The sequence below is a fragment of the Gopherus flavomarginatus genome, chromosome 20 (genome assembly GCF_025201925.1).
Source record: "Gopherus flavomarginatus isolate rGopFla2 chromosome 20, rGopFla2.mat.asm, whole genome shotgun sequence".
In the NCBI taxonomy this organism is placed as follows: domain Eukaryota; kingdom Metazoa; phylum Chordata; order Testudines; family Testudinidae; genus Gopherus; species Gopherus flavomarginatus.
In genome coordinates, this window is record NC_066636.1 from 6342759 (window position 1) to 6480905 (window position 138147).

A 138147-nucleotide genomic window follows, 5' to 3' on the forward strand; every position below is an offset into this window, starting at 1 on the left:
ACCTGGGGGTCACAGCATCATGGGGTGTTCAAAGAACTTGGCTGAGAAGTAGGAGGCTGTAGCTATCACCCATAACTGGCAGCCACCTCTGTTAGAGGTGCCTCACCCTGCTTGACCCCCCTTCCCTGCAGCTAGAGGAAACCCTAGGCCCCTGCACTTCCTTTTAGCTAAATTGCCCTGACATCTTCTAGTCCAATGGCAGCCAAACCCCATGGGGCCGGGGGGTCACTATAGGCAGGGGAACAGTTCAGACGCTGCCTACTGGGCCCTGGCAGAGGGTCTCAGCTGCTCCCATCCCACCTTCCCAAGAGGGGTCAAGGCCCTCCTGGCTCACACCCAGCAGCACAGGGGGCAAATAGGCAGCAGCAGCGGGGCAGAAAAGGGAGCCAAGCTTCCAGGCCAGCCTTCTCCTGCAAAGGGACACACCTGGCCAAGACAGGCAGGGGGCAGCAGCCCTGACATCTTGCTGCCCACAACACTGCCCAGCCTGCCACTGGGTGTGTGTGCGCGTGCACAAATACCCTAGCCTTAAGGGTGGGGGGCAGGCACAGGGGATGAGGCCTCCTTTGCTGCTGGGGTAGCCTGCAGGTATTGCTGAAAAATTCACAGCCCAGCTGAGGGCAGCTAAGTAGGAAGGGGGTGTAAAGCACCCCCCGGCCCACAGAGCAAGCAGCTGTTCCCATCCAAAGGGGCAGGGGCCCTGTGCTGCTGGTGGAGACTTCCCCTCCCCATTAACCAAACACCAGCACCCAGCTATTGGAGGCCAGGGGACATTTACAACCCTACCCCCCATCACACAGACCAAGAGGGGTTTTTCAGGGTGTTTAATAGAGGTTTTAAAAGGTCAAAGGGGGTGTTTCACAGTGATCAGCCCCCCCAGGTGCTGTCCCCCCACAGCCAACACACTGGTGGCAGGAGCAGAGCTGAGGCAGTTGCTGGTGGTCACCATGCTGGTCTGCCCAGCTCTGAGACATAGGCTGGGGGTGGGACTGGCTGGCTTCCTCCCCTCACTGATGCTGCAGGTGGGTCAAAGGAGCCCTGCCCCACAGCAGTGCAGGGTGTGTGGAGCAGGGGGTGTCACAGTGTGGTGTAGTGGTACATGGCTAAGAGCATCACTGGGCACTGCAGGGAAAAAGAAAGAAAGACCCTGAGATCATACCCATCGGCACACCTAGCCCAGTGGCCCAGCTGCCCTTGCCCCTGTGCCCATTTGGCCTGGTGTCCTGCCTGCTGAAGAGGATTTAGAACTACACCCCCACACCCACCCCCTCAGGGAAGGATCCCTCAGTCCCACTTCCCACCCACCCAGCCCAAGTTGGAGCCCAGACCCACCGTGAACATGAGGATGGCGAATCCAAACCAGGAGATGCCCCAGGTGTAGCTGTTGACGGCATTCTCAATGTGCTCAAAGCAGCCCTAGGGAGACAGATGCTGTGACCCCTGCACAGACAGGGGTCAGGGGAGGGGCTGGGAGCCAGGACTAAGGCAGAGCTAAGTAATTGGGCGCCAAGGAACAGGAGGGGCTTCGGGTCAAGAGTGAGGGGCACTGGCAGAGCTGGGGGAGCCCAGGGCTGGGCTAGCAGGGCACTGTGGGTCAGGGCTGAGGAGCACTGGCAGAGCTGGGGGGGTGGGGGTGGAGCCCAGGGCTGTGGGTCAGGGCTGAGGAGCACTGGCAGAGCTGGAGGGGTGGCGGTGGAGCCCAGGGCTGTGGGTCAGGGCTGAGGAGCACTCCTTACCTTGGTGTTGATATAATCCACGTGCCCCACACGGCAGCCCTCTGGGCTGAGGATAACAAAGTTGGCGTCGCGTTTGCAGCAGAGGAAGGGCCATGGCGCCAGCCCCTCAGGGTAGAAGGAGCGGAAGGTGGACGTATTGTTCACCCAGTCCAGGGGGCCCGTCGCGCCGCAGCACTGTTGCTGGGGGTGGGTAGGGAGAAGAGACGACATGGCTGTTAGCGCTGCCCCCTTCCCACGGCCCCCTCCTGCCCAGTGTGCCTGGTCCCCTCCCAGACCCTTTTCTGGGAGGCTCCCATCCACCCCACCAGACAGCCCTGACCCTGAGAGCTCACCATGAATACAGGGGGGCAAAGCTGAGTACAGCCCCCCCCCCAGCCCAGGATCAGGCCCCCTCCCCCATCTGCTGCAAAGGGACAAGAAAGGGTTAATCTAGCCCTCCTAGCCAAGGTTTACATCCCTAGGGTGGGCAACACACACCCCCACCCATCCCACTGGGTTGCCAACTTTCTCCTCCCACAAAACCGAACATCCCAACCCACTCTTCTCCCCACCCTCACCTCACTTTCACTGGGCTGGCTCAGGGATGAAGGGTTTGGGGTGCAGCCAACAGGTCTGGAGTATGGGAGGGAGCTCTAGGCTAAGGCAGGGGTGCAGGAGGGGGTGAGGGCTCTTGGCTGGGGGTGCAGGTTCTGGGGTGGGGCAGGGGCACAGGAAGGCATCAGGGGTGCAGGCTCCAGGCAATGCTTACGTCAGGCAGCTCCTGGAAGCAGCAGCACATCCCCTCCCCGGCTCCCACGTGGAGGCATGGCCAAGTGGTGCTATGCTCTTCCCCATCCACAGGCACTGCCCCCGCAGCTCCCATTGGCCGTGGTTCCTGGCCAATGGGAGTTGCAGAGCCAGGGCAGTGTGCAGAGCCCCAGGCTGCCCCTGTGCGTAGGAGCTGGATGGGGACATGCCACTGCTTTGGGAGCCATGCAGAGCCAGGGAGCCTGCTTAGCCCTGCTGCACCACCAACTAGACTTTTAATGGCTCAGTCAGCGGTGCCGACCGGAGCCACCAGGACCCCTTTTCAGCTGGGCCTTCCGATGGTTTCAACTGGATGCCTGGCAATCTGTAGCATCCCCTGGCTGGACCATGCCTGCTCCCCTGATGGCGGGGGGGGGGGGGGAAGAAGAGGGGACCCAGAGCAAATGAGCCCAGCCAGGCAGCAGCCCTGGGCATCCAGCAAGGGGTCAAGTCCTTTCAGTAGGTGCCCACTGCAGGGGAGAGGTCACCACGGAAATGGGCTCGCAGCAGCCAAAGGGAGGCTGCAGGCAGAGCCGGCTTTAGGCCGATTCAGCTGATTCCCCGGAACTTGGCCCCGTGCCTAAGAGGGCCCTGTGCCTTAAGCTCCTTTTACATTTTGTTCTCTTTTTTTATTAAAAAACTTACCCCAGCTGTGGTCTGCTCCAGGGTCTTCCATGGCCAAGCCCTACCACGCAGCCCCGGCCGGGAGCACTGCAAGCCCTACCCTGCGGCCCTGCTCTCCTGGCTGGAGCTCTGGGCTCTTTAAATAGCCCCCAACGCCCTGGGATAGCAGGGGGCTTTGGGGGCTATTTAAAGGGCCAGGGCTCCAGCTGCCTCTGCCACCTCGTCCTTTAAATAGCCACCGGAGCCCCGCCCTCCCCCAAGTATTCTCCAGGGCTCCCGCGGCTATTTAAAATGTCCGTGGGGTAGAAGCAGGGGAACCCCAGGCCCTTTAAATAACCCCCAGAGCCCTGGAATAGCAGGAGCCTTGGGGGCTATTTAAAGGGCAGGGGCTCCAGCTGCCTCTGCTGCACCCCCTGCCCTCACCAGCAGCCAGCTGTGCACCTCCTGCCCACAGCCAGCCCCTGCCAAAACCCCTGCCCTGTCTCCAGCCAACCCCTGCCACACACCTCTGTGGCCCTGCTCAAAGCCAGCCAGCCCCACACACAGCCCTGCCTGCACCAGCCCTGCAACCCCTGTCCTGTCTTCAGCCAATCCTTGCTGCACCCCCTTGCCTGAAGCCAGCCAGTTCTGCACTCCTGTCTCCAGCCCTGCCAACCCCTGCTGCATTCCCCTGCGGCCCTGACTGAAGCCAGCCCACCCCACACCCGCCTGTCTCCAGCCACCCCTGCACCCATTGCCCTGCCTGTAGCCAGGCCCTACCTCCAGTCAGCCCCTGCCCTGCCTCCAACCAGCCTCATGTCCACTGCTGCCCTGCAGTTCCCAGGTCAATAACCCTGCACCTGCTTCAATGAGGGGGGCAGGGAGCAGCTGGGACCCACACATGTGCACATCCACAGGGAGTGGCAGGGACCCACACATGTGCAATGGGGGTCATTAACAAGCAATCAACAGCATATATGATGCAGTGTACATAATATATAATTGTATTATTTATATAGTTATGGAAATTAAATAATACATGGAAGAAATAAAAGGTTTTTTTTTTAGTCATCCCTGCCAGGGCCCCACCAAAAACGTTCGAATTGGGCCCCCGCACTTCCTAAAGCCAGCCCTGGCTGCAGGGGGCTGGCTGCCTGCCAGGGGTGGGGTCCCAAGGCGGGGAAGACTCACCTCCATCATGATCCGGTCCCACATGCGGGTCAGCTCCCGGCCTTGGGCTGTGGGGGCCGCATAGAATGTCAGCATCTGCTTGGTGACCATCCTGTGATTGGAGACCACCTGGTGGGGCAAGAGGGACCCATGGGGGCAGGGCCAGGCTGAAACCCTCATGGGCCCATCCCCCAGCCTGTCCCCTACCCCAGCCTAAGCATCCTGACTTCCACCCATGCCCCTCCACCCCCAGCACCTCTACCCTCCCAGAGCCAGGATAGAAGTCAAAGACATCCTGATCCCCAGTCCCCCCAGCTCTACCCACTAGCCCCCCTGCTCCCCCTCCAGGAGGGAACCCCGGCATCCAGATGCCACACTCACAAAGTCACGGTGGGTGTAGGAGGTGATGCAGGAGGCACATTCGAAGATGTAGATGATCAGCATCAATACCAGGTACTTGGTGTGGAGGGGAGAAGAGATCTTGTGAGACCCTGCTGTGGGGGCCCACATGGGGTATGAACCCCTGAGCTGCCCCCCACCCATAGGGCAAGGCGCCTCATTGATTTCCCCCACCCCGTCCCCAGGACCCTCCTCTCCCCAACACCCCCAGTCAGGGATACCATGAGGCTGCCCCCACCACACACAGCACCCCAGGCACAGGGGGCAGTCTCAATTTTGGGTCTCTCCCTTGTATAGGCTCCTATTACACCCCCAACCTCCATCCCGATTTTTCACATTTGCTGTCCAGTCACCCTAGCCCCACAGCACCCTTCTGTACAGCAAGCCCCCCACCACACACACACACACACACACAACCCCAGGCACCAGCATGAGCTGCAGGCGGCTGCCCCGGGCCAGGGCCATGATGCCGAAGATGCCGAGGCAGAAGAAAGCGAAGCCGCAGAAGATGGCGATCCAGGCACCCGCGTAGACATCATCCTTGCCTGACACTCCCAGGATGGGGTAAACCTTGTACTGGTCAGCCGTGACCCAAACCGTCTCCGCGTAGAGCGCGATACCACACATCTGGGGGTAGGGTTCAGGTTGAGCCCTGGGACCCCAAGCCCCATCCCTATGCTACACATCTGAGGTGTGCAGGGGGGGTGAGCCCCAGAACCCTAAACCCCAGCCCCCCACCACTGCATCCATATGCTGCACATCTAGGGGGCTGGGTTTGGGGGTGAGCCCTGGGACACTGAACCTCATCCCTACACTGCAGATCCGGGAGCACGGTGGAGGGTGAGCCCAGGACCCCAAACCCCACCCCCATGCAGCCACCTCCCAGCACTCAAACCACATAACTATGGGGCAGGGGTTCATGGGAGGGGTGTGAGCTCCCTGGGACCCCAAGTCTGGCCCAGCCCTAGCCCCCTGAATCCCCCATGGCATACAGCACCAGCTAAGCCAGCTGTGTGGGGGGTCTCCTAGAAATTCAAGTCCCCAGGTCCCCCCAAATAGCCTTGCCCTCTTCCCACAGCAGCCAACACCCCAACCTCCAGATCCCCCCAGACATACCCACTCCCCTCAGCCTAGCAGCCCCCCAAACCTCCTCACCAGGATGATGATGTTCCCCAGAATCAGCACTCCCACAATGAAGGGGTTTCCTTTTTCCACCATGTTCTGCCTTTGGGGGGACTCTCCCAGCTCAGACCCTGCAACAGACAAGGGGGTTTAAAGACCAGAGGCTCCCCTGCAGGACTGGGGGGGGCACTTGGATTGGTATGCTAATATATGCTGATAATTTATGCAAATACAAGGCCCCCACCTCAAAGTGAGCCTGGAGTTCTGTTCCCTCTCAGCCCCCAACAGGCCCAGAAGCCCCACCCCAGAACCAAGGCTGTCCTGCATAGAGTCCAGCACCAGCCACACCAAGCATGGCCAGATGCGGTGGGATGGGAGGGTCAGAGGCATCAAGGCCTGTCTGGGACAGTACCCCCCACCCCAGCACTGGCCTGGGAGTCATAGCCCCTTAAGTAGCCAGAGAGATCTGGATCCTCCCCCAGCCTCACTGTCCTGGGCTTACAGCCCCACCCCAGGGACTCACCCAGCCAGATTCCTCTGGCCCCAGGGGAGCCCAGCAGGTTTTTCCAGCTACCCTACATTTCTTCCCCCCCACCCCCCAGCATTTTACAGATTCCCTTCCCAGGCACACCCAGCCCCCCAAAGCCAGAGCCACTCCCCTCTCAGAGCCAAGGAGGGAACCCAGGAGTCCTGGCTCACAGCTGACGGCTTCCAGAGCTTAGAAGTGAGAGGTCTGCACCCTCCCAGCCCCACATGCCTGTTAACACCTGTTACATGCCCCACTATCACCCACACCCAGTACATCCCCCTGCTATCAACTCATCAGCACCACCTGTTCCCCACACACCTGTCAGGCCCAGCCTCCCACCTCACCCATTACCCAAGCTCATCCCCCCACTCAGCCCCACCCCAGCCCCCCACATTACTCTGCTTCCAGCCCTGCTCATCCCCCACCTACATTTTCCCCCATCACCCAGCCCCCCACCTCACTCATTGCTCTGCCCCCAGCAGCCAAGCCAATCCACACCACAGCTCTAACCCCACTCACTGGCTCCTCACTCCTCCTGCAATAAGAGGCCCTAGCCCCAGCCGCCCCTTTATACCCACCTAGCTGGGTGGAGCCAGCACGGGAAGCCCCACGCTGGGCTGAGCAGCAGCCAGGGGGCAGTGGTCCAGAGTCCCGCCCACTCCAGCCAGGCTCCGCCCCCAGCCCTGCAGCCCCTAAAGGGTCCCTTCTGCAGTGGGTGGGCTGGAGAGGGAGCCAGGCTGGTGGGGTGGCACCCTGCACACCACAATGGTTCTCATGCCTCAGTCTATTGTTAGCATCTCCAGTAGCACTGGGAACACCCCATTGCCCTTCCCCAACCCCTCTGAGCCAGCCATTGCCCCGCTGTGGGGCCAGATCAGAGCTAGCTGCCCCTAGAGGGGAAGGGCCCTGGCACAGAACATGCCACTGCTCAGGTACAGGCCTGTTTGCAGCAAGCTGAGGAGGGGAGGTCTTGGATCCCCACCCCAAAACCCAGGGTGCTGTGTGAATGGGGATGTGTTGAGGTCTTGTAAACCCATCACACATCAGAGTAGAGGGTGGTGACCATGGGAGGCTAGTGGCAGGATAAGTATCAAGATTCAGGACTGCTGAATTCAGGATTCTTGGGTTATATCCCATGCTTTGGGTCGGGAGTGGGGTCTAGTGCAGGGGTCGGCAAGCTATGGCCTGGGGGCTGCATCCAGCCCTCCAGATGTTTTAATTTGGCCCTGGAGCTTCCGCCAGGGAGCAGGGTCAGGGGCTTGCCCTGCTCCACGGGTCTCACAGAAGCAGCAGGATGTCCCCCCCACCGGCTCCTATGTATAGGGGCAGCCACAGGGCTCCACATGCTACCCCCACTCCAAGTGCTGCCCCCACAGCTCCCACTGGCTGGGAACCATGGCCAATGGGAGCTGCAGGGGTGGCACCTGCAGACAGGACAGCGCACAGAGCCACCTGGCTGCACCTCCGCGTAGGAGCCGGAGGGACATGCTGCTGCTTCTGGGAGCTGCTTGAGGTAAGCACCCCCCCCCGAGCCTGCACCCTTGTCCCCCTTCTGTGCCCCAATCCCCTGCCCCACCCTGATTGTCCTCCTGCGCTCCAAACACCTGTCCCAGCCGAGAGCACCCTCCTGCACCCCCGATCCCTTATCCTCATCCCCACCCCAGAGCCCTCACCCCCTCCTGCACCCCAATCCCCAATTTCATGAGCATTCATGGCCTGCTGTACAGTTTCCATTCCCAGATGTGGCCCTTGGCCAAAAAGTTTGCCCACCCCTGGTCTAGTGGGTTGGAGCTGGGAGCCAAGACTCCTCGGTTCTATCCTGGCTCTGGCAGGGGAGTGGGATCTAGTGGGTTAGAGCATGGCAGCCTGGGAGTTGGGATTTAGGAATCACATGTTTTGTCCCCGCTCCCTGAGAGCACTGCATTGTAACCATTTGCGGAAGGGGCCCAAAGCTCCTATCAGAGCACATCCCATTGGAAAGGTGGCGTGTTGGGGTGGCGCCGAGTCCGTCCTGGGCAGCAGCCTCTGCGAGGACAGCAGTAGGCCATGGCTGCCCTAACCAGCAGGGACAGGGCCTTGTCAGTGACTGGGGCTGTGGTGCTCCTGGACAGAAGACCTGCTGGCCTTAGGCTGAGCCCAGGACTCCAGGCTCCCAGCTGAAAGTGGCTTCCCCTAGGCTCCAACACAACCTAATGGCTTGAGCAGCACAGCGCCCCCTAGTGCTGTACTGGGCCAGCAAGAGGTGAGCGAGCCAACTGAGCCCCCCGGTGCACCCTGCCGAGCTAGGCACCCTGCAGCACGGCGCCCCTTGCTGAGCCCTGCCCCCCTCTTGCAGCATGGCGCCCCCTGCTGAGCCCCCGCCCCTGCCTGCACCACAGCGCCTCCTGCTGAGACCCCGGCCTCACTCCCTGCAGCACGGCGCCCCCTGCTGACCCCCGCCCCTCCCTGCACCACAGCGCCTCCTGCTGAGACCCCGGCCTCACTCCCTGCAGCACGGCGCCCCCTGCTGACCCCCGCCCCTCCCTGCACCACAGCGCCTCCTGCTGAGCCCCCGCCCCTCCCTGCACCACAGCGCCTCCTGCTGAGACCCCGGCCTCACTCCCTGCAGCACGGCGCCCCTTGCTGAGCCCTGCCCCCCTCTTGCAGCATGGCGCCCCCTGCTGAGCCCCCGCCCCTGCCTGCACCACAGCGCCTCCTGCTGAGACCCCGGCCTCACTCCCTGCAGCACGGCGCCCCCTGCTGACCCCCGCCCCTCCCTGCACCACAGCGCCTCCTGCTGAGACCCCGGCCTCACTCCCTGCAGCACGGCGCCCCCTGCTGACCCCCGCCCCTCCCTGCACCACAGCGCCTCCTGCTGAGCCCCCGCCCCTCCCTGCACCACAGCGCCTCCTGCTGAGACCCCGGCCTCACTCCCTGCAGCACGGCGCCCCTTGCTGAGCCCTGCCCCCCCCTTGCAGCATGGCACCCCCTGCTGAGCCCCCGCCCCTCCCTGCACCACAGCGCCTCCTGCTGAGACCCCGGCCTCACTCCCTGCAGCACGGCGCCCCCTGCTGACCCCCGCCCCTCCCTGCACCACAGCGCCTCCTGCTGAGACCCTGGCCTCACTCCCTGCAGCACGGCGCCCCTTGCTGAGCCCCCGCCCCTCCCTGCACCACAGCGCCTCCTGCTGAGCCCACGCCCCTCCCTGCACCACAGCGCCTCCTGCTGAGACCCCGGCCTCACTCCCTGCAGCACGGCGCCCCTTGCTGAGCCCCCGCCCCTCCCTGCACCACAGCGCCTCCTGCTGAGCCCCCGCCCCTCCCTGCACCACAGCGCCTCCTGCTGAGACCCTGGGCTCACTCCCTGCAGCACGGCGCCCCTTGCTGAGCCCTGCCCCCCCCTTGCAGCATGGCACCCCCTGCTGAGCCCCCGCCCCTGCCTGCACCACAGCGCCTCCTGCTGAGCCCTGCCCCCCCCTTGCAGCATGGCACCCCCTGCTGAGCCCCCGCCCCTCCCTGCACCACAGCGCCCCCTGCTGAGACCCCGGCCTCACTCCCTGCAGCACGGCGCCCCTTGCTGAGCCCCCGCCCCTCCCTGCACCACAGCGCCCCCTGCTGAGCCCCCGCCCCTCCCTGCACCACAGCGCCTCCTGCTGTGACCCCGGGCTCACTCCCTGTAGCACGGCGCCCCCTGCTGAGCCCCCGCCCCTCCCTGCACCACAGCGCCTCCTGCTGAGCCCCCGCCCCTCCCTGCACCACAGCGCCCCCTGCTGAGCCCCCGCCCCTCCCTGCACCACAGCGCCTCCTGCTGTGACCCCGGCCTCACTCCCTGCAGCACAGCGCCTCCTGCTGTGACCCCGGGCTCACTCCCTGTAGCACGGCGCCCCCTGCTGAGCCCCCGCCCCTCCCTGCACCACAGCGCCCCCTGCTGAGCCCCCGCCCCTCCCTGCACCACAGCGCCTCCTGTCGAGACCCCGGCCTCACTCCCTGCTGCACGGCACCCCCTGCTGAGCCCCCGCCCCTCCCTGCACCACAGCGCCCCCTGCTGAGCCCCCGCCCCTCCCTGCACCGCAGCGCCTCCTGCTGAGACCCTGGGCTCACTCCCTGCAGCACGATGCTCCCTAGTGAGCCCCACCCTGCCCTACAACACAGCGGCCCCTAGTTTTAACGCCCCACGTGGCAGCATCTCTCCTTGCCCAGCCTCCTCCTGCTTCAAGCAGCACAGAAAGTCCAGGCACATGGGGGGTTTCAGGAAGTCACAATATTTTATTAGTAGGGGTGGTGGCCGGGGGGGACAACACCCCCCCACCCCCTGCTAGCAGCGGGCGACGTTCTCCATCTTGCCGTTCCCAACTGTGTGAGCCCCGAAGAGTGTGTGAAGCCGAGCGAGCAGCCTGGGAAATAGAAAACACCTGGTGCTCTGCAGTCAGGGCACAGAAGCACAGGGGGGTGGAGGACAAAGACCTGGGGGGTAGGTGTGTTTAGGGGGCAATCAACCCCCCCCCCCCCGTCCTGTCATCCCTCCCTTCTCTAAACACAGACATGCAAAATAAGGGCACGTCAACAACTGGGGGGGCCTGTATAGGGAGGTGGCATTACCAAGGGGATCCCTTCTTCTGGGGGGTCACTGGTGGTTAGAGGGCTAAGTCCCCAAAGTTCTTGATTTGGCCCCCCCACCTAAGGCGTGCAGGTGGGAGGTGCGAGCATCACTGCAGTTCCCCCCTCCCAACGATGAAGATGGTAAATACCCACGGCAACCCCCCGCTCCAAGGGGTAAGATGGTATATCCCAAAGGCACCCTTCTGGGTGGGGAAAAAACATTGCTCCTGCAGATGTAAAATGGTAGCTCCCGACTGTACCAATCTGTGCCCCTGTACCGGTGGCACTATGGTATATCCCGAATACCCCAAATACGGCAGGTGGTACATCCTGTCAGACTCCTCCCAGCTGAACCTCTCGCCCCGCCTCCCGGCAATAAAACCCCGCCCCACAGCGAAGAATTCCCCGATTGCAGGACCAACGCTAAACAGAGAGAACAAAGGCGAAACCCAGCCTGCACGATACTTTACAGAGGAAATAAATTACCCTCATTTTTTATTGTTAACCCCCTCCCCATCTTCCCCCCCACAGGGAGTAAGGTGGTATGTCCCAAATACACCCCCCCCAACAGCCAGAGACAAGATGGTGTACCCCCTCCCACTGCAGCAGGCATGATATATCCCAACTCTGCCCCCCTTCATTTCAGGGGGGGGCAGATAGTATAGCCCTAATGCTCCCCTAGAGTTAAGATGGTATATCCCATTTCAGTCATTCTACTGGGGTGGGGAGTTTGTGGAGTCCTCTGTGTGTGGCATTAAATTGGACACCCATTTTAATACAGACTGGCAGGGCAGGGGGCAAGTGTAGGCTCTGGAGAGACCCAGGGTGATTCTAAGTCCTCCCTGCTCCAGCCACCGAGCCCTCCAGTCATAGGAAGTGGATTTACCCTCTCCCATCCCCCAGTGTGACCCCATCCCACTACTCCCCCCCCCAACGCCCCTCCCTAAATTGAGTTTTGAAATAAATTAAATACAGCTAAAACAACAAGGAGTCGGGGGGCACGTTAAAGACTAACGGATTTAGTGGGTCATAGGCTTTCATGGGTAAAAAAGCCACTTCTTCAGATGCGTGGAGTGAGAGTTACAGATACAGGCATTTCACTCCATACCTCTGAAGAAACAGTTTTTTACTCAGGAAAGCTTATGCCCAAATAAATCTGTTAGTCTTTAAGGTGCCACTGAACTGCTCATTGTTTTTGTTGATACAGACTAACATGGCTACGTCCCTGACACTAAGTACAGCTAGCAAGGGGCATGTGCAAGTGTGCACCTAACAACACGTGGATTTGGACACAAGTGTTGCTGGGTGTAGGTTATGGTGCCATGTCTGCGTTGTGTGGACGTAGGTCACAGCGTTGCACGTACAAGAGGGTGCACATTGGTGGGTTGCTGGGTGTAGTTACAGTGTTGTGTGCATGTGCACACATTCAAAACACCTCCCAGAATCCTCCACATCCCAGCTGATGGGATTGACCCCCCTACCCCACCCCTACGACAGCACATCCAAAACCCCCCTCATTGTAGGGACATGATTCCATAGGGGCAGTGTGGGCTGTTTAGAAACCAGGGTGGGAAAGGGGCTGGGGGAGCACTAGGGGGAGGGTTGTGGGGGCTGGGGAACATTGGAGAGGGACACATTGGGGGGGCTGGGTAGCATTGTGAGGGGACAGTGGGTGAAAGGGAGATGGGAGAGGAAGTGGGTTTAATCCTCTCCCAGTGTTGGGGGAGGGGTAGCAGTTTGTGAATGCTTCACTCTGTGTCCCCCCACTGCCCCTCCGACCCATGGTGCAGTTGGCCTCTCAGTGCATCTCCTCAAAGAATTTGTAGGTGGGGTTCTCGTAGCCGTGGTTCTGCATCTTGCTGAGCTGTCGCTCCTCAGGGCTCACCATGGGGTCCACCTGCCCCAAGGACGGACAGACAGACACAGGGGTTAGGGGCATAGGCACCAACTTTCTCCAGCGCCAGTGGGGGCTCGTGCCCTGCCCCGGCACTGGCCCCGCCCCAACTCTACCCTTTCCCTGCCCCTGGCCCTGGCCCTGCCCCTTCCCTAAAGTCCCCATCCCAGCTCCACCCCCTCACTGCCCTACTGGATCCCTTCCCCAAATCCCCACCCCGCCCCAACCTCATTCCCCCTCCTCCCCCATCCCTCCCTAAAACAGCGCAAGCGCTGGGAGGGAGTGAGAAGCAGGATGCAGCACTGCGCTCACAGAGGAGGTGGAGGTGAGCTGGAGCGGGGCCAGTGAGCTGTCAGGGGTGCTCACCAGCCTCGGAGCACCCATGGAGTCGCCACCTATGGTTAGGGGTGCTGGGGCTGGAGGCTCCACCCCCTTTTCCCAAACCCCATCGCTAGGAGGCTGTACGGGGGGGCTGGGAGCCAGGACCCCTAGGTCCATCCTGAACTCTGGGAGGAAACGGGGGTCCAGTGGGTTAGAGCAAGGCAAGGGGCTGGAAGCCAGGACCCCGGGTCTGTCCCAAGCTCTGGGAGGAAAGTGGGGTCCAGTGGGTCAGAGCAAGGCAGGGGGCTGGGAGCCAGGTGTCAGGACACCTGGGCTCTATCTCTGGCTCTGCCTGGCTGTGCCACCCCACCCAGTGTCCCATGAAGCCAGCAGTCCCTGTGAGGGTTGAAGGGGTTGTCACCTCAACAATGCCATGGCTGATGGTCCCGTAGGGCTTCCGGCGAACCATCAGGAGACTGATGATGATCACCATAGCAACCGCCACTGCTACCACCAGCAGGCCAATCAGGGCACCCCTGTTAATGGTTACCAGGGTGTCTGGCTCCTGTGGGGGACAGAGAGTGTCATGTGTTCCTTCCCCCTTCTTGGTAGACTCACTGGGGGAGGCTGGGTGGCTTAGCAAGGAGGGGGCAGGTCCTACAGCCCTAGAGGGAAGAGCCCCAGTTTAGGGTTCAGGTTACTTTTACCCCCCATCCCCCAGGGGTAGGGTGCAGGTTGTCAGGGACTTTCTAGGGCTCACAATGGGGCAAAGGCGAGGTTGCAGCATCTGGGGGTGCACAGCAGAAGGACTGGGACTGCAGATGGGGGATGCACTCAGCACTGCGTATGGGAGGAGGTGCTACTGAACAGAGATTGTGTCCAGTAGTGGTGGAGGGGGCAAGTGAGCAGGAGGCACCATCACGGTGGTGGGGAGGGGGCAAGCTGAAAGGTGCACGCAGCTGTGGGGGCACCAATGCAAAGGGGAACATGGTGGTAGAGTGCCCTTGCTGTGTGCACACGCAGGAGTGGAGGGGCTTAAGGGAAAACCACAGGGGAACTGCGATGCGGAGCGCACATGGCAGGGCCATAAGAAGGCAGAACTACAGGGAGATACAGTTTCAAAATGCACATGGTGGAGCAGGGCTGGAGGGCGGAAGCACTGCAGGGGGACACAGTTGCAGGGCACACAGCAGAGGGGAGGCAGCACTGCAGGACGACAGTTTCAAGGCGCATGCAGCAGAGTTGGGTTGGGGGAAGCAGCACTGCAGTGGGACACAGATGCGGGGTGCACACGGCAGGGGGAGGCAGCGCCGCAGGGGGACAGATTCAGGGCGCACACGGAGGGGGGAGGCAGCGCTGCAGAGGGACAGATGTAACATGTGGCAGAGCAGGGTGGGGGAAGGTAGCGCTGCAGGGGGACATGGATGCAGGGTGTACATGGCGGGGTGGGGGAGGCAGCACTGCAGGGGGACACAGATACGGGGTGTACATGGTGGGGTGGGGGAAGGCAGCGCTGCCGTTGTGGATGTTGCAATTGCTTACCAGCTCGTCGCGCTGAATCTCCGGGGACTTGTACACCACTTCTTTGATGTCCCCCATGGAGATGTTTACCTGGGGGGTGGGGTGAGGGAGACACATTAGAGCTGAGAGGGGGCACCTATCCCTCCATGGCAACAGGTGCAAAATATTGTGGATAAATGATGCTTAGCCGCATTCCCCTTACACACTGTCATCATACAGGTCTGTTGCAACTTACGCGCATTTAACATGCGCGATTTCAGCTTTACGCTGAAAGGCGGGAGTCCTGAGGGGGTGTGGCCTCAAGCAGAAGAGGCGTGCCTCAAGATTTAAAGGTCCTAGGGCACCAGCTGTGGCTGGGATTCCCAGGGCCTTTAAATCACCCTGGGTGCTCCTAGCTGCAGAGGTGGCTGGTAGCCCCTGGGGCAAATTTAAGGGTCTGAGGCTCCAGACACCGTGGAGCTTCGGGTCCTTTAAATGCCGGCCCCAGCCCGGCTGCCAAAGCTGCGGGCTGGGGTTTAAAGGGCTCCTCCTGGCTTCCCACTGCGGCGGGATGCCCGGTGGAGCCCTTTAAATGCTGCCCCACCCCAGCCACGGGAGCTGCGGGCAGGATTTAAAGGGCTCCTCCGGGCTCCCGGTGGAGCCCTTTAAATCCTGCCCGCAGTTCTGGTGGCCGGGCCAGGGCTGGCATTTAAAGGGCTCCCCGGTGGGGAGCCCGGAGCAGCCCTTTAAATGCTGGCCCTGGCCCGGGTGCTGGAGCTGCGGGCTGAGATTTAAAGAGCTTGGAGATGTAATTTTGGGTATATGCGGTTTTCGCTTTACGCGCTAACCTCGGAATGGAACCCCCACGTAACATAAGACTTGCCTGTACAGTCTTGGAGGAGACTGTGTTTTCCATAATGCACTGTGCCCTCATTCCATTCATGGGAAGTCACATCAAGCTGCTCTCCCATCATGCATTGCACCCACATCCCCAGCTGAGGGGGGGTCATGTCAAGCTGTGCCCTCATTCCATCCAGGGGAAGGGCTTGTGCACCCCAGAGCAGCTGTTCCCCTCCCACCCCTACTCACTAATGTGGGCTGGCCTCCAAGTCCCCAGATCTGCTCACCCTCTGCTCATCCTCGCCCAATGGGATCTTCTCGCTGGTGAGGTAGTCATACTCCGCCGCCATCCCCGAGGCTGTGGGGAAGAAGAGAGTCACGTAGGCAGTGAGGAAAGTAGTCCTGGTGAGTAAAAGTCAAGCAGGCTGATTGCTGCAAGGGGACGGGGTGTAGTTGGCCACCCCCAGCACTCACCTTTCTTCACGGCTGGCTGGGAGTCTGACGAGGAGGGGTCCCCGCAGGAGTGGCGGAAGATGACAGCCCGTGGGGTGGGGGAGCAACAGGAAGAGACACAGAGCAGAGACAACAGACATGTTGAGGTAGGGCTAGGGGGCCCATGCTGACTCCTCCCATGGAAAACAAATTGCCCTGTCCCCCTACACACAGCCTAGCACAGAAACATGGGGGTATCCCCTTCATATCCCTCTCCCTGCCCCATAGCACTTCTCCCACCAGTTTTAGCCCCTTCCCTGCCCTTGGCCTGATGCTTTGGGTTCTGGCCTCACCCTTCACCCTCAAAGCTTCTAGCCCTGTCCCTTTCACCTTCTCTACAGCCCCAGCCCTGTAGGTTCTAGTCCAGTCCCAGCAGGTTGTGGATTCCTCATCAGTTCCTGCCCCACAGGCTCTGGCTCTGCCCTTGCAGGTTCTGGCCCTGCCCCCATCCCCATAGGATCCATACCCCCAGGTTCTGGCCCCACCCCCTCACCTTCCCCCTGGAAGAAGTTCCCAGCCCCCAGGTGGTCAGGATGGTCCTCGGGGCTTAGGTCCTCACTGCTGTCCAACGGCAGGAACTCCTCGGTGGTGCGTGTCTCGGAGATGGACGTGGTGAGCAGGCTGCTGGTCCCTGCCCGCTCTACCTGCAGCAGCTCCTCTAAAGAGACCAGGGGATACGGGGTCACAGCACGGAGAGACCTTCCCCAGCAAGAAGCATCCCTACCACCTCTTGGGAACCTGGCCTCCTGCTCTAACCACTAGACCCCACTCCACTCCGAGAGCTGGGAATAATACCCAGGAATCCTGGCTCCCAGCCTCCCCCCACCCCTCTAACCACTAAATCCTATGGGACATTTCATAAAACATATGGAGTGCAAATATGTTGAGTGAGAATATAATGTACTGGAATATGCTTCATATAAAAGGTCTCTTGTAAGATATCATTACAAAGCTAATAATCTACTGAGTGTGTTCATCCTATTTGTATGTATGCATCATTTTTGTATCTAAAGCTAGAAATATGAAGTATTACTCTGAAGTCCTATTGTAACTATGCAAAGTGTGGGCCATTAATGGTGGCTTGGAATCTTGATGGCTCCCATTAACTAGGATAATTGGTTGTAAATAGCTCTGTTTACTTGTAAGCCTTCCTGGGTGCCAGCCAGTGATTAATGAAGTCTCACAGGACATGTGAACATGTCAAATGATACTGGAATCCATCTTAAACCTGGTGCTTTTCCATTTAGAAGGAAGGGTGGGAACCCAGAAAGAGACAAAGGATTCCCGCCTTGTGCCAAAGCTATAAAAGGGAGTGGAACAGAACAAAGGGAGCTGCCAGTCATGAGAAATCCCCTAGTTACCACCTGAGCTGTGACTAACAAGAACTGTACTAGGGGAAAGGATTGGCCCAGACTAGAAAGGAGTCTAGTCTGTGAGAAAAGCTTATTGGAACATCTCTGAGGGAGAGATTTACCTGTATTCAGTTTCTTAAATGTATTAGGCTTAGACTTGAGTGTTTTGTTTGGTAACTTACTTTGTTCCATCTGTTATTACTTGAAACCACTTAAATCCTACTCTATATACTTAATAAAATCACTTTTGTTTATTAATTAACCCAGAGTAAGCGATTAATACCTGGGGGAGCAAACAGCTGTGCATCTCTATCAGTATTATAGAGGGCAGACAATTAATGAGTTTACCCTGTATAAGCTTTGTACAGAGTAAAACGGATTTATTTGAAGTTTGGATCCCATTGGGAACTAGGTGTCTGCATGCTGGAGATAGGTGACTTGAGCAGTTTTTGGTTAAAGTCTGCAGCTTTAGGGGCATGGACCAGACCTGCGTCTGTGTAGCAGCAGACTAGCATGTCTGGCTCAACATGGCAGGGTTCTGGAGTCCCAAACTGGCAGGAAAAAGAGGCTCAGAAGTAGTTTAAGTACATCAGGTAACAGTCCTGAGGGGGTCTCTGTGACTGAAGCCGTCTCACCCCACTCCCCTCCCAGAGTCAGGGATAGAACCAAGGAGTCTTGGCTCCCAGCTTCCCTGCTCTAACCCAATAGACCCCACTCCCCTCCCAGAGCTGAGCATGAGGGTGTCAGGGCAGGGGGAGGGGTAGAAGGCATCCCAGATGGATGTGGGCAGGGGTGATAGGTTTATATAATTTTTGGTGGTGCCCAGAACGGGTCCAAGTCCCCCCTCCACACACAAACGCACCCCTGCTTAAAGCTCTAGGAGGAGTCTTGGGTGTAAGAGTGGTCAGGCTCTGGGAGGAAGTTTGGGTGGTGCGGGCTCTGGGCTGGGGTGCAGGAGTGGGTGTGGGCTCTGGGAGGGAGTTTGGATGCAGGCTTTGGGCTGGGGCAGGCAGTTGGAGTGCTGGAGGGGGTGCAGGCTCTGGGAGAGAGTTTGGGAGCGGAGTCTGGGCTGGGGCAGGGGGTTGGGGTGCATGAGAGGATGCAGAGGGCAGGCTCTGGGAGAGAGTTCAGGTGCAGGGTCTGGGCTGGGACAGGGGGTTGGCGTGTGGGAGAGGATGAGGGTGCAGCGCTTACCTCAGGTGGCTCCCAAAAGTGACCTGCACCTCCCTCTGGCAGCAGCTCCTAGGTGGGGGGCCAGAGAGGTCTCCACGTGCCGCTGCCTGCAAGCACCACCCCCCGCAGCTCCCATTGGCCACTGTTGTCAGAGTTGGCGCTCGGGGTCGGGGCAGCACGCAGAGCCCCCGCCCCCCCATCCCCCTGGGGCTACAGGGACATGCCAGCCGCTTCTGGAAGTGGAGTGGCCTTAGCCCCATTGCACTGCTAGTGGTGGCGGCGGGGACCCCAAGCCCTTTTAAATTGCCCAGATATGGCAGGTGGGGCGGGGAAAGAGACTCGGCCCCAAACTTTGGTGGAGCTGGGCCCCTGTGCTCTCGTATTGGTAAAACAAGGGCACCACAGGCCCATACAATTCGCTGCCCCTGGGTGTGGGGTACATATAGGCCAGCTCCTACAGCCCCTCTGAGAGCCTGGCAAGGGCAGCACACACATCTAGTTGGTGGGGTGGGTGTCATGGGGGAGGGAGCATTGGGGGCGGAGTTGGCAGGAGGTACACACAGGTCCCACCACCCAGGGGTGGGTGATGGGGATGTTGAGGGGGGGTCACTGGGGGAAGGCAATGTAAGAGGAAGGGGGCATCGGTGGGGTCGGGCCATCGGGGACACTGGCCATCAGGGGCTGGGACACTGGGGGGCGGGGTGTCAGGTGGCCATCAGGGGCAAAGACCTTTGGGAAGCTGGGTACATTGGGGAAGGGGGGGCATCGGGAGAAGAGATGTTGGGGGGCCAGGCTACCAGGGTTTGTACGTATCTTGTCCCTCAGCCCCACGGAGAGCCGGGGGACTGTCAGGGGGGAGGATGTCAGGACCCTGGGCCATCAGGGGGCCGTTGGGGTGGGTATGTATGTATGTATGTATGTATCTGGTCCTGCAGCCCTTATGGCTGTTGGAGGAAGGGCCATTGGGGGGCTATATGGTCCAACAGAGAGCCAGGCGAGGGGGCTGTTAGGTGAGAGCCTGTCAGGGGAGGGGCTGCTGGGGTACATATCTATCTGGTCCTGCAGTCCTGTGGAGAGCCGGGGGGATGGGGGGGGAGGCTGCCGGGGTACATACATATCTGGTCCTGCAGCCCAGCGAAGAGCCAGGGGGTGCCATCAGGGTGCATGTATATCTGGTCCCACAGCCCCGCAGAGATCCGGGGGAGGGGCCGTTGGGGTATGAATGTATTGGTCCCGCAGCCCTGTGGAGAGCTGGGGGAGGGGCCGCAGAATACATATGTATCTGGTCCCGCAGCGAGCCGGGGGAGGGGCCATTGGGGTACGTACGTATCTGGTCCCGCAGCCCCACAGAGAGCTGGGGGAGGCCACTGGGGGAGGGGCCATTGGGGTACGTATGTAGCTGGTCCCACAGCCCCATGGAGAGCTGGGGGGGGAGGAGGCTGTTGGGGGAGAGGGCCATCGTGGTACATACATATCTGGTCCCACAGCCCCGTGGACAGCCAGGGGAGGAGGCCGTCAGGGGAGGGGCCATTGGGGTACATACATACCAGGTCCTGCAGCCCCATGGAGAGCCAGGGCAGGGGGCCATCAGGGTATCTGGTCCCACAGCCCCACGGAGAGCCGGGGGGGAGGCCATCCAGGGAGAGGCCATCGGGGTACATATGTATCTGGTCCCACAGCCCCGCGGAGAGCTGGGGGAGGAGGCCGTTGGGGGAGGGAACATTGGGGTACGTACATATCAGGTCCTGCAGCCCCATGGAGAGCCGGGGAGGGGGCCACGGGGGTATATACAAATCTGGTCCCACTGCCCCGTGGAGAGCCAGGCGAAGGCCTGTCAGGGGAGGGGCCATTGGGATACGTACGTATCTGGTTCCGCAACCCCCCAGAGAGCTGAGGGTTCTTGTACAGCAGGGCCAGGCTCTGGTTCACGCGCTCCTCAATGACATGCAGGTGGGTGTACACCTGGGGACACATGGAGGAGGAGACAGACAGACGGGGGGCTGTTAGGACAGGCGCTCCTCTCCCCTGACCACCAGGGGTGGGGACGGTTGAGGGCGGTCCCCACCTGGAACTTCATCTGCTCAGCCTTCTCGGGGTCGACGGCACGAACATGCTGGTAGTGCCGCAGCGTGTGCCGCTGGTCCTTCTGCTCCGCCCGAATGTACCACCTCAGCGCCGGCAGCACCCGCTCTGGCTGGGCAGCCAATCGCAGGGGAGAAGTGGAGTCAGAGCTGGTCAATCAGCACCCCTACTCTACACTACATTCTAGACTGGCCCACTCCTGCCAATACATTCAGCACTTGCTCTGGCTGGGCAGAGAGGCAGAGTCAATAGAAATCTCAACTTCAGAACCTGTTCTAGACTGACCCACTCCCACTAATCCACACGGCACTTGCTCCAGCTGGGGCAGCCGATCCAGGGCAAAAATAGCATCTGAGCCAACCAATTGGCACCCCGTTCTAGAACCCATTCTAGGCTGACCTGCCCCCTTCCCCGCCAGGATCCAGTGCCCTCGGATCAAGGCTGCCTCACCCACCTGCAGGCTGTCGCTCTGCACGGCGCTCAGGTAACTCTCCAGTGCCACGCGCCGATTGTCATTGAGCAGGGCCACCACCCGGGCCAGGTGCGTCTCCACCAGCTGCTGCCGCTCGCCCGCCACCTGTTCCTCCAGTGTCTGCAGGATTGACTGGAAATGCTGTGTGGGGAGGGGCTGGGGGTCAGCAGGGGCCAAGCCAGGAGCCCTCAAGGGGGTGGAGCTGAGAATCCAGGGGGGAAGGTTATTGGAGGTGGGGCGGGAACCCTCGGGGGGGTGGGGGGAAGAGGCAGTGGGACCATGGTCAAGAACTCAAATGGGTGAGGCCAGGGAGGTCACGGAAGGTGGGGCTAGTCAGCAGGGGCGGGGCCAGGAACCCACAAGGGAGAAGTGAGAGGCGCCAGTGGGACAGGGGCAAGTGAGTGGTGTCCCCCAACCCCTCAGGCAGACTTGGTGCCACCGAAGGGTGGCTGTGGGACAGCCCTGGGTGTCAGGAGGGAGGGGGCGGGGAGGGGGCAGGGTCATGAACCTGTGGGGGCAGCCCCACCGTGCCCTCCCAGCAGACATGGGACTCACCTCATTCAGTGCCTGCCGGTCAGCCTTAGGTAGCTCCTTGGCCTGGTTGTCCGCCTCGGCCCACTCCTTCATCACCTGGTGGGGGGGACTGGGGATGAATGGGGGGCCTGGCCCTACATTCAGCACCCTGCCTGTCATCAGCCTGCATCCCCCAGGCTTGCAAGCTCCACAGTCCCACTCCATGCTTGCCGGTGCACAGGCCACCAACACGGGCCATGTCTGTATGTGGTCCGTGTTGGTGGCCTGCTCCCATAGCAGCAAGGGGGGTCAGAACCTGACAGGACCTCCTGACAGGTGAGTCGGGGGCAGCCCTGGCCATGTGGAACTTGCCACGGAGAGACCCCTGCAGACATGGAGGCGGAGCCCACGCGTGGGCTACCGTGCCGGGGATAACCAAGGGGGGGCCAGAGTGTGGGGGGGGAATCCCTCCCCCCAAGCACCTTGTTAATCTGTTTCATCCTGCGCTCCTCCAGGTCCATCTTGGCTCGCAGGAAGTTGGCGTGTTCACTCCCGTCACCTGGCATCTCGAAGTAAATGTCCACGCCATCTGTGGGGTGCGGGGTAGGGCTGGCTGTGGGGGAGAGGGGCTGTCAGCTTGGTACCCCCTGATGAGTCCTCATCGGGCCATGCCCCAAAGCTCAGTGGCCCTCGTCGAGCCCTGCTGCCCCCGCAGCACAGTGTCCCCCCTCACTCCCCACAGCACGGCGCACCCCCCCAAACCCCCGCCCCACTCCCCGCAGCACAGCGCACCCGAGCCCTGCCCCGCTCCCCGCAGCAGGGCGCACCCCACCGAGCCCCACCCTGCTCCCCGCAGCACAGCATCCTCCACTGAGCCCCACCCTGCAGCACAGCACCCCCTGCTGAGCCCCTGCCCCACTCCCCACAGCACGGCGCCCCCTGCTGAGCCCCCACCCCTGCAGCTGAGCGCCCCCTAGCACTGCACTGGGGTATTGGGCTGCAGTTTCTCCTGAACCCAGGCAGGGTGGAGGGTCTCCGGCGGCTGCCTCTGAGCCTGGCACAGCTGGGCACAGTGCCACGCAGAACAGGAGCCACATTGTGATGTAGGGAGGAGATGAAAACAGCCTAGGCAGCTGAGCATCCCATCTCCCACCCCCAATCCGCAGGTGCATCAGCTCCGTGCCAGGCTGTGCCATCCCCCTTTGCCTGGGAACTCCCACCCCGTCTGAAAGAGTCAGCACAGCAGAAATTGCCAGCTCCGCCCCCCAGCAGCACCCTGCCCCAGGAGATTCTGGGAAACTGACAGCTCTCTGTGCCCTCCCCCCACCGCAGCAATGCCCTGCTCCTGGGAATTGTGGGAAACTTCCAGCTCTGTCCCTGCGGTCATCTGCCCTGGAGGATTGTGGACGGCCACCCCTCCGCTCCACACAGCTGCCCCCTGCCCAGGGACTGGGTCTCACCTTTGCCCTCCTCCTCGGTGGTCCGCGTGGTGGTGGTGATGGTGGTCTGGGTGACGCTGTCGTCGTAGTAACCGGGCTCCACAAAATAGTCATCCCAGGTGGCGGGGAAGGGGTCAGTGTCGTCTGCACTGTCCCTGGGGCCTTCGTTCTCCTCCTCCTCCTCAACATCCTCCTCCCCATCCCCATCCGCCTCCAGTGTCTCCTCTTCCATGGGGGCCCAGCCTGTTGGGAGCCTCTCACTACAGCAGGGTTGAAGGGCAAGAATCAGGGATGGGCTGTGAGCTTCCCTCACAGCAGTGCCCTGAGCTGCATGGAGTGGGGGTGCTGTGAGCTTCCCTTGCAGCAGTGCCCTGAGCTGCATGGAGTGGGGGTGCTGTGAGCTTCCCTTGCAGCAGTGCCCTGAGCTGCATGGAGTGGGGGTGCTGTGAGCTTCCCTTGCAGCAGTGCCCCGAGCAAAGGAGACAGGGTGCAAGCTCCCCCACAACAGTGCCCTGTATGTCCCCTCACCTGCTCTTGGGCTCTTCCTTCAGTGGGGCCATGTTGCGGGGGACCGGGGTGGGTTCCTCCAGCCGGACAGGGAGGGGGAGTGAGGGGCAGCACACGTACTCCACACCCCGGAAGCGGTCAGCCCCACAGGGCAGCAGCATCCCATAGCTGTGCAGCTCCAGCCCCTCACTGCTGCAGGCCTGGGGGAGCAGCATCAGACACCCTTACACAATCCAGCATTGGTATATCAACAAGCACCCCTCCTACCTACCTCCAAGCCACTGGTATCTCCCAATAACGCCTCCTCAATAGCAATGGTATCTCCTGAGAGCTCCCCGCCAATGGCAGTGGTATCTCCTAACACCCCCTAATAGCAACAATATTTTCCAAAAAATTCCCCCCAACAATGGTATGTCCTGAAAACTGCCTACTCCCCTGTGGCAATGGTACGTCCTCAGACTTACCCTCCCCCACCAATCCTCCCCTATGGCCATGGTATCCCACTAGACCAGTGGTTCTCAAACCTTGGTACTGGTGACTCCTTCCACATAGCAAGCAACCCACCTTATAAATATATAAAAAGGTGTTTTTAATGTAATACCATTATAAATGCTGGATGCAAAGCAGGATTTGGGGTGGAGGCTGACAGCTCACGACCCCCCATGTAATAATCCTGTGACCCCCTGAGGGGTCCCGACCCCCAGTTTAAGAACCCCTGCACTAGACCTTTCCCAGATGGCAATGAAATCCCTCTTAATCGCAGTGGTATCTTCCACAAACTGCCCCCCCCTGCATATCTCCCCACAACTCCCTGCTCCCAAATGGCAATGGTGTCTCCCAAGAATTCCCTCCCCAGATGGCAGTGGTATCTCTCAAGCCCCCCTCCCCTCAATTGTCTGTCCTGAAGCCTCGCCCACCCCACATGAGAGTGGTATCTGCCGAGAAGCCCCACCCCAACTCTCCCAGAAGGTAGTGGTACACGCTGGTGCCTGTAAGGGGCAGTCTCCCCAGGGGGTGCACTGGCAGCCCAGGGATGACATTGGGGTCCTCCGGCACCCCTGCCCACGCTCACCTCCTTGGCCACGCCATGCCAGTAGACGTAGCTCTCACATGAATCCATCTTCTCCTGATGCAGGAACTTGCAGGTGTCAGGCACAAGAAGAGCTTCACTGACAAACTCACCCACTGGTGGGGGTGGGGGGTGAGAGGGGATGACACACACACAGGGTCAGCATGGCCCCTACACACCCCCAGACCCTCCTCCCCTCCCAGAGCTGGGAAGAGAACCCAGCATTCCTGGCTCTCAACCCCCCAACTCTACCTACTAGACGTCAGTCCCCTCCCAGAATCAGGGATGGAATCCAGGCGTCCTGCCCCCAACCCCACTCACCCAGGCACCTGTAGGGCACCACGATGTGCCGATGCCCCTTGCATTGGGGACGTCCTTTCTTGCACCAGTTATCAATGGTGACTGGCTGGGTGCCTTCCACTGCATTGGTGATCTGCAGCTCGGGGTACACCTGTGGGGCAGGCAGTTATCACCGAAAGGTCAATAGGGGCATAAGATCCTGCCCCTCCCCCCCAAAGATGGAGGCAGACAGCAGGGGCCATGGGGAAGAACCATGGGGCAGCAGGAATTCAATAGGGGTCTCTGCCCCTTTTTCCTCATCCCTGGGTCTCCCCTGGGAACGGATCAGCCCCTCACCTCCAAATATCTTTCAGTCCTTTGCACTGTTGTGTGAAGAGCGCAGCACGGGGAGACCCCATCACTGGCGGGGAACAGACCATGGAAATGGAGCTATTGGGAGGGGGCCAGTGCGAGGCTGCACGGGGGAAGGAGGCGTGTGTGGGAGAGAGGGGGTCGGTACGTTCTGGCAGTAGGCGAGGATCTCCTGGCAGGGTGCAAGTGCGGAGGGTATGGGGGAGACCATGGGTTGTGGGGGAGCCATGGGGCAGGGGGAGCTGTGGAGCAGGTACCTCCTGGCAGTAGGTGAGGATCTCCTGGCGGTTGCGGAAGCAGCTGTGGGCGCCAGCAGCATCAGGGTCCCAACCACCTGTCTGCAGGTTTCGATGCATGGTCAGCTTCCCACAGAACACGGCCACCTGGGGCTCGGACACAGGTGCCCCTGCCACACCCAGCACCTGCCACAGGGCAAGGGGTTAGTGCCCATCCAGCCTCACCTCTGCCATGCCCAGCCCCTGCCATGGGGGGAGGGGTCAGCACCTGGCCAGCCCCACCACCTGCCATGGGGGAAGGAGGGGTTAGCACCTGACCCGCCCACTCCTGCCATGCCCAGTGCCAGCAACAGGGGGAGGGGTTAGTGCCTGGACTGCTCCACCCTCACCACACCCAGCGCCTGCCATGGGGGGAGAGATAAGTGCCCAGCCTGCCCTGCCCCTGCCGCACTCAACCCCACTGCACCCGCCAGACATGCATCCCTGCCCGTCTTGCTGGCATCAGAGCAGGAGGTGCCAGCACCCTGTGACCAGGTGGGGGAGCCCGATCCTGGAGCCAGATTGGGCTCCCAGCTGATCCCGCCCCACCTCCCCTTCAGTGTGCACAGGGCCTTTCCCCTCGAGGGGGCACCAGCTGCGATCTGTACAGGGCAGGGACTGGCTGGCTCAAGGGGGCAGGGAATGGGACACGGAGGCTTCTCCCTCTAGGTCAGCAGGTGGAGGGCGATGGGTCAGGTTTGGGGGCTCTGTCAGAGCTGGAGGACCCCTAGGGGTGGCTCAGTGACCGGTTCATGCCCCCCCCATCCATCTCTCTCTCTCTCTCCCAAGCAACCACAGGGATGTTGTTGCTGCGGTAATTGCTCCCCATGGAGTTGCCCGATCTTCCTGGTCGCCATGGAGACCGTCTCCCAGAAGGACTTTTAAATAACCCTCCCCCTATCATCCGCTCCATCCCCCACACATAACCACCCTCCCCCATCCCAGCCCCCCTCCACTCACACTTCCTTCCCCCCCATCCCAGCCCCTCTCCCCACCTCCCATCCCCCAGGATCACCCTCCCCGATCCCAGCCCTCCCTCCACTTACCCTCCCTTCCCCCCATCCCAGCCCCTCCCCCTCTCATTCCCCCATACCCCACCATTACCTCTCATCACTGCTGAGGAAATGGGATCTCTGCCCCTCATTTGCCCCGACCCCCCCATCTTTCCCAGGGAGGACGGTTCCTAGCAGGGCATGAGGGTCATCCCCCCTCCCCCACCGAGCCCTGGGACCGAGGAACCAGGTGCCATCCCTGCCCCCGCCCGGCCCAGTGCCAGCCTTGGCCCTTTAACAAACCGCCTTTCAAAGCCTCACCCGGCCCAACCAAAACAACAACAAAGGGCTCATTCTCGACCCTGCCAGGGTAGCCACGGGGCTGTGGGTCGGGAGGGCGCGTCACTGGCAGAGCAGTGGGGGGCAGGGCTGGGCTAGCAGGGGCTGCGGGTCGGGATTCTCTGCCCTGTTTCGTGGCACTGGGTCATAATCCCAGGGGCCTCACCCTTGCCCTGAGCTCAGACACCCCAGTGAAGGTCAGAGACCCCAGGATTTTGGGGGGCCTCCACAGATCCCCCCATGTGTCAGGAGGGCTCTTCCTTTCTCAGCCTCCACTCGGGTACCCACTTGGGGGAGTATCAGGGGAGTATCAGGGGAGGGGTGCAGAGTGTTTCCTTGCTCCTCCCCAGAAGGGTGACCCTCATCTCTCTGTGTGGTGCATGGGGAGCCCTTAGATGGGTGAGGGAAATGGGGGGCAGGGAGATGTGCCTCTGTGGAGGAGGGGAACTGGCTGGGCAGGGGTCTGTGTCAATGCACTGAGGGAAGAGCACTGAGGTGGGGGGCGTGTGGCTGTGTCCTGGGGAGGGGCTCTGGCTTGGCAGGACATGGGGGCAGGGGCTGTGTCTGTGTCGGGGAGGAGCACTGAGGAGGGGGAGGTAGGGAGCTGCGGAGGGGCAGTAGCGGGGCAGGAACCACGGAGGGTCAGGGGCTGCGTCTCTATGAGGGAGGGGCATTGGGTGGGCGGGGGGCTGTCTCTCTGCCATGGGAGGGGTAGGGTTGGCGGGGGATGCCAGAGGGGGCTGGCCCCGGTTCAGCCCAGATTATCCCAGCTCTCCCTGGCTAAGCTGCTCACTCCCGGCTTTTCAGCAGCTGCCACGATTTAGCCTAGGCTGACTTCAGCCTCCCCCCAGCCCAGCATCTTGGGGAGGGTGAGAAGGGGGTTAGATGCTGCACGGGGCAGCTAATGGGATGGCAGCTAATGCGGCAGAAGGGGGACCAGTTGGGGAGGGGGACAACAGAAGGAATGGAGGCTGCCAAGGTGAAAATTACAAGCTGTGCCCCCTACTCATTCCCTTCCCCCCCATCCACCCTTCCCCCTACTTTCTGTCCCTCCCTCCCGCACCCATCCCTGCTCCTTGTCTCCCCTTCCAGCCCATGAATTATCCATGCTACATCCATCAGTAAATTAAGGCACCAGATGGCAAGCGGGGGGTGGGGGGGGGTTGGTAACTGGCAACAACATAGGACCAAGGGCAGATGAAGGGATCTCCCCAGATTCATGGGGGGAGCAAAGGTAGCCATGGGAGGAGCAGCATCCCCCCCTACAGAAGAACCCCCTCCCCACACACATCATCTAAAATAAAGATTATGGCACTCTACCCCACTCCCCTACCAGAGTTGGGATAGAACCTCAGAGTCCTGTCCTGGAGCCCTCCTGCTCCAACCCCTAGACCCCACTCCTCTCCTAGAGCCAGGAAAAGAACCCAGGAGTCCTGGCTCCCCACCCAGCCCTCCTACTTCTATCCAGTTTGGCTTTCTGGTATCAAGGGGCCCACAGCCAAGAGTCAGGACTCCTAGGTTCGATTCCAGCTCTGTGAGGGGAGGGGGGTCTAGGGGTTGGTGGGGGGGCTGGGCACCAGAACCGACCCGTCCAAAGACCAGGCCTCAACCATCAACCCAAGAGCAGTAGGGCACTGAACATGGTGGCGGGGGATGGGGGGTTAAAGCTCGCAGAGACAGGGCACAGCAAGGCAGAGGGACCTTGCACCAGCTGGGGGTTTCCTATCCTTCCCCTCCTGCAGCACTGATGGGGCATTGCCCCCATCCCCGATCTGTCCCTTGGCGCTGCCTTGCGTGATGGGACATATGGAGGAGGGAAATCTAGGTTCTCAGGCCCCAACTGCTCCCATTGCCCCCCTTCCGCCCAGCTTGACCTAGAGCAGCTGGCATGGGATAGAGCTGGGTGTCCAGGATGATGGAGGGGGAGGTTCCCCCCACAGCTCCATAGCCCAGCAGGCACGAGGCCCACTTACCATAGGCAACAGAACAAGCATGGCCATTGTGGCACTGCCCCATGTGCCACGCCAGCCAGTGGCACCAGGGGCATGAATGCTAACCAGGCCTGCTTGGGGTCAGCCAGGGGCATTGCCAGAAACTGGGGGCTGCTGGGGGGAGCTCAGCATTAGCTGATGTCCAGGGGAGCTCCCATATGCAGGGCTGGAACCCCACAGGCCAGAGGAGGGGCCCACAGCTCAGTGGTGACCATGCCATCCAAGGAAGTAGGCTCCCTTACCCCAAACACCAGGCTGCCCCATTGGCATGGGGCACAGTGACCCTCCCCAGGAAACTCTCATGGGGGGTGAGAGGGCAGCTCCAGGCCAGGCCCATCCTAATCTGTGGGGCTGCCAGACCCGACCACAGGGTCCCAGAATGGAGCCATGGGGAATGCCTGGGGAAAGGGGGCACTGCAGGGATACCCCCACATGAGACCTGGGGTCCAGGGCATCGCCCACCACTGCTGCTACCCGTTACCACATAGCATGGGGCATTAGGGCCCCTGAGAGTAGGGGCCAGGACTCCTGTGTTCTCTCCTGGCTCTGGAAGCAGAGCAGGATCTGGTGGGTTAGTGCAGGGGGTGGTGGGAGGCAGGACTCCTGGGTTCTCTCCTGGTTCAGGGAAGGGACTGGGGTCTGTTAGGTTAGAGCAGGGGGCTGGGCGCCAGGACTCTTGGGTTCTATCTCTTGCTTATGGGGTGACCTTGGTAAGTCCCTCTGTGCTTCACTTCCCCCACCCCCAAAGAGTCACATCTGGAGAGCTCTCGCTAAACCCCCCCCCCAACTACACACGGGGCGGAGGGGGGCTTAGCCTACGTCGTGGCCTGCCCTAGGTGAGGGAACAGGGAAGTGGGGTGATTTACACCCCTCTTTACCTCCCCCCGCCTCCAGGCCCCCCACGGCTACCCAGGAAAAACGCCCCCTCCAACAAACCCTCCACAGGGCGCTGCCTGTGCGCCCCTCACCGCCCCCAATCAGGCATGCCCCAGCCCCATACACCCGCCCTGCCCCCTGGAGCCTCCTCACCTGGCTGGTGGCTCCAGCGCTCAGCACCAGCTGGATCCAGGCTGCCCAGAGCCCCGCGGGCAGAGCCATGGCCGCGGCTCCCGGCGGGCTCCGAGCCGAACCTGAGCTCCCCGCACTGGATGCCCCCGGGCTCGCCCCAAGCTCGCCGTCCCGGGCTGGGCTCTGCAGGGCTCGGCGCTCTCCCCGAGCTCGCTGCGGCTCCCTTCCGGCTGGGCTGTGACAGGAGGAGCCTGGGCCGCCAGCTGCAGCCCCGGCAGGCCCCGCCTCCAGCCTGGACACCCGGCCCCCCCGCCCTAGCCAGGGAGCTGGGACAGACCCCCCCCCCGGACAGCCAGGGAGCAGGGCCGCCCCCCCCCGGCAGACCCACAGCCAGGGAGCAGGGCCGCCCCCCCCCCCGGCAGACCCACAGCCAGGGAGCAGGGCCGCCCCCCCCCCCCGGCAGACCCACAGCCAGGGAGCAGGGCCGCCCCCCCCCGGCAGACCCACAGCCAGGGAGCAGGGACAGACCCCCCCCCCCGGACAGCCAGGGAGCAGGGCCGCCCCCCCCGGCAGACCCACAGCCAGGGAGCAGGGCCGCCCCCCCCCGGCAGACCCACAGCCAGGGAGCAGGGACAGACCCCCCCCACACCGACAGACCCACAGCCAGGGAGCAGGGACGCCCCCCCCGCCAGACCCACAGCCAGGGAGCAGAGCTGCCCCCCCCCACCAGACCCACAGCCAGGGAGCAGGGCCGCCCCCCCCCCCACCGACAGATCCACAGCCAGGGAGCAGGGACAGACCCCCCCACACCGACAGACCCACAGCCAGGGAGCAGGGCCGCCCCCCCCCCCCCGCCAGACCCACAGCCAGGGAGCAGGGCCGCCCCCCCCGCCAGACCCACAGCCAGGGAGCAGGGCCGCCCCCCCGCCAGACCCACAGTCAGGGAGCAGGGACAGACCCCCCCACCCCGACAGACCCACAGCCAGGGAGCAGGGACAGACCCTCCCCTGCAGACCCACAGCCAGGGAGCAGGGACAGACCCCCCCACACCGACAGACCCACAGCCCGGGAGCAGGGACAGACACCCCCCCGGCAGACCCACAGCCAGGGAGCAGGGACAGACTCCCCCACCCCCGGCAGACCCACAGCCAGGGAGCAGGGCCGCCCCCCACCCCCGGCAGACCCACAGCCAGGGAGCAGGGCCGCCCCCCCCCCCGCCAGACCTACAGCCAGGGAGCAGAGCTGCCCCCCTGCCAGACCCACAGCCAGGGAGCAGGGAGAGACACCCCCCACCCCGACAGACCCACAGCCAGGGAGCAGGGACAGACACCCCCCACCCTGACAGACCCACAGCCAGGGAGCAGAGCTGCCCCCCCGCCAGACCCACAGCCAGGGAGCAGGGACAGACCCCACCCCTGCCAGACCCACAGCCAGGGAGCAGGGAGAGACACCACACCCCCACCGCCACCAGACCCACAGCCAGGGAGCAGGGAGAGAGCCCCCACCTCCAACAACCAGGGAGCAGGGCTGCCCCCCCTCTGCCAGACTCACAGCCAGGGAGCAGGGACACACCCCCCCCCCCCCAGATCCACAGCCAGGGAGCAGGGAGAGACACTCCCCCCCACCAGACCCATAGCCAGGGAGCAGGGAGAGACCCCCCACCCCCAACAACCAGGGAGCAGGGCTGCCCCCCCTCCGCCAGATTCACAGCCAGGGAGCAGGGACAGACACCCCGCCCTTCCAGACCCACAGCCAGGGAGCAGGGAAAGACACCCCCCTACACACCAGACCCACAGCCAGGGAGCAGGGCAGACAGAGGGGATAAGCCCCACTCCTGGGGATGTGGCAGCCCAGGGCCGGAGGGACAGGCCCATGCTGGTGCAGGATAGAAGACACCTGCCCTCTTCTCCCCTCCCCAGGGTGGTGCAGCCCAACCCCCCTCCCCCAGGCCAGGGACACAGGGACCAAGCCAGACCTGGTCCGGAAAGATGGGGCGGGGGAGACCGTGCAGCCCCGAGGGAGGGAGGGACACCCAGATGGGGACAGGCCCCCCCCCCAAGCAAGGGAGTCTGGACACAGGCCCCAGATACTGCAATGTGGGGCCTGCACAGAGCAGCCCACACACCCTGTAGCGCATACAGGTCAATGTGGCTCTGCGCTTTTCCCAGGACACTGAGCAAGGCCTGGCAGATGATTGGCACCATTGCCTTATAGTCTCTAACCCAGCAGACCTGAGTCCCACCCCACCCCACTACACCACCACTTCCCTCCCAGAGCCAGGGACAGAAGCCAGGATTCCCACTGTAACCCACCAGACTCCCCTCCCATCCCAGAGCTGGAGATAGACTCCAGGTGTCCTGACTCCAAGTCCCAGCAGAGGGGCACCGCCTAACAAGGCAACCTGGCCCTACCCCACCAACCCATTAGAAGCCAGTATTCCTCACATGGGGGTTTGAGCTCCTGCCAGAACCCAGCCTGGAAGCCAATGGACCAGTAGCCCTGGTCTGAGACAAAAGCCACCAGGGCTACATTCCCAGAGAGGATGATGGCCAGGAGGCTGGGGGCTGGCTGCTGCCCATGGTGCCCGGGGAAACAGGGGGGCTTAGATCAGCTACTGAGCAACACGCTGTGGGGACGGCTCACCTGGTGCTGGGGAGGGGTGGCCGGTTATACAGGGATCCCTTGCCTGGTGCTGAGATGCAGCCACCTCTGGGGCGGTGCAGATGGGTCAGAGCTGTGGAAGTTCGGGACAGGAAGCGAAGGAGACTCGAAGGGCAATTTTAGGGAGAAAGCAGGACACCTGAGTTCACACCAGGGCACTTGGGGAGAAAGTCTTGTAATTCCAGGCATCCAGAGTTTGCTTTTATAGCTTATTAAAACACACACACACACCCAGAGGCCCTAACGAGCTCTCCCAAGGTGCCCCTCACTGAGCTCTCCCGCGGTGCCTCCCCCACATCTCAGCAATATCCTCTGAGCCTCCCCTGCCCTCTCACTGGACAAGGGAGTGCCAGAGGCTGGGGCTCAGGGCATCATACACCCCCACAAATGCAGCCCCACAGTCCTGGGTGGAGAATGTGGCCTGGGGCCACCCACAGGTGGTGGAGGCAGTGCAAGGAGGGATGGGGGAATGGAGCCACCTGGCACAGAGATGCAGTCATTTCGGGGGTGGAGCAGCTGGGAACTAGTCACACATAACACCACATGGGGATGGCTGGCCTATCTTTTGGGGGGGGGGTTGCCCCAATCAGAAGCAGAAGGAGCCATTGGGGGGGTCACTGCACAGCTGTATCTAAGGGGCTTCCTTCTGCCTGGCGTCCTGCAGTTTCAGACCCCCCTCAGAGGTCTCTGCCCCTACTGTTCAGCCCCGTGGAAGGGTCCTCAGGACACTGGGGTAGAATTACATCCAAGTCCCTGCGTTTCGGGAGCACCCAGGTTTCACAGTGCAGGGGTCAGCAGCTGAGGAGAGGAAAGGGGGCAAGTCCAGCTGGTGGAACCCCCAATCCCTGATGAATCCTCCCCCCATGCACAGGCTGGGAAAATCAGATCCCCAGCCCCAAAGAGCCCCCCATCCCAGAGAGGCCCCCCACCTCACAATCTCAGCACCCCGCCTTTCTCAGTGCCCCTCCCGTGCAGTCTAGGCACCCCTCTCCCCTCCCCCATGTCCCTCCTTTTTGGGACCCTCAACACTGTGCTCCCCTCCACCAAACCCCTTCCTGGTGCAGTGATTAACCCCCCACAGCACCCCCATGCCCTAGCTCCAGCTGGCAGAATCTGGGCAATTCCTCCCCCCATGCCAGTCCACCCCCCCAACCTGGGCATCTCACCCACCAGAGAGCTGGACACCTGCAATGAATGTGCTGGGTCTGCAGCAGGCTGGCATGGTCCTGAGCAACGTCCGGCAGGGCCCCCGTGGGTGGGGGCAGGAGGTTGGCAGCAGAGATGGGTCTATGAATCCCTGAAGTGGCCCACTTGGGGACAGGGTCCACTTCCTGTCCTAAATGTGTGGGAGGCTGTTCCCCAGCTGCCCCACTCCAGAAGTGTCTGCATCCCAGCTCCAGGTGAGCCATTGTTATCCTTATAAGAAGCACATGGGATCTTTTGCAAGGGAAAAGGCAATACGCCCCGTTTATTGAAGATACAACAATCAGCATAGGCATTCAATCATGTGTGCGCGCGCGCCTACACACACACACACACACACACACACACACACACTGTCCTGCCAGCTGATGTTATAGTTACCAGTCCAGAGTCCGGATCAACCTAGTGGCCAGCTAGGCTGGATCACGGGTAGGGAGGAGCCAGGTTCTGTTGGTCGCGACACGATGCTCCAGGGAACTCTTGGCAGGAGGGATCCAAAGTTTCATGGCGAGGCCCCTGGTTATACCGTGGTTCTCCTTCACTGGGACCAATGAGTTTTGCACCATCATGCTGTAATCAACTGTTGTTTGATGAGAGCTTGTTTTCTTAAATTGTCCTTCTCATCCTTTATCTTGTTCTTTCATCAAGTCTCTCAGGGAGTTACCCCAGGCTGGTTATGATCACAGTTATCTTGTCCCCTTTGACAGGTGCCTGTCTCATCTCTAAAGTCGTAAATCTGCCCTCTTCTGACATTTCAACAGGGCATGTTGCTATCTTCTGGCGCCCTTGTGTCAGTTCTCGATTCGGCGATGGCCTTCACACGTATCTTCTAACACACACATTCCTCATTCGCACACAAACCAGAACTGATCTACACAGAACATTTGAACAGGAACATCAAATTGCAATGCAAAAGAAAAACAGCCATGGCATTCTTGTACTTATTTTAAAATGCTAAACCTACAACAAAGTGGTGACCCTAAAAGGTCTGTTACTGCCTTGAAATCAGCTCAGACTCAGATTCTGGCTGATGCATCTCTACCAGTGGCCCATTAGACCGTTCCTTTCTGCTGTTCAAAAAGGGTGGCTAGCAGGGTACGGTTAAATCATATGCCAACACATTTCATACATGCTACATTGTTATTCTTTATCCTTCATTCTAAATTCTACAAAATACAAACATAAAATCCTCCTACTACACCATCCTTGTGACGTGTTGTGTGGTGCTGAGAGTGTGGTAGGGAGTTGGTGTTGTCAGGACTCCTGGGTTCTCTCTGTGGAGCTGGGAGGGGAGTGGGGTCTAGTGGTTAGAGCACAGGGGCTGGGAGCAAGGACTCCTGGGTTCTAGTCCTGGCCCTGGGAGGGTAGTGTGGTTGAGCACTTGTGGGTACTATTCAGCTCTAGAAGGAACAGAAGCCAGGAGTCCTGCTCTCCCCCCACTTTTAAGCCTTCTCTCTTGCCCTGCCCCCAGCTTTCTGTTGTTCAGACCCCACAGGCCTACATCAACATCTTAACACCCTTGTCTTGGCTCCACAGGCCCAGTGCGGGACATCCACGGGCCAGCCCCCCTTAGGGTTTCGCACTGTTACCAGGGGAAGCCACTCAGCTTCTCCACCCCCGGGACCAAACCTTGACCCCTCCAGCCCTCTGCTCCCCGCTGTTCACCTGTGGGACCCTGAGGGAGATGTGTACCTCCAGAGGGGGCCTTGCCCCTCCAGCATCTGCCGGGGCTCCCAGCCGGTGAGGGAAGGGCAGGCGGGTTTTTTAGGTGGCCGGACCCAGCATGGCCAGCCCTTGGGCAACCCAGAGAGCAGGAAGCTGCATCCGTCGGGTTCCCAACTCTCAGGATTTCGTCAACACTCTTCTGACAGTTTTTGTTTTCCTTAAAGCCCCAGCAACAGGAGTCCCAGGGCTCTGGGATGGTTCAGGCTTGCCAAGAACAAGGGAGTTTCTAGTCTTCCCCACAGCACCTCAGACAGCACGTGGCCAATACACAGCTTGTATCTCTACAGACCAGTGAGTCTGGAACATGTGGGGCTGGACACTGCAGCCTGGAGAGCCCATGAGTGATGCATGTGAAACAACTCCTAACGGAGGATGCAGCTCTGGATGGTCCCAGGGGGTCTGATCCAGGAGGCAAAAAGGAGGGGGATAATGGGCTGGCTGGGTTGGCTCCAGGGGGCAGGGAGGGGGCGGGACCATGGGTCCCAGGTGTCACGGACTCACAGGTCATGCCCATTCCTGGCCCCGTACGGTCCCTGTGGGAAACCCCCTTCAACGTGAAAGCCCTTCTCAAGGATCCACTTTTGGGGGTTAAGCCCCTACGCCTCCAGGAACCACACCTCTCTGCGCTTTAGCATGCCTCTGGACCACCAGAGCCTCCACTTCCAGAGGGAATAATGCCCCCCTGTTCTCTAGGCCAGAACGACTCTCAGCCAGCGTAAAACAGGAGGGTTTATTGAGCGTCTGAACACAGCACCGGAAACTCTCAGGGCCTCAGGCCTGGCCTCCCTCAGCACAGAACATCTAAATCTCTCCTGCATCCAGGTGGGCTCTGCCTGCTCCCTCTCTCCAGCCCAGAGACCCCGCTTTTTCCAGCTGGGCATCCAATATCCCCTCCCGCAACAGCTCCTCGCCTGTCATTTGTCTTTTGTCCCAGGTAAACAGGTTGTTGGGGCCCTCTCTCTTCAGTCCTTTGTTCCCTTCTGGCTGAAACTAGTTGCTCAGGTCACTGGGGTCCTCTATCCTCAATCCACTGTCCTCCCACTTGCTAGAACCAGCTGACTGCCAAGCTAGGGTGGGCCTCTTAGTCACCAGGTCACCGGTTGTTAGGGTTCCCCATCTCCAGGCCACTGTCTGGGGGGTCCCAGCTGCTGAGCGAGGTCACCCCTGGTCCTCTGCAACAACAAACTCTCTCCCACCACATTGTTAAACATGTATAACAAAGGGAAACGGGTAGAGACTGAAGTCAATGAATGGCTACACAGGTGGTGTCGGACAGAAGGCTTTGGATTCTTTGACCATGAGATGGTGTTCCAAGAAGAGGGAGGGCTAGGCAGAGATGGGCTTCACTCAACGCAGAAAGGGAAGAGCATCTTCACAAGCAGGCTGGCTAACATAGTGAGGAGGGCTTTAAACTAGGTTCACCGGAGGAAGGACACCAAAGCCCTGAGGTAAGTGGGGAAGTGGGATACCGGGAGAATGTATGAGCAGGAGAGCACAAGAGGGGAGGACTCCTGCCTCATACTGAGAAAGTGGGACAATCAGCGTGTTACCTTAAGTGCCTATACACAAATGCAAGAAAGCTGGGAAACAAGCAGGGAGACCTGGAAGTCCTAGCACAGTCAAGGAATTATGATATGATTGGAATAACAGAGACTTGGTGGGATAACTCACATGGCTGGAGTACTGTCATGGATGGATATAAATTGTTCAGAAAGGACAGGCAGGGCAGAAAAGGTGGGGGAGTTGCCTTGTATGTAAGGGAGCAGTATGACTGCTCAGAGCTCCGGTTTGAAACTGCAGAAAAACCTGAGAGTCTTAGAATTAAGTTTAGAAGTGGGAGCAACAAGGGTGATGTCTTAGTGGGAGTCTGCTATAGACCACCAGACCAGGGGGATGAGGTGGACCAGGCTTTCTTCCGGGAACTAACAGAAGTTACTAGATCACAGGCCCTGGTTCTCATGGGAGACTTCAATCACCCTGACATCTGCTGGGAGAGCAATGCAGCGGTGCACAGACAATCCAGGACATTTTTTGAAAGTGTAGGGGACAATTTCCTGGTGCAAGTGCTGGAGGAACCAACTAGGGGCAGAGCTCTTCTTGACCTGCTGCTCACAAACTGGGAAGAATTAATAGGAGAACCTGGGAGGCAGTGACCATGAGATGGTGGAGTTCAGGATCCTGACACAAGGAAGAAAGGAGAGCAGCAAAATACAGACCCTGGACTTCAGAAAAGCAGACTTTGACTCCCTTAGGGAACTGATGGACAGGATCCCCTGGGAGAATAACATGAGGGGAAAAGGAGCCCAGGAGAGCTGGCTGTATTTTAAAGAATCCTTATTGAGGTTGGAGGAACAAACCATCCTGATGTGTAGAAAGAATAGTAAATATGGCAGGCGACCAGCTTGGCTTAACAGTGAAATCCTTGCTGATCTTAAACAAAAAAAAAACTTACAAGAAGTGGAAGCTTGGACAAACGACCAGGGAGGAGTATAAAAATATTGCTCAGGCTGCAGGAGTGAAATCAGGAAGGCCAAATCACAGTTGAAGTTGCAGTTAGCAAGTAATGTTAAGAGTAACAAGAAGGGTTTCTTCAGATATAGTAGCAACAAGAAGAAGGCCGGGGAAAGTGTGGGCCCCTTACTGAATGAGGGAGGCAACCTAGTGACAGAGGATGTGGAAAAAGCTAATGTACTCAATGCTTTTTTTGCCTCTGTCTTCACAAACAAGGTCAGCTCCCAGACTGCTGCACTGGGCAGCACAGCATGGGGAGGAGGTGACCAGCCCGCTGTGGAGAAAGAAGTGGTTTGGGACTATTTAGAAAAGCTGGACGAGCACAAGTTCATGGGGCCGGATGTGCTGCATCCGAGGGTGCTAAAGGAGCTGGCGGATGTGATTGCAGAATCATTGGCCATTATCTTTGAAAACTCATGGGGATCGGGGAAGGTCCTGGATGACTGGGAAAAGGCGAATGTAGAGCCCATCTTTAAAAAAGGGAAGAAGGAGGATCTGGGGAACTACAGGCCAGTCAGCCTCACCTCAGTCCCTGGAAAAATCATGGAGCAGGTCCTCAAGGAATCAATTCTGAAGCACTTAGAGGAGAGGAAAGTGATCAGGAACAGTCAGCATGGATTCACCAAGGGCAAGTCATGCCTGACTACCCTAATTGCCTTCTGTGAGGAGATAACTGGGTCTGTGGATGAGGGGAAAGCAGTGGATGTGTTATTCCTTGACTTTAGCAAAGCTTTTGATAGAGTATCCCACAGAATTCTTGCCAGCAAGTTAAAGAAGTATGGGCTGGATGAATAGACTATAAGGTGGGTAGAAAGCTGTCTAGATCATCCGGCTAAACGGGTAGTGATCAATGGTTCCATGTCTAATTTGCAGCCAGTATCAAGCAGAGTGCCCCAAGAGTCGGTCCTGGGGCCGGTTTTGTTCAATATCTTCATTAATGATCTGGAGGATGGCGTGGGCTGCACCCTCAGCAAGTTTGCAGATGACACTAAACTGGGAGGAGTGGTAGATACGCTGGAGGGTAGGGTTAGGATACAGAGGGACCTAGACAAATTGAAGGATTGGGCCAAAAGAAACCTGATGAGGTTCAACAAGGACAGATGCAGAGTCCTGCACTTAGGATGGAAGAATCCCATGCACTGTTACAGACTAGGGACTGAGTGGCTAGGCAGCAGTTCTGCAGAAAAGGACCTAGGAGTTACAGTGGATGAGAAGCTGGATATGAATCAGCAGGGTGCCCTTGTTGCCAAGAAGGCTAACAGCATTTTAGGCTGTATAAGTAGGGGCATTGCCAGCAGATCAAGGGATGTGATCATTCCCCTCTATTCGACATTGATGAGGCCTCATCTGGAGCACTGTGTCCAGTTTTGGGCCCCACACTACAAGAAGGACGTGGAAAAATTGGAAAGAGTCCAGAGGAGGGCAACAAAAATGATTAGGGGGCTGGAGCACATGACTTATGAGGAGAGGCTGAGGGAACTGGGATTGTTTAGTCTGCAGAAGAGAAGAATGAGGGGGGATTTGATAGCTGCTTTCAACTACCTGAAAGGGGGTTCCAAAGAGGATGCATCTAGACTGTTTTCAGTGGTGACAGATGACAGAACAAGGAGTAACGGTCTCAAGTTGCAGTGAGGGAGGCTTAGGATATTATGAAAAACTTTTTCCCTAGGAGGGTGGTGAAGCACTGGAATGGGTTCCCTAGGGAGGTGATGGAATCTCCTTCCTTAGAGGTTTTTCAGGTCAGGCTTGACAAAGCCCTGGCTGGGACGATTTAGTTGGGGATTGGTCCTGCTTTGAGCAGGGGGTTGGACTAGATACCTCCTGAGGTCCTTCCAACCCTGATATTCTATGATTCTATGATTCCTTTGTTTCAAACACAAGCTGCCCAGCACAGCGCTCTCCATAGGCATGTCCCTGCCTGCCTTGCTGAGTCACAAGGTATATCTGCCTTCTCTCAATGGGTCAGCTGTATACAGGGCCGGCGCTACCATTTAGGCAGCCTAGGCAATTGCCTAGGACGCCAGAATAATTGGTGGGAGGCATTTTGCTGGAGGGGGCGGCAGGCAGCTCCGGTGAAGCTGCCGCAGTGGTGCCTGCGGAGGGTCCGGTGCTCCGTGGCTCCGGTGCAGCTGCCGCAGTCATGCCTGAGGACAGTCGGCTCCTCGCGGGGCTCCGGTGGACCGCCCGCAGGTACCACTGTGGCAGCTCCCCCGGAGCCGCGGAGCACTAGATCCTTCACAGGCACCACTGCAGCAGCCCCACCGGAGCCGCGGGACCAGCGCGCGGGGCAGCGAAATTGCTGTATGCCTAGGGCGCTCAAACCCCTAGTACCGGTCCTGGCTGTATAGCTGATGGTCCTTAATGGGCCATCAAGCAGGCTAGGCAATGCTGATGCCAAACTGTCTGGGGTGTTACCCAGAAGCAGAGCACAAGTTTGAAATAAAGACGTACATACATATGTACAACCATAATACAAAGGCGATACAAACATATAAACAATATTATAATATCTGGTAAATTATAACATTTTTGCAGGTTTTTACATGGCATATCTGGCTGATTATTTTGTGGACGTTACCCCAGGAGCTAACATTTGAAACAGGTATAGAGCCAATACTTATAACTTTAAATACAAAAATGATCTATGCATACAGATAGCATAATCATACCCAGCAAATCATAACCTTTTCATAGACACCTCACTTGACCTCCTTCAAACAAGATTTGGTGCAATTATAGAACGTTAGTTGAAACAATGATCTATACAGTTATAGATCATGTGAATAACATCACACACTCGCCTCCCCCGGACCCAACCCATCCAACCTGATACCTGCCCCCCAGAGCTGACCCATCCAGCCTGGAACCTGCCCCCTTTCTGCCCCCTAGATCAGACCCATCTAGCCTGGTAACACCTGCCCCCTGAGCTGACCCATCTAGGTCAGTACCTGCCCCCCTCACTGCCCCCTAGAGGAGACTCATCCAGCTGGTACCAGCCCCTCCCTGCCCCCCCGAGCCAACCCATCCATCCCAGTACCCACCCCCTCCCTGCCCACCATATCTGGCCCATACAACCAATAACCTGGCCCCTTCCCACCCCCTGGACCCAATCCATCCAGCCTGGTACCCCTCACTACACACCAGAGCCAAACGATCCAACCCAGTACCTGCCCCTTCCCTGCCCTCCAGAGCTGACCAATCCAGCCTGGTACCCACCCACTCTGGGCCCCCTAAAGCTGACCCATCCAGCCTGATACCTGCAGCCTCCCTGCGCCCCAGAGCCAATCCATCCAGCCCACTACACGCTCCTCCCCACCCCAAGGACCAAACCCATCTAGCTTGGTACCCGCCAGTCCCTGCCCCCCCACCAGAGCTGACCCATCCAGCTTGGAACCAACCAACTTCCTGCCCCCTGGAGCTAATCCATCCAGCCCAGTACCGTTCCCCCAGAGCCAACACATCTAGCATGGAACCCGCCCTCTCCCTGCCACCTACTCACCCCACCCAACTCCCAGAGCTGACCTATCCAGGCCAGTACCCACCCCCTGCCTGCCCCCCAGAGCCGACCCATCCAGCCCTGACACCTGCTTCCTCCCTGCCTTCCGGTAGCCAATCCATCCAGCCTAGTACCTGCCCCCTCCCTGCCCCCCAGAGGCAACCAATCCAGCACGGCACTGTCACTGTCCTTCCCCCCAGATCCAACCAAGTAAGCCCAGTAACTGCCCCCTCCCTACCCCCCATGGCTGATCCCTGCAGACTGGTACCTGCCCCGTCCCTGCCCCCTAGAGACGACGAGCCCTGTACCTGTCCTCTCTCTGCACCCTGGAGCGGACCCATACAGTCCAGTACCCGCCCCCTCCCCATTCCTCAGAGCCAACACATCTAGCATGGAACCTGCCCCCTCCTCGGTCCCTGGACAGGACCCAGCCCATCCAGCCTGGTACTCACACCCTCCCTGTCCCCCCAGAGTCAACCAATTTAGTCCAATACCCGCCCCCTCCCTGTTCCCCACGTCTGACCCATAAAGCCTAGTACCCGCACCCTCCCCGCCCCTCAGATCCAACACATCTGGCATGGAACCCGCCCCCCTCCTGGCCCCTGGACCCAGCCCATCTAGCCTCGTACCTGCCCCATCCCTGCCCCCAGGAACTGACCCATCCAGCCTGGTACCCGCCCCTCTCAGTTCCTCCAGAGCCGACCCATCCAGCCCACTACCTGCACCCTCCCTGTCCCTCGGATAGCACCCATCCGTCCCAGTACCCCCCACTCCCTTCCCTCCCAGATTTGACCAATTGAGTCCAATACCTGCCCCCTCCCTGTACCCCCTGACCCATCCACCCAGTACCCGCCCCCTCCCTACAACCCAGAACTGACCCATCCAGCTTGGAACCTGCACACCACCCCCCTGGAGCTGACCCATCCAGCCTGATACACGCCCCCTCCCTGCCCCCCAGAGCTGACCCAGCCAGGCCAGTACCCGCACCCTCCCTGCCCCCTGGGAGTCGACCCATCCAACCCGATACCCACTGTCATAGAGGTTACACAGGCTCAGTGCTCTGGAATCGCTCTGAATCAAACCCAGGCAGGACCCTCTTTAGTGCGACTCCCTTCAGGGCACACACTGCTAGGGGAAGGCTCTTTGGCTTCGACACCTCCTGGGACCGACCTCGGAGCAGTCAGCACCCCGTTCTCACATGAGCTCCTGAAGGGCCCTGTTCCCCAAAGTCGCAGCCAGCAGTGACTCTCAGCCAGCGTTGCAAAACAGAAGGCTTATTAGTCGACCGGAGCACAGCGTAGAACAGATTTTGTTCGCGGTACTGCGCTGGATGTGTCCGGACCTGGGGGCAGTGAGGGTGTGGGTACCGGGCTCTGGGGGAGCTGAGGTAGCAGGTTCCATGCTAGGTGTGTTGGCTCTGAGGGGCAGGGACAGCTCTGGAGGGATCAGCACTGGGGGGCTAGGGAGGGGGCAGTTACCAGGCTTGCTGGGTCGGATCTAGGGGGCAGGGACAGTGCCAGTGCTGTGCTGGATTGGTCGCCTCTGGGGTGCAGGGATGGGGGTGGGTACCGGGCTGGATGGATTGGCCCCCGGGGTCAGGGAGGAGGTGGGTGCTGGGGCTGAATGGGTCAGATCCAGGGGGCAGGGAGTGGGTGTGTATCAGGGTGGAGCAGTCAGCTCTGGGGGGCAGGCATGGGGTGGGTACTGGCCTGGATGGGTCAGCTCTGGGGAGTTGGGTGGGGTGAGTACCAGGATGGATGGGTCAGGTCCAGGAGGTGGGGAGAGGGTGGGTTTCACTCTAGATGTGTCGGATCTGGGGGTGGGAAGTGGGTTGGTTCCAAGCTGGATGGGTCAGCACGGGGGCCGGGGGGGGGGCAGGGACTGGCGGGTACCAAGCTGGATGGGTTTGGTCCTGGGGGTGGGGAGTAAGCATGTAGTGGGCTGGATGGATTGGGTCCGGGGCACAGAATGGGCAAATTCTGGGCTTTGGGGGGCCTGGAGTGGGAGGGTTCTGGGCTGGATAGGTCAGATCTGGGGGGCAGGGAAGGGGCAGGTATCAGGCTGGATGGGTCGGGTCCAGGGGGCGGGAAGGGGGCAGGTTAATGGTTGTATGGGCCAGATCTGGTGGGCAGGGAGGGGGTGGGTACTGGGCTGGATGGATCGGATCTGGGGGGTAGGGAGGGGCTGGTACTGGCTTGTTGGGTCTCCTCTGGAGGGCAAGGAAGGGGTGGGTACCGGCCAAAATGGGTCTCCTCTGGGAGCATATGTTACCAGGCTGGATGGGTCATGTCCAAAGGGTGGGAAGGGGGCAGGTACTGCCCTGGATAGGTCGGATCTGGGGGTAGCTGTGAGGGGCGGGTACCAACCTGGCTGGGTTGGCTCTGGGGGCAGGTGTTACCAGGCTGGAAGGGTCAGGTCCAGAGGGTGGGAAGGGGGCAGGTACCGCACTGGATAGGTCGGATCTGGGGGCAGCTGTGAGGGGCGGGTACCAACCTGGCTGGGTTGGCTCTGGGGGCAGGTGTTACCAGGCTGGATGGGTCAGGTCAAGGGGGTGGGTTCTGGGCTGGATGGGTTGGATCCGGGGGGTGGGGGACGGGGGTGATGTTATACACATAAAGTCAAGGAATAACAGATCCATTGCTTTCCCCTCATCCACGGACCCAGTTATCTCCTCATAGAAGGCAATTAGGTTAGTCAGGCATGACGTGCCCTTGGTGAATCCATGCTGACTGTTCCTGATCACTTTCCTCTCCTCTAAGTGCTTCAGAATTGATTCCTTGAGGACCTGCTCCATGATATTTCCAGGGACTGAAGTGAAGCTGACTGGCCTGTAGTTCCCTGGATCCTTCTTCCCTTTTTTAAAGATGGGCTCTACATTAGCCTTCTTCCAGTCATCCAAGACCTCCCCCGATCCCCATGAGTTTTCAAAGATAATGGCCAATGGTTCTGCAGTCACATCCGCCAATTCCTTTAGCACCCTCGGATGCAGCACATCCGGCCCCATGGACTTGGGCTCATCCAGATTTTCTAAATAGTCCTGAACCACTTCTTTCTGCACAGAGGGCTGGTCACCTCCTCCCCATGCCGTGCTGCCCAGTGCAGCAGTCTGGGAGCTGACCTTGTTTGTGAAGACAGAGGCAAAAAAAGCATTGAGTACATTAGCTTTTTCCACATCCTCTGTCACTAGGTTGCCTCCCTCATTCAGGAAGTGGCCCACACTTTCCCCGGCCTTCTTCTTGTTGCTACCATACCTGAAGAAACCCTTTTTGTTACTCTTAACATCTCTTGCTAACTGCAACTCCAAGTGTGATTTGGCCTTCCTGATTTCACTCCTGCAGCCTGAGCAATATTTTTATACTCCTCCCTGGTCGTTTGTCCAAGCTTCCACTTCTTGTAAGTTTCTTTTTTGCTTTTAGGATCAGCGAGGATTTCACTGTTCAGCCAAGCTGAACAGGAAGCACAGGTCGCATGGCAAGAGACTATAAAAGGCAACTGCATCCCATTCATTTTGTCTTCAATCCTGCTTCTTACCTCTGGAGCAACTTTGCTACAAACTGAAGCTCGGAACAAAGGACTGAATGACCCATCCAAGCTGTGGCTGTACTCCAGAGACTTGACTTAAGCCAGCAGTTTATTCCATCACTGCTACAAGTCTGAACCAAGAACTTTGCCATTACTCTATGTAACTGATTCCATTTAACCCATTTTAACTCTCATGTATATTTCTTTCTTTTTATGAATAAACCTTTAGATTTTAGATTCTAAAGGATTGGCAACAGCGTGATTTGTGGGTAAGATCTGACTGGTATATTGACCTGGGTCTGGGCCTTGGTCCTTTGAGATGGGGAGAACCTCTTTTCTTTTACTGGGGTGTTGGTTTTCATAACCATTCATTCTCATAATGAGTGGCGCTGGTGGTGATAGTGGGAAAGTGGAGTGGCTGAGGGAATTGCTTGTGTGACTTCTGGTTAGCCAGTGGGGCAAAACCGGAATCCTCTCTGTGTGGCTGGTTTGCTGTGCCTTAGTGGTAAAGGAAATCCAGCCCTGCTCTAAGCAATTTGTCCTGAATTGATACTCTCAGTTGTGTCCCGCCAAAGGCCGCTTTGTAACAAGGTGGTACCAGGCTAGATGGCTCAGCTCTGGGGGGGACAGGGAGGAGGCGGGTACCAGGTTGGATGGGTCAGCTCAGGGGGCAGGGAGCTGGTGAGTACTGGACTGGTTTTGTCAGGTCTGGGTGCAGGGAGGGTGTGGTACTGGGCTGGATGGGTCGGCTCCTGGGGAGGGGGGTGTGTTACTAGGCTGGAAGGTTGGCTCCGGGGGTGGGACAAGTGTTACCAGGCTGGATGGGTTGGGTTTAGGGGCTGGTAAGGGGGTAGGATACTGGGCTGGATGGGTCAGCTCTTGGGGGTGACTGTTACCAGGCTCAATGGATCTGGTCCAGGAGGTGGGAAGGGGGTGGCTACCATGCTGGATGAATAGGGCCTGGTAGGGCTGGTACTAGGCTAGATGGGTCAGGTCTAGGGGGCACAAAGGGGGCAGGCTCTGGGCTGGATGGGTCAGCTGTGGGGGGTGGGGAGGGGGCGGATTCTGGACTAGATGGATCCGTTCCAGGGCGAGGCGGGGATGGGTTCCCAGCTGGATGCATTGTCTCTCGGGGGCACGTATGAAGCTGGATGGGTTGGGTCCAGGGAGTGGAGAGGGGGCAGGTATTGGGCTGTATGGGTCAGCTCTGTGGGGATGGGAGGGGGCGGGTACTGGGGTGGATGGGTTGGATCCGGGGGTGGGTGTTACCAGGCTTGATGAGTCGGGTCCAGGGGGTGGGAAAGGGGCAGGTATGGTGCTGGAGGGTCAGGGCTGGGCGGGGCTGGTACCAGCCTGGATGGATCAGGACTAGGAGGTGTGAAGGGGGTGAGTTCTAGGCTGGATTGGTCAGCTGTGGGGGGCAAGGAGTGGGTCAGGCAAGCTCCAGGGGTCAGGGAGGGAGCAAGTTCTGGACTGTATGGGTTGGCTCTGGGGGGGACAGGGAGGAGGGCGGGTACCAGGCTGGATGGGTTGGCTCTGGGGGGACAGGGAGGAGGGTGGGTACCAGGCTGGATGGGTTGGCTCCGGGGGGGACAGGGAGGAGGGTGGGTACCAGGCTGGATGGGTTGGCTCTGGGGGGACAGGGAGGAGGGTGGGTAACAGGCTGGATGGGTTGGCTCTGGGGGGGACAGGGAGGAGGGCGGGTACCAGGCTGGATGGGTTGGCTCCGGGGGGACAGGGAGGAGGGCGGGTACCAGGCTGGATGGGTTGGCTCTGGGGGGACAGGGAGGAGGGCGGGTACCAGGCTGGATGGGTTGGCTCTGGGGGGACAGGGAGGAGGGCGGGTACCAGGCTGGATGGGTTGGCTCTGGGAGGACAGGGAGGAGGGCGGGTACCAGGCTGGATGGGTTGGCTCTGGGGGGACAGGGAGGAGGGCGGGTACCAGGCTGGATGGGTTGGCTCTGGGGGGGACAGGGAGGAGGGCGGGTACCAGGCTGGATGGGTTGGCTCTGGGAGGACAGGGAGGAGGGTGGGTACCAGGCTGGATGGGTTGGCTCCGAGGGGACAGGGAGGAGGGTGGGTACCAGGTTGGATGGGTTGGCTCTGGGAGGACAGGGAGGAGGGCGGGTACCAGGCTGGATGGGTTGGCTCTGGGGGGGACAGGGAGGAGGGTGGGTACCAGGCTGGATGGGTTGGCTCCGGGGGGGACAGGGAGGAGGGCGGGTACCAGGCTGGATGGGTTGGCTCCGGGGGGGACAGGGAGGAGGGTGGGTACCAGGCTGGATGGGTTGGCTCCGGGGGGGACAGGGAGGAGGGCGGGTACCAGGCTGGATGGGTTGGCTCCGGGGGGGACAGGGAGGAGGGCGGGTACCAGGCTGGATGGGTTGGCTCTGGGGGGGACAGGGAGGAGGGCGGGTACCAGGCTGGATGGGTTGGCTCTGGGGGGACAGGGAGGAGGGTGGGTACCAGGCTGGATGGGTTGGCTCTGGGGGGACAGGGAGGAGGGCGGGTACCAGGCTGGATGGGTTGGCTCCGGGGGGACAGGGAGAAGGGCGGGTACCAGGCTGGATGGGTTGGCTCCGGGGAGACAGGGAGGAGGGCGGGTACCAGGCTGGATGGGTTGGCTCTGGGGGGGACAGGGAGGAGGGCGGGTACCAGGCTGGATGGGTTGGCTCCGGGGGGGACAGGGAGGAGGGCGGGTACCAGGCTGGATGGGTTGGCTCGGGGGGGACAGGGAGGAGGGCGGGTACCAGGCTGGATGGGTTGGCTCCGGGGGGGACAGGGAGGAGGGCGGGTACCAGGCTGGATGGGTTGGCTCTGGGGGGACAGGGAGGAGGGCGGGTACCAGGCTGGACGGGTTGGCTCTGGGGGGACAGGGAGGAGGGCGGGTACCAGGCTGGATGGGTTGGCTCTGGGGGGACAGGGAGAAGGGCGGGTACCAGGCTGGATGGGTTGGCTCCGGGGGGGACAGGGAGGAGGGCGGGTACCAGGCTGGATGGGTTGGCTCTGGGGGGACAGGGAGGAGGGCGGGTACCAGGCTGGATGGGTTGGCTCTGGGGAGACAGGGAGGAGGGCGGGTACCAGGCTGGATGGGTTGGCTCTGGGGAGACAGGGAGGAGGGTGGGTACCAGGCTGGATGGGTTGGCTCCGGGGGGGACAGGGAGGAGGGCGGGTACCAGGCTGGATGGGTTGGCTCTGGGGGGACAGGGAGGAGGGCGGGTACCAGGCTGGATGGGTTGGCTCTGGGAGGACAGGGAGGAGGGCGGGTACCAGGCTGGATGGGTTGGCTCCGGGGGGGACAGGGAGGAGGGCGGGTACCAGGCTGGATGGGTTGGCTCTGGGGGGGACAGGGAGGAGGGCGGGTACCAGGCTGGATGGGTTGGCTCTGGGGGGGACAGGGATAAGGGCGGGTACCAGGCTGGATGGGTTGGCTCCGGGGGGGACAGGGAGGAGGGCGGGTACCAGGCTGGATGGGTTGGCTCCGGGGGGGGACAGGGAGGAGGGTGGGTACCAGGCTGGATGGGTTGGCTCTGGGGGGGACAGGGAGGAGGGCGGGTACCAGGCTGGATGGGTTGGCTCTGGGGGGGACAGGGATAAGGGCGGGTACCAGGCTGGATGGGTTGGCTCCGGGGGGGACAGGGAGGAGGGCGGGTACCAGGCTGGATGGGTCGGCTTCAGGGGGCAAGGAAGGGGTGGGTACAGCGCTGGATGGGTTGACTCCAGGGGGCAGGGAGGGAGTGGGTACAGGGCTGGATGGGTTGACTCCAGGGGGCAGGGAGGGAGGGGGTACAGGGCTGGATGGGTTGGATCTGGGGGCCGTGAAGTGGGCAGGTACCAGGCTGGATGGATCAGCTCTCGGGGGGTGGAAGGGGCCGGGTTCTGTGCTGGATCAGTCGGCTACAGGGAGTGCGGAGGGGGCTGGTGCCAGGCTGGATGGGTCGGCCTCAGGGGGCCAGGAGGAGCCGGGTACTAGGCAGGATGGGTGGTTCTGGGGCATAGGGAGGGGGCAGTTACTGGACTGGATTGGTCAGATCTGGGGGGGTAGGGAGGGCGCAGACACCAGGCTGGACAGCTCAGATCTGAGGGGGTGGGTACAAGGCTGGATGGTTTGGGTTCGGTGGGCAGGGAGGGGGCAGGTACCATGCTGTACGGGTCACCTCTGGGGGGGTAGGGAGGGGGCAGGTACTGGGTTGGATGGGTCAGCTCCGGGGGGCAGGAACAGGGTGGGTATTTGTCTGGATGAGTCAGCTCTGGGGGGCAGGGAGTGACAGGTACCAGGCTGAATGGGGCAGAGAGGGGAGCAGGCACTGGGCTGGATGGGTTGGCTCCAGGGGGCAGGGACGGGCAGAGTCCAGGTTGGATGGGTCAGGTCCAGGGGATGGTTTCTGGGCTGGATATGTTGGCTCCTGGGGGCAGGTACCAGGCTAGATGGGTTGGGTCTGGGGATCTGGTGGTACTAGACTGGATGGGTCAGCTTGGGGGGCAGGGAGGTGGCAGGTACTGGGGTGGATGTGTTGGCTCAAGGGGCAGAGAGGGGGCAGGTATCGGGTTAGTTGGGTCGGCTATGTGGGGCAGGGAGGAGATGCGTACAGGGCTGAATGTGTCAGCTCTGGCGGGGGGCAGGGAGGGGGCAGGGAGGGGTGGGTTGCAGGCTGGATGGGGTGGCTCCAGGGGGCAAGTGGTACCAAAATGGATGGGTTGGCTCTAGGGGGCAGGGAGGGGGCGGGTACCAGAGTGGATGGGTTGGATCTGGAGGGCAGGGAGCGGGTGGGTACCAGGCTGGATGGGTTGGATTCGGGGGGCAGAGAGGGGGTGGGTACCAGGCTGGATGGGTTGGATTCGGGGGGCAGGGAGGGGGCAGATACTGGGCTGGATGGGTTGGATTCAGGGGGCAGGGAGGGGGTGGGTACCAGGCTGGATGGGTTGGATTCGGGGGGCAGGGAGGGGGCGGGTACTGGGCTGGATGGGTCGGATTCGGGGAGCAGGGAGGGGGCGGGTACTGGGCTGGATGGGTCGGATTCGGGGGGCAGGAGGGGGCAGGTGTCGCTCGGATCCAGGGGGCGGACCCAGGCAGTCTTTGCCAGGCTCCGCCCCATCAGGCTGGTTCCCCAATAAAAGTCTCAATGACTCTTTCCATGTGTTTTATTAAATATAAATTATTTAAGTCTGCGCCATTGACAGGTGTGTGAGGGGGTTCACCCTGAGAACTCCCCTCCCCTCTGTGGGGGAACCCAGTGCCTGGGGATGGCCGGGAACCGGTGGGTTTTTAATGGTAGGAAAGACCCAGCCCCCAGTTGAATGGATTTGGCCCAGCCGGTTACTGCCAGAGGCTGTGGCCAGGGCCTGGCTACAACATCAACATCTTGCCCCCATGGTCTTGCAGTGGGGAATTAGAGCTGGTGCCCCTTGGAGGGGAGAAGTCCTGTGCCCTACTCCCTCCTTGCCCAAGCTAACCAGGCCGCTGCCCTGGGGCATGCCTGAGGTTGCACGCTCTGAGAGGAGGAAACTGCCCTTAGCATCCCAATGGGCTGTTAGCTTCGAGCCCCATGGATCTGTGGGACCCCTACCAGTCCCACCCCAGCAGGGGGTGGGGGTGGGGCAGAGGGCAGCAGACCCAGCCCCCCCCATTGGTGGTGTGTGGGAGGGTGCTGCCATTGGGGGGATTCACGCATACGTCCACTGCCCCCCATGAGCCCCATGGTCAGGCTGCACAGGAAAGTTGAGAGCTGCCATTTTTACTGGGCCTGCAACGCCAGCAGGCGGGCCCTAGCATCAGCTGCCATCTTGGTCCTGCGGTCGTCCTCCTGCGTCCAGGCCTGGCTGATCCAGTGCCAGCGGCAGTGGGGGAAGCCACTCGGAAATCCAACATCCACTCGCTCCTCCCTCCATTCGTCTCTGCAGGAAGCTGATTGGGCTGTTGGCCATTTTGAGCCCCTCTTGGTGGCCATTTTTTACCCCACCTTGGCAGCCCTGGGATAAGCCAACCGGCCGATTTCAGGAAGTGAATGGGACCATCAGCCATTCTGAACCCACCTCAACGTCCCAGGGCTAAGCCGGACTTCTTCCCCAGCCAATTGTACTCATCACCAGGCTCAACCGTCAGCCATCTTGAACCCAACTCAACGGCCATTTTGAACCCATTTTTGATGGCCATTAGTGTATCTAACCTTGTGACTTCTTCCCTGTCCAGTGCAAATCCATCCCCAGGTCCAACGGAGGAAGTCAACAGGGCCGTTTTGAACCCCCTTTGTCAGCCATTTTGAACACATCCCTTGATTCCTAATCCCAGCCAACAGCCACTCATCCCCACCTCTAGGAGGAAAAAGTCAACCGGGGAGACAGCCATTCTGAACACCTTCCCCCAGCCGATGGCCACTCATCTCCACCTCCAGCAGCACAAGTCAGCTAGCCTGTCGGCCACTTTGAGACAGTTGGCTAAGCCGAACCTACACCAACCCCCTCCCACAACAGGGACGACCCTGGGTGTCTGTCCCCCAATGGCTTGATGTGTGTTGGGGAGGAAGAGTCACACATGTGTCTGCATGCGCTGCTGGGCGGGCCGCCCGTAGTCTGACTGCCGTGAGAGGGAGGTGTAGGAGTAGCGGGAGCCACCCGACACCTTGCTGGCCTGGTCCGAGTGTTCGTAGCTGTTCTCTGCCTTCTCATAGGCGCTGGGCTTGACGTAGCTGGTGAAGGCCCGGGTGTAGGGGGCCGTGAGGTAGCCCCCCCCGTACACCGCATCCTGTGGGTAGTGGGGCTCGTAGGCTGTGCGGGAGCTGGGTGCCCCCAGCGTATAGCGGTGGCTGTAGGGCTGCCCTGAGGGAGGGAACATGGCAGCATGGGACCCAGCACAGAGGGGGCGCGGGGCCGGGGCATACTCTGAGAAACTGCCAGACAGGTGGGGCTCCTCGTGAGCACGGACCTTGTAGTAACCGTTGGTGGGGTCCTGGGGAGGGGTAGAAGAGAGACATCAATGAGACAGATGGGGGAGGGGAGATTGGGGACTGCCCCTCAGAGTGGGGGGAACTGCCCCAAGTGCGACTGACACAGCAATGCTGCCTGAGTCTGCAGAGAGCCTGTGCCCCTTGCTATTGGGAAGAGAGAGATGCTGTTTGCATCCCAATGAGGTGTGAATTCCCAGCCCCTGTAGCGTGGGGGGACCCCCAGCCCCACTCCAGCAGGGCACTCTATGTGGGGCAGGACGGGGCCAAGGGAAGTGCAGGGGGGCCACTGTGCCTTTAAGAGAGGGGGAGGAGACACCCTGGCATTGCCTCTTGGGGGAAATGGGGTGGGGCCTGGGTCAGGGGCAGGGCTTCCCACCTTAATATCCCGGCTGCCCTCTTCCTCCTCCAGGATCTCGCTGTGCTCCGTGTGCGATGTGGCTGGGGACTCACTGCTCGTGGTCTGGGGGTGGGGAGAGAAAGGGGAGGGGCTGAGTCTCGAGGTGGGGGGGTCTGGCTCTGTCATCCACTGCCTGCAGCCAGATCCCGGGGCTTCCACACCCGCCCCCCCCATGAAGCTACTGAACCTGCATGCATAGGCCAGCGCGGCATTGCGGGGCGCCAGGCCGTGGGGAGCAGGGGGAGGGGATCAGTAGGGGGCGCTGTGCTGTAGGAGGTTTGTCAGGGGGCCGTGCCATGGGGCAGAAGCACAGTAGCGGGTGCAGGGCTGTGGGACAGTTGGGCTCGGTAGCGGGCACAGGGGTGAGGGGGCTCAGTAGGGGGCGCTGTGATATGGAGACCAGGGGGCTCAGTAGGGGGCACAGCGCCGTGGAGACCGTGGGGCTCAGTAGGGGGCACAGAGCCGTGGGGACCGGGGGGCTCAGTGGGGGGCACAGCGCCGTGGGGACCAGTAGGAGGCACCATGCTGCGGTGGCTCAGTAGGGGCCGCAGCGCCGCGGGACTGTGGGGCTCAGTAGGGGGCACCATGCTGTGGGGCTCCGTAGGGGGCACAGCGCCGTGGGGACCGGGGGTCTCAGTAGGGGGCCCCCACCGTGGGGCTCAGTAGGAGGCACCATGCTGTTGGGCTCAGTAGGGGGCACCATGCTGCGGTGGCTCAGTAGGGGCCGCAGCGCCGTGGAGACTGGGGGGCTCAGTAGGGGCCCCAGCGCTGCGGGACTGTGGGGCTCAGTAGGGGGCACCATGCTGCGGTGGCTCAGTAGGGGCCCCAGCGCCATGGGGAGCGGGGGGCTCAGTAGGGGGCACCATGCTGTGGGGCTCAGTAGGGGTCGCAGCGCCGCGGGAGTGTGGGGCACAGTAGGGGGCACAGCGCCATGGGGAGCGGGGGGCTCAGTAGGGGGCACCATGCTGCGGTGGCTCAGTAGGGGCCCCAGCGCCGTGGGGACCGGGGGGCTCAATAGGGGGCACCATGCTGCGGTGGCTCAGTAGGGGTCGCAGCGCCGCGGGAGTGTGGGGCACAGTAGGGGGCACAGCGCCCTGGGGAGCAGGGGGCTCAGTAGGGGGCACCATGCTGCGGTGGCTCAGTAAGGGCCGCAGCGCCGTGGAGACTGGGGGGCTCAGTAGGGGCCCCAGCGCTGCGGGACTGTGGGGCTCAGTAGGGGGCACCATGCTGCGGTGGCTCAGTAGGGGCCCCAGCGCCATGGGGAGCGGGGGGCTCAGTAGGGGGCACCATGCTGTGGGGCTCAGTAGGGGTCGCAGCGCCGCGGGAGTGTGGGGCACAGTAGGGGGCACAGCGCCATGGGGAGCGGGGGGCTCAGTAGGGGGCACCATGCTGCGGTGGCTCAGTAGGGGCCCCAGCGCCGTGGGGACCGGGGGGCTCAATAGGGGGCACCATGCTGCGGTGGCTCAGTAGGGGCCGCAGCGCCGCGGGAGTGTGGGGCACAGTAGGGGGCACAGCGCCATGGGGAGCGGGGGGCTCAGTAGGGGGCACCATGCTGCGGTGGCTCAGTAGGGGCCCCAGCGCCATGGGGACCGGGGGGCTTAGTAGGGGGCACCATGCTGCGGTGGCTCAGTAGGGGCCGCAGCGCCGCGGGAGTGTGGGGCACAGTAGGGGGCACAGCGCCATGGGGACTGGGGGGCTCAGTAGGGGGCACCATGCTGCGGTGGCTCAGTAGGGGTCGCAGCGCCGCGGGAGTGTGGGGCACAGTAGGGGGCACAGCGCCATGGGGAGCGGGGGGCTCAGTAGGGGGCACCATGCTGTGGGGCTCAGTACAGGACACCAGGTCGTGCTCACCATGGGCTCCTTGACATCTTCCTCTGTATCGCTGGGCCGGCTGGGGCTGCTGTCGCTTGCGCTGATCTGCACCAGGACCTCCGTCTTGGAGAGCGTGCTGCCTTGTTTGGCTGCTGGACACAGACAGACACAGGGGCGTGAACCTCCCCTGGGTCCCCAGCTTCTCTATGGGCCCCACCCACCGCTGGTTCGGGGGGGGGGGAATCTGTGCACCCCATTGGTGTGGTTCCCCAGCCCACCTCTGGGGGGGGACAGCCAGGTAACAGCTGTACATAACACTGCACAGGGATGACTTCCCTGGTGCTAAGATGCAGCCACCTCTGCATGGGAGCAGCTCGCCTAGCACTGAGATGAAGCAACTGCCACTGGAAGTGGAGGAGTCACTCCATCGGTGTGCAGCAGTAGAGAGCTGTTATCCTGCACCCGCCATTGGAGGGGCTGCCCACCTATGCGAGGGTATGTTTGTGTGACCTTTACATGGGACACATGTTTCATGCCTGTACAGACATGTTCTCGGGAGCATCAAGCCTATCCATGGCACCACGAGACTTCTAACACCAACCCGCGTGGGTTTCTGTACCGAAACTGGCATGTCCATGTGTGTCCTCATGTGTCCCTATGCATAGAAGCGTGGGTCTGTGTGGTACCATGTCGGGGCATGTGTGGATCCACGTATTAGCCCAAGCACATTAACACATGTTAGAAGTGTGTCTGCATGTGAAGGGGGAAAAGCCCATCTCAGCCTTCGAAAAAGGCTTTTTAATTTAACAAAAGTTCCAGCAGCTCCCTGCCCTTCCCCCAGCCCCAGGTCACTGCACTCTGCCTCTGCCTCCTCCCCTGAACGCTCCCCCAGGTTCTCCTCCCTCTCCCCGGTTTCCTGGGACTCAGCTGTTCGTGTGGGAAGCCTGGAGGTTTGAGAAGGAAGCAGTGGCTTCCCGCATGTGAGCTGGGGCAGGGGGCGCGAGGAGGGCTCCAGGCGCCATACGGCTCTGGTCTGGCCCCCAACCCCGACCCCAACCCTGTCCCCAGGCAGCACGGCTCCAGCCCGGCCGTGGCCAAGCGGCTCCGGTCCCAACCCCAACCCTGGCTGAGCAGCCCCAGCCTGGCCCCCACCTCCAGGCAGCGTGGTAAGGGAGCAGGGAGGGGGTGTTGGATAGAGGGCAGGGGAGTTGAGGGGGTGGATTAGTGTCGGGGCGGTTAGAGGGCAGGGAACAGGGGGATTGAATGGGGGCAAGCGTCCGGGGTGGCAGTCAGGAAGGAGCAGGGGTTGGATGGGGCGGTGGGGGGCAGTCAGGGGCAGGGGTTCCAGGGGCAGCCAGGACAGAGAGAAGGGGTGGTTGGATGGGGTAGGTTGTCCCGGGGGGCCATCAGGAATGAGAGGAGGGGTTGGATGGGGCGGCAGGGGGCAGTCAGGGGACAGGGAAGGGGGGTGGATGGGGCAGGGGTCCTGGGAGGGGGGCTGTCAAGGAACGTGGGAAGTTGGATGGGACAGGAGTTCCGGGGAGGTGGGGGGGCATGACCCCCTTGTGGGGTGAGGAGGAGGGAACCGGTTGTTAACATTTTGTCAGCTCATCACTGACTCACGTCTGTAAGTGGGGAGGGGCAGAGCTAGCCAGTGACCTCACCTTTCCCGTGGCACCAGCGCAGGCAGCAGACAGACACGCCAATAACCAAGACCAGCAGCATGGTGACGGCAGCCGCGGCCGAGGCCCCGATTATCATGATGGGGAGGACCTCTGTGGGGGAAAGAGCAGATGAGAGTGGGTCCCTGCTGCTAAAGCACACAGACAGCTTGCCCAGTGCTGAGATGCAGCCACTCTGGGGAGTGGGGACAGCAGGAGAAAAGTCGCACATAACATCTCACAGGGATGGCTCACCCAGCACTGAAATGCAGCCACCTCTGGGGTGGGCCAGCTGGGGAACACGGTTCATCTGGTGACAGCCACCTCAGGAGTGGGCCATCTGGGTAAATTGTAGCTGGTTTGGTGTGGGAGGGTGGGGCAATTGGGTCAGGGGTTGGAACCCATGGGACCCATCCTGTCAGCATGAGGCTAAGTGGTGCCAGTCTGTGCAGCTCTTCCAGGGTTGCGTGTGGGTGGGGCCAGTTGGGCTGTGGGGATGGCTAGTGTGGATGTGGGCAGGGCTATGGGCTAGGGGCAGGACTTACCCTGCCGGCGCAGTGTGACGGATGCTGAGCGGGCCCCGAAACGGTTCCAGGCCGTGCAGTTGTAGGGCTGGGCGAAGTCCTCCAGGTGCGTGGGCTGGATGAGCAGGGCCGAGAGCACCCCCCGCTCCGTCAGCGCCGTGTCCACTGTGAAGCGCTGCTCTGAGCCGCTGTCCAGCACCCGCTCGCCCCAAGCCCACACCTACCGCGAGAGCGAGGCACAGGCCCTGTCAGCGGGAGGGCAGGCTGGGGGTGGGCAGGGGACAGCAGCACTCAGGATGCGGTGGGGGGCATGGTGGGGAGTTCAGGGGGTCAGTCAGGGGCCAGCCCTCACGATATAGTAGGGGCAGGTGGGAGGGCAGGGGGGCATCTGAACTCACAGTGTGTTCAGGACAGGCTGGGGAGCTGGGGGTGAGTTGCGGGGCAAGCAGAGGGCAGTACTCACAATGTGGTCAGGGCAGGTTGTGCGGCTGGGGTATCAGTGGGGGCAGCACTCATGATGTGGTAGGGGCAGGTTCTGGGGCTGGGGAATCGGTGGGGGCAGGGGGCAGCACTCACGATGTGGTCGAGGCAGGTTTTGGGCCTGGGGTATCGGTGGGGGCAGCACTCACGATGTGGTCAGGGCAGGTTGTGGGGCTGGGGTATCAGTGAGGGCAGCACTTACGATGTGGTCAGGGCAGGTTGTGGGGCTGGAGTATCAGTGGGGGCAGCACTCACGATGTGGTCGTGGCAGGTTGTGAGGCTGGGGCATCGGTGGAGGCAGCACTCACGATGTGGTCATGGCAGGTTGTGGGGCTGAGGTATCGGTGGGGTCAGGGGGCAGAACTCACGATGTGGTCGGGGCAGGTTGTGGGGCTGGGGTATCAGTGGAGGCAGGGGGCAGCACTCACGATGTGGTCGGGGCAGGTTGTGGGGCTGGGGTATCGGTGGGGGCAGGGGGCAGCACTCACGATGTGGTCGGGGCAGGTTGTGGGGCTGGGGTATCAGTGGAGGCAGGGGGCAGCACTCACGATGTGGTCAGGGCAGGTTGTGGGGCTGGGGTATCAGTGAGGACAGCACTTACGATGTGGTCAGGGCAGGTTGTGGGGCTGGAGTATCAGTGGGGGCAGCACTCACGATGTGGTCGTGGCAGGTTGTGAGGCTGGGGCATCGGTGGAGGCAGCACTCACGATGTGGTCATGGCAGGTTGTGGGGCTGGGGTATCGGTGGGGGCAGCATTCACGATGTGGTCAGGGTAGGTTGTGGGGCTGGGGCATCAGTTGGGGGCAGCACTCACGATGTGGTTGGGGCAGGTTGTGGGGCTGAGGTATCGGTGGGGGCAGGGGGCAGCACTCACGATGTGGTCGGGGCAGGTTGTGAGGCTGGGGTATCGGTGGGGGCAGCACTCACGATGTGGTTGGGGCAGGTTGTGGGGCTGGGGTATCGGTGGGGGCAGCACTCACGATGTGGTTGGGGCAGGCTGTGGGGCTGGGGTATCAGTGGGGGCAGGGGGCAGCACTCACGATGTGGTCGGGGCAGGTTATGGGGCTGAGGTATCGGTGGGGGCAGGGAGCAGCACTCACGATGTGGTCGGGGCAGGTTGTGAGGCTGAGGTATCAGTGGGGGCAGGGGCAGCACTCACGATGTGGTCGGGGCAGGTTGTGGGGCTGAGGTATCGGTGGCGGCAGGGGGCAGCACTCACGATGTGGTCGGGGCAGGTTGTGAGGCTGAGGTATCGGTGCGGGCAGGGGCAGCACTCACGATGTGGTCGGGGCAGGTTGTGAGGCTGGGGTATCGGTGGGGGCAGCGATCACGATGTGGTCGGGGCAGGTTGTGGGGCTGCTTATTGATGGGGGCAGGGGGCAGCACTCACGATGTGGTCGGGGCAGGTTGTGGGGCTGAGGTATCGGTGGGGGCAGGGGGCAGCACTCACGATGTGGTCGGGACAGGTTGTGGGGCTGGGGTATCAGTGGGGGCAGCACTCATGATGTGGTCGTGGCAGGTTGTGGGGCTGAGGTATCAGTGGGGGCAGCACTCACGATGTGGTCGTGGCAGGTTGTGGGGCTGAGGTATCAGTGGGGGCAGCACTCACGATGTGGTCGTGGCAGGTTGTGGGGCTGAGGTATCGGTGCGGGCAGGGGCAGCACTCACGATGTGGTCGGGGCAGGTTGTGGGGCTGGGGTATCGGTGGGGGCAGGGGGCAGCACTCACGATGTGGTCGGGGCAGGTTGTGGGGCTGCGGTATCGGTGGGGGCAGGGGGCAGCACTCACGATGTGGTCGGGGCAGGCTGTGGGGCTGAGGTATCGGTGGGGGCAGGGGGCAGCACTCACGATGTGGTCGTGGCAGGTTGTGGGGCTGAGGTATCGGTGGGGGCAGCATTCACGATGTGGTCCGGGCAGGTTGTGGGGCTGAGGTATCGGTGGGGGCAGGGGGCAGCACTCACGATGTGGTCGGGGCAGGTTGTGAGGCTGGGGTATCGGTGGGGGCAGCACTCACGATGTGGTTGGGACAGGTTGTGGGGCTGAGGTATCGGTGGGGGCAGCACTCACGATGTGGTCGTGGCAGGTTGTGGGGCTGAGATATCAGTGGGGGCAGGGGGCAGCACTCACGATGTGGTCGGGGCAGGTTGTGAGGCTGGGGTATCGGTGGGGGCAGCACTCACGATGTGGTCGGGGCAGGTTGTGGGGCTGGGGTATCAGTGGGGGCAGGGGGCAGCACTCACGATGTGGTCGGGGCAAGTTGTGGGGCTGAGGTATCGGTGGGGGCAGGGGGCAGCACTCACGATGTGGTCGTGGCAGGTTGTGGGGCTGAGGTATCAGTGGGGGCAGGGGGCAGCACTCACGATGTGGTCGGGGCAAGTTGTGGGGCTGGGGTATCGGTGGCGGCAGCACTCACGATGTGGTCGGGGCAGGTTGTGAGGCTGGGGTATCGGTGGGGGCAGGGGGCAGCACTCACGATGTGGTCGTGGCAGGTTGTGGGGCTGGGGTATCGGTGGGAGCAGTGGGTAGCACTCACGATGTGGTCGTGGCAGGTTGTGGGGCTGAGGTATCAGTGGGGGCAGCACTCACGATGTGGTCGGGGCAGGTTGTGGAGCTGAGGTATCGGTGGGGGCAGGGGGCACCACTCACGATGTGGTCGGGGCAGGTTGTGGGGCTGGGGTATCAGTGGGGGCAGCATTCACGATGTGGTCGTGGCAGGTTGTGGGGCTGAGGTATCGGTGGGGGCAGAGGGCAGCACTCATGATGTGGTCGGGGCAGGTTGTGGGGCTGAGGTATCGCTGGGGGCAGGGGGCAGCACTCACGATGTGGTCGGGACAGGTTGAGGGGCTGGGGTATCAGTGGGGGCAGGAGGCAGCACTCACGATGTGGTCGGGGCAGGTTGTGGGGCTGGGGTATCAGTGGGGGCAGGAGGCAGCACTCACGTTGTGGTCGGGGCAGGTCGTGGGGCTGAGGTATCGGTGGGGGCAGCACTCACAATGTGGTCGGGACAGGTTGTGGGGCTGGGGTATCACTGGGGGCAGGGGGCAGCACTCACGATGTGGTCGGGGCAGGTTGTGGGGCTGGGGTATCGGTGGGGGCAGCACTCACGAAGTGGTCGGGGCAGGTTGTGGGGCTCAGGTATCGGTGGGGGCAGGGGGCAGCACTCACGATGTGGTCGGGGCAGGTTGTGGGGCTGGGGTATCGGTGGGGGCAGGGGGCAGCACTCACGATGTGGTCGGGGCAGGTTGTGGGGCTGGGGTATCGGTGGGGGCAGCACTCACGATGTGGTCGGGGCAGGTTGTGGGGCTGGGGTATCGGTGGGGGCAGGGGGCAGCACTCACGATGTGGTCGGGGCAGGTTGTGGGGCTGAGGTATCGGTGGGGGCAGGGGGCAGCACTCACGATTTGGTCGGGGCAGGTCGTGGGGCTGAGGTATCGGTGGGGGCAGCATTCATGATGTGGTCGGGACAGGTTGTGGGGCTGAGGTATCGGTGGGGGCAGGGGGCAGCACTCACGATGTGGTCGGGGCAGGTTGTGGGGCTGAGGTATAGGTGGGGGCAGGGGGCAGCATTCACGATGTGATCGGGGCAGGTTGTGGGGCTGGGGTATCGGTGGGGGCAGGGGGAAGCACTCACGATGTGGTCGGGGCAGGTTGTGGAGCTGAGGTATCGGTGGGGGCAGGGGGCAGCACTCACGATGTGGTCGGGGCAGGTTGTGGGGCTGAGGTATCGGTGGGGGCAGAGGGCAGCACTCACGATGTGGTCGGGGCAGGTTGTGGGGCTGGGGTATCAGTGGGGGCAGGGGGCAGCACTCACGATGTGGTCGGGGCAGGTTGTGGGGCTGAGGTATCAGTGGGGGCAGGGGGCAGCACTCACGATGTGGTCGGGGCAAGTTGTGGGGCTGAGGTATCGGTGGGGGCAGGGGGCAGCACTCACGATGTGGTCGGGACAGGTTGTGGGGCTGAGGTATCGGTGGGGGCAGGGGGCAGCACTCACGATGTGGTCGGGGCAGGCTGTGGGGCTGGGGTATCAGTGGGGGCAGGGGGCAGCACTCACGTTGTGGTCGGGGCAGGTCGTGGGGCTGAGGTATCGGTGGGGGCAGCACTCACGATGTGGTTGGGGCAGGCTGTGGGGCTGAGGTATCGGTTGGGGCAGGGGGCAGCACTCACGATGTGGTCGGGGCAGGTTGTGGGGCTGAGGTATCGGTGGGGGCAGGGGGCAGCACTCACGATGTGGTCGGGGCAGGTTGTGGGGCTCGGGTATCGGTGGGGGCAGGGGGCAGCACTCACGATGTGGTCGGGGCAGGCTGTGGGGCTGAGGTATCGGTGGGGGCAGGGGGCAGCACTCACGATGTGGTCGGGGCAGGTTGTGGGGCTGGGGTATCGGTGGGGGCAGCACTCACGATGTGGTCGGGGCAGGTTGTGGGGCTGGGGTATCGGTGGGGGCAGGGGGCAGCACTCACGATGTGGTTGGGACAGGTTGTGGGGCTGGGGTATCGGTGGGGGCAGCACTCACGATGTGGTCGGGGCAGGTTGTGGGGCTGGGGTATCGGTGGGGGCAGGGGGCAGCACTCACGATGTGGTTGGGACAGGTTGTGGGGCTGGGGTATCGGTGGGGGCAGCACTCACGATGTGGTTGGGGCAGGTTGTGGGGCTGGGGTATCAGTGGGGGCAGGGGGCAGCACTCACGATGTGGTCGGGGCAGGTTGTGGGGCTGAGGTATCGGTGGGGGCAGAGGGCAGCACTCACGATGTGGTCGGGGCAGGTTGTGGGGCTGAGGTATCGGTGGGGGCAGGGGGCAGCACTCACGATGTGGTCGGGGCAAGTTGTGGGGCTGAGGTATCGGTGGGGGCAGGGGGCAGCACTCACGATGTGGTCGGGGCAAGTTGTGGGGCTGAGGTATCGGTGGGGGCAGGGGGCAGCACTCACGATGTGGTCGGGGCAAGTTGTGGGGCTGAGGTATCGGTGGGGACAGGGGGCAGCACTCACGATGTGGTCAGGACAGGTTGTGGGGCTGAGGTATCGGTGGGGGCAGGAGGCAGCACTCACGATGTGGTCGGGGCAGGTTGTGGGGCTGGGGTATCAGTGGGGGCAGGGGGCAGCACTCACGATGTGGTCGGGGCAGGTTGTGGGGCTGGGGTATCAGTGGGGGCAGGGGGCAGCACTCACGATGTGGTTGGGGCAGGCTGTGGGGCTGAGGTATCGGTGGGGGCAGGGGGCCGCACTCACGATGTGGTCGGGGCAGGTTGTGGGGCTGGGTTATCAGTGGGGGCAGGGGGCAGCACTCACGATGTGTTTGGGGCAGGCTGTGGGGCTGAGGTATCGGTTGGGGCAGGGGGCAGTACTCACGATGTGGTCGGGACAGGTTGTGGGGCTGGGGTATCAGTGGGGGCAGGGGGCAGCACTCACGATGTGGTCGGGGCAGGTTGTGGGGCTGAGGTATCGGTGGGGGCAGGGGGCAGCACTCACGATGTGGTCGGGGCAGGTTGTGGGGCTGAGGTATCGGTGGGGGCAGGGGGCAGCACTCACGATGTGGTCGGGGCAGGTTGTGGGGCTGGGGTATCGGTGGGGGCAGGGGGCAGCACTCAGTGCCGTGGGGGGCAGGTTGGTGGGCTGGGGGGCTCAGAGGACAGCACTCACAATATGGTCAGGGCAGGTTGTGGGGCTGGGGTATCGGTGGGGGCAGGGGGCAGCACTCTCGATGTGGTCAGGGCAGGCTGTGGGGCTGAGGTATTGGTGGGGGCAGGGGGCAGCACTCAGTGCCGTGGGGGGCAGGTTGGTGGGCTGGAGGGCTCAGAGGACAGCACTCACAATGCGGTCAGGGCAGGTTGTGGGGCTGGGGTATCGGTGGGGGCAGCACTCACGATGTGGTCGGGGCAGGCTGTGGGGCTGAGGTATCAGTGGGGGCAGGGGCAGCACTCACGATGTGGTCGGGGCAGGTTGTGGGGCTGAGGTATCGGTGGGGGCAGGGGGCAGCACTCACGATGTGGTCGGGGCAGGTTGTGGGGCTGGGTTATCAGTGGGGGCAGGGGGCAGCACTCACGATGTGGTCGGGGCAGGCTGTGGGGCTGAGGTATCGGTGGGGGCAGGGGGCAGCACTCACGATGTGGTCGGGGCAGGCTGTGGGGCTGAGGTATCGGTGGGGGCAGCACTCACGATGTGGTCGGGGCAGGCTGTGGGGCTCAGGTATCGGTTGGGGCAGGGGGCAGCACTCACGATGTGGTCATGGCAGGTCGTGGGGCTGAGGTATCGGTGGGGGCAGCACTCACGATGTGGTCGGGACAGGTTGTGGGGCTGGGGTATCGGTGGGGGCAGGGGGCAGCACTCACGATGTGGTCATGGCAGGTCGTGGGGCTGAGGTATCGGTGGGGGCAGCACTCACGATGTGGTCGGGACAGGTTGTGGGGCTGGGGTATCGGTGGGGGCAGGGGGCAGCACTCACGATGTGGTCGGTGCCGGTTGTGGGGCTGAGGTATCGGTGGGGGCAGGAGGCAGCACTCACGATGTGGTCGGGGCAGGTTGTGGGGCTGAGGTATCGGTGGGGGCAGGGGGCAGCACTCACGATGTGGTCGGGGCAGGTTGTGGGGCTGAGGTATCGGTGGGGGCAGGGGGCAGCACTCACGATGTGGTCGGGGCAGGCTGTGGGGCTGAGGTATCGGTGGGGGCAGGGGGCAGCACTCACGATGTGGTCGGGGCAGGTTGTGGGGCTGAGGTATCGGTGGGGGCAGGGGGCAGCACTCACGATGTGGTCGGGGCAGGTTGTGGGGCTGGGGTATCGGTGGGGGCAGGGGGCAGCACTCAGTGCCGTGGGGGGCAGGTTGGTGGGCTGGGGGGCTCAGAGGACAGCACTCACAATACGGTCAGGGCAGGTTGTGGGGCTGGGGTATCAGTGGGGGCAGCACTCACGATGTGGTCGGGGCAGGTTGTGGGGCTGAGGTATCGGTGGGGGCAGGGGGCAGCACTCAGTGCCGTGGGGGTCAGGTTGGTGGGCTGGAGGGCTCAGAGGACAGCACTCACAATGCGGTCAGGGCAGGTTGTGGGGCTGGGGGGCTCAGAGGACAGCACTCACGATGTGGTCGGGGCAGGTTGTGGGGCTGGGTTATCAGTGGGGGCAGGGGGCAGCACTCACGATGTGGTCGGGGCAGGCTGTGGGGCTGAGGTATTGGTGGGGGCAGCACTCACGATGTGGTTGGGGCAGGCTGTGGGGCTGAGGTATCGGTTGGGGCAGGGGGCAGTACTCACGATGTGGTCGGGACAGGTTGTGGGGCTGGGGTATCAGTGGGGGCAGGGGGCAGCACTCACGATGTGGTTGGGGCAGGCTGTGGGGCTGAGGTATCGGTGGGGGCAGGTGGCAGCACTCACGATGTGGTCGGGGCAGGTTGTGGGGCTGGGGTATCGGTGGGGGCAGGGGGCAGCACTCACGATGTGGTCGGGGCAGGCTGTGGGGCTGAGGTATCGGTGGGGGCAGGGGGCAGCACTCACGATGTGGTCGTGGCAGGCTGTGGGGCTGAGGTATCAGTGGGGGCAGGGGGCAGCACTCACGATGTGGTCGGGGCAGGTTGTGGGGCTGGGGTATCAGTGGGGGCAGCACTCACGATGTGGTCGTGGCAGGCTGTGGGGCTGAGGTATCAGTGGGGGCAGGGGGCAGCACTCACGATGTGGTCGGGGCAGGTTGTGGGGCTGGGGTATCAGTGGGGGCAGGGGGCAGCACTCACGATGTGGTCGGGGCAGGTTGTGGGGCTGAGGTATCGTTGGGGGCAGGGGGCAGCACTCACGATGTGGTCGGGGCAGGTTGTGGGGCTGGGGTATCGGTGGGGGCAGGGGGCAGCACTCAGTGCCGTGGGGGGCAGGTTGGTGGGCTGGGGGGCTCAGAGGACAGCACTCACAATGCGGTCAGGGCAGGTTGTGGGGCTGGGGGGCTCAGAGGACAGCACTCACAATGCGGTCAGGGCAGGTTGTGGGGCTGGGGGGCTCAGAGGACAGCACTCACGATGTGGTCGGGGCAGGTTGTGGGGCTGAGGTATCGGTGGGGGCAGGGGGCAGCACTCAGTGCCGTGGGGGGCAGGTTGTGGGGCTGGGGTATCAGTGGGGGCAGAACTCACAATGCGGTCAGGAGGGGGTGTGCTCCGCACTAGACACTCCAGCCGTGCCTTGTCCCCCAGCACCGTCTGCTGGCTGGACTCAGCGCTGATGATAGGGGGCCCTGCAATGGGGGAAGGCAGAATTTAGGGGGGCGGCACCTCCTCATACCTCTCCCCCAGCACAGACACCCCCGTCCTCGGACGCCTTCAGGCCGGTGCAAGAATGTTTTGTGAGCGAGGCGAAACTTCCACCTTGCGCCCTCCCCCGTCCCCGAGCCCCCACCCTGAGGCGCCCCCTCCACAGCAGCACCCCTCCTCTGCCCTGAGGTGCCCCCCCCGGCAGCTCCCCATTCTCCGCCCTGAGGCACCCCCCCGCACCAGCTCACCCCTGCTCGCCTCCTATCCAATGAGCATATGTGTCACAAGCCTGGGCGGCGGGAGAAGCGAAGCAGCCACGGCGTGCTTGGGGAGGAGACGGGGCAGGGGTGAGCTGGGGCAGGGGTTCCCCTGCATGCCCCCCGCCCCTACTTGCTGCAGGCGGCCCTCCCCACGCTCCCCTGCCCCAGCTCTCTCTGCCTAAATGGCGGCGGCGACTGAGGCAGCTGAAGATCTGGCCGCCGCGGTCACTGCCGAAGAAAATGGTGCCCCCCAAATCCTAGCACCAGTCCCCTAAATCGTTGCACCGGCCCTGGATGCCTTCCCCACACCCTATAGGAAGCAACCCCCATGGGGCTGGGCCACCTGAGACTCCACCCATGGAAGCCCCACCCCCAGGCAATGCCCAGCCCCCATGAAATGCCCCACCCCTGCCCTCACCATTGACCGCCAGCGTCACCTCCTTGTCAGCCACACCGATGCGTGGCACGATGGCCTTGCACACGTAGGTGCCAGCATCCTCCTGCGTCACGGTCTTTAGGTGCAGGGTGTTGCCATTACTCAGCACCTGCAGCCACATGGCAGGGGTTAGAGTGGGAGGCCAGGACGCCTGGGTTCCAGCCCAAGCTGTGGGAGGGGATTGGGGTCTAGTGGTTAGAGCAGTGGGGCTGGGAGCCAGGAGTCCTGGGTTCAATCCCTGTCCCTGGAAGGGAAGTGGGGTCTAGTGGTTAGAGCAGTGGGGCTAGAAGCCAGGACTCCTGGGTTCAATCCCTGGCTGTGGGAGAGGAGTGGGGTCTAGTGGTTAGAGCAGTGGGGCTGAGAGCCAGGACTCCTAGGTTCAGTCCCTGGCTCTGGGAGGTGAGTGGGGTCTAGCAGTTGGAGATGGGAGCCAGGACTGCAACGGGCAGGTCACTCACCACGCCGGATCCCTTCTTGGTCCAGGCCAGGGTGAGGGGCGGGTTCCCAGCCCAAGCGCAGGTGAAAGAGGCATCGGCCCCGACATCCACGGTGAGGGGCTTGGGCTGGGAGACCAGGCGGGGCCCGACTGCAGGGGGAGGATCCAGTCAGTACAGGGGTGGGGCTTGTGGTGGGGGGGCAGGGTCATCCTCTCAACACTGCCAGACCCCCCCCATAGTTCCCTGCCAATACTGTACCCCTCCCCCATGCATGCCCACCTTTAATTGTCCTCCCCTGCTCAGTGCCCAGCCCCTGCAGCAACCACAGCCTGGCTCCCTAACTGTGCCCATCCCTCACCCTCCCAGCCCACTCCTCTTCCCCACTGCCAGCACCCATCCCCTGCAAACCCCCCACAGCGCCCACCCCCACTCACAGTGCTCATCCCTCACCCCTCCCAGCGCCCACCCCCACTCACAGTGCACATCCACCAGGGTGCTGACATTGGTGCTGCCCACGACGTTGGCCACCTCGCAGGACACAGGCTGGGTGAAGAAGGAGTGATCCACCCTGGCCTCGTAGCTGTCCCCATTGGCCTCAGCGATGACCACGCCGCCCTTCGCCCACCTGCCCCACAGCCGGCGAGGGGGCGGAGAAGAGACGCACAATTAGGGGGAGCCTCTGCGGCAGCAGCTGGGGACAGTACCGCCTGTTCCCACCAGGGGGCGTGGATTCTCCTCTGCACCCGGCAGGTAAGGCAGCAAGAGCCGGTGAGGGGGGGCCTGCACGTCCCCACTGCAGCCACCAGAGGGCAATGCATCCCCCCCCCCCCCCCGGCTGGGCCCGCGGGGTCTCTCAGGGCACCCGGACGCCGGGGTCCACCAGCGGCTCTTACCGGTAGCCGGTCACCTCGGGGTTGGCAGTGGCGGTGCAGAGGAAGCTGACCTTTCCGCCCTCTGCGACGGTCTGTGGCTGGACAGAGAGGATCACGGTGGGGGGGTCTGGAGGGGGGAAGGGGAAGACAGTCAGAGACATGCGACCAGCTCTGGGGTGGGGCTCACCTGCCCCTCGCTAAGCCCCCTGCCCCTCACAACACAGTGCACCCCACCAGGTGCACCCCCACCCACTGCAGCACAGCGGCACCGAGTCCTCTCCCTGCCCCTCACAGCACAGTGCCCCCCTGCAGCACAGTGCCCCCCACCTGACCCTCCCCGATCCCCACAGCACGTTGAGCCCCCACAACATGGTGCGCCTGCCAGCTCCCATCCCCCCACAGCATGGCACCCCATGCCAAGACCCAGCCCTGCCCCCCCACAGCGCAGCACCTGCACCCCCAGGTCAGGACTCACACAGCACGTCAAGGGTGATGGAGGTCTGCCTGCCAGCAGGTGCAGCCGGGTTGGTGACGCGGCAGGTGTAGGCGCTGCCCATGTCCTGGGTGCTGGGCGTGACGAGCAGGGTGCTGATAGCCGTCGCCCGCTTCCCATCCTCCATCAGGGCCTGGGGAGCAGGAGCAGAGGTCAGGCCTCAGCCTGAGGCCCATTAGGCCCATCCCCCAAGGGGTCCCAGGGGCTGGGAGGGAGAATCTCCCACCCCCGCACTGTGCCATTCTTTCATGCCATATCCCAGCTCCCCTTTAATACCCTATCCCCCCCGCTCCTTTAATAGCCTGAGTCCCACCACACACTTGGGCTGCCCCTTTAATTCCCAACACCCCCCACACTTCAGGCTGCCCGTTAATAACCTGCCCCTGTGCCTCCCCTTTAATGCCCTAGCCTGCACCCTGGTGTCTCACCTTGGCATAGAGGGCAGAGTCTTGCAGCTGCCCATTGCGGTACCAGCTGATCTCAGGGGCAGGCTTGGCACCAGACACCTGGCAAGTCAGGTTGTAGGGCACGCTGGCCTGGACCCGGACGATGGGGCCATTCTGGATCACGGGGTCATTGGGCGGTACTGGGGGGGCAGATGGGAGACAGGGGATCAGTGATGGGGTGGGAGTCCCCAGAGCGGTGCCCCAGCTGTGGGGAGAGGGGGCTCCAGTGCTGTGAGCTTCCCCAGGGTGGTTCCCCAGTTGTGGGGGAGGGGACACTCACAGAGCACCGTGAGCTGGGCACGCTGGGAGCGCAGCGCCGCCTGCGTAGCCTGGCACTCGTACACGGCGTCGTCACCAAGCTCAGCAGACTCAATCCTCAGGTTGTGCTGCCCAGCCGCCGGATCCCCGACAATGGAGTACCGGGACCAGCCTGCGGGAGAGAGGGACAGACTGCCGGGACTGGCACAGCACCCCCCAGGGACCCCCATCTCCCCCCACTGCAGCATAGAGCCCCCAGGGATCCCCAGTCCCACTCACAATACAGCACCCCGCAGGGACACAGGGTACCCGCCCTGCAGCACAGCACCTCCCCAGGAACCTCTGGTCCCCCCTCACAGCACAGCTCCCCAGGGACCCCCAGTCCTCCCCCCACAGCATGGCACTCTATGGAGTCTCCTGGTCCCTCCCCCCCACTGAACAGTGCCCCTTGGGGACCCTCAGTCTGCTCCCCTGCAGCACAGTGTCCTCTGGGGATCCCAGTCTGCTCCCCGGCAGCACAGTGGCAGTGGGGTCCGCTGATCCCTCCCTCCCTGCAGCACAGCGCCCCGTCCAGGAACCCCCAGTACCCCTCGCAGCACAGCGCCCCCTGCTGACCCCCCCCTGCAGCCGCATACATACCAGGCAAGTCTCGCTCTCCGCCCAGTGCCAGGCCATCCTTGGTCCACTGCACCATGCCCTGGTAGCCCACAACCACGCAGGCCAGCGTCACCGACTGCCCTGCCACGATCACCTGGTCCATGGGCTGCTGAAAGAAATATGCCCCCCAGCCTGGCGGGTGGGGGCAGGGGGAGGTGTTAACCAGACAGGGGTCCAGGGATTATGGGAGGGGGGATTGGGAGCCAGGACTCCTGGGTTCAATCTCATCTTGGGGAGGGGAGTTCATGAGGGAAGGCTCCCAACAGGCGCACAAGGTGGGGGGAGATTGGATGGGGAAAGGGAGCAGCATGGGGAGCACAGGCCAGTGGGGATGGGGGATCCCAGCAGCAGGGGAGGGGGGTGTGGGGAGCATAGGCCAGTCGGGATGGGGGATCCCAGCAGCAGGGGAGGGGTGTGTGGGGAGCATAGGCCAGTCGGGATGGGGGATCCCAGCAGCAGGGGAGGGGGGTGTGGGGAGCCCAGGCCAGTGGGGATGAGGGATCCAGGCAGCAGGGGAAGGGGGCATGGGGAGCACTGGAGGGAGAGATGGGGAATCTTGGCAGCAAGGGAAAGGTTGGTGTGGGGAGTGCAGGCTGGGGGGATGGGGGATCCAGGCAGCAGGGAAGGGGTGTGAGAGGAGGACAGGATGGGAGGGATGGGGAATATAGGCAGCGGGGAAGGGGTGTGAGAGGAGGACAGGATGGGGGGGATGGGGAATCTAGGCAGCGGGGAAGGGGTGTGAGAGGAGGACAGGATGGGGGGGATGAGGGATCCAGGCAGCAGGGGAAAGGGGCATGGCGAGCACTGGAGGGAGAGATGGGGAATCTTGGCAGCAAGGGAGGGGTTAGTGTGAGGAGTGCAGGCTGGGGGGATGGGGGATCCAGGCAGCAGGGAAGGGGTGTGAGAGGAGGACAGGATGGGGGGGATGGGGAATCTAGGCAGCGGGGAAGGGGGCATAGGGAGCACAGGATGGAGGTGGGGGGGGATGGGGGATCCTGGTAGCAGGGGATAGGGCCACCCAGAGGATTCAGGGGGCCTGGGGTCTTCGGTGGCGGGGGGGCCCCCACTTCGGCAGTAATTTGGCGGTGGGGGGTCCTTCCGCTCTGGGACCCGCCGCCAAAGTGTCCTGAAAACCCGTGGCGGGGCCCCCCCGCCGCCGAATTACCACCGAAGATCCGGCACTTCGGTGGCGGGTCCTGCTTCGGCGGTAATTTGGTGGCGGGGGGTCCTTCTACCCTGGAGCGGAAGGATCCCCCGCCGCCGAAGACCCGGAGCGGAAGAAGCTCCGTGGGCCCAGCGCAAGAGAGTTTTCCAGGGCCCCCGGAGCAAGTGAAGGACCCCGCTCCAGGGGCCCCAAAAAACTCTTGTGGGTGCCCCTGTGGGGCCCAGGGCAAATTGCCCCACTTGCCCCCCCCTCTGGGCAGCCCTGGCAGGGGAGAGGGGGTCATGGGGAGCATGGGATGGGGGATCCAAGCAGCAGGGGAGGGGTGAGCCGGGATGAGGCCCCCAGTAAATCCATTTGATATTGCAAGTGAATGAGGGCCTGGCACAGCTGGAGGGGCCTTTCCGTGGGTCCTGAAAGGGGTGAGGCAGGGTTGGGGCAGGGAGGCGGAAGGGGCAGGAAGAGAGGGGTGCATGGAAGGGCAGCTGCTGTAGTTGCCAGCGGGGCAGAGAATGGAGCCTGGGACCTTTCCCCTCTAGGGGGCGCAGCTGTGATCTGGACCTAAGATGGTGCCCTGGCTTGCAGGGGTGGGTCTGGTCCACCTGCACTGCCGCCCCCCCCGCCCCCCCCCGAGGAGTCCATAGGGGAGAGAGCGGGTTATGGGGTCTCTGCCAACCTCCCCACTCTGGGAACCTTAAGTAGGGTTGTAAGGGCATTGTGGTGCCAGTCCCCACAGAGCTGGCCCAGCCTTTCTGTGGGGCTGGCAGGCTGGCTGGAGGGGACATAGGTGCCAGGGCCCAAATGATGCTAGGGCTGGGGAACAGGAGTCAGAGACCCCCGCAATGTACTCAGGGCTATTTGCCCCGCAAAAGGTGGGGGCAGATTGGATGGCAAAGGGCCTCCCTCCTCTGCCCCCCCCAGCTCCACCCCCCACAGACACACCCTCCCCCAGGGTCCCCCCAGCCCTTCCCTGGGGACTCTGTCCCCTAGCCTAACCCCACCGATACCCACTCGCCCAACAGCCCCCAACTGTCCACCCCATCCCACTATAGATACCAGGGCCGTCCTTAGGATTTATGGGGCCCTAGGCAGCATTATTTAACTGGTGCCCCATGCCTGACTTGGGGCACAGCCACCACCCCCGCCTGCAGACCCTCCAGAAGAACCACCCCCCATTGCTGACACACACTGAGCTTCCTACATAGCAGACGCTGCGGCAGCCCAGGCTCACAGCCCCGGGGGAAGGGACAAGGTAGCAAAGCAGAGTCTCAGTTCCCCGCCCTGTACCCTCTCCCTCGGGAAGGAGACTGCAGCGCATGCTGGGTGCGTGGGAACCGACCTGCCCTGCCCTGCTGTCCCAGTGGTGCCCCAAATTCTCGGATACCCTGTGCAGCCGTGAATGCCTAAGGACAGCCCTGATAGATACACCCTCCCCCCACCTAATTCTGTCCCCCAATTGCCCTGCAGACTCTCCTCACTACCCCATTCCCCCTAGGCCATGCCCGAGACACCCCTACCCCCACCAGCCTTCTATGCCCCAGCCCCAGCACCCCTGGGGCAGGAACTGCTCCATTTCTGCGGGGAAGGAGCCCAGAGGCTGAAGGGTGAAAGTTCCTTTCTGCGCTCGGCTCTGATCTCCTGGCTAAACCCTTCTTAATTCCAATCCAATAACACCGCCCTTTGTCCCGATTGTTTCCAAGTTTACCCAATAAACCAGGATCTGAATAAGGGGATAATCCTCTGAGGAGGGTCAGGAGGGGCTGGGGCGGAGCGAGACAGAAGAAAACAGAGGGAGAGGCACATATGCCAGGCTTTGTGCAGCACAGGGGATCCAGGAGTCCCAGCTCTAACCCATTACACCCCACTGCCTGGATCAGAAACCACAGACTATCAGGGTTGGAAGGGACCTCAGGAGGTATCTAGTCCAACCCCCTGCTCAAAGCAAGACCCATCCCCAGACAGATTTTTGCCCCAGAACCCTAAATGGCCCCCTCAAGGATTGAGCTCACAACTTTGCGTTTAGCTGGTCAGTGCTCAAACCACTGAGCTATCCCTCTCCCCATCTTGACTGCCAGCTCTCCAGAGCAAGGGATAGACCCCAAGAGTCCTGGCTCCCAGCTCCCCTGCTCTAACTCACTAGACCCCACTCCCTCCCAGAGCTGGGGATAGAACCCAGGCGTCCAGGCATGCAGCGGGTTTCCAGGGGCAGGCAGGGAAGAGCGATGGGTGGGAAGCAGGTCATAACTGCCTGCAGAATTGGGAAGGAGGAGGATGTCCTGGTTAATTTCCAGCCCCCCTTGTTAATTTCACCCCTTGACTGGTTTTGGCTTCACTGATACTGAATCCTCCCCACCCCCCCACGTGCACACACACACACGCTAATTAGATTTTGGCTCTGAAATTACAGGAAAGTTAATGGGATTTCTGTGGGGTGGGGAGATGCATGAGGGATCCCCCCTCCCATGCACAGTGTCAGGTGATGGACACCAGCCGCGGAGCAGGGACAGATGGGCACTAAATTCTCACCCACTTGCAATGCCCAGCGGGTGGGGGGCTGGGCTGGGTGCGTGCTGGTCATCAGAGGAGGGCAGAGGAGGCTATGTACGCACACAGACAGATGTGACACACACACGGAGATGCACAGACACCGCTGTGACAGACACACACACAGCTCTGATACCCATACACACACTGCTCACTGATACACACACACGGAGATGCACAGACACAGCTGTGACAGACACACACACAGCTCTGATACCCATACACACACTGCTCACTGATACACACACAGCTTTGGCTTGATACACGAACACACCTCTCTCCTCTGTAGCCAGTGACACTGACTGACCCGCTCCACATCACACGCTGACTGAGACACACGGTGACATTGCCAGATTTACACATACACAAGGGATCACACACATCCTGACCCAGATTCCACGCCTCCTGACACCCCCGCACACCCAAACAGGCTCACCCCCCTCCCCCCACATGGACACAATCATGCACAGACTCACACTGGCGCTGGGGCATAGGGTCTCACACACAGACACACACAGTCCAGGGATGACCTGGACTCACCCCCAGGCTCCCTGAGAACATTCGCACCCCATGACGCAGACTTGCAGCAACAGCTGCAGTGCACCGGGCTGATGCTCACATCCTGGCACACCTGCTCACCAGTGCTCAGCTCACTGGGCTGGACCCATGCCCCCACTCCTGGCCTGGGGGAGAAGATACATGGCACCCTGGGGAAGACCCCTGTTACAGCACCCCACTGTTCTCCCAGAGCTGGGAGAGAACCCAGGAGTCCTTGCTCCCAGCCCCCCCGCTCTAATCACCAGACTCCACTCTCTGCCAGAGGCAGGGATAGAACCCAGGACTCCTCACTAGAACCCACTCTTGGCCCACAGCTGGAAATAAGGGGAATGATTCCCAGTGGTTAGAGCGAGAGGGGGCTGGGAGTCAGGACACCTGGGTTCTATCTTGGCTTGGGGATGGGAGCATGTCTAGTGGTTAGAGCTGGGGAGAGAGGGAGGACTGGGAGTCAGGATGCCTGGGTTCTCTTGTCATCCCTCCTTCCCCACTTGTCAGTTCTCCCACCCCCTGCACTCAGAGATACTCAGCTGCATTTCCATGCTCAACTGCAAATCCCCTTGGAAGCTGCACAGAGGCCTCAGATTCCTGCCTCCTAACAGGCGTGAAATCTGGCCCCATTGTGCGCCTGGCTCTGGGGAGGGGGCACTGGAAGCCGCGCAGTTCCAACAAATAGCTTTGTGCAGAAAGTGGGGCCCTGCTGATCCCAGCCTGGCTAGGCCCCCAGTAACTCCCTCTGCACAGAATGGGGGACAGAATGGGGGAAAGGGCCAGCAGAAAGCGCTGAGTCTCCGAGGATGGAAATAGCCAGAGGCAGGGTGGGTTAGCGGTTAGAGCATGGGACAGCGCGTCAGGAAACACAGACTCCACTGTGTGAACTCTGGGGCGGGGTGGGGCTGGGAGCCAGGACTCCTGGGTTCTCTCCCTGACTCTGCCCCTATACTGCTGCCCAGGTGATCTTGGACAAGTCCTGTTGCTGCTCCGTGCCTCAGTTTCCCCCATCTACATAAAGGGGATAATGAGAGTGACTGGCAGAGGGGGCAGCCTTAGGAAGCTGTCCCATTCCCCACCCGCCTGAGCCACTCAGTGCCCCGTTAGCCTTGGGGCCAGTATCTTGTCTCTCATGGGGCAGGGAGGGGTGGATGAGGCATGTGAGTGCAGTGGAGGGCCAGGCAGACAGAGGCCAGGCCATGGGGGGCTGTGGGGTTAATGCAGGACGCACACAAAGCCGGTGTTGTGCTGGGAGTGGCAGTGGGAGGGTGTGGGGCGGGGAGGAACATGGGGGGCCCCACCCTGGGGCAGACAGCTTGTGAGAGCGGGAGCTGCCAGGACCCACAATGGATGCCTTTGTGCTGGGGCTCATTCAGCGTCCATCCCCCCTCCTCCATCCAGCCACTCCCATGCCTGCTGCCTTGGCAGCCCAGAGCAGGGCTGGCCACTCCCCCCGCCCCCCCAGCCTGGTCCTCCTGCCCCACAGCCTGCAACCCCTCTCCACTGGCCTGCCCCCCCACCCCACAGCCTGCACCCGCCATGGCCTGCATCCCCCACCTCCACCAGCCTGGCCCCCTCACCTCCACCAGCCTGGCATCTCCACCAGCCTTTCCCCCCACAGCTTGTGACACCCCCCACCCAGCACTTCTCCACCTATGCTGGCCTGGCCCCCCTGCCTTCACTGGCCTGGCCCCCCCATGGCCTGCACCTCCCTCATGTCCTCCAGCCTGACCCCCACAGCCTCCTAGCCTGAACCCCCCACATCTCTGCCAACCTAGCCCCCACTGCCCAGAACACAGCCCAGCATTGCCCCCACAGCCCACTGGATAAAGGGGGGGGCAGCAGGAGAGAGGGAGAAAGTGGGGGGTGCAGAGGGCAGAATATGGGGATAGATAAATGGATGGGTGTCCATGTGTATGCAGATGGATGGATGGCACCTTCTCTCCCCTCCTCCCCACTGCCCCTCCCCCCTTTCACTACAGGGAGGGGGGAGTCTTGCAGCTGCACAGGGCCACCCCACTGGCATGAGAAACCCCCCTCATGCCCAGCCAGGCGCCCCATGGCAGGGGTTGTGGGGCACATGCCCGGCAATGAGCACAACACCCCCTGGCAGGTTTGCCAGTACCACCGGGCACCAGCTCGGCCCCCAGAAATTAGGTCACTTCCAAACAGCCAACAGATGTTAATTTTATGTGTGTGTCTGCAAAGCCGGCCCCTCCCCCATGCCCAGAGGAAAGGCAACCCCCTACTGGAGCCAGGGATTAGAACCCAGGAGTCCTGGCTTCCAACCACCTCACTTCCCTTCCTCCCCTCCCCGAGCTGGGGACTAGACCCAGGAGCCCTGCCTCCCAGCCCCCACCTCCCAGATCTGGGGAGAGAACCCAGGAGCCCTGCCTCCCAGCCCCCGCCCCCCAGATCTGGGGAGAGAACCCAGGAGCCCTGCCTCCCAGCCCACCCCTGCCCCCCAGATCTGGGGAGAGAACCCAGGAGCCCTGCCTCCCAGCCCACCGCCACCCCCCAGACCTGGGGAGAGAACCCAGGAGCCCTGCCTCCCAGCCCACCCCTGCCCCCCAGATCTGGGGAGAGAACCCAGGAGCCCTGTCTCCCAGCCCACCCCCGCCCCCCAGATCTGGGGAGAGAACCCAGGAGCCCTGCCTCCCAGCCCACCCCCACCCCCTAGACCTGGGGAGAGAACCCAGGAGCCCTGCTTCCCAGCCCCCCCCGCCCCCCCCAGATCTGGGGAGAGAACCCAGGAGCCCTGCCTCTCACTCCCCTCCCTCCCTGAGCTGGGGAGAGAACCCAGGAGCCCTGCCTCCCAGCCCCGCCACCCCCCCAGATCTGGGGAGAGAACCCAGGAGCCCTGCCTCCCAGCCCCGCCACCCCCCCAGATCTGGGGAGAGAACCCAGGAGCCCTGCCTCCCAGACCCCCCCGAGATCTGGGGAGAGAACCCAGGAGCCCTGCCTCCCAGCCCCGCCACCCCCCCAGATCTGGGGAGAGAACCCAGGAGCCCTGCCTCCCGCCCCACTGCTGCAACCTACTAAACCCGACATCTCTCCCAGAGCAGGGGATGGAACCCAGGCGTCCTGACCCTTACAGAAAGTATCACCAGAGTGTAGGTCAGTTACTGAGCTTGCATGGCCAGACCATCAGGGCCCCTGGGTTTGACATCCTGAGCAGCAGGGAAGGGAGAAGGGGCAGGTACCAGGGTCCGTGGGGCTGTTCTGGGGTAAGGGGAGATATGGGGCTGGATGGGCCCATGGAGAGCTGCTACAGAACAGTTACAGTCCCCTCTCCTGACCCATCCCCCCAACCCATCCCCAGCAGCCCTGGGAATGCCCCCACAAGTACCTGGGCCCCCATCCCTCCCCTGTCAGACTCTGATCTTCCTATCCCCATACCCCCCCCCCCCCCGATTTCCCACACAAGGCCCTGGGCCCCATCCCTCCCCTGTCAGATCCCGATGACCCCCCCAGCCCCATAACCCCCCCAATTTCCCTCATAAGCCCCTGGGCTCCCATCCCTCCCCTGTCAGACCCCAAATCCACTCCCCAAGTCCCCATCCAGCCCCCTGCCAGCTCTTCTGAGCCAACTGAATGCAAAACAATGCCCCAGAGCAAAGACACCCCCTGCTCCATCCAGCCCCCCTCCCCCTGACACTCTGCCCCAAACCAGTCAGGATTCATTAGTGTTTCTGTAAAGGGAATTCATAGCTGGGGGGCCCAGCAGGCCAACCAGGCGTGTAAGTGTGAGCTGGGCTAGGCTTCCCTGACACCCCCAGAACCTGCCCCCCCAACACACACACATACCCTGGGGGCGTCTGGCACCCAGCCGTGCCTGGGCACCTCCGCACCTGCCCCAGGGCAGGTCTGCTCCTTTCCCTGTCAGCGCAGGAGGAGAGGATCTGACAGACACACTGGGAAAGGGTAAGGGGCGGGGGGAAATGGAGCTGAGATTTTGCTCTCCCCCATCCCCCTCTGTATCCCTGCCAGAGCTTAGGATCCGATAGCCCACCATGCTCTTGGCCTCCAGAAGGGGAAATTGAGGCAGATTTAGCAATGGAACCCAGGAGTCCTGGCTCCCAGCCCTTCCCCTCCACCCACTGGCCCCCACTCCCTGCCCAGAGCTGGGACAGAACCCAGCAACCACCTCCTTGGGAAGTCTGTAGGGAATGATCCCGGAAATAGCCGACTCGCAGGACTCATTTGGTTCTTTCCCCGGAGTGCCCCATGGGGTGCAGGAGAGGCTGGGGGACAGCTCCCCACTGCCTGCTACCCTTCTCCCCCCATGGGGCCATATCACAGCACCCCACTATGGGCACTCATTGGGGCCCCTTCCCAGTAAGATCCTGAAGGAGCGAGACAGGCACTGGGGAGCAGGATAATTATCCCCCCCTGGGCTTACTGCATTTACTCCCCCAAAAAAAACACACAGACATTTCCCCCCCTCCAAACCACACAGCTTGGCACCATCATCCTGAATGGCAAAGGCCAGAGGAGCTCACTCAAGGTCAGGATGCCAATAGCAGAGCTGGGGAGAGAACCCAGGAGTCCTGGCTCCTAGACCCCGCTCCCCTCCCAGAGCCAAGGAGAGAACCCAGGAGTCCTGGCTCCCAGCCCACCACTCTAGCCAGTGGTGTCTGTGCAGAGTCCTGGGAAGGAAGGCTAAGAAGACCCCTCCCAAACCAGCCATTGCTCAGCCCACTTTGGGGATAGTGGAGGATATGGCATGGGGGGACCAACTGATCCCCACCCCACAAGCCCAGGTCCCATCCCCCCAGCTCCTACCTATGTGGGCGAGGCAGCTCAGGGCCAGGATGCAGGGGAGCAGGGCTGACATCTCCGTGCTGGGTTGGGAAGCTCTTGAGGGATCCAGCTCCCGTTCCGGTCTGCTGCTGGCACGGGGATGGGGATCGGTAAATCCACACTGCAGCTCTGCTCTGGATTCCTCTACACCCACCGGGGGAGAGTGGTGGTCAGGACTCCTGGCTTCTATCCCAACTCAGGGAAGGAAGAGGAGGGAAGTCTAGTGGTTAGTGTGTGGGGGCTGGGAGCCAGGACTCCTGGGTTCTATCCCGAGCTCTGGGAGGGGATGGGGGTCTAGTGGTTGGGGGACCTGGAAGGCAGGACTCCTGGGTTCTATCCCAAGCTCTGGGAGGGGATGAGGGTCTAGTAGTTGGGGGAGCTGGGAGCCAGGACTGCTGGGTTCTATCCCGAGCTCTGGGAGAGAACAGGGGACTGGGAGCTGGGAGCCAGGACTCCTGGGTTCTCTCTCGATCCCGAGAATACGCTCTGCACAACCACGCTGATGATGCTCTGGAGTCCTTCAGCTCTGGGGATAGCGACTCATTGAGGCCAGCAGCCGGCAGGCCCCGCCCAGGGTGTGCACTGATTGGTGGAGAGGGTGCTCTCATTAATAAAAAAGATCACACACACAGAGCCTGGGTCATCTGCTGCTGAGTGGGGGGAGGGGGAGACCCTCAGCCCAAACAGAGGGTTCCCCCCAGTGGCATGAGAAGGGCATTAGGGGATATGGGATGTTGGGAGGGGGTGTATTTAGGTGTGTTACACAACACAGTGCACACATGCATGAATCAAGCCAGCTCACAAAAGGGGAAAGTGGGCACACAACACATCCACAACCCCAGGAGGGGTGTGACCCGGTGTGTGTGCAGTGAGGGTTGTTTTTGTGCAGTGGTGTTGCTGTGCATAGCAGGATGTGTGTGTGTCTGTATGTGGGTTGCAGATGCAGTACGTGTGCACGTTCTGGGTGTCATTTCTGTGTTGCAGTTGGTGTGTGCGCTGCTTTTGTGTGCAGTGTTGGGTGCTGTGTGAGCACAACCGGAGCTGGTTGCTCTCCTTGCCACCCCCCGGCCCCCCAGCAGGGAGGCCTAAGAATAGGAACTGGGAATCCCAGGGGGCAGCCACTGCACAACAACCTGACGCAACTCCCGGCTTCCTGCCAGCTCCTCACCAGGCACAGCCTTTTGCCCCCTCAGCTTGGCTAGATCCTCAGCCCCCAGCCCCCAAATTCCTGGCCCAAACAGCTCCATCTTCCCCAGCCCCCAGCCTGGCCTGCTCCCCTTCCTTGGTCCCACCCTCTTTCTCTGGTTGCCCCTGTTCTTTCTTAGCCTTTCCCCGCTGCCTACCCTCCTGCTCCCTCTCCCTGCCTGGGCACGTAGCACCAGCTGACAGAGTGCATCCCGGGCCTATGACCCTGCCCCCTGAGGAGTCTTGCACTCACATGAGTGGAAATGCTATGGGGCTGGGAATGCCACCCCTCCCCCCATCTGTTCCAAATGATCTCTTGGGAGTTTGTGCCACATGGGAAATGGGGGAACCTGAGACCTCATGGAGGCATCCTACGTCCCAGCCCCCTGCCTCTAAGCACTAGACTCCAGAACTCCTGACTGCCCCCTCTCACTTTAATCACTAGTCCCCACCCCCTTCCCAGGGCCAGGGATAGGACCCAGGAGTCCTGGCTCCCAACTCTAATCACTAAATCTCACTCCCCTCCCAGAGCTAGGAAACAAACCCACTAGCCCCTACTCCCCTCCCAGAGCTGGAGATAGAACCCAGGAGCAGGGCCGCCTGGGGGGGGCAAGTGGGGCAATTTGTGCCCCAGGCCCTGGGCCCCTCAGGGGACCTCACGAGAGTTTTTCAGGGCCCCTGAAGTGGGGTCCTTCACTCCGGGTCTTCAGTGGCAATTCGGCAGCGGGGGTCCTTCTAGGACCCACCACTGAAGTGCCCCGAAGACCCACAGTGGGGGGTCCTTCCACCCCAGGACCTGCCGCCGAAGTGCCAGATCTTCAACAACAATTCGGTGGCAGGGGTCCTCCACCGCCGAAGACTCTAGGCCCTCTGAATCCTCTGGGCGGCTCTGCCCAGTATTCTGGATCCCAGCCCCCCAGCTCTCTGTGCTAGGCCATGCTGCGGGCACATGCCTGCCCTCCCAGTCCCCGGGTAATGAGGGTGAATGGGAAGCAGATTGTGCTGGGGTGGGTGTGGAGGGGGGAGATGTAAGGGGATTTCTCCTGGTTTGTGTTTTCTTTGCTAGACAGATTTCATCCCCCACCTCTGTTTCGGTGTGTTTGTGCAGTGCATATAGTTGTGTGTGTACCTGCGTGTTCATTTGTGTTTCAGCATGTTTGTGCAGCTCTGCATGTACCATGCCCTAGCATGTGAGTTGGTGTTGCTGTATTTCTGGGGTCAGTGAGCAGGACTGTGTCTGGCTCTGGGTGTGTCCAGAGGACTGTCGCAGAGCGCTGTGAGTGGGGGTGTAGCTTGGAGACACCCAGCGAGCCGCCGTTGGAATCTGTCCCTAGAGGATTTGGAAAGAATATTCTGAAGATTTGGGGATTAAACAGAAAAAAAATTGGCATCTGTATGGAGTGGGGGCGGGGAAATCACTGGGACTGGGGGCAGGGCCCAGCCGCACAAGAGCTCTGGGAGGCAGGACTCCAATATACAATTCCCACGTCCTTGATTCTAACCACTGCACCCCACTTCCCTCCCCGAGTTAGGGAGAGAACCCAGGCATCCCAGCTCCCAGCTCTCCCTCCCCCCACTCCCCGAGCTGGGGATGGAGCCCAGGAGTCCTGATGGCACAAACTCTTCCTAAGAGACTATCATGGGTCCCAATCCTTTGCCGGTGTCATTGGTTCACAGTACGGGGGCGGGGGTGGGCACTGCTCCCCCAACACCTGCCCCTCACCTCCCCAGCATCTGAATGGTGAGCGGCCCATCAATTGGTGTGGGCGTCAGGAAAAGCTGTCGGGCTTCCCAGGCTCAGCAGGGCCCGTCACCCGGGTAACGGGGCCTTGTGGGAACAGGGCCTGCTGCGACCCTATTGAGGGCGGGCGATGGAGGAGGGGGACAAAGTCCCTAAGGGAGGAGTGTGAAAAGGCCAAGGGACCCCCCCCCCAAGTCCCAGCAACATGTGGCTGCACTCCCACTCAGTTCCACGTCCCCCAGCTGCCCGGCAATCCCGCCAATCCCCAGCCCCTGCCCAGAGTGGGGGGCTGGGAGCCAGGACTCCTGGGTTCTCTCCCTAGCTCTGGGAGAGGAGTGGAGTCTGGCGGGTTAGAGCAGAGGGCTGGGAGCCAGGACTCCTGGGCTCTGGGAGAGGAGGGTGGGTTAGAGCAGGGGGGCTGGGAGCCAGGACTCCTGGGCTCTGGGAGACGAGGGTGGGTTAGAGCAGAGGGCTGGGAGCCAGGACTCCTGGGCTCTGAGGGTGGGTTAGAGCAGGGGGCTGGGAGCCAGGACTCCTGGGTTCTCTCCCTGGCTCTGGGAGGGGAGGGTGGGTTAGAGCAGGGGGCTGGGAGCCAGGACTCCTGGGTTCTCTCCCTGGCTCTGGGAGGGGAGGGTGGGTTAGAGCAGGGGTCTGGGAGCCAGGACTCCTAGGTTCTCTCCCTAGCTCTGGGAGAGGAGTGGGGTCTGGTGGGTTAGAGCAGGGGGGCTGGGAGCCAGGACTCCTGGGTTCTCTCCCTGGCTCTGGGAGGGGAGGGTAGGTTAGAGCAGGGGGCTGGGAGCCAGGACTCCTGGGCTCTGGGAGGGGAGGGTGGGTTAGAGCAGGGGTCTGGGAGCCAGGACTCCTGGGCTCTGGGAGGGGAGGGTGGGTTAGAGCAGGGGGGCTGGGAGCCAGGACTCCTGGGCTCTGGGAGGGGAGGGTGGGTTAGAGCAGGGGTCTGGGAGCCAGGACTCCTAGGTTTTCTCCCTAGCTCTGGGAGAGGAGTGGGGTCTGGTGGGTTAGAGCAGGGGGGCTGGGAGCCAGGACTCCTGGGTTCTCTTCCTGGCTCTGGGAGGGGAGGGTGGGTTAGAGCAGGGGGCTGGGAGCCAGGACTCCTAGGTTTTCTCCCTAGCTCTGGGAGAGGAGTGGGGTCTGGTGGGTTAGAGCAGGGGGGCTGGGAGCCAGGACTCCTGGGTTCTCTCCCTGGCTCTGGGAGGGGAGGGTGGGTTAGAGCAGGGGGCTGGGAGCCAGGACTCCTAGGTTTTCTCCCTAGCTCTGGGAGAGGAGTGGGGTCTGGTGGGTTAGAGCAGGGGGGCTGGGAGCCAGGACTCCTGGGTTCTATCTATGCCTTGATGTGTTTTGATTCTTAGGCAATGGTTCTTCCCAGCACTTGGGAGGGTTCCTGTTTGTTGTGGGGCCCTGTAATGGGTCAGTGAGTTCTCACACCTCAGTTTGATTCATGACAAGGGCCCAGCTGGTACTAAACTGGGCCCCTCAGCAGGAAGGTAAGGGCTGAATGGACTAAGGAGAGAAAGCTCCTTCCCCACCCCAGAAGGTTTCCCTCGCCTTTGACCCTCAGTTGCCCAGAACCAGGGCCACCCAGAGGATTCAGGGGGCCTGGGATTTTCGGTGGCAGGGGGTCCTCTGCCGCCGAATCGCCATCGAAGACCCAGCACTTCGGTGGTGGGTCGCGGGGCGGAAGGACTCCCTGCCGCGGGTCTTCGGGGCACTTAGGCGGAGGGTCCCGGAGCGGAAGGAGCCCCCTGCCGCCAAATTGCTGCCGAAGACCCAGAGTGGAAGAAGCTCCAGGGGCTGGGGCCCCACGAGAGTTTTCCGGGGCCCCTGGAGCAAGTGAAGGACCTCACCTCCGAAAAAGTCTCATGAGGGGCCTGGGGCAAATTGCCCCACTTACCCCCCTCCGGGCGACCCTGCCCAGCACTGAGATGCCACCACCTCTGGAGCGGGACAGCTGGAGGACAACTGCACAGCTGGGGCAGGGAGTGAAGAAGAATCCCGTACCCGAACACAACCCCAGTGCATACGTGTGGTGGGGGGCATCAGCCTGCAGATGTGGCCTGGAGATTGGAGTTAACAGGCCACAGCATCATGTCTCTCGGGAGCTTTTTTCCAAGCACGTGCCCGGGGGGACTGTGGGCTGAGATCATGGAAGAAAGCGGGGCAGAGCGCGGAGGGTAATTACCTCCGGCGGGAGGCTGGCTTCGTGCCAATCATGGAGCCAAGGCTGTGGCCCAGGCACCAGCTCCAGGGGGAGCGCAACCTGTGGAAAATAAACAGCGCCTGGTGATGGGGCTAATTAAAGCACCTTCTGTGAGCCGCCTGGGGACAGCGTGCCTGGCTGTGGGTCGGATGGGAGACCCTCGGGGCGGTGATGGGGGGGTTTAGTGGATGGAGTGCAGGGAACAAGGGGAGCATCCGTATGCAGTGGGGGATGGGGGACTGGTGTCACAGCTTGTGGTTGATAGGAGATTGATCCCTAGCTGGAACCTTGACCCAGAGTGCACCCCGGTATACGCTGCCTCCCACTGCCCCACTATATATCCTTCTTCCCTCCTCTACCCTCCACTCTGCCCCCTATAGACAGCCACATTATATCCCCACTGTCCCCCAATATACACAGCCTCATTATATCCCCAATGTACCCTCCCCCACTGTGCCCTGCCCCCACTGCACCCCAATATACAGAACCTTATTATATCCCCCATGTACCCTGCCCCTCAATGTACACAGCCCCATTATATCTCCATATACCCTGCCCCAAATGTACTCCAATATAAACAGCCTCATTATATCCCCCATGTACCCTGCCCCCAGTGGCCCCCAATATACACAGCCCCATTATATCCCCCATGTACCCTGCCCCCACTGTCCCCAATACACACAGCCCAATTATATCTCCATATACCTTGCTCCAAGTGTACCACAATTCAATATACACAGCCCCATTATTCATAGACTCTAGGACTGGAAGGGACCTCGAGAGGTCATCGAGTCCAGTCCCCTGCCCTCATGGCAGGACCAAATACTGTCTAGACCATCCCTGATAGACATTTATCTAACCTACTCTTAAATATCTCCAGAGATGGAGATTCCACGACCTCCCTAGGCAATTTATTCCAGTGTTTAACCACCCTGACAGTTAGAAACTTTTTCCTAATGTCCAACCTAAACCTCCCTTGCTGCAGTTTAAGCCCATTGCTTCTTGTTCTATCCTTAGAGGCTTCCTCCCACTTCCTTATGACACCCTTTTATATCCCCTATTTACCCTGCTCCCACTGCCCCCCAATACACAGAGCCGCATATATCTCCATATAACCTGCTCCCACTGTGCTCCCCCCTTGCACCTCCAAGACTCCCTGCTCCCCCAGACTCACTGGGTACCCTGCCCCCATCTCCTCCCCCCCCACTTCGGCCTGCCCTGCCTGTGGCGCCCTGTTGCCATTCAGGGGCTGACAGGCGGTGATGGACGGTGTGGCGGCCATCTGCTCCCCTTGTGGGGATGGGCTGGTAGTCGTCTGCCCTCGCCAAGGGCCGTGGAGGCCTCCAGATGGGGCTAGGCCTCCGCGGCCATCATGGACCTTGTGTCCACAACGGGCACTGAGCCTGCCCTGACTGTGGGGAGTCCTACCCTTTGCCCCCCAGCAGGGCAACATGGATGCTGATGTGATCGCCACAGCCTCCTTCAACTCACAGGGGAACCTTAGGATCAGAGAACAGTTCCCAGGAGTCCTGGCTGTCAGCCCCCCCTTACTCTAACCACCAGACCCCACGCCCCTCCCAAAACCAAGGCAGAACTCAGGACTCCTGGCTCCCAGCCCCTCATGCTCTAACCACTAGACCCCATTCCCCTCCCACAGCCGGGGGTGGGGGGCGGGGGCAGAACCCAGGGGTCCAGGCTCCGAGCTCCCATAGGCAGAGTGATGAGGGGTATATCCTGGGTGTTGGGGGGAGGAGGCCAGGGTGCTGGGCTTTGCAATAGGCTTCCCCTCCATTCTCCATGCCAGGCCCTGTCCTCTAACCCCCTATTCCTCCTCCAGGAGCTACCTCACAAGCTGCCCATTTCAGTTACAGGCCAATGTACTTGCCACAGACAGTGGGCCGAGTGGGTTATAGCGGAGGGGGGCTGGGAATCAGGACTCCTGAGTTCTATCCCCAGCTCTGGGAGGGGAGTGGAGTCTAGTGATTAGAGCAGAGGAGCTGGGAGCCAGGACTCCTGGGGTCTGTTCTCAGCTGTAACCTTGTAGAACCCACTGCCTAAAGCTGTGCCTCAGTTTCCCCATCTGTGAATTTGACACAGTTGCCCAGAGCAGGATGGGGAATTTCAGCCTTGGGCAGAGGCTGGATAGCAGCTGTGAGCAGGACACTCAGCTCCCTCTGCCATTAGCAAGCACCTCTCCTGTTGGAGGGGGGAGGGGGAAGAGGGCAGGCTGAGTCTAGCCCCAAACCCTAGGCCCTTAGGCTGGGCTGCTGGGACTTTAACTTCTCAGGAGCACTTTGCAGGGCTCCAGAGCCCCCAGGGCGGCCCCTGCCCACCTGGATATCTGCATCTGGGAGGGGCACGGGGGAACTCCCCCTCACCCAACTAGCTAGCTATCATCGCCAGGCACGTCTATCTATCTCCAGACACCCTCTCTAGTTAGCTAGCTAGCTATCCAGGCAGTTGGTTTACTATATAACCAAGTGCCAGCCCCTCCTCCCCCTTTTGTCCCTGTGAGGCAAGGCGGGCGGGGGGCCCGCTCTCACCATGACGACCTCTGCCCCCCTCCGCGGGGTCGGGGACTCCTATTGTACTGCCACGTCGTGCTTCATTAAATCTTGATCTGAGTTCATTAAAAGTGTGGTTTAGACATTCCTTCATAGTCTATTAATCCTGGCCCCCAGCCCCCACCCCCTCCCCCTCCACTCCCAGCCGCGGCACCATTATCCCCTGCAGGGGTCACAAAAGTACCATCTGTTTCTGCTGCGTTCATTCCCTGCTGACATGTTGGCAGCGTGGGAGGGAGCTGATGGAGGGCTGCGTAGCTGGGCCTGCTCGCCTTCCTCTGGGCATTGCCCTGTGGCCTCCTTCCCTCGCTGGGGTGAAGAGCCTGGGGACTGGCAAGCTATGGACCTAGCTAACCCCAGACACCCCCTTGGCTCTGTCTGTCTATCCCCAGACACCCCATCTATCTATCTATCTATCTATCTATGCCCTGTCTATTTGGGGTGCAGGCCAGTTGGTCTCCATGGCCCATTCTAACAGGCTGCTTCTCTATAGAACATGGCACCTGGTTAAAGGACGTGGCAAAATGTAGTTCACCCCAAATCTTCATAGATGATGGAGACAGGAATGGCTTTCACTCCTCTTCCTGCCCTGGGCCGGAGAAAATAGAAGAAAGGGTCTGTGTCCCATTCTCCATCCCCTGAGCCAGCCAGCGCCGCCACCCCGGGGCTGGATGACAACCATTGTCTCCTGGAGGAGAAAGGCCCCATCTCCCATTCCCCACCCACCTTGATGGGTAGGTCTTACAGTTGCGTGGTGCTGTGTGTGGTGGGGGACACAGAGACAGGCTCACCCCACGGGGGACCCCTTCATTCCCAGCACCAGAATCATTGTCTATGCTCAGTTCTCTGGGAAGTATTTAATTTGGATTTTCGGGAAGCTCTCTAGTCCCTTCAAATGGATGAAAGATGGAGGCCAATACCCCAGCCAAGGTCATGGTTGCCCACCAGAGCAGGCCTAGAGCAGTGCTGGGGGGACGAAACTCAGTGTTGGTTTCACCAAACCAGCAGGCCTCATTTCGGCGACAGGACCAGGGTTGTTACAGGACAGAGTGTGGGGGGTGTGTGAAGAGGGGCAAGATGGGGTGGCAGGACCCCATTTTCCTCATGGGGGGAATCTTTCAAAATTTTGGGATGGTCTGAAATTTGTTTGGATTTCACCGACCACCCAGAGATCCCAGCATGGGAGTCTAGAGGTGGATGGCGGATCCCTTATGGCCCCTGCCCCATAACACCCCTCACCCTGGCATCTGGGCACATGTCCAATTTTATGCTCGCTGTCCAAGTGGCTGGTGTGTTTGGGGTGGCGGGAGGGGCAGGTGGCCCCTTGCTAATCCTGTAATCTCGTTAAGAAAAGATGATTAATTGCCAACAATCCTTACAATTAATTAGAAAAGGGGACAGAGAGAGGAGAGGCTAGTGAGGGAAGAGGTCACCAGACTGGCATTGTTTGTGTGGGGTGGGGGCAGATATTCGGAGGGACAGTGATGAGAGGTGGCATCAGCTGGAAACAAGGCGGGAGGGGGCAAGGGGGACGATCGTGCCCGTTGATCCGTATTTCCTAGCTGTGGATTTTCGCACAGTTGGTCGGTTTAAAGCACACGGCCTTAAACCCCTCGTTCTGCTGGCGGATTAAGCCCTCAGCCCGTTTGTACAGGGCATATGTTGTGCCATTATGTTCACTCACACACACACACACAAACACACACACACACAAACACACACACACACACCCCACCTGTTGGCATTTTGCTGCCACCTGATGGCCAAGCGGTGCAATGCTGGGTGACTCCCACCCGCTGGGCCTGTCTCACAGCAAATTCTTTACAGGATTAAATAATTAATGGCTGGAGGGAGGCTGTGGTGAGGGGCTGTGAAAGCTGGGCATCCCCCAGAGGTCCAGGCAGACGAATTCTTCACCCCTTCGGAACACCCTGGGAAAATGCCGGGTAGGCAAGGAAATGAATTTCCTGCCCACAGCCCCAGTAACTCCAGAGCTCTGTGGAAAACAAGGAGAATCTCTGTGATGTGAAGCCAAAGCATCTGGCATGGCACTGGGCATGCAACCGGGCCAGTCACAAGAATCCTCCCTCCGAACAGCTCCCAGAGAGGGAAAAGTTTAAGGGCTCTGCGATGTGCAGGCCAGGAAAGACGGGGATAGCAGAGCCTTGGTCCTGGCCTTCCATCACAGGCCTTGCAGAGAGCAAGGTGGCCTGCATTGTCCTCCACGTGCTCTGCTGTCATATGATTGGTTCTGAGCCAATCACATGCTTCAGGGTGGCAGGGGAGCACCTGTAGCGGTCAGGAAGAGTTCCCCCCGCTTCCCCCCACAATGCACAACTGGCCAGATGGCTTCTGTTTTTTTCTTTCCCTGCCTTCCTCTGCAGCATCAGGGATCAGCCACAGCTGGGGACAGGACACTGGGCAGGGTTATCCCCTACTAGGGAGCTCTTTCTGGCGGCCTGGCTGGTGGGTCTTACACATGTGCTCAGGGCAGGCTGACCGTCAGAGTCGGAGTGGGACAGGGCCAGCAGTGGTCAGTAGGGGGGACACCCAGAGACTGGAGCCATCCATGGCATGGCGATGCTATGGACATCGACGGCTGTAATGCCAGACTGAGTGCCAGGATCCCATTGCCTGGGGAATGGGCCCTGCTGTGTGTGTGTGGGGGGTGATGGGGGCGGGGACAGGCAGTGCTGGGAGATGTCCCAGCTGGTGCCAGCTGGCAGAAGGGATGGGGGGAGGGCAGGAAGCATCACCCAGAGCTGGAATCTCATCCCTTCTCCTCACTATTCAGGCAGCTGGGAGGCAAAAGTACTCAAAACAAAATACAAAACTACTCAAGAAACTACTCAAGATTGTTAAGTCCCAGGCAGACTGCAAAGAGCTACAAAAGGATCTCACAAAACTGGGTGACTGGGCAACAGAATGGCAGATGAAATTTATTGTTGATAAATGCAAAGTAATGCACATTGGAAAACATAATCCTAACTATACATATGATGGGGTCTAAATTAGCTGTTACCACTCAAGAGAGATCTTGGAGTCATTGTGGATAGTTCTCTGAAATCATCCGCTCAATGTGCAGCAACAGTCAAAAAAGTGAACAGAATGTTGGGAATCATCAAGAAAGGGATAGATAATAAGACAGAAAATATCATACTGCCTCTATATAAATCCATGGTACGCCCACAGCTTGAATACTGCGTGCAGATGTGGTTGTCCCATCTCAAAAAAGATAGATTGGAACTGGAAAAGGTTCAGAAAAGGGCAACAAAAATGATGAGGGGTATGGAACAGCTTCCATATGAGAAGAGATTAATAAGACTGGGACTTTTCAGCTTGGAAAAGAGATGACTAAGAGGGGATATGATAGAGGTCTATAAAATCATAGGTGGTGTGGAGACAGTAAATAAAGAAGTGTTGTTTACTCCTTCTCATAATACAAGAATAAAGGGCCATCAAATGAAATTAATAGGCAGCAGGTTTAAAACAAACACAAGAAAGTATTTTTTCACTCAATACACTGTCAACCTGTGGAACTCCTTGCCAGAGGGTGTTGTGAAGGCCAGTACTATAACAGGGTTCAAAAGGGAGCTAGACAGATTCATGAAAGATAGGTCCAGCAATGGCTTTTAGCCAGAATGGAAGGAATGGTGTCCCTAGCCTCTGTTTGCCAGAAGCTGGGATTGGGTGACAGGGCCTGGATCATTCCCTCTGGGGCACCTGCCATTGGCCACTGTCAGAAAGCAGGATACTGGGCTTGATGGACCTTCGGTCTGACCCAGTCTGGCCGTTCTTATGTTCTTGGCACACACCGGCTGGCGTAGCTCCACGGGGATTCTCCTGCCCAGACCTGGGGACACTGTGTGGACCTGGCTACTGGGTGAGTGGTGGGATATGGAGTGGGACAGGCCCATAGGTCTGATGGTGGGGGGGACCAGAAGGGAAGGGCCAATGGGTCTGATGGGGGAGGATAGGAGGCGGGATGGGCCCATGGGTCTAATCGGGGTGGGTGGTGGGGAGGATATGGGGCAGGATGTGACCATGGATCTGATCCAGGGTGGGAAGGTTACAGAGTGGGATGAGCCCATAGGTCTGAATGAGGGCAGGGGATATGGGGCAGGATGGACCCATAGGTCTGATCAGAGAGGAGATACATGGCAGGATGGGCCTATTGGTCTGATGGGAGAGGAGGATAGGGGCTGTAGGGGCCCTGGGTCTGATTGGAGTGGGAGGGAGAACACGGGGTGGGATGGGCCCATAGGACTGGTCAGGGGTGGGGTAGGGAAGCAGGTTACATGGCAGGGCATTGGGGCACCTCAGTCCCTCCTGTTCTCTGCCTTGGCACTCAGCAGCTGAGTCTACTGAGGCCCGAAATGTTCCAATCTAAAGTTACGGGGTTCATTATCCAGGGTTCTGTGATGGCCCCTGGCCTGGGCTCTCCTAGTGCGCTGATTGGGCATTGAACTTCATGACACTGTGAATGGTGGATACTCGGGGGGCAGCGAGGCACGGAGGGCAGGAGATGCAGAAGGGAAGGCAACTGCACATACAGCCACCAAGCCCTGGCTTTCTGTCCTGAGCCCCAAGTCCCAGAACCACTCTCCCCCGCAGCCCCCAGAGCCTGCAGCTCTTGTCTATGTCAGGGCCGGCAGTGAACAGTAGGGGGGACACCCAGGGCTTGGACGCCAACGGCTGCAACGCCAGACTGGACGCCAGGATCCCATCACCTGGGGAACATGCCCTGCTCTCTCTCTCTCTCTCTCTCTCTCTCTCTGTATGCAGGTGGGTGGGTGCGTATGCCCCTGCTGGATGGAACTAGCCCTGCTCTGTGTATCATACCCCTTGTACTGCTCCTGGCTGCAGGGGATTCTCCTGCAGCTGATCCCTGAGTGGTGGGGTGGGTGGAGGCAAGTGCTGAGCTTTTGCCTGAGGAGCTCTGAGCCCAACCAGCCCCTCGCTTGCCTCTGCCTCATCCTGTAATTAACTGTGCCGCCCCCAGGGACTCCAACCGCATCCCTGGGCCAGGTTCACAGGCCAGGGGAGGCAGCCCTGGGAGATGTCCCAGCTGGTGCCATCTGGCGGGAGGAATAGGGGGAGGGCAGGGGGCGTCACCCAGGACTGGAATCTCATCCCTTCCCCTCACTCTGCAGGCAGCCAGAGGCTGGGCACACACGGGCTGGCGTAGTCCCACGGGGATTCTCTTGCCCATAGCTGGGGACACTGTGTGGACCTGGGCACCAGGTGAGTGGGGGGATATGGGGCCCATAGATCTGATGTGGGGATGGTGATATGGGATGGGAAGGGCCCATGGGTCTGATGTGCGGGATACGGGGCTGGATGGGCCCATGGGTCTGATCATATGTTTGTGTGCAGGATACGGGGTCGGACAGGCAGGGCCGGCGCTACCATTTAGGCAGCCTAGGCAATCGCCTAGGGTGCCAGAATAATTGGTGGGTGTCATTTTGCCGGAGGGGGCGGCAGGCAGCTCCGGTGGAGCTGCCGCAGTGGTGCCTGCGGAGGGTCCGCTGGTCCGCGGCTCCGGTGGAGCCGCCACAGTCGTGCCTGCGAACGGTCGGCTCCTCGCGCGGCTCTGGTGGACCTCCCGCAGGCACCACTATGGCAGCTCCACCGGAGCCGTGGAGCACCGGACCTTCCGCAGGCACCACTGCAGCAGCTCCACTGGAGCCGCGGGACCAGCCCGTGGGGCGCGGAAATTGCCGGCCGCCTAGGGCGCTCAAACCCCTAGCGCCAGTCCTGGGGACAGGCCCATGGGTCTGTTCGGGGGAGGGGGTGCGGGATAAGGGGCAGGATGGGCCTATTGGTCTGATGGGAAGGGAGGATACGGGGCTGGATGGGCCATGGTTCTGATCAGGATGGAGGAGAGGAAGCAGTCTATGTCCCCAGCATCTCCCTCTGGCAGCCGGACTGGCCTCCAGGCAGGGGAGATGGGGCACGGCCAGGGGATGAAGATCAGTGCCCCCTAGCACCAGGCAGGGGAGATGGGACACGGCCAGGGGGATGAAGGGCAGCGCCCCCTAGTGCCAGGCAGGGGAGATGGGACACGGCCAGGGGGATGAAGGGCAGCGCCCCCTAGCACCAGGCAGGAGAGATGGGGCATGGTCTGGGGGATAAAGGGCAGCGCCCCCTAGCACCAGGCATGGGAGATGGGGCATGGCCAGGGGGATGAAGGGCAGCGCCCCCTAGTGACATGCAGGGGAGATGGGACATGGTCTGGGGGATAAAGGGCAGTGCCCCCTAGCACCAGGCAGGGGAGATGGGGCATGGTCTGGGGGATAAAGGGCAGTGCCCCCTAGCGCCAGGCAGGGGAGATGGGGCATGGTCTGGGGGATAAAGGGCAGCGCCCCCTAGCACCAGGCAGGGGAGATGGGGCACGGCCAGGGGATGAAGGGCAGTGCCCCCTATCACCAGGCAGGGGAGATGGGGCACAACCAGAGGGATGAAGGACAGCACCCCCTAGCACCAGGCAGGGGAGATGGGGCATGGTCTGGGGGATGAAGGACAGTGCCTCCTAGCACCAGGCAGGGGAGATGGGGCATGGTCTGGGGGATAAAGAGCAGTGCCCCCTAGCACCAGGCAGGGGAGATGGGGAATGGTCTGGGGGATAAAGGGCAGTGCCCTCTAGTGCCAGGCAGGAGAGATGGGGCACGACCAGGGGGATGAAGGACAGTGCCCCCTAGCACCAGGCAGGGGAGATGGGGCATGGTCTGGGGGATAAAGGGCAGTGCCCCCTAGCACCAGGCAGGGGAGATGGGGAATGGTCTGGGGGATAAAGGGCAGTGCCCTCTAGTGCCAGGCAGGAGAGATGGGGCACGACCAGGGGGATGAAGGACAGTGCCCCCTAGCACCAGGCAGGGGAGATGGGGCATGGTCTGGGGGATAAAGGGCAGTGCCCCCTAGCACCAGGCAGGAGAGATGGGGCATGGTCTGGGGGATGAAGGACAGTGCCCTCTAGCACCAGGCAGGGGAGATGGGGCATGGTCTGGGGGATGAAGGACAGTGCCCCCTAGCACCAGGCAGGGGAGATGGGGCATGGTCTGGGGGATGCAGGCCAGTGTCCCCTAGCGCCAGGCAGGGGAGATGGGGCATGGTCTGGGGGATGAAGGACAGTGCCCCCTAGCGCCAGGCAGGGGAGATGGGGCATGGTCTGGGGGATAAAGGGCAGAGCTCCCTAGCGCCAGGGTTGGGAGAAGGGGCACGGCCAGGGGGTGGGGAGATGAGACATGGCCGGAATGGTGGTGAAAGGCAGCTCTCCTAGTGCGAGGCGGGGATACAGGGCATCACCAGGGGGAAGAATGGCTCCATGCTGGGGAGATAAGGTACGTCCAGGGGGATGAAGGGCAGCGCCCTCTAGCACCAGGCAGGGGAGATGGGGCACGACCAGGGGGATGAAGGACAGTGCCCCCTAGCACCAGGCAGGGGAGATGGGGCATGGTCTGGGGGATAAAGGGCAGAGCTCCCTAGCGCCAGGGTTGGGAGAAGGGGCACGGCCAGGGGTGGGGAGATGAGGCATGGCCGGAGTGGGGGTGAAAGGCAGCTCTCCTAGTGCGAGGCGGGGATACAGGGCATCGCCAGGGGGAAGAATGGCTCCATGCTGGGGAGATAAGGTACGTCCAGGGGGATGAAGGGCAGCGCCCCCTAGTGCCAGGCAGGGACATGGGGCATGGCTAGAGGGATGAAGGGCAGCTCCGACTAGAGCCAGGCGAGGAAGATTGGGCGCGGCTGAGGGATAAAGGGCAGTGCCCCTTAGTGCCATGTAGGGGAGGTGTACTGCGAGGGGGAAGAAGGACAGAGCCCCCTATCGCCAGGCAGAGAATATGGGGCACAGCCAGGGGGATGGAGGGCAGCGCCCCCTAATGCCATACTGGGGAAATGGGCCATGGCCAGGGGGATGAAGAGCAGTGCCATTTAGCGCCAGGTGGGGAGATGGAGCAGAGCTGGGGGGGATGAAGGGCAGCGCCCCCTAGTGCCATGCTGGGGAAATGGGGCAGAGCTGGGGGATGAAGGGCAGCGCCCCTTAGTGCCAGGCAGGGGAGATGGGGCATGGCCAGGGGGGTGAACGGCAGCGCCTCCTAGTGCCAGAGTGGGGAGATGGGGTATGGCCAGGGGATGAAGGGCAGTGCCCCCTAGTGCCAGGCTTGTGAGATCGGGGACAGCCAGGGGATGAAGTGTTGTGCCCCCTAGTGCCAGGCTGGGGAGATGGGGCACAGCCAGGGGGATGAAGGGCAGTGCCCCCTAGTTCCAGGCTGGTGAGATGGGGCACGGCTTGGGAGATGAAGAGCAGTGCCCCATAGCACCAAGCTGGGGAGAAGGGGCACAGCCAGGCATGAAGTTCAGCGCCCCATAGCACCAGGTGGGGAGATGGGGCTTTCCCAGGGGATGAAGGGCAGTGGTCCTTAGAGCCAGCCTGGGGAGAAGGAACATGGCCGGGGGAGGAAGGGTAGTACCCCTTAGCACTAGGCTGGGGAGATGGGGCATGGATGGGTGATGAAGGGCAGCACCCCCTAGTGCCAGGCTGGGAAGATGGGACACAGATGTATTTCAGTATATCTCCAACTGCATTTCAGATTCACAACCATCCACTGTGGTCCCAGTTTATCCTCCCAACCTGTCCCAGCAGCACTGGTGGGGATGGTGTCCAAGGGACCAGTTACCACGTTCCTCTGTCTTCTCCTTGGTGCCTTCACAAGAGGTGAGAGAACTTCCGCAGATGTTCTCTGCAGACGATCATCTCCAAGTAGTGCCAGGAGCCAGACATGGACCGACTCTCCCCTGCCACCCAGCCATCTGTTCCCCATTGCTCACAGCTCTCCCAAACAAAATCCTGCCAGGCTGAATATTTCCATGATGGGTCTCGCTCCAGAGGTCACAATTTTTGTGAAGTTTCATTCATATCTGTCTGAGCTTTTCTGAGTTACAACCAGAGGATCCCAAGCCCCAAAAGTCATCAGTGTCAGGGTTTTTTTGCCCAGCTGTCATGCCAGAACACCTGTACCAATTTCCTTCCAACTTGGCTTATTTTGGAGCTCTCACTGGTACCTAAACAACAAGCCAAAAAAGATGAGAAATGGAATAAGGGGATTTAAACTTATGGATATTTCCATCTGTATTTCCACCAATGAACCCATCAGAAATTTTGCATGTAAATCAATTGAGAAACTCTGAGACAATTTCTTTCAATTTTGGCTCACTTTGGAGTTCACAGAAAGATCTAAAGAACAGGCCAAGTTGGATGAAAATAGAACAAAGGATTTAAAGTCACATAGTTCTTCAGCATATTGTATCTTTCTGAGCTTAGGCGAGAAGGTGGGCCAGAGTGGGAGATTCTGGTGTGTGATTTCCTGGAATAATTAATTAATATTCAATTTTGACATGAGATCTTTAAAAATTAGAGGTTAATTAAGTCCCTCCTCTTTCCTCTCCCAGGGGCCAGCGCCCAGCAGGCTTTCAGAGTGGAGCCAGATAACATCACAGTCCTGGAAGGGGCTGTGGCTCTCTTGCAGTGTGTAGTGGACAATCCCTCAGGCGTGATCCAGTGGGTGAAGGATGGGTTGCTGCTAGGACCAGACACAAACATCCCTGGATTCCCCCGCTACAGTATGACGGGAGACCCCAGCAAAGGCGAGTGGGTTGGTCTGGCCTCCAGACAGCCAGCTGAGGCTAAGTGTGTCTATTCCTCCCACCCCTAGTTCAGCCATTGTGGCTGCGAACCAGCTGTGCGGACACCTGTGTGTGTGAGAGCCCTGATTGGCCCAGTTCTAGGACTCCTGGGTTCTATCCCTGGCTCTAGGAGGGGAGTGAGGTCTAGTCGCTAGAGCGGGGCTGGGAGGTAGGAGCAGAGCCAGCAAAGAACCCAGGCGTCTGGGCCGTATAGATTCACCATTCCCTCTGTGTCCTGCCCAGCAGGGGAGCACCACCTGCGGATCGTGGGCAGCCAGCTGGCAGATGACGGGGACTACGAATGCCAGGCGGGGCGCTCCAAGGAGAGCCCAGGCATTGTGTCGCGCACGGCGCTGCTCACTGTGCTGGGTGAGCTGCCAGGCTGGGGGCGGGAGGGTAGCCTTGGCTCTGGGGAGCTGGGGGAGGGGTCACTCTTCAGGGCCATTCCTCCTTTCCCCTCCCCTGCAGTGCCTCCCAAGACACCCGTCTTCAAGGAGTATGAGGCCAACAGCACCGTGACCTGGGTGGCCGGTGTGGAGTACAAGGTGACCTGCAGCGCCGGGGATGCCAAGCCGGCTGCAGAGATCTCCTTCAGCAAGGGTGAGTGCCCCCCATGGGTCTGATTGGAGGAGCTGAGCTGGAGGGGCCCATGGGTCTGATCCAGGGAGGGGGATGGGCTGGAGGGGCCCATGAGTCTGATCTGGGGGGGGATGGGCTGGAGGGGCCCATGGGTCTAATCTGGTGGGGGGATGGGCTGGAGGGACCCATGGGTCTGATTGGGGGGGGATAGGCTGGAGGGGCCGATGGGTCTGATCAAGTAGGGGATGGGCTGGAGAGGCCGATGGGTCTGACTGGGGAGGGAGACTGGGCTGGAGGGGCCCCTGGGTCTGATCGGGGAGGGGAGACTGGGCTATTATATGAGGCCAGCACTCACCATATTGTACTATAATGTGAGAGGGTCTTTCTTTTTCCATATACACCCCCCTATCTAATCCAGCCCCTCTCCCTGGTATCTGGGCACCTGTCCCCCAGGGCGCACGGCTGTGGAGTGTCTCTCAATCACCCCATCCCATCCCCCTGGTATCTGGGCATCTCTTCCCCGGGACACACGGCCGTGGGGCTGCCCTCAGCAATGCTGTGATATGTTGGCCAGGGTGGGAGTGCTGGGAACCCCCCTCCCCTCACAACCCCTCCCGCCCCCAGGTGGCAGCCCCCTCCCTGACGTGTCGCACCAGGTGCACTCTGGGTCCAGCAAGAAGCTCTCCAGCACCGTTGCCGTGCTCAGGTGAGAGGGTCCAGGGATGCCCCCACCCCGGTCTCTTTCCCTGTTGGAGCAGGGATGACCTGACTTAGCCAGGAGGTTGCCAGCCAGGTGCCCCCTTTCACACACCAGCGCAGTGCCCCCTTCCCTCCCCAGCTTCCACTAGCAGACCTGAGCCCTCTACAGCTCTGCTGGTGCCCCTCACTCCCAACCTGCAGCCCCTTGTAGGCGCTAGTTCAGGGGGAGGGGCAGACTTTTTGGCCCGAGGGGCACATTGGGATTGTGAAACTGTATGGAGGGCCGGGTAGGGAAGGCTGTGCCTCCCCAAACAGCCTGGCCCCCACCCCCTATCCGCCCCCTCCCACTTTCCAGCCCCTGACTGCCTCCCTCAGAACCCCTGACCCATCCAACCCCCCTGTTCCTTGTCCCCTGACTGGCCAGAGTGTTGATGGCGGGGCAAACTGAGGCTGCGGGGGAGGGGAGACAGCAGGGGAGGGGGCCGTAGTTTGCCCACCTCTGCGCTAGCTGGTATAGCCCGTTCCCCTTCTGTCCCCAGGGTCACCCCACAGAGCCTGGACAACGGGAAGCGTCTGGTCTGTGCAGCCACAAATGAGGCCATCTCGGCCTCTGTTGTGGCTGGCTTCACCATGAACATCTTGTGTGAGTAACGCCCACCATGCCCTGGGTGTCCCTCCAATCTCTGTGGGGACTCATTCACAGCTGGGGACACCAGTGAAAGGGTTAAAAAGATCCTCACAGCCATATTCTCCTGCATGTACATCAGCTCCACCTATCAGCTGACACTCAGTGGCTCCCCACTTAAAATATAAGCCTCACCCTCTTCTCTCCTGGGTGTCTCCCCTTCCATAGCCTGCACCCAGCTGTAGTGTTTGCCTCTGGCGCTTCCTGTTTGCAGGCTTTCTGTTTACCACAATTAACTCATCAAGGAGACTATATAAATTGACCCCTCAGTCATTAACCCTTAGGAAAAGATCAGGAGGTGACATTTATATAAATCAACCCTCAATGGCTCACCCTGAAAACAATGAGGTCCTGGAGACTCCTGTTGACTCATGTATATAAGTCGCCCTCTCAAAGTTTAACCCTTCGGACAATGAGGCTACAAAGACTTGTGTATATAAGTTGGCCCTTCAGTGTTTAACTGTTAGAACAATGGGGATTGGAAGACAAGGAACCATCACTGAAAGAGGAGAGGAAGATGAGTTGGGTCTAGTATTTCAGTTGACCCCTCAACCATTAGTCTGTGGCGCTCTGAGGAGGTGACTCATTGGTAATCCCTACAGCAATGTTTTTCTGAAGAGCTGAGGTTGGCCCATGGATGTACTTTGAGCCCTCAGAACAAGATGTGGAATCCCTTCACGGACTGCATTGCAGACAACTTTTTATTTCAGAAGGTTGAAAAAGCTACTGGGGGGAAGCTGGTCTAGACTTGATTTTAACAAATAGGGAGGAACTCGTTGAGAATTTGAAAGTAGAAGGAAGCTTGGGTGAAAGTGATCATGAAATCATAGAGTTTGCAATTCTAAGGAAGGGTAGAAGGGAGTACAGCAAAATAGAGACAATGGATTTCAGGAAGGCGGATTTTGGTAAGCTCAGAGAGCTGACAGGTAAGGTCCCATGGGAATCAAGACTGAGGGGAAAAACAACTGAGGAGAGTTGGCAGTTTTTCAAAGGGACACTATTAAGGGCCCAAAAGCAAGCTATTCCGCTGGGTAGGAAAGATAGAAAATGTGGCAAAAGACCACCTTGGCTTAACCACGAGATCTTGCATGACCTACAAAATAAAAAGGAGTCATATAAAAAATGGAAACTAGGTCAGATTACAAAGGATGAATATAGGCAAATAACACAGGAATGCAGGGGCAATATTAGAAAGGCAAAGGCACAAAATGGGAATAAAGCTATGGGAATAAAGGGAAACAAGAAGACTTTTTATCAATACATTAGAAGCAAGAGGAAGACCAAGGACAGGATAGGCCCACTGCTCAGTGAGGAGGGAGAAAAAGTAACAAGAAACTTGGAAATGGCAGAGATGCTTAATGACTTCTTTGTTTCGGTCTTCACTGAGAAGTCTGAAGGAATGTCTAACATAGTGAATGCTTATGGGAAGGGGGTAGGTTTAGAAGATAAAATAAAAAAAGAGCAAGTTAAAAATCACTTAGAAAAATTAGATGCCTGCAAGTCACCAGGGCCTGATGAAATGCATCCTAGAATACTCAAGGAGCTAATAGAGGAGGTATCTGAGCCTCTAGCTATTATCTTTGGAAAGTCATGGGAGACGGGAGAGATTCCAGAAGACTGGAAAAGGGCAAATATAGTGCCCATCTATAAAAAGGGAAATAAAAACAACCCAGGAAACTACAGACCAGTTAGTTTAACTTCTGTGCCAGGGAGGATAATGGAGCAAGTAATTAAAGAAATCATCTGCAAACACTTGGAAGGTGGTAAGGTGATAGGGACTAGCTAGCATGGATTTGTAAAGAACAAATCGTGTCAAACCAATCTGATAGCTTTCTTTGATAGGATAACGAGTCTTGTGGATAAAGGAGAAGCGGTGGATGTGGTATACCTAGACTTTAGTAAGGCATTGGATATGGTCTCGCATGATATCCTTATCGATAAACTAGGCAAATACAATTTAGATGGGGCTACTATAAGGTGGGTGCATAACTGGCTGGATAACCGTACTCAGAGAGTAGTTATTAATGGCTCCCAATCCTGCTGGAAAGGTATAACAAGTGAGGTTCCGCAGGGGTCTGTTTTGGGACGGCTCTGTTCAATATCTTCATCAACGACTTAGATGTTGGCATAGAAAGTATGCTTATTAAGTTTGCAGACGATACCAAACTGGGAGGGATTGCAACTGCTTTGGAGGACAGGGTCAAAATTCAAAATGATCTGGACAAATTGGAGAAATGGTCTGAGGTAAACAGGATGGAGTTTAACAAAGACAAATGCAAAGCGCTCCACTTAGGAAGGAACAATCAGTTTCACACATACAGAATGGGAAGAGACTGTCTAGGAAGGAGTACGGCAGAAAGAGATCTAGGGGTCATAGTGGACCACAAGCTAAACATGAGTCAACAGTGTGATACTGTTGCAAAAAAAGCAAACGTGATTCTGGGATGCATTAACAGGTGTGTTGTAAACAAGACACAAGAAGTCATTCTTCCGCTCTACTCTGCGCTAGTTAAGCCTCAACTGGAGTATTGTGTCCAGTTCTGGGCACCGCATTTCAAGAAAGATGTGGAGAAATTGGAGAGGGTCCAGAGAAGAGCAACAAGAATGATTAAAGGTCTTGAGAACATGACCTATGAAGGAAGGCCGAAAGAATTGGGTTTATTTAGTTTGGAAAAGAGAAGACTGAGACAGGACGTGATAGCAGTTTTCAGGTATCTAAAAGGGTGTCATCAGGAGGAGGGAGAAAACTTGTTCACTTTAGCCTTTAATGATAGAACAAGAAGCAATGGGCTTAAACTGCAGCAAGGGAGATTTAGGTTGGACATTAGGAAAAAGTTCCTAACTGTCAGGGTAGTTAAACACTGGAATAAATTGCCTAGGGAGGTTGTGGAATCTCCATCTCTGGAGATATTTAAGAGTAGGTTAGATAAATGTCTATCAGGGATGGTCTAGACAGTATTTGGTCCTGCCATGAGGGCAGGGGACTGGACTCGATGACCTCTCGAGGTCCCTTCCAGTCCTAGAGTCTATGAATCTATAAGCTGGCCCTTTCTGTGATCAACTCTCAGGAGAATGAGGAGTCAGCTGCAGTGTATATAAACTGGACCCTCACCTCTTAACCTCTAGAACCCTGAGGAATTGGGGGCCTGTGTCTCAGTCAACCCATCCTCAGTTACTCCTTAAAGCAATGGAGAGTCAAAGCTGAGGATGTGACCATCACCCCACCACCATTAACTTCACTCCCTATATAAGTCGACCCCCTTAACCATGAACTCCTAGAAGACTGAGGTTCTGAAGGGGAAGAGCTGGCATATATAAGTCGACCCTTCAATAAGTAATGCTGAGAGCACCAAGGAGCTGTATTTTGAGTATATAAGTCAACCCCTGAACTGTTAACCCTGTGAGTGCTAGAGATGAAATGGGTATAGAATGCCAAACCCTAACCATTAACCCGTACTGCACCAAGGAGCCAGAGATGCTAGGAGGGTCTGTCTCTAGCTGGCTCGAGGAACAGGGGATACATTGGTGTGGGATTGGAGGGGCTGGAGAATTCTCCCTGCTCCACCCTACTCTGGGGAAACCCAGAGGCATAGGGCTCTGCCCCCCAGTTGGCAAACGGGGTGGGGGAGATTATTTGATGGGGGGGTGATTCCACATCCGCTCATCTCCAGCATGAGAGTCATTAGGCAGCTCATTAAACAGCTTAATTATACACCTAGCACTCCGGGCTGTTCCCCTCCCCAAGCACCTTGATGAGCAAGCAGCTGCAGGAGGCCCCAGGCCATGGAGGGGGCCCTGCAGTGGGGAGAGGACTGTGCATGTTTCAGGCATCCTTCCCATCCCCTTGTCTGTCTGTCCAGGTCCATCCCCTTCTCTGTCCCCCCCAACTACCTCTCTTCTGTCCGATGCCCCGAGTCAGCTCCATGACCATACTGCTACCCCTCACAGCTACAAGATCTGTCTGCCCCCGGAGCGGGGTGGGGGGCAGCATATTTCAGCTCCAACTGACTGGGGCCAGCTATGCCTGTCTTCCCAGTCCCCCAGCTGGCCTGACTGACTCCTCACCCTGGTGGCAGGACATGGCACTGTTGTGCCACAAGGGAGTGCCCCTGAGCACAGGCTGCACCAGGGTTCCCCCACCACCTGTCCTTGTCTCTTCGCCCCCAGTCCCACCTCAGCCACCCACCATTGAAGGATACAAACGCCCCGAAATCAAAGCTGGAGAGACCCTGAAACTCACCTGCATCTCGCTGAGCGGGAACCCACTGGCCACGCTGCAATGGCTAAAGGTAACAAGGAGAATGGACAGCAGTGGTTGTGGGTCGGGAGTGAGGGGCATTGGCAGAACTCAGGGGAGCCCAGGGCTGGGCTAGCAGGGTCTGCAGGTCGGGAGTGAGGAACACTGGTAGAGCTCTGTGGGGGAAAGCCCAGGGCTGGACTAGGAGGGGCTGCGGGTTGTGAGTGAGGGGCACCAGCAGAGCTAGTGGGGGCAGGGCTTGGCTACCAGGGGCTGCGGGTTGTGAGTGAGGGGCACCAGCAGAGCTAGTGGGGGCAGGGCTTGGCTACCAGGGGCTGCAGGTCAGGAGAGAGGGACACTGGCAGAGCTGTGGGGGGGAGCCCAGGGCTGGGCTAGCAGGGGCTGCAGGTCAAGAGTGAAGGGCACAGGTAGCGCTGTGGGGGGGGGGGGGGAACCCAGGGCTGGGCTAGCAGGGGGCTGCAGGCCAGAAGTGAGGGGCACCAGCAGAGCTGTGTGGGGGGAGCCGAGGGCTGCGTGTTAGCACAGGGCTGCGGGTCAGGAGTGAGGGGCACCGGCAGAGCCGTGGGGGACGCTAGCCCATGTCCCCGCAGAACGGGAACGTGGTTTCCACCAGCTGGGAGACAGAGGATGCCAGCCGCGCCTCCCGCAGCCTCCTGACCCTCAGCATCAAACCCCAGGACAATGGGGCTCAGCTGCGCTGTGAAGCCATGAACCAGGTGTCGCCCCTGCCCCTGGTGGCCAGTGTCACCCTGCGTGTGGTCTGTGAGTGTCGCTTCCATCCCCCCCGGCACCCTGTGACCCCCAGCACTCCCTGCTGGCCAGTGTCATTCTGCGTGTGGTCTGTGAGTGCCCCACCCCCAGCCCCCCAGCACCCTGTGCCCCCAGCACTCCCTGCTGGCCAGTGTCACCCTGCGTGTGGTCTGTGAGTGCCCCACCCCCAGCCCCCCAGCACCCTGTGCCCCCAGCACTCCCTGCTGGCCAGTGTCATTCTGCGTGTGGTCTGTGAGTGCCACTTCCATCCCCCCAGCACCCTGTGCCCCCCAGCACTCCCTGCTGGACAGTGTCACCCTGCGTGTGCTCTGTGAGTGCCCCCCCCAGCCCCCCAGCACCCTGTGCCCCCAGCACTCCCTGCTGGCCAGTGTCACCCTGCGTGTGGTCTGTGAGTGCCCCACCCCCAGCCCCCCAGCACCCTGTGCCCCCAGCACTCCCTGCTGGCCAGTGTCACCCTGCGTGTGGTCTGTGAGTGCCTCACCCCCAGCCCCCCAGCACCCTGTGCCCCCAGCACTCCCTGCTGGCCAGTGTCACCCTGCGTGTGGTCTGTGAGTGCCGTTTCCATCCCCCCAGCACCCTGTGCCCCCAGCACTCCCTGCTGGCCAGTGTCATTCTGCGTGTGGTCTGTGAATGCCCCCCCCCAACACCCTGCGCCCCCCAGCGCCTCTGGACTGCCTCCCGGCTTTAACCCACCAGTGCCCTGCTCCCCCCAGACCCCTGCTGGCCAGCGTCACCCTGTGTGTGGTCTGTGAGTGCCCCACCCCCAGCCCCCCAGCACCCTGTGCCCCCAGCACTCCCTGCTGGCCAGTGTCACCCTGCGTGTGGTCTGTGAGTGCCCCACCCCCAGCCCCCCAGCACCCTGTGCCCCCCAGCACTCCCTGCTGGCCAGCATCATTCTGTGTGTGGTCTGTGGGTGCCCCCCCCAGCACCCTGTGCCCCCCAGCACTCCCTGCTGGCCAGTGTCATTCTGCGTGTGGTCTGTGAGTGCCCCACCCCCAGCCCCCCAGCACCCTGTGACCCCCAGCGCCTCTGGACTGCCTCCCGGCTTTAACCCACCAGTGCCCTGCTCCCCCCAGACCCCTGCTGCCCAGCGTCACCCTGTGTGTGGTCTGTGACTGCCCCCCACAGCGTCCCCTGGTCGATGAGGCTGGGTCAGGCTGGAGTAGCTGGGAGTAGGGAGCTCCCTCCAAACCTGCTCCCCTGGCAGTGGCTGGGTCTGCAGTTCTGAGGTCTCTCCCCCTCCCCAGTTCTCCCCACAGAGGTTTCCATCCTGGGCTCCAGCAGCACACCGGAGAACAAGCCGATCTCGCTGTCCTGCTCCACCACCCCCAGCAACCCCCCGGTGCAGCTGCGCTGGTGGCTGGGGTGGCGGGAGCTCACCACCACCGAGGTCACCATCACTGAGGTCAGTCCCCAGCCACAGCCGCCCAGAGCTGCCCCACCTGCTGCCCCAGCGGCCACCACAGGGGGAGACATTGAGCCAGGGGAAACTGAGAGGGGCTGGGAGCCAGGACTCCTGGGTTCTCTCCCTGAATCTTTTGTAAATTTCAATAAGCTCCTCCCATTATGGGTAATTCAGTTTCCCTCTCTGCATAACAATAGTGATGGTCACTGTCCCTGCCCCCTACGCCAGCCAGTCCCCCTAGGACAGATCAGGGCTGGTGCCCCCTGGAAGAAACAGGCCCTGGGCCCCATTTCCTGCCCCCAAGCCCGCCAGGCTCCAGGAGCAGGGGCTGGGTGCCGGGTTCTCTCCCGCAGGCAGCGCACGGCGGGACAGTGACCGTCTCCAACCTGACACACATGGCCCGGCGCGAAGAGAACGAGCTGCCCCTCACCTGCGAGGCCTTCAATGAGGTCATGCTTTTCACCCGCAGCACCAGCCTGCTCCTCAGTGTGCAGTGTGAGCCCCCACCCAGGGCAGGGGGGTGCCAATGGGTGGTGGGGCTGGGCAGGCTGCGAGGCAGGGTGGAGCGGGGTAGGAGGAGGGCTGGAGGAAGGGGAGGGGGCAGGGAGGGATGAGGGGGCAGTGGGGGGGGATAGTGGGGTGGGGCTGGAGTGAGAGCAAAGGGTGCTGGGGGCAGACGAAGTGGAGGACTGGAGGTGTAGAAACGCCCCTGTGGAGACAAGACCCCCTCAAGTCCCCACCTATGTGGAATTCCCACCCACCAGCGGCCCAGTCCCATCTCACCCCTGCCTGGGACACATGGCCAGATCTACAGGTGGAGAGGGGCCCTGGGGAAGGGGGGGCTGCACCCCCTGTGATGCTGTTGGGGACGGGGGAGCTGACACAGGTTGTCATGGCAACACAGGAGTTGATTGACATTAACCCTCTTTTTGTTCCCCATCCCTAGACCCACCCCAGAAGGTTTGGATTGAGGCCCCGCCCCCTGACAGCCGATTCCGGGCTGGCACTAAGGTCAGGCTGACCTGCTTTGCCAGTGGGGGAAACCCGGCCCCCCGCCTCGTCTGGATCAAGGTCATGGGGGGGCACAGGCCATGGGGGGCTCAGCAGGGGGTACTGTGCTGCGAGGAGTGGAGCGGGGAGCTCAGCTGTAGCACTATAGTGCAGGCAATGGGGTGGAGGCTCAGTGGGGGGCAGTCTCCCTTTGGAATGAGCTCCAACCTAGCCCAGAGCCCTACCCATGGGGTGTTATATGCGGCTGTTTCCCAGCTGCCCCGCTCCAGAGGTGGCTGCATCTGTGCGTCACTCACTGGGCTCTGGGCTCTCTCCCGACAGGACACCAAGTCCCTCAAGGAGGGGACCCAGGTGGCCTCTGGCAAGATCGTCTCCAAAGAGCTGATCCTGACCACCAGCCCCAGCGACAACCTGGCCATCTACCGCTGCAACGCCTCCAATGGCGGCAAGAGCCCGGCACTCACAGCCCAGACCCGCCTCCACGTCCAGTGTGCGTCCTTGGCCCTTGGGGTGGGGGGAGGAGAGGGGCGGTGTGTACACAAGGCGGAGTCAAGTAAACCCACCCCTTAAGGGCACAGCACCCCCATTGGGTGGTGACAGCAACGCACCAGTCTAGGGTGACCAGACAGCAAGTGTGAAAAATCGGGACGGGGGTGGGAGGTAATAGGAGCCTATATAAGAAAAAGACCCAAAAATTGGGACTGTCCCTATAAAATCAGGACATCTGGTCACCCTACACCAGTCTCAGTTCTGCCCCTTTGCTCCCACCCCCCACACCCAGTCCCCCCCATAGATGTGAAGATCACGACCATGGCCAAGGAGGTGCGACGTGGCCAGACACTGACCCTGACCTGCGTCACCGGCAGCAGCAACCCCTTTGCCACCCTGGCCTGGTTCAAGGACGCAGAGAAGTAAGAGAGGGTGCCCCTCACTCCTGATCCACAGCCCCCTGCTGTCCAAGTCCTGGGCTCTCCCTACCTGGCTCTGCTGGTGCCCCTCACTCCTGACCCACAGCCCCCTGCTGTCCCATCTTGTGCTGCTCTTTCAGGCTGAAGGGTGCGGATCTGGGCCAGAAGCCGGCAGAGTTCGGGGGTCTCTCCACCTCGGGGAAGGTGACCCTGGTAGTGTCATCCTCTGACAATGGGCTGCGGGTGACATGCCAGGCCTACAGCTCCATCCTGGCTGAGGCTGTCAACACCTTCTACAAGCTCAACATCCTGTGTGAGAGCTTTCCCTGCCTGGGGATAGGGCGCACCGCGCTGCGGGAAGCAGGGCAGGGGCTCAGCAGGGGGTGCCATGCTGCGGGGAGTGGGGTGGAGACTCTCTGTGCTGCAGGGAGTAGGGGGCTCAGCAGGGGGCGCTGTGTTGCAGGTATCAGGGCAGGGGCTTAGCTGGGGGCGCTGTGTGCAGGGAGCAGGTGGGGGCTCAGCAGGGACGCGGTGCTGTGGGCAGTGGTGTGGGGACTTGACAGGGGGTATTGTGCTGCAGGGAGCAGGTGGAGGGCTCAGCAGTGGGAAACTGTGATGCAGGGAGGGGCCAGAGGCTAAGCAGGGGGCTACAGGCTGCAGGGAGCAGACAGCGGCAGGGGTCAGCAGGGGGCACTGTGCTGCAGGGAGCAGGGCAGGGGGCACTGAGCAGGGCGGGGTCTCAGTTGCTGCTGCCCCGTGTGGCCCCAGATCCCCCCGAGTTCTCGTCAAAACAGCCGGCCGTGGCCCAGGGTGTGGAACACGGAGCCGTGGAGCTGCCCCTGCACGTCTCCGCCAACCCCCCCAAATTGAGCTGCAGCTGGAGCTTCCGTGGGGAGGTGCTGAAACCAGGTGTGTGGTGGGGGAGTGCTGAGATGAGGTGTGTGTGGGGGGTGCAGAGACCAGGTGTGTGTGTGTGGGGGGGGCGCTGAGACCAGGTGTGTGTGGGGGGAGGCACTGAACCAGGTGTGGGTGGGTGGGGGGGCACTGAAACCAGGTGTGTGGTGCAGGGGAGGCGCTGAGACCAGGTGTGGGGGAGGCTCTGGGAGGGCGCTGTCCCTGCCCAAGCTGGGCATAGCGTCCCTGCATCACTCCTCTCTCTGTCTCTCTCACAGAGGGGTCCCCCCGGCACCACCTGCTAGCAGGGGGCAGCCTGGCCATCTGGAACCTGAGCCGGGCCGATATGGGTCAGTACCGGGCACGGTGCCAGAACCCTGAGGGGCGGAACGAGACCCACCTCCACCTGGACGTGCACTGTGAGTTCCACCCCCCGCTGCCCCCTGACCTCAGTGCCCCCTTCTAACCCCTGCCCTCTCTCTGCCCCCCAGATGCCCCCTCCATCCGCAGCCTGGGGGACCCCGTCTATGTGGACCTGGGCGCCACAGCTGAGCTTGTATGCATAGCTGATGCCAACCCCATCCCTGCGGGCATGTTCCAGTGGACGTGGCTGGTAAGGGGGGGCTGCTCTGGCAGCATCTCTCAAAGGGGCATAAGCCACCTGTGACCTTTGCCACCTGGCTGCCCCATCTGACGTTTGCCATCTCCTGACCTCTGACCCTTGACATCTCTTATATGACCTTTGTCTCCTCTGACCTTTTAATTTAGCTTATGGTCTCTGACCTTTGACCCTCACGTACACAGGTCTGCCCCTTGCCCTCTGATTTGTGACCTTTGCACTTTCCCGTCCCTGACCTGTGCCCTCTGACCCCTCTCTCCAAACTTTAAGGTTTGCTGTCACCCATCTAGCCATTGACCTCCCCAAGGTGTCTTTGGACCCATGCAGTTATGTGGGTGACCTTTGCCCCGGTGGCAACCTTTGTCTCCACTCTGACCTTTGCCCTCTCCTATTTGATCTCTGCACAGAATTCTGATGTGTCTTATGTGATCCTTGTCCCTCACTGGCCTTTTTTATTTCTTTTGACACCTTTGACCCTCATTTACCCGGATCTACCCTTTGCCCCATGACCTTTGCACCTTCCCTTCCATGACCTGTGACCTTTGACCCGCTACTGAGCTTTCATTTTTCTCTAACCTTTAACATTTGCCATGTCCCATCCAACTGCTGACCTCCCCAATGCGGCCTTTGAGCCATGCAAATATCAGGAAGATCTTTGCCCCCTCTGACCTTTGTCATCTCTGTGGTAACCTTTGACCCCTCTGACCTTTGCCCTGCCTGGTTTGTCTTCCCCGCCTGTGCCTGCTGACCCTGGCTTTCCCACAGGGGGCAGAGGAGCGCAGCCTGGAGGAGCTGGAGCTGGAGCCGGAGGCCTCGGGGGCTGTGGGGCGGCTGCGGATCCGGGGGGCCCGGCAGGCACAGGCCGGGCTCTATGAGTGCCGCGTGGACAACGGGCTGCCCCCCCCAGCCCGGGGCAGCGCCCGCCTCATCGTGCGCTGTGGGTGCCCCATGCAGACCCCCCCCCCCAGAAACCCCCACTCCCAGGGCCTTTGACTCACTGGTCCCCCAGCTCAGAGATCTCCCCACCCTCTGCCCCTACCCCACCTTGAGGATCCACCACATGCACTGCTTCTCCATCCCGGGGACCCCCCCAGCCTCTCTTGTGCCCCCCCACCTTATAACCCCCTCTCCAGGGACCCCCCCGAGAACAAACCAGAACCCAGCACCCCTTGATGTGACCTTTGCCCACCCCCTCTGATCTCTTCCGTCCCTCCTTCAAACCCCCTCCCTTGGGGAACCCCTTGAAGCCTCGGGGACCCCCCCACAGAACATCCCCCTCCCCAGGGACTTCCCTGGCCCTCCAAGGCCCTCCCAACTCTTCCCCCACCCCGATTCCCAGACTACCATTCACTCTCTCTCTCCCTGCAGTCAAGCCAGAGATTGAAAAGGGCATGGGGCTGGGGAAGGTGGCCATGCCCGGGGACGGGAGCTCGCCTGCCACCCTGCAGTGCCGTGCCCAGGGGGTCCCCAGCGTGAAATTCAGCTGGGAAAAGAACGGAGCAGCCCTGCACCCTGACAACCCCAGGTAGGAGGGGGCCCAGCATGTGTGAGGAGAGGAGGGGACATGAAACCCCACAGACCCGTGCAACCCCGCCAATATGGGCAGAGACTCCCCAGGGCCTTGGTCAAGCTGGCCGGGGTTGATTAGTCCCTGGCACACAGGCACTGGGAAGCCCTGAGCTTGGCATAGAGAAGCAAAGTCAAAGACCCAGCCAACCCTGCACTGCTCCTGCCCGGCTCTGTCCTTTTCCAGCTCCATCTCACTGGCAGCGCCAGAGCACAGGTGGGCATTGCTCCAAAAGCTGGCCCTTATCCCAGGCATCTGGCGAACAGTCATCCGCCTCCTGCAGACCCCAGGACCCACGTCAGGTGACAAGACAGGAAGCATGAAAAATCGGAGCGGCAGGGGGGATAGTTGCATATATAAGACAAAGCCCCTAGTACTGGGACATCTGGTCACCCAAGACCCATGTCCTCTGCCAGCCGGAGCTCGCCAGGGACCCTGTCAATTGGCTCCATTACAAAAACTCCCCCACTGCAGAGCACCGCTTTCCTGAGCAGCTGGAATTTAGGGCCGCCTGCCAGTGGCAGGAGAAGGCTGAAAGGATCCAACTTTCATCCCTAAATGCTGATCACTGTCGATTTCACTGCCCACGCCCTGGCCAATGCAATATGCCCGGGAATTTATGAATGATGCTGGCTGAGACCTTGGGAGAGGCTGCTTTTCAGCAAGTTGTTTAACATATTTTGGCAGGTGACCTTGGCGATTTGTGTTTTCACAGTTAATCAAGCTTTCACTTTTGGAATCTTACCAGCTACTGGCATCAAATCATGATTCTCCCCCCACCCCCCATCATTTCCCACAACTGTGAAAACGTCAGCTGATAAAAATGGGAAAAAATGCTTTAAAATAAACATTGCGATTGTCTGGCGAAAGTATCAAAACGAAAATCTGCCAGAGAAAAAGATTCTTTGTTAAGAATTGCTGGTCCCAGATTTCACCACTAGGGTCACTTGACGATAACGAGCTTCTGGGGAACCGGGTCGGTTCCAGCCAGTCCTTTACCCTCCCCAGCCAGCTCTGGGACACACACACCCCATGCCTCCGATGCTGCTCCAAGACCAGCGTGTTAGCCCTTTTTCACCCCTGGGAGAGTGACATGAAGCAGAAAGGTAAACTGAGGCAGGCACCAGCTTCATAAATATGTGACAGAAAATTCCTGCTTTGTCACAGTAATGACTGGCAGAGGCAGACCCTCATTCTAATGTGCCCTTCATTGCATGGACAAAGGGCACACCAGTGAGACCCCAACCCTGGTGAGTGCCCCCCCACAACCCCTCCTCCTTAGACTACCAGTGGGGTCTCTGACCTACCCCCCCCCCTTGAGTTTGCTGCTTCCATCCTGCTTCTGATGCGATTCCTGGTTGTCATCCAGTCTCCGTCCTGATCAAATCCTTATTCTAGTCCCGGCCCTGTTCTGATTCAGCACCTGGGCCTGGGCTGACCCCAGTTCCACCCCCACCCCCAGGTACACGGAGCGCACGTGGCACGAGGGCGCCTGGCACAGCAGCACCCTGACCATCTCCAATGTCAGCGCCATGCACGACTACGCCACCTTCACTTGCCGTGCCAGCAACGCACTGGGCACGGACAAACTGGACATCCAGCTGCTCAGCACAAGTACGGCCCGGGAGGGCTGTGGGTCAGGCATGCGGGGGAGGGAGGCCAGGGCTGGGCTAGCAGAGGCTGCAGATCAGGAATGAGGGGCACCGGCAGAGCAGGGTGATCTCTCTCTCTCTTTTTCTCCTGCCTCTGCAGGCCCCCCTGACCCCCCCACGGGGTTGAAGGTCGTGAGTGTCACCCACAATTCAGCCACCCTGGAGTGGATCCCTGGATTTGATGGGGGGCTGCCCCAGAGATTCCGCATCAGGTGGGGAGCAGTGGTGTGGGGTGGAGGAGGCAAGGATGGGGTTGGAGAGGACTCTGGATGGGCAGTAGGAGGATGAAGAGGGGGTTGTGGGGTGGGAACAGTGGGACTCAGAGCTGGGGGGCTGGCATGGGTGGGGGGAGGAGGAGGAGGGTGGGGACAGTGGGGCTCACAGCTGGGAAGCTGGTGTGGGTCGGGGAGGAGGAGGAAGCTAGGGGGCTCAGGGCTGAAGAGGAGGGGCTGGGGAGGCTCAGAGCTGGGGGGCTGGCATGGGTGAGGGGAGGAGGAAGGGGCCAGGGACAGTGGGGCTCAGAGCTAGGGGGCTGGTGTGGGTGTGGGAGGATGACAGGGCTGGGGGCAGGGATAGCGGGGCTTATAGCTAGGGACTGGCATGGGTGGGGGAGGAAGAGGGGCTGGGAGGCTCAGAGCTAGGAGGGCTGGCATGGATGGAGCCATTGGGTGGGGATGGATGAGGTGCCTCCCCCCCCCAGGGTCTGGGGTGCCTCACCACCTGTGTCCCTCAGGTATCGCTGGCCAGGCACCCCCGGTGCCCTGTACATGGATGTGTTCCCCGCCCAGACCCCCACATTCACCCTGACGGGGCTGAGCCCAGCCACCCCCTACAGTATTGGTGTCAGTGCCTACAACACCCTGGGGGAGAGCACCCAGGGCCCCAGCATCACCATCACCACCGCAGGTAGGGGGTGCCTTGCTGGGGGAGGCAGGGGGTGCCAGGCTAGGGGAATGGGAGTCCCAGAAGGGGGCACCGTGTGGTGGCAGCAGGTACAGTAGGGGCCCTGTGCTGGAATGGGCAGGGGGTGTGCTGAGATGGAGGCAGTCATGCTGTGCAGAGGTGGGGGCTCAGCTGGTGGGGGTGTGTCTGTGGGTTTCGACCCTGACGGAGTTGATGTCGTTTCAGAGCTGCCCTTAGAGGAGCCGCCAGTTGTGGAGCCTGAAGTGCCGAAAACAGGTGGGTACTGGAAGGGGTGGAGAGCCCAGACTCCCGGGTTCTGTCACAGCTCTGGGAGGGGAGTGGGGTCTGGTGCTCAGAGTGAGGGACAGGCTGGCTCAGGGGGTGGCAAATGGGACGCCAGGTGTTTCCCCTCTGGCGGATGCTGGCTCCTGGCCGCTCTGTGACACTTTCCTTTGCTTTCCCAGAAGCCCTGTCGTGGCCCCCGGCCCTCACTGGGGGACTGAGTGCACTGGGGGCCTTGCTGCTGCTCTCTAATGCTACTCTCCTCACCTGCCTGTTCAGACGGCACCAGACCTGGGCAGGTAATTCCCCTCTCCCCTGGACCAGGGCACTGCCCTGGGGAAGCTCACAGCACCAAACAGTCTCCCCTCAATGAGGCCCAACCTGGGCTGATCCTTGCTGTTTTCTGGTTCTGACTGCAGGTGTCCGGGAGGAGGCGAAGGAGAGGTGAGTGTCAGGGGCAGGGCACATGAGGGGCAGGCAGTTCTGTGCATCCTGTCACACTATGACACCCTAACACAGACACACGGCCCTCCCAGCTCCCACCGCTAGACCCCCCCCTTCCTCTTCCAGAGCTGGGGAGAGGATCTAGGCATCCTTGCTCCCACCCTTTGCCTTTCAGGAGGAAGCCCAGTGCTGGGAATGACTACAACTTGGGGGAAGCAGTGAATCCAGCAGCATGGCAGACACTCCTGGACAGTTACTCAGAAAGGAGTGCATCCTCTGGGGTGAGAGGATGAGGGAGTGGGGCGGGTGGGGAGATCAGCAGGAGCGTCGTGCTGCTGGGAGTGGGGCATGCTGCGGAGGCAGGTCGAGGGACTTAGCAGGGGTAGGGGCTCAGTATGCGGTGTTGTGCTGGAGGGACCTCAGCAGAGGGCGCTGTGCTGCAGGGAGCAGGGCAGGGATTCAGCAGGGGGCGCTGTGCTGTGGGGAGCATGACGGGAGGGCTCAGCAGGGGGCTTAGCAGGGGGTGCTGGGCTGCAGGGAGCAGGGTGGGGGCTCAGCAGGGGGTGCTGGGCTGCGGGGAGCATGGTGGGAGGGCTCAACAGGGGGTGCTGGGCTGCGGGGAGCAGGGCAGGTGCTCAGCAGGGGGTGCTGGGCTGCAGGGACGAGGGTGGGGGCTCAGCAGGTGGCACTGGGCACGGGCTCAGCAGGGGGCTGTGCTGCTGGGAGCAGGATGGGGGGCTCAGCAGGGGGCAGGGCAGGGGCTCAGTAGGAGGTGCTGTGCTGCAGGGAGCGGTGGGGGGCTCAACAGGGGGCACTGTGCTGCAGGGAGCAGGGGGGCTCAGTAGGGGGCGCTGTGCTGCAGGGAGCCGGGTGTGGGGCTCAGCAGGGGGCTTATCATGGTGTGCTGTGCTGCAGGGAGCAGGGTGGGGGGCTCAGCAGGGGGCACTGTGCTGTGGGGAGCAGGGCTCAGCAGGGGGTGCTGTGGTGCGGGTAGTACGGTGGGGGGCTCAGCAGGGAGCTGTGCTGTGGGGAGCAGGGCTCAGCAGGGGGTGCAGTGCTGCGGGGAGCAAGGTGGGGGGCTCAGCAGGGAGCTGTGCTGTGGGGAGCAGGGCTCAGCAGGGAGCTGTGCTGTGGGGAGCAGGGTAGGGGGCTCAGCAGGGGGCTGTGCTGCAGGGGGGCTCAGCTGACAGGTGAGGGTTGGGTCTGGCCTGGCGGGGAAGGAAAGATGCCAGGGTTGGGGGTTACGGGGCACGTGCACTAGCAGAAAAGGAGCAGGGTCAGGCAGTCATAGAAGGGGATGTGGGAGCCAGAACTCCTGGGTTCTCTTTTTAGGGGCTAGTGTTCCCTTAGCATGTGACAGGGTCTCTTTGTGGCTCCCCTGTAGGGCAGTTCCATGGGCATCCTGGCAAGATACGTGCCCAGCCGTGAGTATCAACCCCAGCTGCCCCCACACCCCGAAAGAGCCGAGGGGGAGACAGATGCCAGCACCACAGGTGGGTGTGAGGTGTCAGAACTGGTGCCCCCTAGAGGGGACAGCATCCCTGCCCCATTCCCTGCCCCCCAAGTCTGGGAGTCCCCACCCTGGGGCTGAATCAGATCCAGCACCTCCTAGAGGGGAAAGGCTCCGTAGTCCTTTGCTGTGATCCACCCACAGGTCCTTCTGCCATTCCGGACTCTGGGTTCCCTGCACGCTGGCTCAGCCCCTTGGGTCCCCATGAATACGAGGATGTGATGGAGCCTGGGGTCTATGAGGAACTGGGGGCACTACACCTGCGAGCTGCTGCCCCACTGTCCCCAGGGGCACTACCCTGCCAGGATGATGTGGTGAGTGGCCGTCCGCCCAGCTTCAACAGGACTTCTGGGTTCTGACGCTGCTTCAGGGAGGGGAGTGGTGTGTAGTGGTCAGAGCAAGGAGTCAGGACTCCTGGGTTCCCTGCCTGGCTCAGCAAGGGATTGGCATGACAAGCTCTCTCTCTTCCCAGGGCACATATCCATGGAGGGGCTGGTCCCTGGCTGGCTCTGAGGAACCCCTGAGGATCTACGACCAAGTGGCAGATACCCCATGCCCTGGGGCAGATGAGGGGCTGCCCTTTGAACTAAGGGGGGAGCTGGTGTGAGGGGGCCTAGGCTGGGGGCCTGGTGTCTGTCTGACCATAGAATAAACCACCTGAACCCCATGGTGCCTGGACCTGGCCACTGTTGTATGAGGGACAATGGGGAACAGGGAGAGGGGCTCAGCGAGGGGAATTATCCATCTGTCCTCTCAGCCCAACTCAGCGACTACCCTTCTCAGTGACTGCAAGCCAGGTAGCAGGATGTCAATAGCCATTTATTATTTGGGGGTGTCTGGGAGTCCTCTTTGGGGGCCAGGAACCCCTGGTGCCAACACCCCACTCTGCCACCCCTCCCCCCCAAACACCTACTACAAAGCAACAGGCATCTGCCCAGGTGCACCCTCAGGCTGGTTTGGGGGAGATGTAACCCCCCTAGACCGGTTTGCTCCCTAACCCCAGGAGTGGGGCCAGAATCTCTGCCGCCGTGCAGTTGTTGCTGGGGGCTACTAGGGGCACTGGGAACAGGAGTCACCATGGGGAGGGACACTGCTGCGTTAAGAGGAGCAACTCTACTGTTTATCCCCAGACAGGTGAAAAGGGGTCTTGGATAGGGGGGTACCCTCCCCCAACAGGCAGGGCTGGCCTCTATGCCCCAGCCTGGCTGCAGGGGGCAGTGTGGGGGGCACCCTCCCCCAGCAGGCAGGGCTGGCCTCTATGCCCCAGCCTGACACAGTAGCCCCAGTATTATGCTGGCCTGAGCCAGAACAGCCCTGGCTGTCACTGGGGAGTGGGGGGGGGGGGGGCGGGCATTGATTCCTCCCAGGTCTGGACTAGCAGTTGTCTTAGTTTCATCATGGCAGCTGGCAGGAGCTCTAGCCATAGGCCCGGCCCACACAGTGCCAAGGGCTGTTTAAACACAGAACAAAAAATACAGTCCTGCCCCCGAAGGAGCTTACAGTCTGCCCCTCCTCACTTGTATAGTCAGAGCTCAGGGGACATGCACTGAGATGCAGCCACCTCTGGGGTGGGGCAGCTAGGGAACAGCTGCATATAACAGTTTCCCCAGTGCTGAGATGCAGCCACCACTGGGGCAGGGCTACTAGGCCCAGCTATAAGTTGAACCAGGGTATCTGGCCTACAGGTCTCCAGTAACACAGATGCTGTGCGGGAAGTTTGAAAAGGCGAGAAGCACTAAACCTTATTTCTGAATGAAATGTCTCATGTTCCAACAAGGGAACAAACTTGGGACCCCCTGTGTGTGTGCAGGCGCGGGGGGTAATAATAGCAACGCTGGACCCCGGCCTACTGCCTCCCAAGGACAACAGCCCTTGGTAGTACAGGGACTATGAAACAGGCAGCAGTTCTGCTTACTGCCTGAAGAGGGCACTGCTGTGCCATTGCCCTTATCACAGTCAGTCACTCAAGGCTGTTTGGGGACACAGCGCTGTGTTAATGTGGAGGGTGTAGGTCAAAGGGCAGTTGGACACATAGGTCCACTCCACACTCTGCCTCACTCTTCCTCCCCTCTACGTGAACCACTGTGGTTGATAAAAGATCATTTCACAGAAATGATAAGACTGAAGGGGGGGTAGCTCCTCCCCCCCTTGGTGGGGCTGGACACCTGGGTTCAATTCCCAACCAAGACATGATTTCATAGAAATTAACACAGGACCCTCTACTGCCCCCCCGCCCCAATCCCAGCAATATGGGGCCAGGGGGGAGACAAGATGAGGTGTGGGGCTGCCCCCAGACAAGAGAGATTTGGGCTGAGTCAATGCTCAGCAGAGGAAAGGTTAATGGGGCAAACCAACCTCCCTCCCCATGGGGGTAGGTGAGTGGGAAGGAGGCTGCTGCAAGCAGGATGTCTGGGTTCTATCCCCAGCTCTGGCTGGGGAGTTAGGTCTAGGGGGTTTAGAGACGGGGCTGCCCTTGGCCTGCCCCTCAGCTACCACCCGCTGCATTGGCATGAGTGCATGCAGCCTCACCGGGGGAGGGGGTTTGGGCAGAGTCTCACCTGCTCTGTCCAATAGGGGGGCAGTCACACACCCAGCCCCAAGAGAGGGAAGGCAAAGAGCTCGGCCCCCCAAGGGGTGCAGCCGCACATGGCAGACAGCAGCAGACCCAGGCATCTGAGGGGCCATGCTACCTGCTACTGTGGGAGCCAGGGGGGTCCAAGCAACAAGGGAGCAGGGGACTTGGAAAACCCAGGTGTCCGGGCGGCCCCCACACAATAAGTTAGTTAAATACAGAAAATATTACAGACAACTTTCCCAAGAAATGCCAAATCCTCTCCCCCACCCCACTTCACTGAGCGGTACCAGATGAGTCCCCCACTGCCCCCTTCCTTTGGCAGCCATGGATCTAGGGGGGCTGGGTGGGACGGCGGGCAGTGCCAGGGAGCGGGCGCCGGCTCTTCAACAAGAGGCGCAGCTGGGGGAAGAAGGGGAGAGGTTGAGTTAGGGGGATGCTGGAGAAACCCCAGCCACACACTGTGCCCCCTCTGCAGGCTGGGGTGCACCTGCTTCTGTTGAGGCCAGGCCCCAGGGCTGTGGGGGAGAGTTTTGGGGTCCACCAGGGCTAGGGGGCCTCAGTGGGTCACAAAGGCTAGGGAGGCCTCACTCCAGGTCTCTGGAGGTGGGGTGGGGGTATCAGAGGGATGGTGGAGCTCCTGGGGGGTCTCACCTGGTCTCCCCCGGGCCCAGGGGGCAGCAGATGGGCCGGCTGCTCATTCTCCAGGTTGCGGGCACTGGGGTCAGCCCCCCGGCTCAGTAGCAGCCGCACAAGGCTTTCCTGGCAAGGGGGGCTCGGCAGGGCTGCAGCCATGTGCAGAGCTGTGTTCCCGTGGGCCTGGGGGGTGGAGGGACAGATGATCACACACAGCCCCTGTCCCCCCCATCAGGAAGGCTCCCCCTCCCCTGCAGGCCTGGCTGAGCGCACCCCACCCCCTGCAGCCCAGATTCCCCCACCCAAACAGCCCCCATCACATCCCACCCCATCCCCCTGCAGAATGGCTTCTCCCCCATCCAATCCTCCCCTCCCCCCCCCCCCCCAAGCAAGGGGACACCACCCTCTCACCTTCATGTTGATGAATTGTCGGGGCCCGGGCAGCTGCAGGAAGAACTGAACCAGCGGCAGGTTCCCATCCTGCACAGCCAGGTGCAGAACTGTCTTGCTGCTCTTTATGTCCTAGGAGGGCAGGGATGGGAGAGTGGTGAGGACCAAATCCTGCCCCCTCAAATCCCTGGGCAGCCTGTCCCTCCCACCCCCACACCCAAGAGGGAAGGCCAGGACAGCTGGGGCTATGCGGGGTGGGGGTGGTGGAGGAGGAATTCCCAGCACCGTCCCCATGATATCACCAAGGTCAACTGCAATGCAGTGGGGAGAAGAGGGGGCAAGAATGGAAGGGGCATGTTTCAGGTGCCTCCTAGCCAATTCCCCACCCATCCTCCCCCACCTACACCAAGCATGGGTCAAGGCTGACAGACACTGGGGGGGCGGGCACAGAACTCCCTCCCCTACTCCGGTCACCTACCTGGCTGGTGTAATCTGCCCCCATGTGCAGCAGGGTCTGAATGCAGGCCAGCATCTCCTGCAGCCGCTCTGGGGTCAGGGTCCCAACGCCCAGCGCCTGCAAGGCCTTGTTGTGGGAGATCACTGCACAGTGCAGAGGGGTCTGCCCTGGGGGTGACAAGAGAAGGGGTAAAAGCAGCCCCTGCACAGCCAGCACTCCCTGCTGGGGGAGGTCAGGCCTCTCCCCAGCATGCTCTCCCGCTTTCCACAGCACTCCCTGCTGGGAGAGGCCAGAAGACCCCCCCACCCCCAGCATGCTCCCTCATGCCCCACAGCTGGATGCATCCTACCGTCAAAGTTCCTGGCCTCCACATTGACAGGGACCCCAGATGCCACCACAGCCTGGGGGAGAGAAACCAGGTTAAATTAAATCGGGGGGGAGAGGGGAGTAAATCGACACTGGTTTCAGACATTGTATTTGGGTAGAAGGAGTGGGGTCTAGTGGTTAGAGGGGGGTGGGGGAAGGGACTGGGAGCCAGGACTTCTGGGTTGGATCCCCAGCTCTGGGAAGTGAGGGCTGGTTGCCTGTGATCCCAGACATCTGGGCTCCTTCTCAGCTACACACTCACCATGAGGACGTTGGGGAACCCGTAGGTGGCTGCCAGGTGCAGCAGAGTCTGGCCCTTGTGGTCAGCGGCATTGGCATCGGCTCCCAGCGCCAGCAGGTCCCGCACCAGCTCGGCCTGGTTGGCCGTGGCAGCCACCAGCAGCGGGGTCTGGGGAGGCCGGGAAACCCCAGCGTTAGAGAGCAGCAGAGGGGCCCAGGGCATGACCCTTAGCCCCCAGTAATGCCTTTATCCCGACCACCCAGTGACCCTTGACCCCTACCTTGGTGTGACCCTTGGCTCCTATCAGTGCCCTCACTACCCAGTGACCCTTGGGCCCATCGGCACTGTTGGCCAACTCATCTGCATGACCCTTACCGTCCACCCACAGCAGCTCCATTCTCCTGCCCATCCACCCCCAGAACTCCCCAGCTCACCTTGCCCTTGTGCTCCTTGATCTCCAGCCGCCCGCACTCCTTGAAGGCCTCAGCAGCCGCCTGGGCAAAGTGACGCAGCCCCCGGGCAGCCAGCAGGTGTAGGATCCTGCCATGGGGGGGGGGAGATGTCAGTGTCCCCTTGCACCCCAAAACCCCTACAGCTCCCCCCATCCAGTGCCACCCACCCTTGCAGCTCCCCCAACCTGCCTCCTGCACCCCTAGTGCCACCTGCTCTCTGCCCCTCCCTAAACCCTAGGAGTTCCCCCATCCCCTCCGTGCCACCCTCCCCTCTGCTTGCACTGCCCATTCCCCCCACCCCAAGCTTCCACTAACATTACCACATACCCCCACACCTCCAGACAGACTGTCCCATCCCCTCACCACTATGTGCCCCCCCACCCAGTCCCATTTCCCCCCTGCCAGCTCTATCCATTACCCTCTCTGGGACCCAGCAGCTCAGTCCCCGCAACCCAGATGGCCCCTTTCCTCCACTCCCAGGAGTAGGGGGCAGAGTGAGTTTTGGGATCCGCCCCCCCCAGACACTCACGTGTCCCCATCTTCATCCTGATGCAGCAGCCGCGCCGGGTCCATGCTCTGGATCTCGGCTCGGGCCCTAGCCAGCTCCCCGGGATCCAGCACCCCAACAGGGTCCCCGAAGCTACCCAGCTCTAGGGGATCAGCATAGGGGGTGCTCCGGGCAGGCTGCATCCAGGGGGCAGCAGATGCCTGCGAAGTTGGGAACAGGCCCAGTGAGGGGGCTGACACAGGGACCTGATGAGGGGAGAGAGCAGGGGGGGTTATAGCCCTCACTTCCAACCCACCGCCCTCTGCTAACCCAGCCCCACAGCTCTGCCAGTGCCCCTCATTCCTGACCCATCACCCTCTGTTAGCCCAGCCCCACAGCTCTGCTGGTGCCCTTCCCTCCCAACCCACTGCCGCTGCTAGCCCAGCCCCACAGCTCTGCCAGTGCCCCTCACTCCTGACCCACCACCCTCTGCTAGCCCAGCCCCACAGCTCTGCCGGTGCCCCTCACTCCTGACCCACCACCCTCTGCTAGCTCAGCCCCACAGCTCTGCCAGTGCCCCTCCCTCCAAGCCCCCTGCTGTTAGCCCAACCCCACAGCTCTGCCAGTGCCCCTCACTCCTGACCCACAGTCCCCTCATCTCACCTCCAAGTCCCCCGTGGCTGCCATCATGGTGCTGTAGGGATCCCCTGCTCCAAACGCCCCGGTTCCCACGGGGGCGTAGGAGTCTGTTGCATCGTACGTGGGTCCTGGGGGCTGGTAGCTGCTGGCCGTGGCCGAGCAGTGATAGTGGCAGTCAGGGAAGGCCGCATGGCATGAGGGATCGACCTGCCAGGGTGGGTAGGGAGCCATGGGGGGGCCAGAGGCAGATTCCCCCCCAGATCCCCTTACCAGCCCCATGGGCTCCAGGCACTCATCTGGATGGGAGAGAGAGACATGGATGGTGGGTGCAAAGCATGGGGGCGGGGGGAGGACTGAGCAGGGGGGTCCCAGAGCTGGGAGGGGATGTGTCCTGGGGGGGGGACTAGGAGACTGCATGGGGATCCCAGAGGGAGGGGATGGCACTCCTGAGGGATCAGAGGGTCTGGGACACTCGGGTTGTCATACCACAAGCAGGGAGTGGGGACCCCAGGGGAAAAAATCGAAGGGTATCTAGGGTTGGGGGAAAACTACAATGTGGGGTCCATGTTTGACTCACCCGTCTGGGAAGGGTCAATGGCATCTGTTGGGATCTAGAGAAAGAAAAAACAGAAATTGCTGAGTAGCCACAGGGCAGCTCACCTGATGCTGAGATGCAGCCACCTCTGGGGTAGAGCAGCCAGGTAACAACTGCACATAACACTTGTGAGTGGCCAGGAAGTAAGGGAGCATGCGCCTTGGGAGGCGGAATGGCACTGACACAAAGGGATTTGGCCCACACACCAGGAGTCACGCCTGAGGTCTGGGGCTAGAGAGGTCTCAGCTGTCATCACGACACCCAGGGAAATTGGGGGGCAGGGCAGAGGGGCTCACCTGAGAGCTGGCCACATACCCCAGCGCCGTCTGCTGCCGTCTCTTCTGCTCCAGAAGCTTCTTCACTGTCTGGGGTGGGACCGTGTTTCTGTCTCCTCTACCGCCTGGTGAGGGGAAGGGAACCAAGCACTCAGCCCAGGACTCCTGGGTTCCATCCCCCAGCTGTGACAGGGGAGTGGGGTCTAGCGGTTAGAGTTGGGGTGGGAGCCAGGACTCCTGGGTTCTCTCTCTGGCTCTGGGAAGGGAGGGGGAGGCTAGTGGGTTAGAGGCAGGGAGCCAGGACACCTAGGGTCTCTCCCCAGCTTTGGGGTCTAGTGGTAGGTAGGACACTAACGGGATGTCTCGGCGCTCTACGACCGCCCCTCCCCACACCCATGGAGCAATCGTTTCCACCCAGGCCGGTGCCTACACAGCGGATTTTTCCTTTCCAAGCCGCCCCAGGAGGAAAACGTGTCATGGACCGTCTGAGACACGGAGAGACAGAGGCCGCTGCTGCTGCGGCTGCCGCCCGCCCCGTGCCCCCGGCAGGGCTGCCCCTGCCACCCGGCAGCGTGTTCCTTCCATGCTGGAAAGCAACAGCTCACGCAGCCCCCACGCCGCCCGCCGGGGAAGTGACGTGGGCCCCAGCGACAGGTGGGGGCGGGGGGGCTGGAAGCCAGGACGCCCAGGCTCTGTGCCCAGCTCCAGGTATAGGGTGAGAACCCAGGCGTCCTGGCTCCCAGCCCCCTCCAGCTATAGACCCCACTCCCCTCAGAACCCAGGCGTCCTGGCTCCCAGCCCCCTCCAGCTATAGACCCCACTCCCCTCAGAACCCAGGCGTCCTGGCTCCCAGCCCCCTCCAGCTATAGACCCCACTCCCCTCAGAACCCAGGCGTCCTGGCTCCCAGGCCCTCCCTCCTCCAGCCACTGGATCATGTCTCCCGGAGCTGGGGCTGACGCACCCAGGATTGGGGGGAAGGGGGAAGAGTCAGTCTCTGGTGGGGGAGAATCCGAGTGCCCATTCCTGAGGGGGGCCAGGAGGCAGCCCCCTCACAAGATCCTAGTGCTCCCAGCCCCATGACCCCCCCATCTGCTACCCAAGAGCAGCTCCCGACCCACTCCTGCGTCGGGGGTGGTCCCCATCTGACCAGTCAGAGCTCCCTATGCTCCTCTTCTCGGGGGGCCTCACCCCCCGGCTGCCCTGACCATGTGCCCCCTTTCCCTGCCCCCTCCCCACTTCTCATCCAATCCGTGGTCAGTTCTGCCCTCCCCCACCTCAGCCCAGCCGCCTCCTCCTCCTCCCAGAATGCCCCCCCCCAGCACCGTCCTAGCTCGCCTCCCCCCCGTGGATTTCATTTCCGCTTCCCTCGCCCCCACATTCAAACCGAGACTGAATTTGAGACATTCGCACCCCGATGACACCGACCCACTGGGCAATGAGACAGTGTGTCCTGGAAACGGGTGTGGGAGGGTAACGCGGGGAAGTCAGGACTCCTGGGTCCTATCCCTGACTCTGGGCCAGGGCTGGGAGGGGGAGTGGTTAGAGCGGGGCTGAGAGTCAGGGTTCCTGGGACAGGATTCCTCTACCAAGCCCAGGGGTCGCGCAGGGACGGTCCATCCCCCCCCGCTCCGGCAGACCCTCAGCGGGGTCTGGGAAGGATTGAGGGTTCCCCAGACCCTCCACTCCTCCTCGGCTCGAGGCCTGTCATTGGCTGCCCACTGGAGAGGCTGTTTCCTCCTTAACGTCAGGGCTCTGCCCTAGCAGGGGTTTCCCGGTGACGCAGAGCTACTGCTCGGGGATTCCGCTCCACGCACCAATGCCCTGGGACTGTCAGGGCCATAGGACGGAGGGGACAGCCCAGACCATCACCCCGCCCCCGTGCCCCAGAGGAGATCCCTTTATCCCTCCACCCACTAGCCCCCACTCCCCTCCCAGAGGTGGGGACAGAACCCAGGAGGTCCAGGCAGCCCTTAACCACCTAACCCCCCAACCCCCGTTGCATATCACTGCACTCTAGGCACCAGCTGCCAGTAACAACTGGTCCATAGCCAGTTCTTATTACAGCACTAGTATATAGAGACCATACAGCCCTGGGAACTCCTCCCATCCCACGTATTATAGCCCTGATGGTCTTCACGGAGACCAGTCTAATATAGGTTTCCCCTCCCTCACTCACTGCAGACTTGTCTATAGGGCTGTAACTCAGGTGTCAGATACCCTGTTCTGTATAGGGACTGTTCCAATACAGAAGGCCCCTACACCCGTCTCTGATAGCTGTGTCTCAGGCCCAGCAATACCCGTCCAATATAGAGCCCTTCCTGCACAATACACTCCAGTCTATGATAGCAATGTCCCAGGCACAGCGATATTGGTCCATACACAGCCCCTCTACACAATACAACTCAGTCAATGATAGCTGCAGCCCAGACACAGCGATACCGGTCCAGTACAGCACCCCCCGCACAATACAGCCCATTCTAGGATAGCTGTATTTCAGGCACAGAGATACTAGGCCAATACAGACCGGTCTATAATAGCTGTATATCTCATGGGACAGCTAAGCAAATCTGTATACGGACTGGTCCCATACAAACACCACTCCTTAAAGGTACAGCACCCTGCTTTTATTCAGCAGCTTATAAAGGGAGCAAAGAAGCAGCAATGTGTCTCCTCGAAAGCAACCACATCCCTCTCTTAAAGGGCCAGTGCACCCCACTCACCTTTCTGAGAGCGCATGCCCCCCAGCCGCTGTTCCCCGCGAGCTCACTGCCCTAGTAAGCCCAGCTGCCGTGTGTCCCGGCTTATAGGGGGCAAGCACTGCTCCGCCCCTTGAAGTGGAAACACCTGCTTTCTGAGGCCGGCTAGTGACATTTTCCCCACCCCCTCAGCAGGGCGGGGCTAAAACGAAATCGCTTTCTGATTGTCCCCAGCTCACTGAGAGCCCGGACTCCGGGTTCGGGGGGGGGGGGGGGCGCTAGTGGTTTAGCGCAGGGGGGCTGGGAGTCAAGACTCCTGGGTTCTCTCCCCAGCTCTGGGTGGGGACTAGGGTCTAGCGCTTAGAGCACAGTGGCTGGGACCCAGGATTCCTGGGTTCTCTTCCTGGCTCTGGGGGCCAATGGTTACAGCAGGAGGGGGCTTGGAGCTAGGGCTTTGGGTTCTACGCCCAGTCCTGGGAGGGGAGTGGGGACTAGTGGTTAGAAGGGGGAGGGGCTGGGAGCCAGGACTCCTGGGTTCTCTCTCCAGCTCTGGGAGGAGGGGTTCCCCAGGCATGACATCAGAGTTCCCAATGACCACGTTTGCAGAAGTGACACCGGACGGGCGCACTGCTCTGGGGGCTCAATATGTCACAGCGGGGGCGGGAGATTCCCCCCAGCCCTGGGGTGTTCCCTAAGCCACGGTCCAGCGCCCAGGCGCTGCTGCTTGGTGGCCTTTCCGGGGGGGCCTTTAAATACACGACACCCACGTGTAACCACAGGTTCCTTATGAGGCTACCGGCCTGGACAGCCCATCAGAGACCGCCTCCAGGTGCGACACAGCTGGTTCCCATGGCAACTAGTGAGTAGTAAGAGAAGAGACAGAAAAAGCAATTTAAAGGGGAGGGAGCTGGGAACGAGCCTGGGGGCCTCTCCCCTCTAGGGGGCGCTGGCTCCCATCCAGCCCCAGGGCAGGGGACTGACTGGCTGGCTGGGGGGCGTGGAATGGGGCAAGGGCCTTTCTCCTCTAGGGGGTGCCAGCTCTTCCCTGTATCTTGAGCTGTCCTGGCTTTTGAGGAGGGGAGTCTTTCATTCCTGTCCCTACAGCCTTCATTTGCCCCATTGCTGGCTCCACTACTCGGTCTAACCACTAGACCCCACTCCCCTCAAGAGCTGAGGTTAGACCCCAGGAGTAAGGATAGAGATAGCTAGAGACTCCTTATGTGAACATTTCCCTCTCCATCTGTCTGCTCTAATTAACAGGCTATTTCTGTGGGACACTATTATCTATCTATCCCCATACACCCTGCCTAGCTATCTAGCCATCCCAAGGTCTCAGGTTTGCAGAGCAGCACCACCCTGTGGTGGCAGGTGGAAATGCTCCTCGCAGCGGCAATGAAGCTATTGCCCGTAGGGTGAGGGCGGGCAGGGGAATCAGTGGGGCAGAGTCGTGGATGGGGCAGGGTCCCCAGGTACTGAGTCATCAGTGGTGACTCACCACATCACTGGGGAATCTGCGACAGACGAATCATTGGGGTATTTCCCCCACTCCACGCCCCTCTCCCGGCCCCAGGCAGGGGCTCTGTATCTGTCTGTCCACTGCCTCCAGCTCCGGGAGGGAGGGGGAGCCAGGACTCCCGGGTTCTATCCCCAGCCATAGCAGCAGGGGGGTCTGGTGGATTGGAGCAGATCGCCTGGGTTCTGTTAACAACTGTGCTACTAGAGACAGACCGCAGTGCTGCGAGCTCAGAGACCCAGAGCGGCTCCGCCCTGCCTCGCCAGGCTTTTATAGCAGCGATAATTTTAGTTCCCAACACACAAGGGGAAGTGAAGAGTCATTAGTTGTAGGAGCATAAACACGGCACCTGTGTGACTCAGAGCAGGTCACCCTGCCTAGGGAAGACGCCCACTCGATAGATGGCTAGATAGTGGGGGATGTGTGGGGAGAGACAGTGGGTAGTGGGTGCTGATGGATAGATGAGGGGGTTGATGATGATGGATAATGGGTGTGGATGGGGATGGAGAGATGGGCAGTGCATGTGGATGGGGAGGGATAGATGAGTAGTGGGGGTGGATGAGGATGGAGAGCTAGGTGGTGGGGGTGGATGGGGATGGATAATAGGGTGTATGTGAATGGATAATGGGGATGGATAGTGGGGAGTGGATGGGGATGGATAACGGGAGTGGATGTGGATGGAGAGGTAGGCGGTGGGGGTGAATGGGGATGGATAATGGAGGGTGGATTGGGATGGATAGATAAGCACTGGGGGAGGGTGGGGAGGGACAGATAGGCAGTGGATGAGGATAGATAATGGGGGGGTGGGATAGATAGGCAGTGAGGGGTGGATGGGGATGGATAATGGGGGGTGGGTGGGTGGGGAGGGATAGATAGGCAGTGGGGGGTGGATGGGGACAGATAATGGGGGTGGGTGGGGAGGGATAGATATGCAGTGGGGGTGGATGGGGAAGGATAATGGGGGTGGGTGGGGAGGGATAGATACGCAGTGGGGGGTGGATGGGACAGATAATGGGGGTGGGTGGGGAGGGAAAGATAGGCAGTGGGGGTGGATAGGGAAGGATAAGGGGGGGTGGATGGGGATGGATAATGGGGGGTGGGTGGGGATGGATAGATAGGCAGTGGGGGGTGGATGGGGACAGATAATGGCGGGTGGGTGGGGAGGGATAGATAGGCAGTGGGTGGTGGATGGGGATGGATAATTGGGGGAGGGTGGGAAGAGATAGGCAGTGGATGGGGATGGATAATGGGGGTGGGTGGGGAGGGATAGATAGGCAGTGGGGGGGTGGATGGGGACAGATAATGGGGGTGGGTGGGGAGGGATAGATAGGCAGTGGGGGTGGATGGGGATAGATAATGGGGGGTGGGTGGGGATGGATAGGCAGTGGGGGGTGGATGGGGACAGATAATGGGGGGTGGGTGGGCATGGATAGATAGGCAGTGGGTGGTGGATGGGGACGGATAATGGGGGTGGATGGGGACGGATAATGGGGGGAGGGTGGGACGAGATAGATAGGCAGTGGATGGGAATGGATAATGGGGGTGGGTGGGGAGGGATAGATAGGCAGTGGGGTGGATGGGGATAGATAATGGGGGGTGGGTGGGGATGGATAGATAGGCAGTGGGTGGTGGATGGCGACAGATAATGGGGGGTGGGTGGGGATGGATAGATAGGCAGTGGGTGGTGGATGGGGACGGATAATGGGGGTGGATGGGGATAGATAATGGGGGGTGGGTGGGGATGGATAGATAGGCAGTGGGTGGTGGATGGGGACAGATAATGGGGGGTGGGTGGGGATGGATAGATAGGCAGTGGGTGGTGGATGGGGATGGATAATGGGGGTGGATGGGGATAGATAATGGGGGGTGGGTGGGGATGGATAGATAGGCAGTGGGTGGTGGATGGGGACGGATAATGGGGGTGGATGGGGACGGATAATGGGGGGAGGGTGGGACGAGATAGATAGGCAGTGGATGGGAATGGATAATGGGGGTGGGTGGGGAGGGATAGATAGGCAGTGGGGTGGATGGGGATAGATAATGGGGGGTGGGTGGGGATGGATAGATAGGCAGTGGGTGGTGGATGGCGACAGATAATGGGGGGTGGGTGGGGATGGATAGATAGGCAGTGGGTGGTGGATGGGGACGGATAATGGGGGTGGATGGGGATAGATAATGGGGGGTGGGTGGGGATGGATAGATAGGCAGTGGGTGGTGGATGGCGACAGATAATGGGGGGTGGGTGGGGATGGATAGATAGGCAGTGGGTGGTGGATGGGGACGGATAATGGGGGGTGTGTGGGGATGGATAGATAGGCAGTGGGTGGTGGATGGGGATGGATAATGGGGGTGGATGGGGATAGATAATGGGGGGTGGGTGGGGATGGATAGATAGGCAGTGGGTGGTGGATGGGGACGGATAATGGGGGTGGATGGGGACAGATAATGGGGGGAGGGTGGGATGAGATAGATAGGCGGTGGATGGGGATGGATAATGGGGGTGGGTGGGGGGGGATAGATATGTGTAGGGTGACCAGATGTCCTGATAATATCAAGATTATCCCGATATTGAACCCTTTGTCCCACATCCCGATCAGTGTACGATAATCAGGTGAGGAGGCAAGCGGGAGGAAGGTGCCGACTCCGTGGGCCTTTTATATGCTCTGCTATGTGGAAGGACACCCCTTTGTTCTTACTGTGGAAAATCAAAGCAGCAAGATGGGGTTTGGATTCACATGTCCATGCATGACTCAGTCTGCAGGCGGCAGCCATTGCTCATAAGCTACCTTGAACGTTCCCCAGGAAGACTTCTCAGTTGTGGATTGGAGTCTCCCAAGGTCCATTGTAAGTTAAGTGTCTGGAGTCTCCCCAGGTCCATTGTCAGTTACATGTTTCTTGACTGGGCACTTAATCTACAAATTCCTTTCTCAAGAAGCTGACCAAATGCTTCACTAATCCTACTTAGGATCAAACACTTTGAGCTACAAGTACAGAGCCAATATTCATAATTTCAACTACAACAACGATACAGCATAATCATAATCAGCAAATTATAACCTTTTTGTGGACACCTCACTTGATCTCCTTTGTACAAGATTTGGGGCCACTATAGGACCTTGGTTGCAACAATGATCTATACGGTTACAGTTCAAGTCAATAACGTCACATCCCTCTAGCAGGCACTGGCTCTAATCCTAAGGGCAGGACTTTGGCTGGCACAGTGGGTGGGGAATGGGACATGGGGCCTTTCCCCTCTAGCCAGCTCCAGCTCCCATCTAACCCCAGGGCGAGGGACTGGCTGGCTCAGGGGGGCAGGGAATGGGGCACGGGGTCTTTCCCTCAATGGGGAGCTGCTTCTGACCCATCTCCAATGGCCTTTTCAGCCCTCTGCCTGAAGGTCCTGGTGGATGCAGACAGCCCGGGCCTGATCAGGGAGGGTGACTTGTTCACACTGAGATGCATGGGAACAGCGGGTCGCTGGACCTGTTCTACTTCTGGGTTCACAACTACAAGGACCTGCCCAGGCGCCCCCTGTCCAGATTGAGCAGGGGGCAATCTTGTGTCACGGAGGCAATTACACCTGCATAGAGTGGGTCTCTGGGACCAGGCACAGCTACCTGGCCATATCCCCTACAACCTATGTGGCCATCCTTGGTGAATAGCAAGTACCAGTGCAGGGCCACAGCCCTGGGGTGGGGCCAAGGAGCATAGATGGAAGGGGGCCTTCTCTCACCACATTCCAGTTGGGGGTGGGACCACAGCCATGGGTGCGGAGCAGGAGAGCACAGATTGGGGGTCCTTTCTGTCACTGACATTCCAGTTGGGGGCAGGGCCACAGCCATGGGGGTGAACCAGGTTCACAAATGGGATGGGGCTAGAGCATTGGGGATGGAGCCATGGAGCCCCTCTGCCCCATGCCATGCTGTGCCTAAGCCCCCCAGCTGCCACCCTGCAGGGGCACCATTAGCTAATATCTCGTTCGGCTTCCTCCACAAGCCCCTCCTCCCCCCATGGTGCATGTGGCGGCAAACTCAGGCCCTTATTGCAGCATGGGAGAACACCTGTCCCTGATGTGCCAGCTGGACACCAGTGTCTATGGCAGAGGATGGTGAGCCTATGGTACAAGGATGGTGAGTAGCTGGGGTGGACACAGCCAGAGCTGGCTTTCCTACATGTCCGGGTGGCTGATTGGGAAGAGTATCAGTGTGAGGTGCACAGCACCCCAGGGAAATTCACCTCCCTGCCACTCACCATCACTGTTGTGTGTAAGCAGTGGGTGCATTTGACTCCACGTTATGCATTACATAGCCAGGGAATGGCTTAGAGCCCCCCATGCACCATGGTTGAACCCCTACCCCATGCCACTCCAGCACCATCCTTCTCCAAGACCAACCTCAATTAAAGAAGCTCCCAGCTCATGCTCCAGCTGGGTCCACTTTGTTGACCAGGCACCAGTATCCCTGTCCAGCGCACAGAGCCATCAAATGGCCAAATGACATTGCAAGTCAACCTGATATCAGGCCAAAAAACACCTGTTCAAATAATGTAGACTTGGCTGAAATTTAATATTTTTTAATCATTATGAAAAAATGTCCGGTTTGCTCCCCTCAAAATTAGCTCTTTGCCAGACTTTTCATTGAAATTTTCATCTCAGCTTTTATCTACAGTGTTTCTGAAGGGGCAACTCATGGGTGGCAGGTGAACAAGCCATTGGGGGAGGCTAGCCCCTTGCCCCTACTTCTCTGCCTGAGGCCCCACCCCCCTTCCCCACCAGAGTCCAGAGCCCTCGTGTGTGTGTGTGTGTCCCTGCCTGCCCCCGCAGCCACTGCCCCCCTGTGTGCGCTCCCAGTCCTGGAGCACCCCTAACCCCTGCGCCAGGTGGCGTGGCATGGCCCCAGCCTCAGCACCCCCAGACCTGGCCCAGGCCTCGCAAGCAGCAGTCCCAGCCTGCCTGCCCCAGCCTCTCAGCCACAGAAGAGTGGGAAGGGAACTGGAAGCAGGTAGGGGAGTGCCTGGGGGTGGAGTGTGGGTGGGACCATGCCTGGCTGGGGAGACACAGCCTTTCCCATCCTATAATACCTGCTGCCCATGGGGCAATTGTTGAAAATTATAATCAGTTAAAATTAAAGTTAAATAATCTTTTAAACAGAAAATGGTGTGGGTGTGTGTGGGGGTAAACAAAATTGTTTAGGTTTTTCGGAAACAGACAATTATGATGACTGAACAGAACCATATTTGATCAAAATGCAGATGAAACGATGGATGAAAATTTGGAGGAAATGTTTGCTCAAAGTCAGATTCGAAAGGGTAGGTTCAAAATTTAGCAAAAGTTTCAAATGCCAAATTCCCAAAACTTTTTGGGGAAAAAAAGGGAAAACGGCTCCATTTTGTACCCAGCAAAACAGAAACACACACATTTTTGTGATCATTCAAGTTTTTTCTTCCATTGGCCTGTGCACCTGCCAGCACAAGGGGGCTCTAGTTTCACTTGGGGCAGGGTGTGTCTCTCGCTCTGAGTCTGTGATCTCAGCAGGGACAGAGACTGTCTCTGTCTCTGTGTCCTGGCAGTGTTCAGCACAATGGGGCCCTGATCTCAGCAGAGGCTTCTAGATGCTATTGTAACAAGAGGAGATTGGAGATTTTATGAACCTGAAAGAAACTCCAATGTCCAATAAACACTTGGGAGGAAAATTCTCCTGGTTAAAAAACCAGCTTCCTTCCTGCCTCCTCCACTGACTTGCCTTCACTATCCCCAGGACTATGCTGCCCCCTCCATCACCTCCTATCTTCCCATCTCCCTTGTGCCTGCCCCACTGCACCCTGCATGACACCAGAGCTAATGACCCTATTCTCCATCCCTCCCCCTACCACAGACTGCAGTGACTGGTACCAGCTGAGCCCTGGCCTCATGATAGGCTTTGGAGCAGGGGTCCTGCTGCTCTTCCTCCTGAGCAACCTCGGGGTTTATTGTCTGGCCAGGAGAATCCTACAGTGGAAAGAACTGGGGGGGAGGGAGAGTCTGCAAGGTAAGGGACCCCCCTGGGTGGGAACTGAGGGAGGGGCAGAAAAGCGGGGGCTCTGGCTGCATCACGGAAAACCTAGAGTGTGAAGAAAATCAACCCACTGCTGTGTGTGTGTCCCTCCACCCCCTGCTGGAGGGATTGAGCCCTGCACTGTGTGTGTGTCTCTGCCGCCCCCTGCTGGAGGGGCTGAGCCCTGCATTGTGTGTGTGTCCCTGCCGCCCCCTGCTGGAGGGGCTGAGCCCTGCACTGTGTGTGTGTGTGTCACTCCACCCCCTGCTGGAGGGGCTGAGCCCTGCACTGTGTGTGTGTGTCACTCCACCCCCTGCTGGAAGGGCTGAGCCCTGCACTGTGTGTGTGTCACTCCACCCCCTGCTGGAGGGGCTGAGCCCTGCACTGTGTGTGTGTCACTCCACCCCCTGCTGGAGGGATTGAGCCCTGCACTGTGTGTGTGTCCATGCCGCCCCCTGCTGGAGGGGCTGAGCCCTGCACTGTGTGTGTGTGTCGCTCCACCCTCTGCTGGAAGGGCTGAGCCCTGCACTGTGTGTGTGTCACTCCACTCCCTGCTGGAAGGGCTGAGCCCTGCACTGTGTGTGTGTCCCTGCCGCCCCCTGCTGGTGGGGCTGAGCCCTGCACTGTGTGTGTGAGGGTTGGCGGAAGCAGCCTGCTTTGTGGAGGGGGGGGTGTTGCCAGGAGGGGGAAACGATCAGTTTGGGGGGAAATGTTTAAAGAAGTAAAATAAACAGTGAAAGGGGATAATTGTGTCTCCTTCCCCAGGGGGCAGCAGAGGACCCCAGCGCCCCATAGAGAGACTCACGCTATGAGGTCCGTGAGAGAGGGGTCTGTTAGCCCTTGGGTCCCCACTGCCCCCACATACTGCCTGGAGTTGAGTATGCAGCTGCAGTCTGTGCCCTCCCCCCCATCAGGGTGAAGCTCTGCCCCCAGCTGGACGGAATCAGCACTCCCTGAGTATGCACCATAGACCCCATCCAGATAACGGCTCAGGGGAGATTTTCCTTCACATCCAATAGCCAGATTCTGCGCTGGCACAGGGGGCTGGGAGATCTCGCCCCAAATACAGTTGGGGATGCTCGTCGTTAGTGCATTAGGTAACTGCAATTCACAGCTCTGCAGGGCGGTAAAGATAAGCATGAAACCCAGGAGTCCGGGCTCCCAGACCCGCCCCCCTGCTCTAACCACTAGACTCCACTCTCCTCCCAGAGCTGGGGATAGAATACAAGAGTTTGGATCCCAGCCCCCCTCCCTTAACTATTAGACCCCACTCTCCTCCCAGAGCCAGGGAGAGAACCCAGGTGTTCTGGATCCCACTCCCCCCCCCCCCACATTACTGCAGATACAGGCAGACATCACACACAGGTCTCCTGTTGGGGGAGTGTCCCCTCTTTCACACAAACTGTCTTTCTTCCTGTGTCTCCGGCAGGAAATCCCATGTGCCGGGGAGATTCCCTGCCCCTCGGACAACAACGGCAACTATTGTAACAGCCCCATGGACTATTGTAACTGAGCACGGCTGAGATCCCTGCCGTCCACAGTCCCCTCCGCGCTGCCGCAACCTGGATCTCGATAAGAGTCCACCACTCATGCCCCAGGGAGCATTCACCCTCCTCCATTAGCTGGGGAAACCCATGAGAACCCAAGCGTCCTGACTCCCAGTCCTTCTTCCACACCGCAGCAGAGCCAAGCCCCAGGGCAGGCCCCACTTGTGCCACGGGAACTGGGCATTTCTGGGGCAGTTTAATTGTAGTTTCGATTTTCCAGGCTGTGTTGGCTTTTGGGAGGCAGGTCAGCCTAGGCGATAGAGAACAGAACTGGGAGGGAGGCGATCTGGAGGTCTGCTTGCCCATGGGCAACTCACAGCCCTGCTCCATGCCTCAGTTTCCCTGTCTGTGCAAGAGGGGTAATGGTCCTGCCCTCCTGTATAGAGGGGTAATGATCTTGTTCTCCTGTACGTAGCACCTGGAGATCTCTGGCTGGAAAGCGCCAGACACGGGCAGGGTGTCGTTACCAACCCCACTGCTTTCTTTCAGTTCCAGCCCCTTTCTCAGCTTTAACACAGTTTTTGTCAGGGAATTGCCTTCATTTTGTTTCTTGTTATTGGATAATAAAGTGGTTTTACAAAACCATCAGCTTGGGTGACTGCTGCTGGACAGGGGGGATTTGCCGAGGGCAGGGGGCTCCGAGGCTTGAAAGCAAAAGGAAAAATGACGCAGCAAGCAGCCTTTCAAAGGTTTTTTTTTAGCAGATTGCGCAACCGGGAGCCAATCACACTCTCCTGCCAGGATCCATTTTTGACCGGATGTTCCAGCTGAAAACCGGATGCCTGGCAACCCTACCTATAAGTTGGTCTAATAATGCCTCAACTTATGATCAAAGATGTCAGTTTGTTGCCATGGCTCTTTTGTGGTAAGACGTCTGCTGATGGCCCCATCCAAACATTTCCCGAAGCTGGTGTCAGCTCACGTTCCCAGTGTCGTTGTGGACAAAGCTCCCCCTTAAACGCTCTGTTCTCAGGTCTCTAAAACTTAGGGGTCACTGTTGGGCCATTTATCTGTGACAAAGTTCATAGGCCTCAAGCCTTATGCTAACTGGTGCAGCCAGCCATTTACAAGAGACAGGCCTGTGGGTTGCTTGCATTACTGTCCACAAAATAAATGCTAAAGCTAGCTCTATGGGCTACACAATGCTGCCACAGGGCGCCATGTGACCAGGAGCAAGCCATTGCAGCGCTCCATGCCTCAGTTTCCCCATCTGTACAATGAGGATAAAAATCTTACTTTTCTCTTTTTAGACTGAAAATGCTTTGGGGCAGTCTGAGCAGCACCTGGAACAATGGTACCCTGATCCCAGCTGGGGCAGGGACTGTCTCTCGCTGTGTCTGGGCAGCACCTGGAATAATGGTACCCTGATCCCAGCTGGGGCAGGGACTATCTCTCGCTGTGTCTGGGCAGCACCTGGTACAGTGGGGCCCTGATCCCAGCTGGGCCATTAGATGTGACTGTAACACATGTGGTAAATTGTAACAATGACCTCACGGTGTTTAGCTTTATTCAGCATTGCAGCTTCTTGCCTCGCAGAGAAGGACTCAGAAGCTCCTAGCCCAGCCACTTACAGTATGTTCATTGGTCTGCCCATCTTAACACCAGAAGGGACCTGTCATAAACAGATAGCTAAGGGTTAATGCTCTTTTACCTGGAAAGGAGTAACCTGAAACACCTGACCAGAGGACCAATCAGAAACAAGACTTTTTCAAATCTGGGTGGAGGGAAGTTTGTGTCTGAGGTCATTTCTTGTGTCTGTCCCTCTTGGCTATGGGAAGGAATTTTCTGTCTCCTGCTTTCTAATCTTCTGTTTCCAAGTTGTAAGTACAAAGATAGGTTTGGTTTTTTTTGTATTTACATGTGTGTAGTTGCTGGAGTGTTTTGAATTGTGTTCTTTTGAATAAAACTGTTTATTCATATTTCTTTTAAGCAATTGACCCTGTATTTGTCACCTTAATACAGAGAGACCATTTTTATGTATTTTTCTTTCTTTTTACATAAAGCTTTCTCTTTAAGACCTGTTGGAGTTTTTCTTTAGTGGGGAACTCCAGGGAATTGAGTCTGTAGCTCACCAGGGAATTGGTGGGAGGAAGAAGTCAGGGGGAAATCTGTGTGTGTTAGATTTACTAGCCTGAGTTTGCATTCACTCGGGGTGAAGGGGGGGGTGGAAGAGAGATTAGCTATCTCGGTGCTTGTGGTTTCCAGGACTGGAGACAGGGAGGGTGGAGTCTCTCTGTTTAGATTCACGGAGTTTGCTTCTGTGTATCTCTCCAGGAACCCAGGGAGGGAACACCTGGAAGGGAGAAAGGGGGGGAAATGGTTTATTCCCCTTCATTGTGAGACCCAAGGAATTTGGGTCTTGGGGTCCCCAGGGAAGGTTGCTGGGGGGACCAGAGTGCCCCAAAACACTCTAATTTTCTGGGTGGTGGCAGCTTTACCAGGTTCAAGCTGGTAACTAAGCTTGGAGGTTTTCATGCTAACCCCCATATTTTGGATGCTAAGGTCCAAATCTGGGAATATGTTATGACAGGACCATTGTGCCCACACAGTCTGCCCAGCCTGGAGACCTCCCCCCAGGGATCCCGGACTCCAGCCCAGATCTGATGGTCAAGCTAGAGCACTGCTTTTACGGATGTCTGATCTCCACAGAAAGACTCAGAGGGCTGGAGACTCTGGCCTGTCCCTGGGGCAGTCATTCCCAGGGTCAGTTCCCTTTCTGGGGAAAATCTGCCCTTTATTCCCAGTCTTGATTTGTCTGGCTTCATCCCCCAGCCATCAGCTCTCGCTCTTTCCCTGTCTGTTGGGTTGATGAGTCCTCTGCTCCCCAAAAGCTCCTCCCCAGGGAGGTACTCACAGACCAGGATCTAATCTGCTTGTCTCCATCTCTGGGAGAAACTCACTAGATCGAGCTCCTTCAGTCCTTGGCTCTCAGGCAGGTTTTCCAGCCTTCGGATAGTTCCTATTGCTCTTCTCTGACCCCTCCCTGATTTCCTGAAGCCACAAAGACTAGTGGCAAAAGCCGGCCTCCTGGGTTCTTTATCCAGCTCTGGGAGGGGAGCGGATGTGACACTTTGTACCTCAGGGGAAAATCCAGCACCCCCATGTTCATCCTTGTAAAATGATTGTGTGGTATCCAGTGCAAAGTTTGTCATGTCGGGTGTCTTTGGAAGGCTCATGTTGCACTGAGCATTGTTATTACAGTAATGTTATAGTAAAGTTACAGGTTGTATCCTCATGACATAAAATAAGCCCAGGAAAAAACTCTCCAAGAGCAGAGGGGCAGTTCACACCTCATCAGGGCAAGTATGGGGCAAACCCAGCCCAGCCTCACAGGAACAAAGGACACTGGCCTAGGCAGCAACAAAAGGAGCTGATGGGCTCTCGAGTGAGTCACCCCCCTGACTTTGGCCACTTTGGGACTGTGATGAGGTAATGCTCACCTGACTCTGAAGGGGGCGGGGGCAAAGCCAAGAGGGAAGAAAGAACATGATAAAAGGGAGAGACCTTTGCTATGCTCTTCCTCTCTTCCACCTACATCTACAGACACTACACCAAGCTAGTGAAGCACTGATCAAAGGGGAGAGCCTGGCTGAAGGGCAACCAGCCAGCCTGTGGTGAGAAGCATCTACGTTTGTAAGGGCATTGAAAGTGTTAAGATCAGCTTAGAATGCAGTTTGCTTTCATTTCATTTGACCAAATCTGACTTATTATGTTTTGACTTAAAATCACTTAAAATCTATCCTTATAGTTAATACATCTGTTTTTTTTCCTCTACCTGAAGCATTGCATTCAGTTTGAAGAGTGTCAGAGACTCCCCTTGGAATAACAAGCCTGGGACATATACATTTCTTTGTTAAATTGACGAACTCATATAAGTTTGCAGTGTCCAGTGGGCATAACTGGACACTGCAAGATGGAGGTTCCTAGGGTTGTGTCTGGGACTGGAGATATTGGCTAGTGTCATTCGGTTGCACAAGCCAAGGAGCAGCTGACATGCCGGAGGCTGTGCGTGAACAGCCCAGAGTGGGGTTCTCACAGCAGAGCAGGGTGGGGCTGGCTCCCAGAGTCAAGGATTGGAGTGACTTAGCAAATCACCAGTCCAGATAACCAGAGGGGAACGTCACAGCAGGGTCTGCAGGTTAGAGCAGGGAACTGGAAACCACGACTCCTGGGTTCTCTCCCTCGCTCTGGGAGGGGAGTTTGGTCTTGTGGTTAGAGCAGGGGGGACTGGCAGTGAGGAGTTTTTTGTTCTATCTCTGGCTTTGGGATGAGTGAGGGTCCAATGGATTAGAGTGGGGGAACAGGGAGTCAGGACTCCTGGGTTTCCATGCCTGGCTTGGAGAAGGGTGTGGGGTCTAATGGTTAGATCAATGGGGGGGAGGGGCTTTTCCCTGATAGGCGGCTGGGTGGAATGAGCTGTGAGCATCTCAGACCTGTTCCTAGCAAATGTGTCTGAAGCACAAAATTGACACCAGGGCTGGCTGAACAGGCCATGGGGACAGAGGGGGCCACCACATAAGAGTTCCCAGCTAAACCCCTCCAATGCATCATCAGGGATCTACAACCCATCCTGGACAATGATCCCACACTTTCACAGGCCTTGGGTGGCAGGCCAGTCCTCGCCCACAGACAACCTGCCAACCTGAAACATATTCTCACCAGTAACTGCACACCGCACCATAGTAACTCTAGCTCAGGAACCAATCCATGCAACAAACCTCGATGCCAACTCTGCCCACATATCTACACCAGCGACACCATCACAGGACCTAACCAGATCAGCCACATCATCACCGGTTCATTCACCTGCACGTCCACCAATGTAATATACGCCATCATATGCCAGCAATGCCCCTTTGCTATGTACATCGGCCAAACTGGACAGTCTCTACGGAAAAGGATAAAGGGACACAAATCAGATACTAGGAATGGCAATATACAAAAAGCTGTAGGAGAACTCTTCAACCTCCCTGGCCACACTATAGCAGACCTTAAGGTGGCCATCCTGCAGCAAAAAAACTTCAGGACCAGATTTCAAAGAGAAACTGCTGAGCTTCAGTTCATCTGCAAATTTGACACCATCAGCTCAGGATTAAACAAAGACTGTGAATGGCTTCCCAACTACAAAACCAGTTTTTCCTCCCTTGGTTTTCACACCTCAACTGCTAGAATTGGGCCTCATTCTCTCTGATTGAACTAACCTCATTATCTCTAGCTTGCTAGCATATATATACCTGCCCCTGGAAATTTCCACTACATGCATCTGACAAAGTGGGTATTCACCCACGAAAGCTCATGCTCCAAAATGTCTGTTAGTCTATAAGGTGCCACAGGATTCTTTGCTGCTTTTACAGATCCAGACTAACACGGCTACCCCTCTGATACTAGAGGGGAGCTGGGCATTAGCAGGGAGGCCATGAGCATGGGATACAGCAGTGGTTCTCAAACGTTTGTATTGGTGACCCCTTTTACACAGCAAGCCTTTGAGTGCAACCCCCCTTAGACATTAAAATCACCTTTTTTATGTTTAATACTATTATAAAGGCTGGAGGAGAAGCGGTGCTAGGGATGGAGGCTGACAGCTTGTGACACCCCCATGTAATAACCTCACAACCCCAGTTTGAGAACCCCTGGGGTACAGACTGGCTCAGCAAAGACCCCAGGGGGAATTCAGTGTCCAGGGCACATGAGCTGCGCCTTCTCTTTGTCTCCAGGTGGCGCTGTTACAAATTGCATAGGGGGCCATCAGGGGGCTTACGGTGTGACCCACGTGAATGGGG

At 60.1% G+C, this 138147-nt stretch overlaps 5 protein-coding genes across 5 annotated transcripts; 1 reads left to right on the forward strand and 4 right to left on the reverse strand.

Annotated features, from left to right (window-relative positions):
* Positions 1–829: 829 nt before the first annotated feature.
* UPK1A (uroplakin 1A) lies at positions 830–6913 on the reverse strand. Its single transcript, XM_050930918.1, has 8 exons — positions 6807–6913; positions 5850–5947; positions 5121–5321; positions 4677–4751; positions 4317–4424; positions 1737–1916; positions 1333–1416; positions 830–1122 (listed from the first exon to the last, which is right to left on the reverse strand). The coding sequence occupies exons 1-8, from the start codon at positions 6808–6810 to the stop codon at positions 1078–1080; spliced, it is 795 nt and encodes a 264-aa protein (XP_050786875.1). The 5' UTR covers positions 6811–6913; the 3' UTR covers positions 830–1077.
* Positions 6914–11484: 4571 nt separating this feature from the next.
* APLP1 (amyloid beta precursor like protein 1) lies at positions 11485–29980 on the reverse strand. The gene is made up of 17 exons (XM_050929847.1): positions 29854–29980; positions 25485–25649; positions 24898–25027; positions 24580–24692; positions 23529–23707; positions 23022–23260; positions 22044–22174; positions 21604–21678; positions 21031–21189; positions 20560–20688; positions 20357–20456; positions 16463–16627; positions 15952–15975; positions 15765–15835; positions 14680–14748; positions 13559–13702; positions 11485–12819 (listed from the first exon to the last, which is right to left on the reverse strand). The coding sequence occupies exons 1-17, from the start codon at positions 29920–29922 to the stop codon at positions 12721–12723; spliced, it is 2061 nt and encodes a 686-aa protein (XP_050785804.1). The 5' UTR covers positions 29923–29980; the 3' UTR covers positions 11485–12720.
* A 20144-nt stretch (positions 29981–50124) lies between these two features.
* On the reverse strand, positions 50125–78333 carry KIRREL2 (kirre like nephrin family adhesion molecule 2). Its single transcript, XM_050929831.1, has 15 exons — positions 77878–78333; positions 68823–68972; positions 68206–68355; positions 67908–68065; positions 67462–67612; positions 67008–67113; positions 66591–66739; positions 66136–66263; positions 65660–65786; positions 64865–64965; positions 56310–56508; positions 55768–55878; positions 54143–54255; positions 52271–52354; positions 50125–51896 (listed from the first exon to the last, which is right to left on the reverse strand). The coding sequence occupies exons 1-15, from the start codon at positions 77927–77929 to the stop codon at positions 51477–51479; spliced, it is 2199 nt and encodes a 732-aa protein (XP_050785788.1). The 5' UTR covers positions 77930–78333; the 3' UTR covers positions 50125–51476.
* A 15863-nt stretch (positions 78334–94196) lies between these two features.
* NPHS1 (NPHS1 adhesion molecule, nephrin) lies at positions 94197–114102 on the forward strand. Its single transcript, XM_050929800.1, has 29 exons — positions 94197–94313; positions 95048–95242; positions 95528–95650; positions 95750–95881; positions 96485–96566; positions 97099–97202; positions 101412–101533; positions 102093–102264; positions 103521–103678; positions 104032–104173; positions 104625–104749; positions 105011–105179; positions 105471–105600; positions 105738–105910; positions 106366–106506; positions 106770–106910; positions 106983–107104; positions 107876–108047; positions 108479–108635; positions 110140–110291; positions 110430–110541; positions 111063–111235; positions 111458–111508; positions 111697–111813; positions 111934–111958; positions 112134–112239; positions 113343–113451; positions 113613–113782; positions 113941–114102. Exons 1-29 carry the CDS (start codon positions 94253–94255, stop codon positions 114073–114075), a joined length of 3771 nt encoding a protein of 1256 aa, XP_050785757.1. The 5' UTR covers positions 94197–94252; the 3' UTR covers positions 114076–114102.
* A 2271-nt stretch (positions 114103–116373) lies between these two features.
* Positions 116374–120754, reverse strand: NFKBID (NFKB inhibitor delta). Its single transcript, XM_050929871.1, is given in 12 exon segments — positions 116374–116442; positions 116695–116859; positions 117088–117198; positions 117545–117690; positions 117873–117924; positions 118152–118298; positions 118565–118670; positions 119112–119335; positions 119733–120004; positions 120286–120319; positions 120600–120721; positions 120724–120754. Coding segments are annotated over 12 exon segments (1479 nt in total).
* Positions 120755–138147: the final 17393 nt, after the last annotated feature.

Bases quoted from the DNA above. Each gene is read 5' to 3' on its own strand.
- UPK1A (XM_050930918.1), bottom strand. The intron at 4,752-5,120 runs GTGCCTGGGGTT...CTCCACACCAAG, and splicing joins GCCGCCTGCAGCTCATGCTG to TACCTGGTATTGATGCTGAT. The intron at 1,417-1,736 runs GTAAGGAGTGCT...CTGTCTCCCTAG, and splicing joins TGGATTATATCAACACCAAG to GGCTGCTTTGAGCACATTGA.
- APLP1 (XM_050929847.1), bottom strand. From the start codon at position 29,922: ATGGCTCTGCCCGCGGGGCTCTGGGCAGCCTGGATCCAGCTGGTGCTG. The intron at 25,028-25,484 runs GTACCTGCTCCA...CCTGCCCCACAG, and splicing joins TCCTCACCTACTGCCAGGAG to GTGTACCCCGAGCTGCAGAT. The intron at 24,693-24,897 runs GTGAGTGGGGTT...CACCCCCACCAG, and splicing joins GGTGCCCTACAGGTGCCTGG to TGGGTGAGTTTGTCAGTGAA.
- KIRREL2 (XM_050929831.1), bottom strand. From the start codon at position 77,929: ATGTCAGCCCTGCTCCCCTGCATCCTGGCCCTGAGCTGCCTCGCCCAC. The intron at 68,066-68,205 runs GTGAGTGTCCCC...CTGCCCCCCCAG, and splicing joins TGCCCAGCTCACGGTGCTCT to TACCGCCCAATGACCCCGTG. The intron at 66,264-66,590 runs GTGAGTGGGGGT...CTCCCCCTGCAG, and splicing joins CACCCTGGTGGATGTGCACT to TCGGGCCCCGCCTGGTCTCC.
- NPHS1 (XM_050929800.1), top strand. From the start codon at position 94,253: ATGGTGTCCAAGGGACCAGTTACCACGTTCCTCTGTCTTCTCCTTGGT. The intron at 105,180-105,470 runs GTGCGTCCTTGG...CCCCACACCCAG, and splicing joins GACCCGCCTCCACGTCCAGT to TCCCCCCCATAGATGTGAAG. The intron at 111,814-111,933 runs GTAATTCCCCTC...TTCTGACTGCAG, and splicing joins ACGGCACCAGACCTGGGCAG to GTGTCCGGGAGGAGGCGAAG.